The following is a 144,179-nucleotide window of genomic DNA, read 5'->3' as shown; positions in this document are numbered from 1 at the left end:
AAAGCAGCTGGGCCTGTGTAACAGGAGATAATCAAGAAATAAGCAAGCAACTAAAATCAAGTGAGTCTGGAGCCACCATGCAATAAAAGCATATCTTAAGAAGCCCAGACTTGGCTGCTTGATGACTGTGAAGGGAAACTAGAAGCTGCTGCTTTTTAAAAATGATGCTGTTAGGGGTAGATGTGGTCTGGTATACAGGAGGGGGCTGTCAGAATGAGTATGTCAAATAAGATGGTTTATAAATGCTGTGGCTTGGAATAAAGCACATACATTAAACCTGAAAGTAGCCTAGAAAGGTAATGCAGCAGAATTTGCCAAGATGTTCCATGTTCCATATTTGGGAAAAAAAAAAAAAAAAAGAGAGGAAGACTTCTAAGTTCTGACAATCAGAAATAAATTTGAGAAATTTTCTGCCTTACCTTCATGTTATGGTTTCCTTTCTAATAGCACAAGTCTCTAAGCAGAGTAGGCAGAAATATGGTTGCACGAGAACAATAACTTTGCCCTCCCTACTTGTGTGATGACACTGATTCAGGTCAGTTTAAATATTTACTGCTCTACTTTATCAAAGTCTGCTCCCTTCCATTTCCAGACTTGTTTGAGTGCTCTTGTTCTCTTTGTCTTCCTCTGTCTCAATATTTAGAGAGTGTTGGGACAGTCTGGTTCATTTTAGCTTTATCATGCTCATCCAGTTGATCTAAACAATGGAGTAGTCCTATTTGTTACTCAGCCTGGTTATTATAAACAGTCTCTTTCCATCTTGCTGGAAGCTGTAGTGTCTAAAGGGACAAGGTTTAGTGCTGATGTTTTATTTTTCATTTGAATGATGTTTAATTTTGATTTGCTGACAAATGTGTCCTGTGTTAGCTAAGTTTCTTTTAATTCAACCTTTTAAGTAACTCATTTCAGTAAGATCACGTTTCATTCAGCAAAAATCAACTATATTTTCAATTTCATGTTCCCACTGAATGTTTTATGCAATGTTAACTAAAACTGACTCACATCGGTAGTTTATTTTAGAGCTGACTGCTTTTTAGTTTTTTTTTTTCCCATGGTGTGTGAGGATGTAATGAAAAGGGAACAAAGGGAGATTTGGTGGATTTCATGGTAGTCTGGCATTATGGGAACAAATTTCACATTGCCTGTGTGTTTAGATTGCCCTTCCCAATGATTTAGTTCACTTATTGTGCTGGTTTAAAAGTTAACCAGCAGGGGGAATGAACCCAACTCAAAGGAGAGATTATAAGTCAGAATAACAATTTATTAAAATAATACAGTAAGTACAATAATACAAACAAACAATTGGTCTCAACCCACAAAAACCCAAATGTATAACCCAGTACCCTGGGGCCTGAACAAAGTGGTGTTCCTTGGGCCCTGTTTGAGTCCAAAGTAAAGGGAGAGGGGAAGAACCTGCTGGTGGGAGAGCTGCTGCAGTCTGGCCAGAACTGGTGATCGCAGTCCAGTGGTGGTCTAAGTCTGGTTGAGAGCGATGAGATGCAGCCGTCCTCTGGATCCCACGAGTGGGTTTAAAAAATGTTCCAAAACTCCAAGATTATATATCCTCCAGTTCAGGCAGGAATGTTCAGTGCTCCCCTCAGGGCGGGGAGTTCACAAAGGGTGTGAGGACAGAAACATCCTTCTATCTCACAGGCCTCTTAACACCTAGTTTATAGCCTGAGGAGTCAGGCTCTATGGGCAGAGGGTGCGAATAGTCTAGTCTATTGACAACAATAGTCTAGTTCTGGGAAATGACATGGAAGGCTATAGAATACAGTTTTGGGTTACACCCACCATGCTCTATGGGCAGAGGGTGCGAATAGTCTATTGACAACAATAGTCTAGTTTCTGGGGAATGACATGGAAGGCTATAGAATACAGTTTTGGGTTACACCCACCATGATGAACTGATCTCAGCTGTCCTAACTAGGACATTATCCACCCCTTATTCTATGCCATCCATGTCATGCCCAAATTAACCCTCTTTAAAAACTATATCCCTTTAAAACTATATACATCTATCTATCTATCTATATATATATATATATACAATGAAACATTACAGACCATTCTCACTCAAAATTAGGTCCCCTTGTGGTACACAACGTGTCTCCCCATCTTTTTGCATTACCCACCACGTGGAACCAGGTCCCTGAGCAAAAACAATCCCTCGGATGGGTTTGCCTTTGCTTGAGGTGGGACTAATCCAAACAGTCTTCCCTAACATTCCTCTCATATGTACCACGGGGACTTTATCTCCATCTACAGTATGCAAAAGTTCTGATTGGGCAGGGCCAGCTCGATTGATGGAACCTCGGGTGTTGACCAACCAGGTGGCCTTTGCTAAATGCAGCTCCCAGTGTTTGAGAGTCTCCCCACACAGTGCCTTCAGAGTGGTTTTCAGCAGTCCGTTGCACCGCTCAACTTTTCCAGCAGCTGGTGCATGGTAGGGGATATGATACACCCACTCAATGCCGTGCTCTTTGGCCCAGGTGTCTACAAGGCCATTCTTGAAATGGGTCCCATTATCAGACTCAATTCTCTCCGGGGTGCCGTGTCGCCACAGGACTTGTTTTTCAAGGCCCAGGATGGTATTCCGGGCAGTGGCATGAGGCACGGGGTATGTCTCCAACCATCCAGTGCTTCCTTCTACCATGGTCAGTACGTAGTGCTTACCCTGGCGGGTTTTGGGGAGCGTGATGTAGTCAACTTGCCAGGCTTCCCCATACCTGTACTTTGACCACCGTCCACCATACCATAGAGGCTTCACCCGCTTGGCCTGCTTGATGGCAGCACATGTCTCACAGTCATGGATGACCTGTGAGACAATGTCCTTGGTTAAGTCCACCCCTCGGTCATGAGCCCATCTGTATGTTGCATCTCTCCCCTGGTGACCGGAGGCGTCATGGGCCCATCGAGCCAGAAATAATTCTCCTTTGTGCTGCCAATCCAGATCTACCTGAGAGACTTTAATCCTGGCAGCTCGGTCCGCCTGCTCGTTGTTATGATGCTCCTCATTAGCCCGTTTCTTGCCTACATGAGCGTCTACGTGACGGACCTTCACACTCAGCTTCTCTACCCGGCCAGCGATGTCCTGCCACATCTCCGCCGCCCAGATGGGTTTCCCTTGGCGCTGCCAGTTGGCCTTTTTCCATCGCTCCAGCCATCCCCACAGAGCATTGGCCACCATCCATGAGTCAGTGTAGAGATAGAGTCTTGGCCACTTCTCTCGTTCAGCTATATCCAAAGCCAACTGAACGGCTTTAAGCTCTGCAAACTGACTTGACCCACCTTGTCCTTCAGTCGCTTCTGCAACTCGCCGTGTGGGACTCCATACAGCTGCCTTCCATTTTCGGTTTGTCCCTACAATGCGGCAGGAGCCATCCGTGAAGAGCACATATCGCCTTTCATCTGCTGGTAGCTTGTCATATGGTGGGGCCTCCTCAGCCCGTGTCACCTTCTCCTCCTCTTCTTCAGAGGATAGTCCGAAACTCTCACCTTCGGGCCAATTGGTGATAATTTCCAGAATCCCAGGGCGATTAGGATTCCCTATCCGGGTTCGCTGCGTGATCAGAGCGATCCACTTACTCCACGTGGCATCGGTGGCATGATGTGTGGAAGGAACTCTTCCCTTGAACATCCAGCCCAGCACTGGTAGTCGGGGTGCCAGGAGGAGCTGCGCTTCGGTGCCGATTACTTCTGAGGCAGCTCGAACTCCTTCATAGGCAGCCAGGATCTCTTTCTCAGTTGGTGTATAGCTGGCTTCAGATCCTTTGTATCCCCGACTCCAGAATCCCAGCGGTCGTCCTCGGGTCTCCCCAGGCACTTTCTGCCAGAGGCTCCAAGAGGGGCCATTCTCCCCGGTTGCGGTGTAGAGCACGTTCTTCACGTCCTGTCCTGTCCTTACTGGCCCAAGGGCTACTGCATGGGCAATCTCCTGTTTAATTTGTTCAAAGGCTTGTTGTTGTTCGGGGCCCCACTGGAAATCATTTTTCTTCCGTGTCACAAGGTAGAGAGGGCTTACAATCTGACTATACTCGGGGATATGCATCCTCCAAAAGCCCACAGCGCCTAGGAAAACCTGTGTTTCCTTCTTGCTGTTTGGTGGGGACATGGCTGCTATTTTGTTAATCACCTCCATTGGAATTAGACGGCGTCCATCTTGCCACTTCACTCCTAGGAACTGAATTTCCTGAGCAGGTCCCTTGACCTTACTCCGTTTAATGGCAAAACCGGCTCTTAGGAGAATCTGGATTATCTTCTCTCCTTTCTCGAAGACTTCGCCCGCTGTGTTCCCCCATACAATGATGTCATCAATGTACTGTAGGTGCTCTGGAGCCTCACCCTTTTCCAGTGCAGTCTGGATCAGTCCATGGCAAATGCTGGGACTGTGTTTCCACCCCTGAGGCAGTCGATTCCAGGTGTACTGCACACCTCTCCAAGTGAAAGCAAATTGTGGTCTGCACTCCGCTGCCAAAGGAATGGAGAAAAAGGCATTGGCTATGTCAATGGTGGCATACCACTTGGCTTCCTTGGACTCCAGCTCATACTGGAGCTCCAGCATGTCCGGCACAGCAGCACTCAGGGGTGGTGTGACTTCATTGAGTCCACGGTAATCCACCGTCAGCCTCCACTCTCCGCTGGACTTACGCACTGGCCATATAGGGCTATTAAAGGGTGAGCGAGTCTTGCTGACCACCCCCTGGGTCTCCAGTTCGCGGATCATCTTATGTATAGGGGTCACAGAGTCTCGGTCGGTGCGGTATTGCCGACGGTGCACTGTTGCTGTGGCTATCGGTACCAATTGTTCTTCAACCTTCAGCAGTCCCACAGCGGAGGGGTCCTCTGAGAGACCAGGCAAGGTGTTCAACTGTCTAATTTCCTCCGTCTCCACAGCAGCTATGCCAAAAGCCCAACGAAGTCCTTTTGGGTCTTTGAAATACCCACTCCTCAGGTAATCTATGCCAAGGATACACGGGGCCTCTGGCCCAGTCACGATGGGGTGTCTGTGCCATTCCTTCCCAGTCAGGCTCACTTCAGCTTCCAGTACAGTCAGCTGTTGGGATCCCCTGTCACCCCAGAAATAGAGATGGATTCTGCCCCTACGTATCTTGATGGCATTAATGTACATTGTGCGCCAGTGTCCACTAAAGCCTTATATCTTTGTGGCTCTGATGTGCCAGGCCACCGAATCCACACAGTCCAATAGACTCGATTGTCCCTCTCCTCTACCTGGCTAGAGGCAGGGCACCCCTAGTCCTGGTCATGGTACTCATTGTGCTCTTCTTGTGGGTATGACTTGGAGGTCCCTTCAAGAGGATCAGACGTATCATCATTCCTGTACCGTCTGGAGTCTTGCCCACGAGAGACTGGAGCAACGTTTACCCTTGAAGAGTTCTTTATGGTATTTGTTCCTCTTTTCAGTTCACGTACCCGGGCTGCTAAGGAAGAGGTGGGTTTCCCATCCCACTTCCTCATATCTTCTCCATGCTCACGGAGGTAAAACCATAGATCGCCACGTGGAGTGTACCTTCTCTCCTTAGCTGGGGAACGCTGGCTCCTGATAGCAGAGACTCTTGTTCGTCCTGGCGAGATATGGAAAATCCCTTCCTTAATCTCTTCTCTTAGCTTCTGGTGTCCCTCTTCAATTTTCTCTTCTAGGCTTCGGACGTGTTCAGCCAGTTTGGTTTCCACAGATGAGACGTGGGCTCGTAATGGGGCGGTGACAGTGTCTTCATAAATCCTGAGTTTGCTAACCAATGCCCCCACCTTGTCCTCTCCCTCCCTCCATTGCAGCGTTGCTAAGTAGCGGGAATACATTTCTGGCCCGAGTCGTGCAAACTTTAACCACATTTGGGAGGTGCACTGTACGGCATCTGGACTCTTAGGGAATCTTTCATCCTCTGAAAAGATTATCTCCAGTACAGCTAACTCCCTTAAGCACCGGATACCTTGTTCCATCGTGTTCCGCTGTCCTTGCTGTACGTGGAGGTCCTCCTTGCAAAGGTATCTCTCCCTCACACTGGACAACAGTCGCCGCCAGAGGCTGAGAGTTTCCTGCCTCCTTCCAATCCCCTGATCAATGACTACATCTCGAGACAGGGATCCCAGCTGTCTGGCTTCACTCCCATCTAGGATCGTATCGTTAGCTGCGGCATCCCAGATTCGGAGCAGCCAGGTCAGAATGGACTCGTTCGCCTGTCGTGTGAACTCTCTCCGGAGCTCACGTAGCTCACCCAGGGACAGGGACCGAGTGATTATTTCTGGCTCTGTCTCCTCCGGTGGATGTGAAGGTCCCGCCTCTTCGTCATCATTTGCTATACGGACTGATTTAGTCTTTGATTTCCTTTTCTGGACAGGGGCGACTGCTATTGGTTTTGCTTGTTCTTCTGGCTCCTCGATGGTTTGTGTGGACACGGTGCTGGTTGGTTCATTTCTTTCTCCCTCTGACTCAGCTGTGGTTTGGGTGGACGTGGTGTCTGCGGATTTGGTCCTTCTCTCCTCGCCCTGACAGTGCTGTATCATGTCAAGCAGTGCCCGGTAGGCAGTGGCCAGGGCCCAGCAGGTTGCTGTGAGCTGGCCATCTCTGGAGCTGCCAGAGCATTTTTCCTTCACCAGTCTTATCATGCTAACAGGATCCTGCAGTTGTTCAGGGGTGAATTTCCAGATCATTGGAGGAGAAAACTTTTCCAAATACTGGCTGATGTCCTCCCACTTCCCATGCCACTCAGCATTATCTGCTCCCAGGGCAGGTGTCCAACCAACCTCCCTAAAAGGCACTTTTCTGACCCTAAACATGGTGTACACAGTACAGAGCAGACAGAGCAACACTAACAATAACATTATGCTGTCCTTAACATCAAAAGGGAACTCAATATTTTCAAAAACTGTTTTAGCAGGTCTGAAGGGGAAGAAGGAGGTGGGAGGCTGGAAACCATCCACCCCTGTTCCCCCAAAAAGCTGGGTACGATTTTTAATGAGGCCCCAGAGGTAGCAACCCAAACCAGGACAGGCAAACAGGACTGAATACACATTTACAATGAAACTCATTGCTTCTGATGTTAGAATGACATAAACATAATATACTAATAAAGCAATTTGGATCCCTCTCCCTGGTCTTAAAGAGAGCATCAAAACAGGCAAATAATACGCCATCTGTGGAAATATGAACAGGCTCAAATACAACATCCATGTGAGTGCATCAAACAACATGGTGATCAGGGAGTTTCTATATTCAAATAGACAAATGCTTCAATAGACAAATGCTTCAAATGAAATTGTGATTCTGACTTCTCTCTCTCTGCCCGACGTTTGGGCGCCAAAATGTGCTGGTTTAAAAGTTAACCAGCAGGGGGAATGAACCCAACTCAAAGGAGAGATTATAAATCAGAATAACAATTTATTAAAATAATACAGTAAGTACAATAATACAAACAAACAATTGGTCTCAACCCACAAAAAACCCAAATGTGTAACCCAGTACCCTGGGGCCTGAACAAAGTGGTGTTCCTTGGGCCCTGTTTGAGTCCAAAGTAAAGGGAGAGGGGAAGAACCTGCTGGTGGGAGAGCTGCTGCAGTCTGGCCAGAACTGGTGATCGCAGTCCAGTGGTGGTCTAAGTCTGGTTGAGAGCGATGAGATGCAGCCGTCCTCTGGATCCCACGAGTGGGTTTAAAAAATGTTCCAAAACTCCAAGATTATATATCCTCCAGTTCAGGCAGGAATGCTTGGTACTCCCCTCAGGGCGGGGAGTTCACAAAGGGTGTGAGGACAGAAACATCCTTCTATCTCACAGGCCTCTTAACACCTAGTTTATAGCCTGAGGAGTCAGGCTCTATGGGCAGAGGGTGCGAATAGTCTATTGACAACAATAGTCTAGTTTCTGGGAAATGACATGGAAGGCTATAGAATACAGTTTTGGGTTACACCCACCATGATGAACTGATCTCAGCTGTCCTAACTAGGACACTTATTTTCAACGTTTTGTTTTTCCCTTTGTTAATTGTACCATAGTCAAGATTACTGTTTATAATTACCCAGCTGTTGCAAGCGTTTATACAAGCAAAGCATCGATGTTCTATTAATATCTTTACAATGAACCGGTAAATTGGAGAAATACTCTGCTTAAAAGATAGGAAAAAAAATCCAAAAAGCTGTCTATATATTTAATTACTTCCTTAATCACTTGGCAGTGGCTACCTCTGAGATTGTCAAAATGTTGCCGGAGGTGTCAAAAGCCTATGAAGTCCAGCGGTAACAAGTGAGAGTATCTAAATATCTTCTTTTCCCCTCGCAAAGAACCAATTAAATTAGACACTTCTGGGTTGCTTTGAAATCTCTCTCATGTTGAAGTACTGGCAGGATTCAAGCTAGACACTGGTTGATTGATTGGCCCAATGTGATATGGGCTGCATCAGTCAGTACAGTAGCCTTCTCATCAGGGCTGAATTACATTCTAGCTTAAACTTCTTACTTATTCCTTACCTGATTTGGAAAACGGATCTGAATCAATGTCTCCCACTTTCCAACCCTGCTATGGAGACACAGGACTTTTGATTGTTCTGCAAAAGTGGCTTCTTCCACTGGAGATGTTTTCCTTTGTATAAAGTATCTACATATGTGTCAGAGCATGGACTGAGATCTCTGTTTTTACTGTTGGACTCTAGAGCCATTCAGCCCCATTACAGACTGAAGGCTTAGATTTGTCAGTGCCCACAACTCCTGGACCTCGTGTATAGTGGAATTCCTTGCTTCAGACAGCTGGGCATCCTGTGTAGAACATGGGTAAAGCTAGGCATATTGGCACACCTCAGAAATGGTGTGGGCATAGCCTTAACTGTCTACAAAGGTGGTACATAAAGTCAATAAACTGAGTAGGGATCTGTCAAGCTGAGTGATTAAAAATGCTGAAGAAGGCATGCAGCTGAAGCCTTTTCTTACTGACACATGAAACATCCAAGTCTGGGGATGAAAACATTACCAGTTTCCTCCTCATCTGTTCACAGAGGTGTTCCTCCTCTAGAGCTCATGCCATTCCTCCTTTCTTGAAAAGAGCCATGAGAGTAGTAGCTGATAGTCAGGTGTAATGGAAACCTCTTAGACAGAGAGCAGCTCTAGTCAAGTGCATGCTCTAATTTAAAGCAGAGACATGAACTCAGTTACTGTGTGTTGGGTTCTGTCTTGACCACAAAGGTGAGTTTTCTAAGACAGAGCATGCTTCCTCAGTCTTTGGAAGGAATTGTTCTGCTTTGTGTAAATAATTAGATATTGAGCAGAGGCTTCAATTTATGTCTGCTATATCCCATGAGAACTACTAAGCTGTGGAATCAGTCTTTTGCTTATTTTCTTGCTTTCTCTCTCAAAGTCTTTCTGGCCCAGTAAGTTTGTGATTATTTATAGTTTGAGGAACTTGTTGGGACTTGGTTGAGAGCCAGTTCTTTAAGCTGCTTGGCAGCATCGGGATATTTTTGCCTTAAGGTGAAAATATAAGCAGCCAGGGAATTTTAGGTACTGACAATATTAGACAGCAATTTAGGACTAAAGGGGATTCAGACAAATATAAGTGCAAAATTTAGTCATTATGATCTGAACCACAGAGACATTCAGATTAATTTTATTGATTTAAATGGAAACCTGGAACTTAAATAACTTTGTGGAGTTTGTCCAATATACTTAAAGAGATAATTGGGCACCAAAATCAGTCTTTAGCCCTACCCTTGAGTGACTTTCTTAAATTTGTGGAGTAAGTCTATAATAAAGTTAAAACTGAATCTCAAATGTCATTTGTATCCAAGGCTCTTCATTCATAGGACCCTTTGGAAATGTGTTTAGTTTTGTCACCTGAAGCAGTAAGGTTTGGAAAGGTCTTGGGAGAGAGAGAAGAAAAAGTAGTAAAGATAATGTTTGTGTGTGATCTGCACTCTTCTTTTTGAGTGAGTTAAACCCCAAGTCTGTCATGTGCATGTGAATATTATCTTAGTAACTTGTACATGTTCTCTCAGCACAGTGAGAACGTTGTATTTTTTCATTTGCTATCTAGAAACAGTACTCTTATGGTTTGCACCAATGTCTTTTACATATAGGACAAATAAGAGTAAATACTGACTGTGGCAATATACCAGATTATTTGAGTTGCAGATGTGCCTACATATCACTCTGTGCACATTTTGTGGGTAATCTACACCTAAAAAAAGCTGTTATCTTTCCCAAGTCATATTTTCTGCTACAGAAGAAAAGGGTGTTGACAGTTTATCTAATTTTTTTTCAAGGTCAATGTGTGTTTTTTTAATGGTCAAAAAGCCTTATTCATCTCTAGAGATACACCCACATTTAACTGAATTTTTGTATCATAGTAAATTCCTGCTATTTTGTACCAGTTTTATTCATTTCAGAATAACAAATACTACTTTGCTGAAATAAAAGGGCGAGCTTATACACAAGCCAAGTATTCTTTCAGTCTAAATGACATAATGGTGTTTATGGTATTGCTTTACAGGACTGCCCAACTTCCTGAGTTCTGTGTAGGCCTTCGGAGGGTCTCTGATAGATTTTATATGAGGCTATTTAGTAAATGATATAGTGTCTGTTAATAGATATAAGCTCTTCAGAGGGAAATCAGTTAGGTTCTGTTAGCCTGCTGGCTTTCAGATCCTGTATCTTTCTCCAGATATTTTCTCCAGAATATATTCCTGTTCTAGTCAACACCATGAGCAACTGAGTACACTGCATGATTCTGGTTTTATTTACACCAAAGTGAACAAGAGAGCAACTGTTGATAGTTACATTTACAGATATTACTAGGTCTTACTGATAAGCTTACTCTACACACAGTTGGTTAAAGATGGAGTTTTGAAAGAGAATTATGGCTCATATTATGAAATTGTCTTGCCGATAGAGTGAGACCATTGGAAGTGAAGTGCTGATGTCAAGGAGGGAAGTGAATTTGTTTCTTTTCACAGCTGGCTTCAATTTACAAATTGAAAATGTATTTATGTAAGGCATATGTGGGGAAACTGTTGTAATTTAACAGTGGATAATGAATGAAGATGATGCATAGTTGGATAAATAAAACTGTCACATAAACCACCAAAACCAAGCATATAGAAATGGCAGAACACTATTTTGAAATATCTATGTTCCTGTGGATTTTGCTTCTCTTATGGCTTCAGGTTGCATGACCTCCTCTGACTCCCATTCCCTGCCAGCCAGTCAGCCAGCGTCTTCAGCTGTCAACAGACACACTAAGGAGCTTGTCAGATAAGGGCAACATGTTGAATTGGACCAGTGTTTGATGGATTAAGACCCTGGCTGTTTCACCTGTGCAATTTCTGACTTATATTATGAATGACATTTTCAAAGCCTTTGGGCAACATTGCCAAGCGTGCCCCTGGAGACTATATTACAATGTCAGAATAATGTCAATTCTAGTAAAATAATTTTTATAGAAAAATGATTAAAGTAACATCAAGCTTTTGACAGCATTTCCACAAAAACTCAGAAATCCTCAGATAAGGCTCCCATAGCACTGCAACTTGACCTCCTTTTTTTTAATGTAATTAAAGAACAGTATTTTATTTTCACTTCTCTTTTTCTTTTTTTTTTTTTTTTTTACTTGCTGTAGCAGCTCTTTATTTAAAGCCTTACAGTGTTCTCATGGGTACTATTAATTCTACATCTAAAATAGTGTTTGTCAGAAATTTTTTTGTACTATGCGTTGGAACTGCACATGTATGTTTTAAAAGCTCTGTCCCACCAAGAATACTTTTGATGGCTTTAGATTGCATCAAAAAGATTACCTTCTTTTTTAGCTGCCCAAACAATGTATTTACAGTTATATTGACTGAAAATTCAAATTAGAAAAAAAAATTCAACCCAATCTACTAGCCTGTTTTCTTGTGAAAACAGCCTTTATACATTAATCAATAACATAGCCAGCTTCATGCAAACAAACATCTGGAACCTTGCTGATGGTTCATTCTGAAGACTTTACAATGATCAGACTCCTTTCTTCTCTTCTTTTAAACATGCATAGAATGAGCCTGTTTTTTCTCTACTCTCTATGAAGAAAGCACTGTAGATTATTTTGGTGAGAGGATGAATGAGCAATACACAGATCATTCTCAAATATGAAAAATAGTCAGAAAATTAAAATGATCCTGCCTCAGAGTTCTCCAGGAAAGGGAGAGCTCTCAGTTATGCCCAATCCTGCATGTCTAGCTATCTCACATAGCAGATCTCTCTGCAGCACGTCAGAGATTCAGGCAGCTGAGAAGGGACATTCGAATGAAATTGATAAGTTTTAAAAACTGCCTGACAGGCAGCAGGCCAAAGGAACTCATTCAAAATTGTAATACTGCTGTGGAATTTTCCAGTTTTGACATATTGGTACATGCTGAGGAGGGACCTTTTCATCTGACTTTTCTGATCATCTCCATTACTCAACCTGTGTTGATCTAGACTTCAGCCACTGCAAATTCTCTGCCAAACAGCCTGCTTCAGCTGAGCCAGCTCTTCTACCGAGGAACAAGTCAGCAGGACTTCAGATCATCATAAAGGGTATCCCCACAGCAGGAGAGCTGGCATAAAGGAATAGACAGTGGCACTGATATCAACTCTAGCTGAGCTCTGAACCGCTTTTCTAATTTTTGACAAGTAAATGATGTTGACATTTTCCAGTGTGGATACTTAGTGTTGGACAGCTGTAGCTAGATTTGGTAAATACCTGTACTTCACATTACTTACACTTAATTTAATCCTTCTGCCTCAGCTTTCCAAGTATGGAAAATTAAAGATAATAAAATTATTATCTTCAGAGAGGAGTTATTATAATTAATGTTTTTAAAATCCTAAATGTAATTAAAGTACCCAGTAAACCTTCCAGCTAAGGATAGATAAGGATGTATAAATCTTCTGCAATTTGGTATATTTTTTGCCTTTCCTTACTTTCTGATTTATTTTTTTTTGTCAGTAATGATATCATGTCAGTTCAAGAAAGGAAAGGGAATCAGAAGAAACCAGTGCTTGAGAAGCATGTGAAATATGATCTTAATAGTTACTGCTTTTATTACTTCCAAAGGATATGCTTTTCTTCCTCTCTTTATATAAACTTCTGTAGTCTGAGAAGTTGACCTGATCTAAGTCAGGTAAGGCTTCTCTTTTAACATTTCCTTCTTTTGTGTACTTTCCTCTTTTCTTTTTTTCCTGCCTTCCATTGTTGTGTTTTCTTATTTTTCCTTTTCCCTCAATCTTCTCATATGTAGTAACTTTTCAGCTTCTCTTGCCCCTTTCTTGCTCTGTTTCAAGACCCTCTACCTACTCCATTTTCTTCCATGGTGTGAGGAGAAGCGTCCTGGTGGGGTGCCTGCTGTCAGGGTTAGCCCTCACCTCAGGAGAGAGAAACTGAGTTGAAACTCACTGCTGTCACCATTGCCTGCATTTATGGTGATTAAGACAGTTTTGGCAAAAAAGAGAAGTAGAGGTACACAACTGATATTCATCCATTCCCATTCTTGAGGCTATCAGGGATGACTTTGCGCCAGGAGTTTTTACACACATTGAAGTCCTTATCTTAATCACGATTACCTGAAATGAAGATATTGCAGCTGAGGGTCTATAGATAGCAAGCTCCTGCTTCTCCCATTCACCTCCTCTCTGCTCCTCAAGTCTTGACTTTTCATTTCAAGGATCTGAAATGATTTGAAGTGAGTAACACACTCCAACAGGGGGAAACTGTTGTAATAGCGTTAAATGATAAGTTGTAGTCAATATGTTTGTTCTCCTCTCTGTCTTCTCTGCTCATTTCTGGTGGAAGTCTAGATCCAGAAGTGTGTGAGAAATAATATTATAGAATTTGTTTTTTTTTTTTTTTTTTTTTCAATTTAAAACTTGGAATGCAAGGCAAGCTTGAAGATATCATGTCCTGTAGTTTATTATATGCAAATTTTAAACTCATTCCCATATGTCAAATAATAAATAGATGCAAACAAAGGATAGCAGTAGAATAAGGTTACAAGAGGACCATGCTTCCAATTATGTGGGGGGTCGGGGGTGTGCAGTAACTTTGTTGCCTATAGTAGGGTTCCTTCAAATTTTACCAATATAATTGGAATTAGCCTTGGTGCTCTGCTGTTGGGATACTTGATTGTCAGCTGTATTTTTCTAACACCAGTTTTTTCATGGAATTGTAATTACGATTTTGTATTGTCATCACAGTACAGTCCAAATTTCACAGTTGGTCCCTGCAGCACCATTTTACCTCCTGAAGAGTAGCTCTCTTGTCACTCTTCCATTTCATTCCTGCCTGTGCCAGGTAACCATTTGGAGATAATAATCTTTTTTTCTGGATGGTCTCCCACTGACAACATGAAGTCACTAGTCCTCTGAACTGTACCTGTGGTTTCTGTTTCTTTGGCCAGACCCCTACTTTATCCTTGTGGAATATCAAGAACAGTGCGGACTCAGCACTTTTGTTGTCCACTGACATAAAATTTGTTTGTAAGATGTTTGGAATAGAAATCAACTCAGCTTGTGTAAGGATGCTTCATAAGGTATTACTGAAGTCTCTATCACACAAATAATCATATCTCAGGACATGCGGAGAACTGTGCTTTTGAACTTTCAGAGTGACACATAGTAAGAGTCAGCCTTTATTTGTTTCCTTAAAAAGCAGAGATGATACTGGAAAAAAGATTCTTTTTTGTAGGAACGTCTTTACAAAGTCCTGAATTCTAGTGTTTGGTTGAAGAAGGAAGTTTCCTTATAGATGACAATGCAGGAATGTTCCTTGCTCATGCTCCAGAAGTTTTCTGAAAGCACTATATCTTTGCTTCTCCCTTTGAATATGCACTGCTCCCCATGCAGCTGCTCATGGAACAGTCTTGGCTTTTTCCCTGGTGGCTGGTAAAGCATCTGCTGTCATGGATGAGCACCACTGGTTTCTCCCAGTAAAGGGCAGGGATTATACTGTTGACCTCAATGTAATTTTAAAAGTAAAATTTGTCTATGCCGTTTATTTGTCAAAAGGTAGCTTCTAGGAAAACAGAAAATATTAACTATTCATATTAAATGATGATTAAATGTGGAATCATAATCTAACAGCAGGATCACTTGTATAACAGGCAGTTGTATTATTTTTAGGAACAGGAAATTCCGTGATGAGTCAAATTGCACTTCGTTGTATTCAAATTTTTCTTTTCCAGTCAGTAGCCGGCTTTAAGGCAGAGAATTCCTTGTGTTGACTGTCTTGAATGCAGACAGTAGTTGGCAACTGCTGTAAGAAATTTTCTGCAAGTGTGTGCTAACCCTCTTAGTGAATATCATTCTATTTTGAGCCTAATTGAAGACTCAAGATAGAAAACTCAGCAATTATTTTTCCCTGCTGTACAATATCTAATAGTCTGATTTCACGGCTGTCTGACTACAATGATTAGGAAGAACATTTTCTTATAGTATTTACAGTACCATAACAGTGTTTCAGGAGCATCATGTATCAAGGGAAGGAACTATTATGTCAGAATATGTGCCACTTAAAAACACACCCAATGAAAAAGTAGGATGCTGCTATGTGTTATATTTGGTGTTGTCAATAATTGCTTTGTAAGCTTTTTCTTGTCTTTGGCTTTGAAAAAGCTATTAAGGATGAAGAAAGCAGCCTTCAACTAGAAAAGCTTTAATAGGAGTGATCTGCAACAACAGAGATAACACCTCTGCAACAAAGGCATTTTGTGTTTAGAACTGTACTTCCATGTTAAGTCCAAGATGGTGTGGTTGTTTTTGCTGGTAGAGAAATGGGAAATATGTGTGTAGTTGCTGATCACTGTATAGTTTTTTACCTGCAACAAACTACTACCTAGGACAAACTCTTGTCTGATAACCTCTGTGTTAAGTGGGACAGAGACTCCCAGTTTTTACACCAGAATATTGATTAGGAGTAGTAAACAAGAACAGAAATCTCTTCAAAATGTCCCATAATCTTGCATAGAAAGTTAGAAGAAATACTATCAATTTAAAATGTTTGCTTGTTTTTTTTTTTTTCTTTTTATATCAGATAGTATTACTGAAGTCTTCACTAACATCTATGTGACCAGTTTTGGACCTGTTTCAGATACTGATATGGTAAGTCGCTGAATCTTTTGCATATACGGGTAAATGGTGTAAGATATATACTGCTAAGTGCCTTTAAGCTTGTATTCTGCTTTGACTTACTGTGAAAAAATTTGGAACTATTTAATTGAAATCAGAAAACACCAAATCCCATTTAGTTCTGAAGCTGGCAATTGGTTTATAGATGTTACATGACAAGTATGCTTGTATTAGCAGTTTAATTTGGACCAGTGAATCTTCTGATTGCCCCCACTGACTGTACTTTGGTTTCTGTTCTGAAGCAGTCTTGAGATGAGTGAACTGAATTCCTCTTGGATGAAAAACTGGAGTGAAAGGTGCACTGTAGGAGCACCCCTAATATTGGCAACAGACTGAGGGACCTGATGGAAATCTAAACTAAACTTCTTGAAAGATATAGATTAGAAGTTGGGTTATCTGCATGATTGTGGTATTCTACAGATCTATCCACTGTTTAGTAACCATTTAAGGAAATCAGTGACATTAAAAAAAAAAAAAAAAGAGAAACTGTCAGAATATTGCTCTGGATTACAGTTTTTCATGAAAACATTAATGGTGAAAACCTCTGAGGCAAAGAATTCTTTGTAGGCTTATGGCAAATCATAGAGAGATTAGGGAGAACATCTCACACTGAGAAGAAGGATCTGTTTTCTCTAAAAGGGAAGGGAAGGACAAACTGAAACTTACTTTAACTGCCTATTATGCCCCGATCTGCTCAGCAGGTTATAGGAGAAGGTTGGTTCACTCTAGGCAGTGTGTGGGTGAAATAACAAAATTCTCAGAAGGTTCAGTAACAAAGTTTTACTTGCAAACTTAAGAACATTAAGGTAGAATAACACAAATACTTGAATACTTGGCAAATTCTAAAACAACATCCAGACAAAGTAAGGCACTTCACAAACTTTAGCTTAGCAAACTTAAACTTAGCCAACTTTAACTTATCCAGATGCAACAAGGCACTTACTAAGGCATTGACTGGAATATTTTAGTCTGGTTTAGAATATATTTTGAGAAGAAGAAATTAGGAGAAGAAAGAGAGAAAGATAGGAGAAGAAAGAGAGAAAGAAAGAGAAATAAAGGATAAGCGTAGAAAGATATTACCACCCATGGATCCAGTGACGAGACTTCATAGCTGCGATTTTGATGTCTGGTGGTTGAAGTGATGGTCGCAATCTTGATCCATCGGGGGCAGAGGAAGCCCCAGAAACATGAAATCCAATGGGTTAATATACGCTCAGGTTTAGGTGGAGTGCTCTGGTACCTCCCCCCGGGGTGGGGAGTTTTAGGCTGTCTGTTGCAACTTTGTGGATCTTTTGCAACAATGCGGATCTGTTGCAACACTGTGGGTCATGCACAGTCCTCTGGTGGAAGGCCACAGAAATGAGTCTGGGGGCACTTTGGTTATTTATGACACCTTCTAAGACATCACAGTTGTCTCTCACATCAGTGTAGTTGAGCCAATCATGCCCCATCAGAAGGGATCAATACCTTCAGGCCTACATGTGAATGTCCCAATAACTCACCTGGGGGATATTTTTACAAGTGATCCAGTTATACCCCATCAGAAGGGATGAAAAATGTGAACATCCGGATACCTTCCCAGGGGATGGGCAGTCGTAGAACTGAGACAGTTGTGTAAGGGAGGAAATTGGCGTGATAAAAAGCTGTCCCACTTCTCAGGATGAGCTTCTTATCAGCCTCTTCCCTTACCTGACTCAAAACCTAGCTTCCTGCTAAACACAGCTTTATTTGTCATGGGCATCTTCCGGTGCTTACACCCTCTGCACCTGATCTATTACCTTGCTCATCATCAGCAAGGCACCCATTGCTTTTGCAAGTGGCTGATTAGGCCTTTACCATTAACATTTCAGTCTCTCGCACTATCCTTCCCATTCCTGCAAGAAATTATTTTTGAAGTGTTTTGAACATTCATTATTGTATATGACATATAAAATACTACCTAGGTGTATCTGTAGGAATTAAAAATGAATTTTTTTTTTTAAATCAGGCAATATTTCTTTTTTTGTGGAAAACTTTTAGATTATGCATCATGCAAAATAGGGAACATCTTGATGTTATGAACTAGTTTGCAGTGAAACTAAATTATTTATAGTACACTGTACATTTAAAAAGTTATTTGCCCACTGACTAACAGGTAATCATAGCTCTAGAGTATATACTTTGTGGGTTTTTGTGTTTGTTTTTTTGTATGATAGTTTCAGTTTTCAACCTCTGTTTTGATAGTGATGAATACATTACTGAAGCTTCACAATAAAGACCATTTAATAGGAGGAATAGACATTTATTTTCTTTTTGTTACTGTATAAGTTGCTGATTCTCTCATGGTGTTTTTTCCTAATGATTTTAAATTTCTGAAATTGCTCTTATTTTATTACTAATTAAAAAAAAACCAACCAAAACAACAGCTATATACAAAGATGATATGAACATCTTGACCTCATTTGTCTAATATCTCAGGCCTTCACAGTGTTTACACTTACAGTAGTCCTGTATAATGGGGAGATGATATTAACCCACTTTTAAAGATTTGGTACTGAGGCACAAGGATACTTACCCAAGGCTGTGCAAGTCATCTGTGCTCAAATGGAAATTTAAGGAAAACCTTCCAGAGCTTATTCCCTAACTCTCCAAACATTTTTGACGTCAGTGGGTAAATGTGTGGAGAACTCTGGGTGTCCATTTGCATAGTCATATATAACAGTGCAATAAGGGATCAGGTTGTTTGATGCTACAGATCTATTCAGAGATGTTAATCAAAGCAGAGTGCAGTGCATCAGAACAGCAGCTGTTACTGTAATGGGTAGGTTTATTTGCAGATAAAAGTAAGAGCAGTTTAATTCTTATTACTACAAGCTTCAGGGTTAATTTAGCTTGTTCTGCTGATAATTATAAAATCATTTTGAAACATGTGAGCAGTCAATCAGAAAATTTCAACATGTGAGTTTTGAAATAATAGCTTCCAAACTATCACATATTCTGTCGAACATGAAGGTGACATTAGAGTTTTAACCATGAATACTCTTTCATTTAGGAACTGTATGACAGAACTGATAATGTAAACTGTTATGCAGAGTATTCATTGATATTTTCTTCTGTAAATATGGGAAACTAATTTTAAAATTTCCTCTTTAAAAGGCTTCATTTGAAAAATAGGTTTGACTATTGCCTGTGTCCTGAATTTTCAGAGGATCCCAAAATTAACCTCAGATCTTTTCAGGAAGGTTGGGTCACAGCCCCTGAACTCCTCTGCTGTCACAATGTGCATGGTGAGGCCTTCAGTCATATCAGATTTTTAGGCTGAACACTGCTGCTGCCCAAAACTCTCATGGATATCACTGCCCCTAGGATTCCTTTCCCTGGGATTTCTCATAGCAATGAAAGGCATCAGATGTGTGACTGTACCCCTTTGCACGATCTATTTTCCAGTTTGGGTTTTTTTCCCCTTGGTTAGCACCTTGTGAAGAATAATGGTGCTTAGAAGAAAAGCCTTTTGAAAACAGGAAGGGGACTCTGCTGTGAGAGGTGGCTAATACGTGCTTTACAGTTTGGAAGAAGGAGGTGGCACAAAGACAATGATGGGTGGATTGGAGCTAAGGACAGTTCTCACATAGTAGTGTTGATTCATGGAGTTCATAAAATGTCATTCCAACCTTTGTTGGTTTTGAATTGGTAGTAGTTTGTGAGGTTTCTGTTTTTCTCACTAAGTCTATCAGTTCCCATTAATGATAATATAGTATTGTGTACAATCTGTGACTCCATATGATTTCTATAATGTAGGTTCTTATTCATATTCTCTGTATTTTTCCAGTACCACAATTTTGCAAAAAAATAATTAAGTCCAGGGGAATTTGATCTTTGATTTTAAGTCAGCTGAAGTTGCCATTGATAAATCCAGGAGGTAGAAGCTGAGGCTGAGATTTTTCTCCAAATGTGTTGTCAAAAACATTTGGTCCTTATCGTGGATTAACATCTTCACTAAGTTAAAAAGATGCTACTCTCTCTTCTGACCAAAATAGTCAACTACCAAATTTGTTCACTCTTGGCCAGGAGTCTGTTGCAAACTGTACTTTAAATGAATGGCTGTGACTAAAAATTTGAGTATCTATATCAGTTGTGTCAAAGAAAAGCTATTGCATGTCAAACACTGTTTAATGCCAAATATACAATGCCAATACACAAGAAATTTCAACTTTGTTTTGTAAACTAGTGAGAATCAAGGAAAGTAAAGCAAAACATGGGATTAAACAGACTTTACTTCCACTCTTCTGTCTTTTTGAGCTGTTATTTCTCACAAATATTTAAGTTCAGTATTATGATGCTATGCCTTATAGGCTTTCAACCTTATCAGTTATACAAATTTATTTTGACATTAGCCTGAGAGAAGAAAAGCTGCATTATTTAGAAAAACAAACAAATGAAAAATTGGACAGAACCACTGAAAAACAAAACATCTCTGAATTTTCTAGAATTACAAGGTTAAATTATGATTAAAGAAGCTAATTAAAACATTTATAATAAAATTAAAATATTTAATATTTGAAAATTCAGAGGTAAAGGATAATTTTCATTTGATTATAATTTGTAGGATAAAAAAGGATATAGTTTAATTTAAACATTAAACCTGATTATTTATTTGTTTAAAAAAAATTCATTATAAATCTATCTGCTGCTTACTCAGATTTCGGCACTGAAAGCAAGGTACTTTTACTTCTTTTTTTCACACTTGCTTTCTTTCCAGGCTCTCTCAACACTTTGGCTTCTAAAATTTCCCACATAGCCATAGACATAGTAAGTACTGATGTCAATAATAGAAAAAAAAATGTATATAATAAATGAGAAACTGATTTGCTCCTCAAGCAGTAGTTATTGCATGTAAGATTATATAAGTACTGAAGTCCACTATGAGAAAAGCTTTGCCAAGATTTAGCCAGATTTTGCCTCAGAGCAGTCTTTCTGATTGATACTGGGAACAGTCTTTCCTGCTTTCATACAACACACAGTTAGTAGGTGGCAGGACTAGAATCCATTTAGCTTGAATATTAATACTAACAAGCTTTCTGAAACTTTTGCATTTCAACTTTCAACCTTACACTTTCACCGTTGTTGGGGAGTTTTGTTCATTGTGATTACATTTTTTGTCTCTATTTGCTTGTGAACAACAATATTTCCTAGTTTCTTGATGAGAGCTCTCCAGTTTTTTACTTTAGAGTCAAGGAACAGGAATGTTTCTCTGTAGAGATGATCATGCACAGCACACACACTCCTGTCTTGTCAGTTTTCAGTTGAAATGTCAATAAACATTTCTGATTCTTCAAATACAGCCAAACCAGAAATTTTCAATGAAGGCTGAAAGTCAAATCCAGAAGTGACCAGAAGGATTGTTACATTATTTCTCACTACAGCTGAGGATGGTTCTTTAGAGAGAGTGACTGAACTGGGAACCCTGTTTTGGTTTTTTTCTGTCTATTTTTCAGATTTCCTCATTCCAGTTTGTATTTCAGATTTTGGGGTTTTTCTATGAAACTTATTTTTAGCTGTTTCAGAGTCTATTAGCTAGAATTCCTTAACTGGAGAGAAGCTTTACAGGGGTGGTATGATATGTAAGTCTGGGCAGAATAAGGGAATGCACCAAGATGATTTTTTTTTTACAAAGATTTCTTTGTAATTAATGTAGCTATTATTTTAACTCAGTAACAGAGGACTAAAAGTAAAAGAAATTATAGATACACTTGGCTTTTTTGGATATTGAGGAGCATCTAGGTTGTGGTTTTATAACTGATATGTTTCTGAAAAGTCAATAAATTTGTTGCTTTATTACCTTTTTTATTGGCTCAGATCATTGCCTTTGCAAGTTAAATCCATGGGCTGAAATTTTGATGAGAATATCTCATAAACTCTTGCAGAGTTTCTGTCCTTTTATTCTGTTGGGAAGGCTTGTTCCTCTGTGCAACATCCTGCCAAGTGGATTGATATTGGAGATTGATTTGTCAGAGGCTGTGTCCAAGCCCTTCACTGGCATTAGCTCTCTGTGTACCCCTTGTTTGAATTCCTGTTCCCGGCACCAGCAATCAACTGTGTTTCAGGATTGCTCTTTCTCCATGTCTGAATAAAAAAGGATAATGAGAAGTGTTTGTGTTTTCAGTCACAGCAGTGTGCATAATGTCCTGTAGTCTCTTTTCTAAGTAATCCCTACTCATATCTTTCACATGCCTCTCTTGCCCTCTTCTGTACTTCTTTTAGGCTCAGAGTTCATTTTACGTCAGGTCTATAGAAAGAAAGAGAGACAAAATTATTCAGAGAAGGCCCTTTTCATAAATGAATATGAATAGAAAGACATTCTCTTCCCTAGACACTATCATTCAAACTGGTTAAACACATTTTTTCCAGACTTTTTTTTTAATACTCCATGTTTAGATTCAACGCTTAGACAAAAATGACTGAAGTTGGCAAATGAAGCAGAAATAAAAGGCTTGAAATGAGTTCTTCAAATACAGGAAAATCATACTACAATTCCCTAGAAATATTCCACATATTCTTGGTAGTATTAAAGGTCATGTATATCTGGAAGACATTACTTACGTATTTAAAAATGAATATATGTTCCTTTGAAATGCAGTGTTGGGATAGCGTTTCAGTTTTTTACAGGGCTGTTAAGGGTTTTGATAAAAAATAACCAACATTGCAGTTTTAAACCACAGCCCTCCTTCATCAGAATATTTTCAAGGATTCTATTCACCAATGTGAATTCACCCCGGAAAGACCCGAAAGGAATTTTTGGCCATTTGCTATTTCCTTCTATTTTCTGTGTTGTGCACACATCAGAAGGTAAGTTTTGAAGAAGAGCAAAAGGACTCAGCTCATTTATCTGTGCAGTGAGATTTGATGTTCAGTATACCAATAGAGAAGTATTTGTACAGAGCCTGAGTAATCAGTGCTCATGATTGGAGCGTTGAGGCGGTTTGGAGGAGAACTAGTTCAGTCCTGATGTTGTTAGACAATTATTTGTTTTTAGAGAAGAGATAAGTAGAAAGTAAGATGGATTGTTTGTCCAGTCTGGTAGACAGGCCCAAGTAAAGCCAAACCATACAATGATGAACTAGGTTATGCAGATTGTTGTAGTGAGTTAGCCCTTGTGTATGTCATCTGCACCATGCATAGATCTGTCCTACAGAGAATGAAATGACCAAAATGACAAACTAATGATTTGATCCTCCCACTGTAAAGCTAATTTCAGCATTCATTCAAAATGTTTAGTATGGAAGTTTAATAAATTGATTTGCATCACAAACTTGCACTCATCAAACCCACAAATATCAGGTTATAACAAGAGTGCATATACTGTGTAGATTAGTTTTCTTTGCATAATTGCATTTTTTTGAGTCTAAAACTCCTTGATTTCTGGAAAGTTGTTTTTTTGCCTAGATGCATACCAGTCATGTTAGTATTCAACAGTAGCAGACACATAGTAATATTGTTAATGTTTTTAAGCTAAACTGAAAGAAAAATTACACATTTCCTTAAAATAGATATGATAACAAGAATTTACTTTTTAAGAATTAAAATTATGAAATTATACTAATGACCAACTAAATATCAATATGAAGACCCTATATTAGCTAGGTGAGATTTAGGCCCATGTATCTGGAGTGTTTATCTCATCAGTGTATCAACCACAGTATTTCTGACTGTCTTTAAGGAATCAATGAAAAGATATATGTACCATTTTCTGTTTACTTGTTTTTAGTTTTTTTGTATTTGCCTTTTAGAAGTTTTATATTTTACGGTATTTAAAATTTGCTTTTGTGGTTATAAATGTGTGTCAGTTAGTGGCTTTAAGAGTGGTAAAGAGAAACATACTTTAGAGAACTGAATAAGAGAAATCTTTACAAGTAGGGAATAAGGACCTCTGGCCTAAACTATTCATTAAACAAAATGCTGTGTTCTAGAAGGTGATTAATAAAATGTTCAGTCTGTTTCAGGAAAATACTGATTGCTAATGGACACTTACAATTTTAGAGATGTTTGGAACACGTCCATCTTTACTCCATATGCAAAAACTGCCAAAATCTGCCAACCATTAGCTCAGAGGATTAGAATACATTTTTTATTGTCTGAACTTTTCCTATACAAATCTGTCCTTAGCAAAAAAAAGAAGACTGACATGTAGTGAGGAGGGATTGCTTATACTCAGGTCAGTTAAAGCTTCTGCCAGAGATACTAATGTCTTTTTTTATGGTGCATACTGTTATGCACAACAACTGCACATTAAAAGAAGAATGAAATTTCTTCACCATTTTATTCTTCTAACCATTGAACTGGCAGTGCTTCTTCATACTGTAGTAAGAACTCATTGTCTGTACCAAAAATTTCACATAAGCTGATTTAATATACATTTGAAAGATTAATTGTACTGTGTTAGAATCTAGCTGTGAAAGCACATTTTAAACAGAAATCAGTAGGAAGCATTTTATTGTTCAGCAATGATCACAAGAGTCCTTTGAAGACCTGGAAGTGTTCTCCTGTGATTTTGTGGAGATACTGCACTCTATACTGGAGCGTAATTTGGTTGTGTCCAAAGACAGCACAGGGTTTTTCACATAAGAGAATATCTGCAGTTTGAATGAAACTAGTATTGGGTATTAATTTGAGTATCCTTTCTAGAGTCCAGATTTGCATTTCTCACAGAATGTTAGTCTTCACAGAAAAGTAAGCATTACACAGCATTTACCACAAAGTAGCATGTATATAGAATAGGAATTAGTTGCAAAATTTTTATGTAGCATATTTTGATAAATGCTGGCTTTTTATCACATTGAATATACTCAAAATACTTCAATAATTTCATATTTTTTCATTTATTTTATATAGTAAACATCAACAGGGTATTCACGATCATAAGTATAATAAATTTGGCACAGGAGGGAACATGGGATCGGTGGATATAGCACTGGGATGCAAAGGCATGGATTGTATTTTGCTTTTCATAATCACTCTAAATGGACCATGACAAATTAATTTCACCTCACTGCCTTAGTTTCCTTTCATACAAAGCTGAGATCCCAATATTTCCTTTGAAAAAAATGCACAGAGGTCTTTAGAAAGATAAGTTAGTTAAGAACTATGTGAGATTTTATTACTATTGTTGTAAATGGAAGAAGAAGGTGTTTGTCGTCATTCACACCAAACCTTGGTTTATTCCCTATTTCCATCTTCTAAATGGGATGTTCTGAAATAAAGATCACCAGTGTGGATTGGATGGAGAGATTAGAATTACCTGTGGATCAATCAGAGATTTATCAGTAGAATCTTTCAAGGCTGCAGCTCAGATTCTTTCCTACTCCTTACTACTTCCTACTTCCTTACTTCCTAAGCTGTTGCCATGCAGCAAGTGTGGGATTTTTTTGAAATATTGCTGTTTTGATTTAGGGGCATTTCATGCCTGCTTTTTTTTTTTCCAGTTTTATCTCTCTGTGATTCTTTTTATGTATGTTGGAAGACAGTGAAGAAGCAGGACCTTTGAAGTTCTTTTTTGATGGAAACATTGCAGAAAGTTCAGATTTATATTCTAATGATTTATGTGCAGAAATATTTGTCAAAAGAATCTGTAGGATGTATCACTCTTTTTGAGTGGGATTTCAAAGTCTTACTCCCTCAGGCTCTTCTTCCTACTTCTTTATACCTAAAACATCAATCTTATCATACTTATCAATGACTTACTGGTAAAGCCCCTCAGACAAAAACCACAATGAAGCTCTTAGGGCAATTGTTTTCCTTTAATTACACTGTGTTTCTATCCAAGTTTCATATATTCCCCTTCTTCAAACACACTGTTTCTGCTGCTCCTGATCCTCCATGATACTAAGCATTTTGTCACTTTTCCTGGTCTACAATTGAACTGATAGGTAAACTGTTGTTTTTAAATGGGATTTTAAGTTGTATGATATTTAACAAATAAAACAACATATAAGTCAGCAAATAAAGAGTACAACTGACTGTGATCTATCACAGAGAAATAAGCAAACTATTTGTCATGAGACTGTCTCTGGTAGTGATGAGAGACTGAACAAAATCGAGTATAATAGCAAAGAAATACATGTTTTAGAGGTTCATAATTTTGTATTTCAGAGATATATTTACTAAAATATTATCAAAGATAATAGCAACTGGCTTTAAAGAAAGCCAAGCAAATTAATTTTCAGTATACTGTAAATTTGATTTAATATAATTTTGAATATTTATGATTATAATTAGAAAAATGACAAAATTTTATTGTATTTTATTGTAAGACCTCTTGGTATAGCTGAAAATTGAGCTGGTGATTTTTGCCAGATTAGGTTGTAAGTATTCATAATTTCCAAAATATGCACTTGTCACAGTCCCTAATGAGAACTGTTTTCTCTCCTGCCCCTACCATGTTCCTTCAGGTGACAAAATTCTCTTTCTTTTATTCCACATGCTCTCCTTAGCCTCTGGCCCTGACCTGGAAAAGGTCCTCACAGCTCCTTGGCTCATAGACCAAAGGAGCTGAAGAGGCTGTCACTTGTCGCTGTCTAGTCAGCACTCCTTTTGTACCACTGTATGATTGATGGAGAAGAACCTTAAGCCTTGTTAATCAGCACACAAGGGAGCCAGCAGAAAGTGATGGAGGCTGATAAGTTCCTTGAAGTCACTTCTATATTGAAATCACTTGAATATTTTATATTGGTTGAATTTTATCAGGACTTGTCAATTCAAAGATAATTTACTTGAAAATGGTTTATGTAAAATGGTTTATGAAGAGCAATTGCAATAGTACAAACTGTCGCAACATACAAATATTTTGAAGTCATGAGACCATTTTGTACCTGTCCAACAAAACAAAAAGGTAGCATTTGCTAATACACAGAATGCAGTTTCATTCCAACGAAGTTTTTATGCTCTTCCATTTCCAATTTATATGCTGTGCTGACAGTAGCAAAACACTAAATCAATTTCCAGATTCAATTTGAAGTTAGTGGATGAATTTACATTATCAATGTTTAATCAGTATCTTTTTTGTTTGTTTGTTGCTTAGAACAACAGCAAAACCCAGCAGATGGGATGCCCAGCACTGGGTGACACAGGCATCTGGTCTAGGTTATCAGTCTGTTTTTGCCTGCATTCTTTTCCCGGATTATACTGCCTTCCCAAGTTTAGGCATCAGAGTAAAGTTCCATAGACAGTGTGTGCCACCTGTCAGTCATCACCTATTGTTTCCTACCTGTGTATTTTTCTTCATAAAATCCATACCACTACAGAGCCTTACATTCCTCTTTAGAAAGTCTTCCTTATATCGTCCTGCTGCAATATATTGTACCCTTTACAGGTTGCCTTGTTTCCTTACTTCTAGTCTCAACCTTTCTCTTGTGCTGTTGAATGCTGGATTACTCTACAGCAGTAGATGCCACAAGAACTATTTAATGTCTTTCTGTATATTTTTTCCTTACTTCTTAATGTAAAATAGCTATGTTTACTGAAATTAGCCTTGTCACACACCCACTGTTTATCAGGCACAGAAATCTAAATATTGGAAGTGTTCAATATACAAACAACAGCTAGCAATCATGGAGAAAGTCATACCCTTAATACATTGAATTCCTGTTTATTATTCTCAATATTATACAATTTTGTGTGGTGATCATTCTCCCTTGACAATTTTACCAAGGGAATTCTGCAAAAGAGCTTTTCTGTTTTGGTTCTCAGAAAGCAGATTAGTGTTTCATTGTGTCAAAAAAGGCATATATTTATTCCATTACAGGAATACACAATAGATGTTTTCTTCCGTCAGAAATGGAAGGATGAGAGATTAAAGTTTAAGGGCCCAATGAACATTCTTCGATTGAACAACCTAATGGCCAGCAAAATCTGGACCCCAGATACATTTTTTCACAATGGGAAGAAGTCAGTGGCTCATAACATGACAATGCCAAACAAACTCCTACGAATCCAAGATGATGGAACTCTGTTGTACACCATGAGGTAAGTCTGTTCATCGGTTCTCTACTCAAGCTATTTCTTGATGTGATTTTTTTTGAAGTAACAAATAAGGTTCCAGGAGGACTCTCCTTTGTTGTATTTCTGTCCTAGCAGAAAGAAAGCTAAAAAAATGTGTTTGGTTTCCAGTTCTGTTAAAAGTCTATTGGCTGATAATGAGTTAGATCAGTTTTCCTACATGTGCCTCAGTTTTCATATCTCTGTAATGCATTAAAGATACTGACCACCTGCATAAAGTGCTTTGAGACCTTCAGATAGAGTTTACCCACTCTTAAAATTATTAAAATAGTATATGAGTTTTGCCTGTTACTGCACCCATGGTACTGACTGTGTGAGCCCTTAAGCAAATTTATTAAGATCAGCGGCAATAAAAAAAATCAAAGAATAAAGAGTTAATAAGGTCTCAAATTCTTTCCAGCAAGAACTATAGGGAAAATATGTCTTGTTATAATAATTGTTTCTTTATATATAATTACAATATTTTACTTAGAGTTTTAATTTTTGCATCCTGTGCATCACTAGCAGCTACCATAAATATTTACCTGGTAAAAAGTATTAAATTTACTTAGAAAATAATTTATGAAAAAATTATGAATATTATGTATACATAGATATAAACAGCATTTCTATAAGACTGATTTCTTCTTTGATTACTATTTTAACAATAATGTTACCTATATGGATTTTTTTGAAATTTCCGGACGACCCTGCCTGCCTTAGTTTCTTTCTTTTTCTTGGAGAATATTTAATAAATTGAAGTTGTTGTTCCTGTAGACTTAAAATCCCCAGCCTAAGTAAGATACAAAATGTGAGCTGCAAAGCAAACATGTACTGTATGATTTTTTCCATGCAGCCGTACTAGCATCCCTTAAGCCTGATTTTACTATGCAGCTCTGAATCCCTTACAATATTGAACGTTGATGGCTGGACTCCTAATGATGTTAGATGATGTAGTGGTTGGAAAAGTTTGCTGGAAGTCAATTGAGACACCATTTATAGTATTTTTTTCTTGGGCTCAAATCAATATTTGAACTAGTATCTGTATAACCTGACTGAAATTCTCTTCCTCCAGAAGGTATTATAATCACATACTATAAATAATAAGAAATACTATTTGAAACCATTATGAAACATAAGCTGAGTCATGTTAAGTAAAATTAACTAAACATTTTCATGACTTGTAAGTATGTTGCTTCTCAGAATATAAGGTTAATGTGTAAACTGGTTTCATTGCCTAGATTTTAAACAGCCTTTTATTCTGTGTCTAAATAAAATGATTGTGTGATTTTTATCAGAGGCTCAGGCAGTTCTTTTCTTTGCCTTCAGGTGTTTCCTGATTCTTGTCTCTCTCTGCCCCTTGAATTCAGAAAAACATTCCTGGGGAGTGGGGGAATAGAAATATGGAGTATTTTTGAGTGGAAGGTTGGGAGAAAGTAGCCAAGAATAAAAAGACTAGAAACCACTGGCAATACAGATGGATGTAGCTGATGTTTGAGGCTGGATGAAGAAGAGCAAAGGCATCCAGAAAAAACCTCTACCAAGAGGAGGCTTCCAGGATAGGAAGGAGAAAGAGACATTTTTTTCTTGGCTTTTTTTAATTTTTTTTTTAAACAAAAATAATGAGAAAGTCTGTAAAAAAATTTCTTCAAATTGTTTTAAATTATTTTTTATTGCACTAATTCCCATATATGATACTGGGATATTGCTGGGGTTTTTTTCACGAAATCAGCAAAAGTGGATGTACTGTTCACATACTTTTGCATTTATACATAAATCAAAAGAATAATCACAAGTAACATGGAGAATGAGTAGCAACAATCTTTTGAAAGAAAGCAAATATTTTTCCTCTACATATTCCATTCAAACTAAAAAACTCAAATTCAGAAGACTCTGGAGCATAGTCCTTTGGCAAATTAACTGTATTTTATATGCTTTTATAATGAGCCTTTGAGAGCCATATAAGCACACATGTATCTCAGAATATTATGAGAAGAAAATTACTGTACTTAATAACCTGCAATTACATAATTTATATTTGTCTTTAAATGGTCTTTGCTCATAGTTTTGAGGTCAGCTTTTTCAGATTTTTGATGTGATAAATTAATGCCTTCCAAAGGAACACATAAAAGGGGAGAAGCAAGAGCTGATCTAAATTTTTGTTAGTTTAATATAAAATTGCAATTTAGTCTCCTAAATCAGCATGCACTCTCTTCAGTTCTCTGGAACTGAATTTCTTGCCCTGCTAAATGACTTAAATGCATCATAGTCTTTTGCCTTTTAGGCTTACAGTCCAAGCTGAATGTCCAATGCACTTGGAGGACTTCCCTATGGATGCACACTCTTGCCCACTGAAATTTGGCAGCTGTAAGTATATAATGTGAAGTATAGCCTTTGGTTAGTGGATATCTAACATTGCTCAGCATAATTTTGTTTCAGTAAATTCTTACATGGAGGAAAAAAAGACCGAAATGTAGCCTTAAAACAACTTTAAAAAATCCTGTAATAATGAAACATATGCCAAGAGGCTACTTTCTTCATTTGCATTCCTAAATTGATAACCCTTCTGACTAAGTATATTAGACTTTGTGTGAACAGGAGGGATTTCTGTTAGTTTCATTTTTTTCTTACCAGTTTGTTCTTTGTTCTCTGCCTATGATTTCTGATTTTCTAATAATCCAGAGAATTCTAAATGTGAGCAATGTGATTTAAAAACCCCCCTCTCTTTCATTTCTCTCATAGTCATCTGTGCTCCAGCCTGTTGGCATATCCAGGGGACTCTTATTTCTGTTCATTTTGAATGGCTTCACACACATTTTATTTCCTTACCTTTCATTTTCAGACAACTGTGCATTTTTCAGCTTTTATTCTGGGACAGAATCTGAATGATGAATAGCGGTGAAAATAAGCAGGAATCCTGAGGATTTGGGTTTAACTGAGGCAAGTTTGCCGGTGGTATATATTTGTCACAGCTCTTCATATGCTGCTATTCTTACACTGCTGGGAGGATCATCAGCATGTATGAATGTCTTTTTTTATAAGTAAGAGAAAAGCCAAACTGAATGTATGGAAGAAGCTGTAGTTTAATAGATCATCTTTCTTTATTATTTTCAAAAAGTCTAGTCAACAGTGGGGAGGATGTGGACAAATCAACAATTGGCCATATTGATTTGCATTTAGTGCTGATTTGCATTAAAGCAGAGATATTCTTGTGGAAAGATGGAAAGATAGATGGGAAGTGTTAAGAATCTCTACATGCTACCCACCTGATAGATTTTGTTAGTTATGCAATTTATGTCTAGTTACATGAAGAAGCTTCTTTCTGATCCTCTAGAGATTTCTCAAGTATTTGCAGACCAACAGAAATTATGCTTTTCTCTTTCACTGCACTACAGTTATGGTGTAAGGTTTAAAATGTACTTTTCTCAGTCATTCAAAATGAACACACAACTTTTTCCATCAGTGATTTACCCTTTTCCTTTCATGCGCCATTTGCTAATAGAATATTTGGCTGGAAAATCTTCCAGGACATACTCGATTTTTTTTGTTTCTTACTACAGTGACATTGTTGCTGTTTAAAATACAGCGTTGATTTGCTTTCATTCTAGTTTATTTTGACAGACCCCAGGCTAAATGTATGTTTGATCATGAATGTACTGAGAGAGCAGCTGCTTAATGTCAGTGTGCACCCCAAAATGATGGCAGGGAGTGTGATTTAAGAGGGTGGGCAGGGCAAGGCACAGAGCCACTACGAGGGCACTGTCATTGACCCTGGCTTCCCATATTTAAGTCTGAATTTCAGCTAATAACACAATGCTTGTAATACATCCCCAAAGTTGATAGTGGGGACAATGAAAGGTCAGAACAACATAGCAATGAATTTTCAAAAATGTTGTGCGTTCTGAATCTTGCAAATTGTTGTTCTTCTCATCTGCCTTACCAAAGTTATAGGATGCATATAATACCTAATCTCCAACAATTTTTTTAACAGTGTAGAAAAGATGTTGTTTGTAATTTCAAAGCAATAAATTGTGGTTAATAAGATCACAAATGAGTGCCCTGTTCCCATGCTACAACAGGTATTTACTCTACGGTAAAGCTGTTTAAACAACCAAACATATTTTTTACTACATCATTTTAAACTGTTTTCGGTGAATTTTAATTTGAAAATTAACTGGGTATTGTAATTCTATGAGTTTTGATGGAAGCTGTTTAATTTAAATTGCTGACAAAATATTTTACCTTGTTTCTCACAGATGCATACACAACGTCAGAAGTGACATACATTTGGACTTATAACGCTTCAGATTCGGTACAGGTGGCACCAGATGGCTCAAGATTGAATCAGTATGACCTTTTAGGTCAAACAATTGGAAAAGAGACAGTTAAATCAAGTACAGGTTAGTAAAAGATATTTTGAAGAAAAAGGCAGTTGCTTGCTCTGAAGAATATATTTCTGGTGCTGTTAAAGGCTACTGAAAAAATTGTTGCAAAAGGTGATCTATTAGGCATAGTCAATGTACTGTACAAGTAACACAAACCAACACTTTACCGATTCTTTCATATTAATAAGTAACTGGTGATAGCAAAATTGAGCTTGTCTGCAGTGACTGTTTTTTAAATGCTGGCTGGAACTCTATGTTGAATCCTTATATTTGTAACCCAAGTTTGGAATATTTGTTTAATTTCATATGGGGACACTTTTTGTCTATTAAATGATAAAATATATAGGTTTCCCTTCCATCATGTTTTTGGCATTAAACACTGTCTTATTCTACCACACTCTAGACTGTTTTCCTACATGTGCCATTCTGTGATGGGCCCCCACGACTGCTTTCTAACCATGGTTAAGTTCTGAAGGAGCTGTTGTGTGAATGCAGAGTTGCTTATGTGCAGAAGCCTTCAGGGCTGAAGTTCTTCTCAGGGCATACAAAAGTTCCTGAAAGTTCCTTAACACTCATCTGTCATGGAACTCAGTGGGAATAAGATGTAGCTGTACTCAAAATCTTTCTTGTATTCTGTAGGATGCTTTCTATTACAGAATACTTTCAGTATAATATAACCCTGGCACATTTGGTTCACATAAATGTAGCCAACTTTCTTTTACCAAAGAAATGGACTTTCTTAAGGTTTTGTTTCATTGTATTTTGTTTGTTTGTGGTACCTAGGTGAATATACAGTTATGACGGCTCATTTTCACCTGAAGAGAAAAATTGGTTATTTTGTCATTCAGACTTACCTCCCCTGTATCATGACTGTCATTCTCTCTCAAGTGTCATTCTGGCTGAACAGAGAATCTGTACCTGCCAGGACAGTCTTTGGTGAGTATACTGAGTAGCATTAGCTCTGTTTGCAACAGCTGAAGATGCTAGGAAGTATTCTGGAAGTAAAGGCCTTTTTCATTCAAGTTAAAGTGTTTGTACAATGTGCTATTATTTCTAGTCCAGACAGCTTTCAACTGCAGCTTACACATCTCCCGAGAATCCCAAAGATTTTGGAAATTAGTACATACAAGAGAACTGTCCATATATATCCTTGACTCTTTTAAGAGGAAAAAAATTTCACAGAATAGAAAAGGTATTAATGTTTTTATTTTAAAAGTAAATTTAGTAAATTTAGATGATTTTCTGAAATAACTTACCTTGATATTATCCAAGGATTTTGGTACTTGATAAATAAGCAGATTTCTAAATATATTTGTAAAGTAAGCAAATTAAATTTGAATTTGTTGAATTATTTGTGTTAAATCTTTCAAGCTGCGGTTCTTTTAAAGAAACCCTTTTCTGAGAGTCTGGGCAACACATTTTCACTAATTCAAGTTGGAGTGTACTGTGAGGCAGTGAACAGCTTCAGCAAAGCAATATAATGGTGCTTCTCTTACAATAAGGTTTTGCTCTCTATTTAAGCCAAATAAAAAACCTCTTTCTTATTTGTGTAACTTAAAGTTCTTTTAGTTTATTTGCTTTTAGAGAAAAAAGAGATTAGCACAACAAAAATAATGTCTATGTGGAATCAGCCACATATGATTAGTCATCAGTAAACACCATGCACTCTTAAAAAAAATAGTCCAAACTCAAATGCATATTAAGTATGATGTACAACAAAGCACTTACTATCGCTCCTGGTAGAGAAAATACCACACAAAACATCATGAAAATTTCGGGTTTGAATATGAGCCTTGTTGAAGTCAAATGAAATGGGTCAGTGGTTTCAGTGGGACCAGAATTCTACCATGGTTTCCTTCTTCAAAATCTTCTATGAATTTAGACATTTCTGCTTATGAAAATGCACATTCCTGTTTCTAGCCTTGCAAGTACACTGTCAAATCCTTCTATATCTCTGTCTTTGCCCTTTTCTGTACCTGTTTCTATACATTTAGGACAGTGTAACTAGTTTCTCCAAAAAGAGTCTCACATCTACTCTTTCTAAAATGCTCTTTCTGTTATTGTGTCACTGTAAAAAGGCACTCCATCAGTAACAAGGCACTAGGATAATTTTCATGAAATTTGTGTCTCTTCTTGTACACTTCTTTCTTGTTCTTGATTTATTTTTTGTTTAATTTATGGGGTTTTTTTAGAAATAAGCAACATCTGCATGGCAGCCTGTTGCTTTACTCTCCTGAGGATTAGTATAATATGGATAATGAACAGTGGCCTGCTTCAGGATGTTTCGAGGGAGCTGTGTAGGATGGCTGCAAGAAAAGAACCACAGCACTCAGTGCCATAAAACTTGAAATCTGTTTATTAAGCACGAGGGGTATACGGAGAAGATAGCATTTTCTATGGCAGTATTTTATTCCTGCCACACAGACATGGACCTCGCTTGCCACTCAGGTCTCTGGCCCCTCCAGACCAGCTTAGACTGGCACCCTGAACCCAGGGAAACAAGACACAAGACTTGGTTTTAGGTTTTAGGCTCTACCTGATGGAGCAGCCTAACCCTGGCATGCAGCATTTCACCTCAGGCTTAACCTTTTGCACTGGGTTGTGTTGGGTTAGATTTTCCCTGAGGAGCTATTTCTTAACATTCTTTTACACTCTAGATGAGGTTGTCAGCTTAAGTTGCCAATGGCCTTTCTAAATACATAACCTTGGGTGAATCTCCCAGTCTTTCTCCGTACCTACTGGCAGCAGTTGTCACTGGGATTTCTGATACCCTCTGTTCTCCTGCCTAAATGTATTACAAAAGTGTGAAGTTAGCCACAGTTTCATAACAAAGTTCAAATATTGCTTTTTACTGTTTTATGGCTGTACTGAATGATTCTTGACAGAGCTGGGGAGATGCACTCAAAGTTTTGTTTGGATAGTACTTTCAGGTGGGCTCCATCCAGTGACATCAGTAGCCCACACCACAGTTAAGTTAATAAAACAAGCTACTTTCAGCAAGGAATATAAAAATCTTAGAAGATTTTTCCTTTACACTTTTATTGATTGTACTTAATTTTTAGTTTTTATATGGAGTAGTCACTTGTTAGATACTCATCTTTGCATTGTATATTAAATATATCAATATTAAAATATAATTAAACAGAAGTTATTGGTTTTGGGAATGTGTTTTTAAAATCAATGAGAATCAATGAGACATTTATTTCAAGTACCTTCTTGAGAGCTAAGCAGTAACTATTGGAATACTGTTCCTCTCCAAGAAACATAACTTCTAGTTATTCAAAGCACCACTTAACATTTATTATTCCATGCGTGAAAGAAGTTACTTTTCCCTTTCTATTCTCTTGCAATGTAGTTTCAAGTTCTAGGTTAACATTAAGGGCCTGGTATAATGAACCATATTTTATAGTAGAGCTCTTTAATCCCTTTTCTTTGTGGTATCTATTTAATGTTGTTGACCTACCCTATCCCAAGTGAATTGTGGCCTAATGTTATGTTGCTTCAACTTTGCTTTAAATTATTGGAAGAGGAAAGTTTTGTCATCGTTGATTAAATAAGTGTTGAATATGTTTTCTGTAGCAGATAAATCTGAAAAGCTTTTGATTGCATTCTTATTGAAAGAGAATGAGCCTAGTTCATAATGCCTTCACTTAGTGCAAGATTACAATCTGTTTCATTTAGTAATGTCTTTATTGTTATGTGTTTAGTGTCAACAGTATTAGCAAAACTAATCTTGTGCATCTTATTGAATTTTCACTTCATTTTTAATGGGTCATAGCATTTAGAAGCATTACGTGTTTGAATAGCAGCATTACATGCAGGTGACAGAAAATCAGAAATTAGTTTTCTTAGTGCTACAGTTATCTGTGTTTTAACTCACACAGAGTATCATTAAGGATGTTAAAATAATGTAGTTAGATATATAGCCTTTGTTAACTGAAGCAAACAAGAACAAAAATTAGTAGTCGTATTACTATGTAGTATATTGTCCAAAATGCAGAATTTTAAATTTGCATAGCTATGTTCTTTTGTCAGCTCACTGTGATAATTTATTGTTATACTTTGTTCCTGTGTCTGTGTTTTTGTTTCTTCTTGATGTGGGTCCTTTCCATGGGGTGCAGTCCTTCTGGAACAGACTGTTCCAATGTAGGTCCCCTGTGGAGCCACAGGTCCTGCCAGCAACCTGCTCCAGTGAAGGTTTTCCATCGTCTCACAGCCTTCTTCAGGCATCCACCTGTTCTCTTGTGGGGTCCTCCATGAGCTGCAGGTGGATCTCTGCACCCCGTGGTTCTCCATGGGCTGCAGGTGGACAGCCCCTTCTCCATGGGTTGCAAGGGAATTTCTGCTCTGGTGCACCAGAGCACCTCCTCCCACTCCTTTTACACTGACCTGGGAGTCTGCAGAGTTGTTTCTCTTACATATTCTCAATCCTTTTCTCTGGCTGCTATTGCTTTTGTGCAGTAATGTTTTTTCTCTGTCTTAAATATGCCATCCCAGAGGCACTGCCACTATCACTGTTGGGCTTGGCCTTGGCCAGCAGTGGCAGGTCCATTTTGGATTGGCTGACATTGGACCTCTCAGTCATAGGGGCAACTTATGGCAGCTTCTCACAAAAGCCACCCCTGTAGCCCCCCACTACCAAAATCTTGCCATGCAAGTGTAACTTTTTAATTGTGCCTCTACAGAAAGAGGAACCTAAATTTTAGATTTTTTTCTCTGGTTATTTTTACGTGAGAATTGAATAATAGACCTGTCTTTTTGAGCAATTCTGTATATGCAAAGTACCTTTTTCCATTTTATTGAAAGAAATCTCAACTGTCTTTATTTATTTCTCCTTTCACATGCTGCAGATTATCTTTTGTGACTGTGGAGATAGCCCACCACTCACACTTTCAGTTTATAATTTTTTAATTGGGAATTTCTGCTAACTGTAGGCATAACACTCAAGTAGTAGGCACTGGACACTGGAAAACTCTAACCCTGAGTGAGAGACTGAGCTGGCTGAAAACAAACTAATATGTCTTCTCAGCTCAGTGGTGTGTGAAGGCAGTAGCTCATATTCTGTAGTGACATAATTACATACAATTTTACTGAAGTTGGGGTAAATAGCACTTGCCATTCAACTTTGGGAATAAGCTTGGCTGTTGATCGATGGGGAACTTTGTTCCATTGCTCAGTATTGATACAGTGAAGCAACATGAACACCAGCTTCACCATGTGTATATCTAGCTTAACTGACTGACTGAATACAACTTTTCTGGAAATAGATTATGTTCCTTGCCTCCCGTGCCATTTAAAGAGACTGTTTTGTGTTGTTCTTTTAGTAAAAAGGGTAGACAGAACACTTGAGCTATTTTCTGTAATCTTTCTCTCAATGGTTGTTCAGACTTCTCTCCTGCTGCTTAAGCAAAATCATCGTACAGTCCTTTTGCATTGCATTTTCTAGTAATAAATATACATAGTGTAAATAAAAAACAAACAGGATGGTGTATAGCCAAATATTATGGTGCAAAATTTACTTTAAAATTACTCTATCTCCAGAATTTTTAAGCTTTTGTTTACACCTCTAACCATTTGCTCCTGGAGTGATGAAATGAAATAGTAATCTGTATCTCTAAAACAGACAACAGTCTTTTCTTTCTGCAGTTATTTGTATTTATGAATCTGTTTGAGTTTTGGACCAGGTTGAGATATCTAGTTACCAAAAAACACTTGCAATTACTATTTAAAAAAAAAAAAGAGAGGAAGAGTGAAACAATAGAGCAATGACATTAACTTCCTAATTTAAAAAAAAGGCAATTTATCAATCCTTCTGTGATACGTTCTTCAACCGTTCTGTATATCTTTGCAAACTGCTGTGATGAAAGGATAAAATAGTGGGAAGACATTAGATAGCCTGATGTTATAAGAAGTAGAGGTCATTTTAAACATTTTGTATAAGTTGTTTGCAAAGCTGAAGTACCTCTTTTGTTACAGAAATCTCCTTTGGTAACTCATTAATTAGGCCTTTCAAAGGAGGTTTCAACATTCTAGCACAAGAAGGCTAAGACAAGATTAGTGTACTAAAATCTCTTCAAATTAGAAAAATCAGTTGATACACAAAAGGTGAAATTAGGTTCCAAAAAACCTTGTCCCTGCTGAGAAGTAGCCTGACTTTTACACAGAAATGTGGACATGAACTAGTCTTCATGACATATGTCATATGTGCTAGCTCCTCCAATATCCACTGTATGTTTTTAATTATGCATTTCTACTTTTTCAGATTATCTATTTTATTAACATAACAGAGCTAGTATTTTCCACAGATATAAGTTTAGTTCCAGTGAAAAGTGTTAAACTTGCAGCCCTGGAGATGGATTTTCTCTCTCCAGTAAGCAGATGCTGCTTCAAAAGCAACACCCTAAAAAAAATCCCAGGCAATCAAGTAACTCCAGTCTTGCTCTGAATGGATAAATCTGTGGTGATAGAAGATATTTAGCTTTTGTAGACATGGACTGCTGAGAACAAAACTTGTAAGGATGTTGGGAGATATTTACTCTCTACTATAAAAATGCTTGGTCCTCTTAAGAGAAAGGAAATGCCAATGGTTTATTTTTTGGACTTTTTTAAAGACTAACTGATGATTACTCTTGGTCTCTTATAAAATCTTACCTATCTATTTCCTTCTGGCATCCATTCAGTGCCACATCTGATGGGTGTTGGGCTATAGGAGATAGTTCTTGACTTATATATAAACTGTGATCTTTCTACATTTTTGGAAAATATCATGCAATCTTTCCATGGCATTTTAAATATACTTTTTTCCTCTAATATTTTGAGTACTTCGTTGTAGGGGTAAAATCTACTTACTGTTTCTTATAGCAATTTTAGTTCACTAGTGTTATGAATTAGATAAGCAATGAAGGATTGTTTTCATCTGGTCAGTGTATGATTTTGTGGGGTTTTAAGTCTTTGTGAAATAAATGAATTTGTTGACAAGATAACCATATTCCTCCACATTAATAATTTTTCAGTCCTCTCAGGTTTAGCAGTGACAAGGAGGCAGATTATTTCAATTCAGTTTTTTTCATAAAGAAGACTTGATAATACTGATTTTTGAAATTAATTATAATGTGCAAAATCATCTGTCTTTTGTCTGAAGAATAACAGCAATGTAAAAAGACTAGAGAATCCTAACTGTCAGGTATCACAGATTAAATTTTCTGTCCAATTTCTTCACACTCAATTCAGGTTAAAAGATTGTGGAAGCTTGAACATAACTGGATTTACAGAATGAAGGAATAAATGAAAGTATGTTGGCAATGGTCTGACAGCGTACTGCTTGATTGGCATTTGGGTCACAAAGTAGTGTGACTTGCTGAATTGTTTAGAGAAATTGTCAAGTGGTAGCAAGATACAAGATGCAAATTTGTGATGTTTTAATTGAGACTAGGAAAGATCAGCAGTAAATCTTAAATCAGATTTCTGAAGAAGTCAACGGGGCTTCCAGAAGATTGGTTTATTCTGAAAGGTAGGACTTAAACAGAGCAGTACCTTAGCAACTGTATATATTTACATGTAAATGAGGTCACCTTATATGTGAGAAACATACATTCATATAATTGTAATGATTTATCTGCAGCTCAGGAATGGTGTTAAACTTTGCATGTGATAACTTTAAATGTAAGATAGGCTGTCTTTTCTTTAGGTGCTGAAAATAATTAAGCTATATGTTGTGTAAGTGTTAGGAGAGAACAAGTTCTTTACAAAATATATTGTCTGCACTTTTTTGTACCATATAGTATGACAGCTGCTTCCTTTTCATTATATAGACTAGTAGATTCCAACAGTGTCATGGCTGATTCCAGGCCAAATCCACTTAAATTTATGGAGGCTGAAAAACGGCAATTAGGGATTTATGTTTGCTAAGGTGTCTGGATACTGTGTGATTCAGCAGGATGCTTCCATGCCTTGTTTTCTCTGCTGCACAGACCTTTGGAAGCTCATCAAGAGACAGTAGCACTGAGACTGAGTCCACTTAGCTTTGCTCTGCCACCCTTTGTAGCACCCTCAGAGATGGAGATTCCTTACTGGAGAGATGGAAATTGCAAAGCCTGAGGAGGTCTCAGTAGGTGTAATTGCTGCCTCTCTTCCCTTTCACACAGTGGTTAAAATTGGTTCTCTTGTAGCAGAAAGAAAGTCTGAGCTATGTCAGTCCTTCAGAACCCAGGTGACAGATTGCTGACAGCAGAAGATCTGACTTAGGAAGAATGACTTTACTTTCTCTTGGGAAACCTCTTACAACAATTTTATGAGTGTGTATTTGTTGAAGCTGTGATGTGCATGTATTTCTGCCATGGAATTCTCCTTTGCCTGTCATAATGGAGTGTGGGCTTACTGATCTGTGCTAAGTATGTCACTTTGTGTTGCTTTTAATTCTGGAGATATATTTAATGGTGACAAAGGGAATAGTTTAGTTTGTCTAAGTGGTATTCAACCTGAGGTGGGAGAACTGATTTACTTAAGGAATGGAGACTGCATTTGTGGTTATGGGTTTCTGCTTGCTATAATTGATTCAGAAAAGTGTTCTTCTCTTCCTTTTCTCCCATGTATCTTTTTTTCTGATTTTTTTTTTAGTATAATTCCTGATTTCCTTCTGGGTCCTCATTATGTAAAAAGTACTGCAAAATGCTTCTAGTAACTGCCACAGTGAATGAACAGTCTTCCTGGATCATCAAGTCTTGTTTTCTGACACATAATATAGTTATAATAATCTGGCATTTCAAATCAATGCTGTTCTAGAAAATAATCCATGTTACCTGAACGAAAACTTATCTTGTTTATTTATTCAACTATGTCACTGGATGGTTTGAGAGACAGTTACTGGCAAAAAACCCCAAAAAATAAAACTCCCAAAACCCCCCAAACCCCCGATATTCATCAGGGAAGTTTAGACAACAAAATTGAACTAGAATACTTCAGAGAAATATCCAGATGTAACCTTTAATATAGTTCTGGCAGTTTATCACCAACTTAGATAAGCAGATTTTCCTTTGCGTTTCAAAAACATACCATAATAGTTTTTGGCTTGTATTTTTCTTAACATTCAAAATCCAAGAAAAAATGTTGATCTTATGTTTTTTGTCCCCTTGCAGGAGTAACAACTGTGTTGACAATGACAACACTAAGCATCAGTGCTCGAAATTCACTCCCCAAAGTAGCATACGCAACAGCTATGGATTGGTTTATTGCTGTTTGTTATGCATTTGTATTCTCTGCATTAATTGAATTTGCAACTGTAAATTATTTCACAAAACGAGGATGGGCCTGGGATGGAAAAAGTGTAGTGAATGATAAGGTAAGTCCTAAGGAAATAGTCCTATTTTCAGTCAATTGCACTAAACCAGCTGTAATACGTTGTTTTGATAAAATAGGCTATGTAAAAAAAATAATACATGGTTCTTTAAATCAAAAGAATGTGGGTGTATTTTCTACCCTGAACAAAAACATATCTCCCTTGATGTAGCAAATCCCATTTGGTCTCACTAATCCAGATTTAGTTATCAAGCACTTTTTTTTTTTTTTAAATATTGGGAGCTGTCTGCCTTGTTTTTTAACTCCTCAGTTACAACTTTATCTGGTCCTTCATAAAATTTAATACAGATTATATTGGTTGATAACCTTTTTTTAAATCTTTTAATTCAACTGAGTTGGAAATAAGAAAAAGAATACAGAAAGATGTAATGTATATTGATTTTCCTGGTAAGTAAGGGTCAGAAAACAAATTAATGTCCATATATGTAACAACTATGAATAACAAAATCTAGAACCTTTGAATATTTCCAGTATTCTAAAACTTATCCCTAATGATAGGTAGACATTAATTTAAAAGCTAATTTAAATAGCAGTTGTACAAAATTCTTCTTCACCTATGAGGGATTGATGCTCTGAGCATGCAGAAATACAGTCATGCCTTAATTTTTTGGTTTTGATAGTGGTGTAGGTGTGATAGCATGAAGTTTTAACTTGATAGAATTTCTTATTTCACGAACAGAATGAACTGGTGATACACCTAACTTTGTATATTTACGGATTAGAATTGTAATAACACAGAACAAATATTAAAACCCACCTGTTTTGACTGACTTAATATATAATTTTGTTCTATCCCAGTCCCTGATTCTACCAATGAAAACAGATTTCTTCTGACGAGGAATACACTGATTTCTGTAATTCTTCTTAAAATAGGACAGGATATTGTTTGCTTCCTAAATGATTATAGTAGATGTGAAGCAAAGTTTCATCAACTGATGATTTCTCAGCACTTTGAATGCATAAAGAAGAAAAATGTTCAGATAATAGTAAAGGAGAATTAGAAGAAATGTACATTCTTTGTAAGTCCCTGTGACTTCCGTAAGGGCGTGAACTATCCATAACTTCAGGATCTGTTCCCTCCTGCTAGAGGTAGATACTGAATCACTACAAGTTTACCAGCATCTCATGAGTGAAGCTTTTCAGACTGGCACGTTGCTCTTGCATTGTAATTATGTAGGGAGCCCTTATAAACTCTCTGATCATCCTTTGGTTGTTCCTTTAAAGTAGTACAGCAGTGTTGTCTCATAATCTTGGGAGCAGCAACTGTTTAACAGCTAGGTAGTATTACTTCCCTAGGAATGACAAAATTAGTCATTACGTTCTAAGATTTATATACCATTCACATGTCTAGTTCTCTACTTTCTTCAAAATGACTTAACAAAAAGCTAAACTTTTAACATAGTCATTGTTTCTCATACGAAAATATGGTTCATCTTTATTATGCAGATTTCATTAATGGTAGTACAGATACCTTTTAAAAACACATTAATTTTGTCTGAAAGGAAGGAATTATAGATGAATTAGAGTGTTTCTCTCATAATTTGATTTGGTAATTTGTTCTTATTTTTGCTGGATTCATCTGTACACCTAAAGCCAGGCTTACTCTTTACCAATTAAAGCTAAATATGTTTCCTCAGTGACAGTCATCTGTGTTCACCTTATATGGAAATTCTTGTCTGAGTGCTGTTGACATGGAATTTGTCTCACAGGAAAGCAGGTGCAGGAACAAGCTACATATTTGATCAACACTATTTCACATTCCAGTCAACAAGGAACAATGCTAAACTCCCAACTGATTCTCAGATTCTCTTTTTATGTGACACCATCTCCTAAGACAAGGTATTTTGGGTACAGCATCTAACCATGAGGATCTTACCAAGACTTTCAGATGGCATGTATAATATAAAATTGGACATAATTTAAAACCAAAATTTGGAAATTGGGTAGATACCTCCCAGTGGAAGCAAAAAATTTAAATGCACCTGAGAAATGCACCTGTATGAGAAATGTCACAAGAATTGCCTCACTTGTGCCACTTCCATTAGATTAAAAATCAAAGCAAACCAATATTTCTTATATGATCCAAAAGTTAACTGTTTCTTCATCTGTTTAATTCTGTATTTTGTGGAAGGGATAGAATGAATCTAATATTTATTGACCTGTATCTAAATAATATATGTATATATTTCGTATTACATTATATTATTATATTTTAAGTATAAATTATATGTTATATTTTTATATATATATGTAAATAATATCTGTTGCTTCCTGAGAAACTGCCTTCTATTCTTTTCTGTAGGTTATTAGAAATTCCTTAGTTTGACAATGCTGCAAAACAGTGAATCAATCTATAACATTACAGTCTTATTGCAGAGCTCACCTGTGTACCTATATATATGTCTAAAACCTGAAGCCTGTATTCATTATCTACACATCCCTGTACCTATGTGTACACATAGACTCTTTACTGAACTGCTATAGGCTGAATTTTAGCCCTTTGAAAGCATACACAATCCCATAACAACACAGAATTGTTGAGGTTAGAATTGACCTCTGGAGATCATCAATTTAACTCCCCTACTCCAAGCAGGATAAGCTAGGGGTGGTTGTTCAGGGTCATGTCCAGACATTTTTTAATATCTCCAAGAATGGAGATTCCACAACCTCTCTGGACAATCTGTGCCAGTGCTCGGCCATGCTTACAGTAAAAGACTTTTTTTTTTTTTTGGTATGTCAAAGTGGTATATTCTGTATTTCAGTTAGTGCTCATTGCGTCTTGTCCTTCCACTGGATATCACTGGGAAGAGTCTGGTCTTCTTTACTCTCTCCCATCAGATATTTATACACATTGTTAAGATTCCTCCCAGAGCCTTCTCTTTTCCAGGCCTAACAGCCCCAGCTCTCTCAGCCTTTCATATTTCAGATGCTTCAGGCTTTAAATCATCTTTGTCATCTTTCACTGGACTTGCTTTATTATGTCCATGTCTGTCTTAAACCAGAAAGCACAAAACTGTACGCAGGGCTCCAGATGTGCCTCACCAGGGCTGAGTTGAGGGGAATGATCACTTCCCACGGTCTGGTGGCAACGCTCTCTGTAATGCAGCCCGGGAGGCTGTTGGCCTTTGTGTCTGTAAGGGCTCATTGCTGGCTCGTGTTTGACTTACTGTCTACCAGGACCTCCTGGGCTTTCTCTGCAAAGCTGCTTTCCAGCCCATTAGCCCCAACCTGTGCTAGTGCATAGGGTTATTTCTCCCCAGGTACAGGATTTAAATTTCTCTTTGCAGAGCTTCATTAAATTATTTAAATTCCATCCCATTTTTCTTATCTTCTGCTATTTTTTAGGTTCTTATTTCTGTTCTCATCACTGCAATTCTATTGTAAGGAGAGTGATACAAAGCAACTAGAGAAAGTCCAACTCTTTTCCAGTTATCCTTAAAATCACAGTGACAGACCCTTCCTCATATAACTTCAATAGGGAATTTGATGGTGCAAAAGCAATTTTATGTCACCTCTACTTTATTTTTGGATAGACGGGAATATTTGAATTTATCAGTACGTTATTCCTGGTATTTATTTTAATATAGTCATTAGTATACTCAGAACACATACTCATTTGTTTCTTTTATTTTTGAAATTATGTTTTCTTAAGTCTATTCTGGCAAATACACATTAAATATTTAACTTCATGCTGTCTCCCAATAGAAAAAAGAAAAAGCGTCTGTCATTAAGAAAAACAATGCCTATGCAGTAGCTGTTGCCAACTATGCTCCAAATATTACCAAGGACTCAGTGCTACCAACCATCTCCAAGAGTGCTACAACTGCAGAACCCAACAAGGCAAAACCAGAAGCGAAGCCACAAGAAGCAAAGAAGACATTCAACAGTGTTAGCAAAATTGACAGAATGTCTAGAATAGTGTTTCCAGTATTATTTGGTACTTTTAATTTAGTGTATTGGGCTACATATTTAAACAGGGAGCCTGTCTTACTTGGCTTTGCGCCATCAACCTAAAAGCTGAATTGCACTGAGGACTTAACGCATCATTCTAATCAGATAGGTTGTTTGCTATGTACAGTCTGACTAATAACTGCTAATCTGTGAACCATTATGTACAGTGTGTATATAAATGTCTTGTCTGTGTATCTCCAAAGGAGGCACACAGTGTTAATTCATGGGTCTGTAAACAGATAGCACCCATGGCAAATACAGCCAGCTCTTTAAAAGTTAAACCCAGGGGACTTCGGTTAAACTAGCATTCAAATATACAGAGTTATATTCTCTCCATACAATGAAATGAAGATATGATCCTACATAATTATTTAGGAACAGTATTTTTTTAATTTAAAGTTAAAATATTTTTCTATAAAGTAACTAATTCTACTTTAATGAAAGAAAATGTCATTTAAAAAAGTGATTTTTTTTAAAAAGGTGTAATTGTTTGATACAATAGCAGTACCCATGTACATAACAGAGTACAGAGGTCATACAGTTCTACTCTTCACAAATATTCTGGATACTAGTTAGACTGAAGAGGTAGGAAAGACTACTATATGGCAAAAGCCACAAGTTTCTTACTTCTGTCCTCTTTGAAGTTGTTAATAAATTCATCTAATTGAGTTCAGGGAAAAGTGCTAATCAAATTTCCAATATCAACCAACTTCTGCTAGTGAGACTTATTCTTTTCACTGCTTTATTTATTTGATATTGCTAAACCGGGTTGTCTGGTTCAGCAAGGAATTTTTTTTGCTTATTGATTTTGTTCTTAATTGGATATTATCAGATTCATAAACGCACTCAGAAATTTTTCAGGGTTAAGTATATCAGTAATATAATATACTTTATTTCCTTGCCTAATATTTTCTTAAAGCCTGCCATTAAAATATTTACCTGTGTTTGTCCCAGGAAGCACTGTTTTCAAGGGAAATGAGAACCATGATTTAAGTTCAGGAAATTGTCCATATAATAAAATTTACTGCTGCTTTTGTAAATTGCAACTTTACATTTCGCTGACATAACTTTACAACAACTTTGTATACTAGAAATGATTTTGCTAAGATTTGAATGTTATTTTTTTAATAAAAGGTCATGCATCATCAGTAGGTATCAACTGTATTTCATATACACAGATATAACAAAATTGGAGCTGCCACTGGCAATTTTATAAGAACATTTAATACTATCAGTAAAATTGTTTTTCATCTGAGTCTTTGCAAAGATTCTTTATGCCCCTAAAGGCCTGGTAAATCATAGCATAAGAAATAATTGTGTACTGTATTTAGATTTTAGTATACTTGGCCAATCAAAAATATTTTGATTCACACATACATTAGCAGTTATTAGTTGACCTTTAAAAAAAGATACACCTTTATGATGATGTCTTCTAGTAGAGACATTTGTAGTCGTATAGTGTCATTTATTGCAGTTTTGTACAGTACTTGAGTATAGTGCATAACATAGATATGTTCAGAGTTTAAAAAAAAGTTGTACAAATATTTCTAAAATCAAATAAAAGAGTATCTTAAGTCATGGAAATGTGCTAAAAACAACAAAGAGAAACAATGCTTTCTTTTGCTGTTTTATTTTCTTGCTTTTTCTTTGCTTTTGATGTGATTCTGTTTTGTATTTTGTGTGACAGTATACACGCCAAGGTCACAAATGCATATTATGAATAGAATTAATAGTTAAGACAGAGATGGCATCAGTAAAATAAAGACATTTCATAGGTTATAAATGAAAGGGAAAAGCATGGACAAGGTGTGTATCCCTTGAATTCCCTCTAAGTAAACTGTCAGTCTAAACCTTTCTCATCAACAGTAGCTAAAAAATGAGCACTTTACTCAGAACATTAGAATAAAAATATCCTTATTTTCATATATATTTATATGTAAATGTAGATCTTCCATGTAACAGGGAGATGTGTGCAATAGTGTGATTATAAGCATAAGGCTGGAAGGCAAGCAATAAAAAAAGGTTTTTTCATGGTATAACTATACATTTTTAAAATGTTTCATTTGTAAATTATAAATTATCCCTTCAACATCACATTGTCCAGGTATGAATAAGTATATAAATATGTACATATGTACAAATAATTGTAAATATTAGGAGTATAGAAAAATCCCTTCACTTTTAACTCTGTTTTTGGCAAAGGGCTCTGACTGTATAGTTCAATGGAGGCCCATGCTAAACTGCTCTTGCTCGATTATGTTTTCTGTGACTGAGGTCTCCCTCCTGTGACCTACTGGGAGTTCATACCTTCTGTTCACATCAAGATCTAGGAATTCTCCAAACCTCACTGGACAGGGGTATGAGAAACAGAGATTTGTGTTTCACCCTTGGCTACGTCCCAAGTACTCAAAGCCTTCACAATGTTGACATGATGTTGTGTATTTCTCCATGCACGACACTGTATAGTCAGAACTCTCCCCACACCAAATATGTGTGCTCAGAGTCATGCTGAATTACCTGATAAGGAAGGATTTTGCATCCCTATCCAAAAACGGGACCCCTCAAAGGTTTTTGACAGTACAAGTCTTCTCCAGCAAGATTTCTTCTCTGGAAAATAACATCTGGATAATTCAGAGCTGCATGCAAAAAGTGTATCTTCAGTTTGCACAAGAAGCTGATGATGTCTAAAGTTAGTCAGCTCTCCTACTACTGCTTTTATTGGGTACAACTATTTTTTCATTGACTGACCCTTTTCTCTGTGCTTGTGTTATGCTTAGAGTCAGTCAGTCAAAAAAACAGGTGTTTATCAGATGCTAAAGATACATTTATTGCACATTTATATAGAAAAGTAGGCAAACTATATAAATTCACTCAGTGAAAAAGAATAAATTTTAAATATTTACATGCAGTTATTGTGGGCATCAGCAAGGCTTTTAAGTGGGTATGCTCCAGAAAAGCTTCACTTTTACATTCAGTTCAGTTGGTCTACATTAAAGCAAACTCCTTCTGTGGGAAGAAGCAGTCTGCTTTATTGTTTCACTACAGAAATATTTACAGTGGGCAAACTGAGTACACGTAATTTGCAAATCTATAACACTATCAACTGGATTAGTGAATTTAAATGTGAATTTAAGTGAATGGAAGCACTGTGCAAGGAATGTCACAGTTAGACCTTCTTTTCATTTAGCAGTATAGAATCTGTGTCTAGGATTTTACAGCTGATGTCACAAAGTTAAATGCAAATACCCAGAAGTTTCATTTCATTTGAGTAGGGAGAGAGAATAAGTGAGAAAACGCAGGTCACTTCTCTCTCTCAGACTTGCACATGGAATCTACCAGTGAATTTTTTGGTTGACATATAAATCTAATTTATTTTTCCCATTACTTTTGGGTCAGGGTGTCATATTTTATACGACTTAAGAAATTAATACAATAAATACAAAGATTTTCTTACACTGTGGTAAACTTATATTGGAATTACACTAGTTCCGAATGAGGTTTATGAAATCGGTTTTCAATGTTGTACTAGGGCACAGACTTTTGAATGCATGTGGTCAGTTAATTTAACAGTAATTCACAAATCAGCATGAAAACTGTGGAAATCAGCAGTGTTTATCAGCCAGAGTTGTCTGCTGGACACTTCATGACAGATTGCTTTTAAAAGAGTGGCTTCCAAACTTCTCAATTGTACTGTAGCCAATGAAATTACCTTCACCTTCCATATCTGGGCTAATTCAACTTGTAACTGCTGCAGTGTTGAGCATCTTTTTAAAAAAATTATTATGGTAGGTGTTCTGAGATATAAGCTTTAGTTTGGTAGACTACTCATACCACTGAATATTATTCTAAATTAAGGAGCTAATTTGCCTCTATAGTCACAGGAAAGAGCATTTAGACACCAAACAGGAGCCTTACGGAATCACCTTCCCTTCCCTGTTGTTATAGGTGGTGAGACTTTTCAAAAGTGGGGTGACCATAAAGTGTCTGTATGAAATCAACCAGAAGCAGCTGGAAGGGGGTAGGGATGTACGAGGGAGGAAAGGAGTATGGAGAAAAAGCTTTGTTACCATGTCAGTGGATTGTGAGGTAACTGAGGAAGAAGCTGTTGAGGAATTAATGGTGTTTTTGTTTCAGTTCTGAGCCTTCACTGCCATATGTGACTTGTGGGAAAGTAACTCTTAGAGCATATGAAATTGAAATACTTCTTGTATGACTCTGCTGAACTTACTGGACATGACTTGTGCCTTTGAAAGTGAGAGGTTTCTACTGGCTGCTTTATGAAAACAGTCCATGCAGTGTTGTGTACCTCCTGCCATTTGGGATATCTAGGATAGAGGGAGAAAAGAAGCTTCAGAAATTAAACAAAAGTTTGTTAATTCTACATTTTGTTTTCTTAAAAGGTGTGACTTTCACTTAAACTCAGACAGTCAGCATCCATCCTCCATATCTCTCATTCCTATTCTGAAAGTTTAGTAGTGCAGAAGTTTTGCCTTGGCCTTTCACAAAATAGATGGTCTATGCTGCTGAACATTTCCATTCCTAACAAATATGCACAGAAGATTATTTCACTGTGGATATGAAGCTATCATCAGTCTGTGCCCAATTATGTGTAGACACACAATGCTAAAATTTATAAAGCAATGCAATGAGTTTTAAAGTAGAGGAAGAAAACATTTTAAAATAAACCCAGTAAGTCAAATACCTTCATTTAAAAAACACATAAGATAAATGTACAAATGTCCAAACACATTGAAATATAATCTCTGAGTGTGGTAAAATTTGATGTCACATATAAAGGTTTTGTCTTCCAGACATTGAAACACTAAAGTAATTATGTGAATTTATATGAAATTCAGCTAATGCTTCAGCCTCGAGTAAAGAGAATGGTTCTTTATAAAGGAGTGTTAGGATTCCTTCCACCTCCTCCCAGTCACAGTGTACCACCTTCTAGAATGCTCATAGTGTGCAATATAACTTTGTTATATCCCTTTAATGTCTTGATATTTTTTTCTTTTTAGTCAAGGAGACCTTCTCCACCTCATTTCTGCAGATAACCCAAACTCCCTAGCAACCAGAACTTTTAATTATCCATCTGAGAATTAGCCATCTGAGAATCCGTGAGGAACTTCATCACTTTAGGCCTTTAGTAGTAGAAGTTAAAGGATCAAAACTTTGTTTCAATGAATGGCAGATCTTCATCACATAAAATGTTTGTTTTCCTCTACTTTAAACCACTTAATTTTTGAGATTCACATCTCTAGGTGAATTGTTTAACTTGTATTTTGGAGTCTGTGATTACATCTCACTGGAAGAGGCTAAACTTTGAGGGCTTGTCATCTCTGACAGAGATCAGGGCAAAATTTGCGCTGAATTTAAAACAAAACTGATTCAAATCCTCAGGACATTCATCTACATCAATGAAGTCAGTAAGAATTTTTGCAGAAGAGGAGTACACCTAACAGTACACCTGGATGCTCCTTTGGATAGAGGTTGGCAGTTCTTTAATCCATGAAAATAAACCATTAAAAGAAGAGTCAACCATACTGAAACACAGGACTTGATGTCTTTTCTATTTCTGGTATATATTAATGCCCTTTAAGAATGTTTACAAAGAGCTATGAGTTAGGATTAGGTGATAACACTAACAAAAAGGAATTTGGAGGATGTTTTGAAATATGCAAGATACTCTTCCTCTAGTGTTGAAGTCTACATAAATACATATGATTATATTTTTATTAAAAATTCTATTTTGCTTTTAAATTTTAATTCTTTTCATAATGTTGTGATTACTTCACTCAGTCAGGGGTTCTGGTATATGTCTTTATGCATTCAAGGTTTTTAATGGTTGCAATGAGTGGTTTCATTCATCTGATATTAAAAGAGGCAAGCTCAAGCTTCAACAGGTTGAAGTGTTATATTTGTTTTCCAGTACTTTATCCATCTAACTATGCTGTTGAGGATGAATGGAAATAGAGAATGAAACAAGATATTACTTTGATAAACTGATTTTGATATTCTTTATTAGGTGTTCATTTTGGCTGAATTTATCAGTTTGTAGGCTACTGTAGCTTAGCATTAGCACGGAATGCAATGTAGTACTTTACATCTATTAGAATACATATGCACCGTATCTATAAACTGTTAAAAAATCAGTTCCTAAACAGCACCCCTACACCCTCTCCCCCAAATAGTCACTTTATTAGGAAACATTTGAAGGCACTTTAATTTTAATGGACCTGATTACACTAAATCTTTTTATACTTTATTAAAAAAATAGTAAAAATACAGTGGAGTCTGATTCAGACATGGTTAGCAACTTCTCAGCTGGGCTGGAGTCAGAAAGCATTTATTCATTGTATGACAAATCTACTTTAGTGAGTCACTTAGGCATGAAAATGTATAGGACTTGGAAAATAAATGCTTCCAGTATACTAACAAGAAATAAGGAAACAGGAAGAATGAAACCAATAATTTTAAAGAAAATTAAACACCAATCAAATATGCACAGTAAGAAACTGCATGATAAATGTAAGTATACTTAACTTTGAACATGAACATCATACAAAATCTTCTGGGTGACAGTTCACTTATTTAGTAGGTTTCATAGTTATAAATAATTAAAGAGGATAATAATATTCTGTAATTTGTGACCTTGTTTTAACTGGGAAAATTGTTACTTTTCTAAAATGTAAAAGAAATAACTGGATTTATGTTTGAATGTGTCACTGCTTGCTGTTGAAGAATATTTATTAACCACATGCAAAATATTGCTTAACATTATCTTTTTGTACTTCTTATTAAAGTTAATTTAAATATAGCACATTTTGTATTTTTGTTTTTAATGCTTTGACAGCAAAAATTCCCTTCATGGCTTTTCTCATAGGACTTCTGTGTGGGTTTTTCATTTGCTTGCTTTTAAGCAACCCATTACAGCCTCTGTGAAGGTGCTTTTTTATTAAAGACAGAATTTCCCAAAGGAAGCTAACAATATATTGGAAAAAAATATTCCTGGTCTTGATGAGAGTTTAACAGGTTTCCTATTTATATAATGAGATTGCCCTCATGTATTCATATTCACATGCCATTGTTTCATGTTTTCGGAAGGCTATAAAACATAATATTGCTGCTGGGTATACACTAACCACCAGTCTATGTGAAACACAAGAAACCTCCTACTGGACACCTTGATTCATCATTGGGAGTAGATGAAGTAACAAAGCTTACTTGGAAACAACCAAATGACTACACTGTTAGTAGGTTGTGGGTTTAGTTTTGGTATTTGTTTTGAAATGAATGTTCTGAGTTCCGAGTCTTTCAGTGCAAAAACTATAAATATTTCAGGGATGGCCCTTTCTTTTCCTGGAAAGTTCTGTCTTCTCATGAGAAATACATAAATGTTCTTCATGGAAGATGAAGAACATTACATCCTTATCTCTAAATTTGAGAGACGTGAGTTTGAAGGGTGGACTATATGTGGTGGGTAAGGAATTGGCTGGATGGGCACAACCAGAGAGTTGTGGTCAATGGCTCAATGTTCAGGCAGAGACCAGTAACAAGTGATGTCCCTCAGGGCTCTGTCTTGGGATCGGTGCTCTTCAATATCCTTAGCAATGACACAGACAGTGAGATCCAGTGCAACCTCAGCAAGTTTGCAGGTGACATGAAACTGAGCATTGCAAGTGACACAACAGAAGGAAGGGATGCCATCCAGGGGAACCTGGACAAACTTGAGTAGTGGGCCCATGGGAACCTCATGAGGTTCATCAGGTCCAAGTGCAAGGTGCTGTACCTGGATTGGGGCAATGCCAGACATGAGTCCAGACTGGGAGAAGTTGTTGAGAGCAGCCCTGCAGAGAAGCACTTAGGGATTCTAGTGGATGAAAACTGGACATGACCCATCAAGGTGCGCTCATAGTCCCATAAGGGACCATATCCTGGGCTTCATCAAAAAAGGAGTGGTCAGCAGGTTGAGGGAAGTGATTATCTCCCTCCGCTCTGCCCTCATGAAACTACATCCAGGTTTGTGGTCCTCAGCATAAGAAAGAGATGGAGCAGCTAGAGTGGGTCCAGAGGAGGGCCCCAAAGATGATCACAGGGCTGGAGCACCTCTCCAAAAAAGACAGGCTGTGAGAACTGGGTTGTTCAGCCTGGAGAAGAGAAGGCTTCAGGGAGACCTCATTGTAGCCTTCTGGTACTTAAAAGGGGCTTATTAAAGAGAGGGAGAGGGACTTTTTACATGGGCAGGTAGTGATAGGACAAAGGGTATTGGTTTTACACTAAAAGACAAGAGATTCAAATTAGGTATTAGGAAGAAATTCTTTACTCTGGGGGTGGTGAGGAACAGGCACAAGTTGCCCAGAGAAGTTGTGGGTGCCCCATTCCTGGAAGTACTCAAGGCCAGGTTGGATGGGGCTTTGAGTAACCCGATCTAGTGGAAGGTGTCCCATGGCAATTTATAGAATGCTGAGGGATTAAGAGCAATGCAGAAAATGGTCTATAATGTAGTAAATATTTTTCAGGAAACTTTTAATCCAAAAATCAGACTGTGATGAATAAGGATTTATTTTTAACAGTATGCTTATGTACAGATATGAAGGAATCAGGTGGCCTGAGTAATATTTGCAGAGCTGACAAATCACATGGGAGAAGAGAAGCATTTAACTAGATCCAGCATGGAAAACATTTTGAACAGTTGTCCTTTGCATTTGTGGTGAATAGGAGTCACAGTAAAAGTGAAAAATAAATATTCATAACATTTTAAATATTGAAAAGCAACTCTGCTTTCAAGTTCTTTGCAGATCTTTTAAGACCCTGGTATAAATTATTAAAGAGGAAGGAACTCGATGTCGCTTCCATTTTCCAAATACTAGCATCATTTTTTGCTAATGTTGGACATGAGTGGCAAATGCCAAGAATGTGACAAAGGTTTGTGAAGATTACTGTTTTGTGAAGAGCAACATATTTAACTGTTGCACTCCTCTCCCTTCCCCCCAGGTGAGTTGTTAATATTGGAGTTAGTAAGAATTGGCAGTGAAAATGCTTTCAGGTTCTGGCTTGGCTTTTTGTCTTAAACCTTTCTGATGAAACACATTTTCCTCCAAAAGCCCTTTCTATTACTCCTTTTTATCACAGCTACCTGACACTAAACAGATTAGTGTTTGCAGAAATGACAGTGATGGGAGTTTAGAGTCAAACCATGCTTCACCTTGCCTTATAGGTTGAGTTCAACTGTTTTTACTGTAGGCTGTGTACAATGGTCAATGTTTATATTTTTAAAATAAGAATTCCGACAACATTAATATGCTAGAACAAGTGTCTAGTAATAGTAATGATCAGGTAGTAGTGGTAATATCGAAGACTAGATCCATATGGTAACCCTGCCATTTACCAGTGGTGGGAGTACCTTCACACCTCAGACTAAGAGACAGCACTAAAAAAACCCAAACAAAATATTGGGGAAAACCCTGGGCAAATATAGGAGGCTTCTGAAGTGCATTGATGACAACTTCCTGGCACAGGTCATGAAGTCAAGAAGGGGTGGCACAGTGCTGCAGCTCATACTTACAGACAAGGATTGACTGGTTGGGAATGTGCAAACCTTGGGTGCACTGACCATGAGATAATGTTTAGGATCCTTAGAGGAGGAAACAAGGCAAAAACCAGGATTCCACCTGATATTAATGAACCATGCATTAGAGGAATGTTCTGCATAAGCTATGGGTCTAAGCCACAGCTTTATGGCAACTATATTTGTGTTATAATTTGTGAATCACTAAAAACTATTGCTTGGATCATATTTTAAAGTAGCTAGAGCAGAATAGCTAATGTCTCTTGAGCCAAACTGTTGGCTCGAGTGAAAGAAAGGAACTTTCCTACTTTGGTAAATATAATAGTATAAAATGTTGAAACACTACTAGTGATGCTAAATGCTGACCTATTTATTTATTTATTTACTTACTTATAGCTGTATAAGCTCCAGAATTTGAACAGTTGAGCTGACACAGAAAGCAAGTGCTAGCCAAATGGAAGGAATGGGAACGAATATCCAGAGGTGAGGGAAGAGCTTAGCATAGTTGTGAACTTGCATCTTTAAGCTTTGCCTGGTCTGTTGAGGTTCAAATCCCTGGATGAAATCCTGGCCTGATTCATTTTGAAGCTACTTTTGGATCCCAAGTTTGTCCTCCAACTTCTTACTAGCATATACTTTCGTTTGTAATTTAAACTTTTTGTAAATGTCAAACTTTTATGATATTTTTCACAGGAGGCATCTTTCCTGCCTGTCACAACTTTCCTTATTAACTGAATTCTCTTCATATTCAGTGGCATGCTCCCATAGCCTACTTGATCAGTCAGCCAGAAAAGCAGAGTTGGCTGTCTAAACTCCATAGCCCATATCCATCTAGAGGGAGGAGTAACTTCCCTTTGTCAGCAGATCCATTGAACTCTGGGGGCAATTTATGTGTGGGACATTACATGTAAAAGTGCAGCATGAAGGAGTGTAACTTTTCCAGCATTACCAGCATGTAGGAAAACCTTACTGTTTGGGTTGCTAGGATTTTTATTAATTCTACAGGTACTTTTTTCCTATATTAAGGAGACTAAGAAAAATTAGCTGTATGTCTTGCATTCCCACAACAGTCAGCACAGTAGACAGCCAATCACTATTACCCTGTTTCTTACCTTGTATGCTGATATCTCATTTTGCCTTTGAGCAACAGTTTCTATTCCTTAGTTACAAAGAAAGACTCTGAATTATGCCAAATATCAAAAGATACAGCACTCCCTGAATCTGCAGACAATCTGACTCAACAGATCACTTCTGAGAAGTGTCATTTTAGAGTGTTGTGGAAAAATCAGTTAATCATTTAATTGATACTCCAAATAAGACAATTTAAATAATTTGAGCAAGGAAGAGGGTTTGTTTCCTCTGCTAGGCTTCAAATACTTATTTTTAACTATAGTTATTTGGATATGGGAAAGAGGAAATCATAAAATAAGAGCAAACTGAGATTTATGCAGTGCTGCACTATTATGAATCAAACAGAACTAAGTTTTGCAGGTTGTAAGGCAAGGATGGATATTTAAAAGTACCTTGCAAAGTTGTAAAGCTATAGCTCTTATTAATGATAAAAACTCTGCCCTCTAATAAGGACTGTTTCCTGCGGTAGGACACAGGCTAGAATTGAAGCTACACCTCATTTTGCTACATCTTGTTTTGGTGTTGGTCTAGCACAGAAAAGCCAATGTGTGAAAAGGCTTTTCCCATGTTTCATGTCTTTAGTTGTTTCTTCTCTATTGCATGATTGGACCTCTTATTATACTTTGATGTCTTATGTCTATGAGTCTACAACTACATGAAATAGTCCTTTTAACGTTAAGATCCTGCCACTGAATCAATGTTTTGCCTGCTACCCATCCTCCATTTTCACAATGAAAATTTTCAAATTGTCCATTCAGTTTTGTAGAGAATTAATGATAAACAGATTATTTCTATTTGTTCTGAGCTAATCACAATGCCATAAAGAGCTGACCACTTGAAATTATTGCCTTTTTCACTACTCACACATCACACTGGTTGCTAAAGCCTAAGTATTTATGTCCAAAGTGTGGTTGCTTTGTTGCTAAGTTATAATAATGGCAAAACTTTCAAGACCTTTGAGCATGATGCACATATGCATATTGTTTTAATTATTTCACTATTGATGAAATAGTGATCATCAAAGCTAAAGGAATAACCACAATTAAATGAGAATCTGCTATGAGTGATACAGCAGTGTATTTGGGTTATGACAAGAAGTATATCTCAGCTTGAGTTCCCTCACTAGCTCCCATTGCAGATCTTGTTCTTTTCTGTTTAGAGTTTCTACCTGGATTTATTGACTGATTTTTTTTTAATAAAAGTGATTAAACTATTCCCTTTCTACATACAAGAATTACTTCTGACATTTATTTTTTTATGTATGTTGGTATTTCATTTCTCACAGTAGTTATTATTCCTGAATCCCTTACACCTGCTCAAGTATCAATTGACTATTATAGCCTTGCATTCAATTACATTTTTCAGTAATGATTAATTTTTTCATTGTGCTATGAGATGCAATCATAGATTGAATACTACCATTCAGAGTATTCATGTCTCCATCAGAACTTATCTTGATCAATGGCAAAGCAATCTTATAAGTTTTGAATCTCTAATTAATAGATGATAGATATAATATTCACAATGACTAATGGTTTGATTTGCAAGTTCGTTTACTGATTACAGTCTCTGAAGATTTTTTCAGTGGGGTAATAGGTCACTGCATATCAGAATTATATACCTGTATTAGAAGGAATTACCATTCAGATGATACAAGTCTGCTTCTGGTCTATTCCCTGAGGAAAATCATAGCATTTGATTTTGGAATTAATTACAGCATTATGCTGCAAACAACCAAGAAGGCTGGAGTGGGCAAGTAGGCAATTTTGACCTGGCGAACACTTGAATTTTTAATCTATGCGATGTTCCCATTTGTAATTGTCTACATGTTAAATTTCATTCAGGAAAAAGATCAAATCAACCATTACTGAAGGTACTAGACCTTCAACTTGTGCCTTACTAGCTCAGAGCTCTGCTTGAATTGCAGAGCAAGCCCTCCCGGATTACAGCTGAAGGAGGCCGGTGTGGGCCGTATTCCCAGCCTGGTGAATTTCAGAGGCTCCCTGTCAATTTCACACTGGCAGCAGTGGCCAGAACACTCCCCAGGGGAAGGCAGGAGCTACGCTCACATTTGAGTGAAACTTGTAGTGACGCAAACACAGAACAGGATTCTGTTGAGGCAAACCCCTTTGGTACTCATTTCAGGTCTGATTTGCTCTCTTGCCCATATGGTGGTTACTCTCCCCAGGTAATTCCATTTAAAATAATGGAGCTCCTCGCAAAGCACTTTCTTGCCCAGGTGGGCTGTGAGGGCAGGTCTTCTCTACATAGAGTTCTGACGATCACCCTCTCATGGTGCAGGTGCAGGAATGGAAGGTCCATGGTTGTCCCTCTGCTATCTGACCAGCTCATTCATAAGCTTAACTGCAGCCCCAAAGGAAGAAGGATGGCATGCAGCGAGAGTGAGGCCATTGCTCTGTTTTCCCATTGCAGTAGTCCATAGAGTGGCCTTACTGCAGGAAAGACAATGAATTTTTTCATAGGACTTATGCCAAGAATTGTTTTCAATCTACCTAATCCAGGAACAATGCTGACAGTTAAGCTTGAAGGCATTATCCAACATTCAAGGACCATTATTGCTTATATTTTTCCATTTTGCATAAAAGCTATTAAAATGGAAAGCAATACTTAGGCCATAAAATAACCTGGGTGTTTGTTTGAAATGATATCTCAGTGAATTCCCTTCCTCTACCTCCCCCCCAAAAAAAAGTTTAATTGAAAGAGCAAAAAGCTATGGAAACCACATATGTTTTAAGGCACAGTACCATACAGAATCAAAGAAAATGAAAATATGCAAAGCATCTAAGAAAATAATTACTTTAACTGGGAAGTAATTCGAAGGAGAGAAATAATCCAAGAATACTTCAGGATAATGACTCACACTATTTTCATAGCAAATTACAAAAAAATTGCTTAGAAAGTTGGTATATTATTTGTATGTTTAAATATTTGGAATGCATTTTAAGGAAAAAATCTTAGAAAATTTTTTTGTTTCTGATCCAAACTGCCTTATAGCCTGACATACCTTTAAAGAACTGATGCTCATAATTTTCTTTTATCATTTCAGAAAATCTGACTACATAAAGGAACATGATTTATTGATACATCTGTATTAAAAAGCAGTTCATCAAAAAGCACAACAGACATGTTTCCTGCCAAGCCAGAAACATGATAATTTCAGTAAAATATTAAATTAGGGTTAAAAATGGAGATTGCACAAACCACGTATACACAAGCATGAAAACCAAGTTTCTCATTCATAGGAAGCACCTGTGGACAAAGTGAGAAAAGTCTTCGATGAGAGAGATCACTGAGAGAGATCACTGATTCTATAAGGATTATTTTTAAAGTAATCATCTTTGATATTTAGAAAAATAATAAAAAAGAAAACCTGTATAAGTTTTCTATCCTACCTGTTCATGCGACTCTTTAAAGCATAAAAATATTTAACAGGCACTTGGATTTTTGTAAATTTTACCTGGGACACAGGTATATATTTTAATTTCTTGGACTGTTTCCCTCTTTGCAAACCAGAAATTCAGTCTAGGTAGTTGCCATTAGTTAGATAATTAGGGAGTAACTCGAAGTTATCTCACACACAATGCAGCAGAATGTGAATATCAGTACCTGTATTATTTGTCAATAATTTATAGTAAGTATACATGTATTTAGGAAAAGTTATTGCTATTTCCTACAGCAACTCACATCCTCATGAAACCTCTGAATAAATGGACCCTTGATTTAATTTCTCCCTCTGTGCAGCTGATGCTGCAGAGGTCTAGCTCTCACCTGGGCATGTTTCGGTCTGACACAGGGCTGCATGAAGAAGGAGAAGTGCAGATTCTTTAAAATTAATGAAAAAACATGTCTCTGTTTTGCGAGTTGCTCTTCTATACCTTTTTCTTCCCCAGAAGATTAATACTTAGATGTACTTTTTATTTGAAAGCCATGCCACAGAGATTTTTGAAGAGGTGGCTGTAGTGGATTAGACTTCATACTTGACAGGGAGCTCTTGTTGCAGTTGACTTTTAGAAAATCTTCCTCTACTTAAAGTGCCTCCCTTTTGTTCTTGTAGTCTTCTATCAGGTTTCAAGAGGCTACATAACAAAGGAGAGGTTATGTAATAATGAACTACTTCAACTAAAATGTATTTCATATTCATTCTTCAGTACTATATTTCCCTTTCATAGTCATGTTTCATAGTCACCATAAATAAATTCAGGGTTAGATTGTACCTCTCAAGGTGACTTGTTCAGGATAAAGGCAGTTGTTATTGTGTTTCAGCTCTTTGTAATGCATGTACAAGGCAAGGAGGGTTGGATCAAAAGAAAAATATTTCAGTTTTGTGCTTTTTTTCTCATAGCAGAAAGTCAGATGAACAGAGAACTATTGAACTTGAACTTTCTCAAAGAAAACTTGCTGATCAATTGAGAAATAGCTTTTACTAAAACCAGTTTGTTTAAATTCCATTTGGTTAAGATCTTTTTGTTTGCTTTAGGTTTTGTCCTAACACATTTCATCCTAGTGAATTTTTCCATAGATTAGTTGAAAAAAATTTTTCCTTAGTGTCTGGCTTTTCCAGATCTTTTCCAATTTTTTACAGTTTCAAGCTTTTTCAAAATTGATTTGTTTAAATTCCATTTGTTTAAGAGTTGGGGGTTTGTTTGTTTGTTTGTTTAAGGTTTTGGGAGTTGTTTTTTATTTGATTTTGATTTTGGTTGCTTTCCTGTTATGTTTTGTTCTGGTGAATTCCTTCTTAGCTTAGAGAAATGAATTTTTCCTTAGCTTCAATACATAACAACATATTTCCTTCTATAAAGTGTGAGAGCTAACAAGCATTTCTGAGTCTCCTATCTCTCCTCAAACCTGAGGAGATTAGATTCAATGTACCTCTTATTTCTGAGGCACAGAATTCTGAGGAAGAAACATTTTTGTTTACAGAAACTTCTGCATGCACTGGAGAGAAGTCAATAACAGGCAAACCTCAACTACATAATACCCTTTGCAGACAGTTTGAAGGTATGAAGGCGTAAGCATTTATAATATATGTAAAGCCATAATCCTTTCCTTAGCTTTCCTGAATCATCTGAGAAATTCTCCCTGGTTCCCTTAGGCTGGCTTAGCCATTGGCTCAGGAAGGGGATAAATTAGGGGCTTTTGGAGCTGCAGGTGGGTGCAAGCAGCACAGCAAGCCCCCTGCTCCTGCAGGGCAGCAAGGGCGGGCAGGGGACCACCACTGTTCCTGTGGTGCCTGAGCATCCAGGGTGTTTGCCATATCTTCTTTTTCCTTTGCAAACTCTCTTAAGACTGCACAGGACAGGATACAGGTCTGTGTGTCCCATCCTTTTGCTCGAGTAAGATGAAATAGCAGCAACAAAAGTTATTCCAAAAGACCATGGGGGAGAATTACAGGGAGTTATCTGGAGACAGTGGGATAACTTACCAAGACATAAAAGGTAACGTGTAGTTAAATCAAATAGAGAATCCATATAATTAGATTCTTTTTTTATGCAGAAACCAAAACTTGCCCAGAAAGGGCCTAGAGATGATTCAAACCCTTATTAATTCCCAGCAAATCCCATGTTAGTATTCTATAGTAAAAATGATCAAGTAAATTTGTAGTGTCAGTAAGATAGTCAGGTGCCTTCGAAGTGCCTTTCAGAATAAAATTCCCTCTACATGTCTCAGATATAAGCAATCACTTTTTCTAGTGTATTTTGGCATGTAGTTTGCTGTATTTTTCAATTTAGAAGCAACTGCGATTGTTTAAGTATTGGAATAATGTGGGAGACAACTAGAAATTTTAACAGGTGTTAAATAGCCCTAAAGGAGCTTCCTGGCTCAATAAATTCACAATATTTTGATAAAGGATATTCAAGTAAAGTTTATTTAAGATATGTTCTACCCCTTCCAACTTGCATGGTGTCTCAAATTATTACTGAAATGTTGAGTGAGAGCATATTCTTGCATGTTGGACTGATCTTCAGCAGCTCTCTTAAAGCAGATTACATTGTAGCTCTTGAAAAAATACAGTTCAGACTTTTACAATTTCCTTTCCTTCAGCATTTCCCTTCCCCTTTCAGTTAGTCTCGATGGCATGAAAAATAAGTTTATTTTGCTTTTCCTTTAACTTGCCTCACAAGAATTCTTCTCACTTACTTTGCATGCACAAAGAACCCATCTCTTTTCTTCTTTTTGCCTGAGCAGGAAGAGTGAAACAGTCCCATCATTTCTTTCTCTAGAAATAATAACAAAGAAAGGTCAACTTCAAAGTCTCATTTCCTCAGGTATCACTTCTTAAGTTTGATTCTGAAGTTTATGAGGCTTTTGCTAACCCATGAGGCTCTTCTCTCCAACACTTTAAGCCTTCTAGGAGCCTGCCCACAGACAAAGCACTGCTGATTGCATTGCAGCCATGGAAGAGTAGTTATTGGGATATTGTGTCACAGAATATAATTCCTCAGGTTTCCTACAGATTTTTATTACTAGTAAGTTTACCTACACCACTTTCTTGGATTATAATTGTGTTTTCATCGGCATGAGCATTTTATGTTTAATAGCAAAAGAACATTTATAACTCATTATCTGTAAACAGTTAATAGTTTTGTTGAAATGTTAGAGCTGCTGCACAATATCCGGTCACCACAGCATATTACAGATGCTGTGTTTAAAGCTCAGCTGGTAATTTTGCAATGAATTTTAAGGGGGAATGATTTATTTTCCATTAGAAAGGCCTTCACACAGCAACAGGTACAGTTGGGAGATGACAAAGCATTAGCCAAGTTCAGCACTGTGTAGTGTAAATTATGAAGTAGCATAAGCAGACTTTTTTTATCCCAGACACTTCCATTTAACATACGAAGAAAGACTTGAGACATATATTAATACCCAGGTAGTGACTTGTGTTCTGCAAGAGCTGTCTTTTAAAAGACTTGTTTGTCTACCATAGTATCCAACAGGTCTTTTTAAACTGAGTTTTCACACTTAGATGTCATTGAAAAACTACTACTTTAATCTGCTGAATGCTGGATGGTCCCTAAGGGATTTAAGGACACCACTTAAAGTCAGCTTTTATAGCTCTTTTATGCTTTATGACTAAGACAGGTATTTTGAAGTGGAAAGAATGTCTACAAAGTAGATACAGGGAAAAAAGAATTAAAAATTATGTTTAGACAATTCAGAATAGGTAAAGGAACAAGCAAACACATTAATAATTTGCTATATTTAATGACAAGCTACCGTATTACTCCTTTAAAGGAAGATTTCCTGAAGATATTCTCCTTAAAGATTATTGATTTATGTTTGACTGTGGATTATTTAAAACTTTGGTGAAAAAATCAGACATATCAAGGAGGTAAAAAGACACCTGGAAAGGACTTTTGAGGGGTTTATGATTTAAGGGGCTGCAATATGTAAAGATACATTATAAAAAATGTGCTGTAGTACATAAATTGATTGTTGTTCTTTAGTAACCATGTCTTGGTCTGACTGGCCATGATTTTTATCCAGAATTCCAGCACCTCATTTCACGAGCACTTATCACTAATTTATAAACACTTGTTTTCCCCAAAATGCCTCTACTAGTGAAAAATTATAATTATACACAAATAAATATCAAAGATACAAAAAAATTTATTTGGTGTGATTTCCTCATGTTTCAGAAATGTTGTGATTTTAGACAGAAGCCTTCTGAAGACAGGAGGAAGTTGGACTTTCTATGTAAAGGGAAGAGTTTGATCTCAGGTGTTTTACAGGAGCACAGGAAGAGGAACTGTGAGTGGACAAGACAAACACTGCAGCCAGGCTTGCATCAAGATGAGATTACCTGTTCATCTGCATTTGCAGCAAGTGGAACATTCAGGCATTTCAGAGATGAACAGGAGGTCAAATGGTGTCTGCATGAGTGAACTGAAGGTACGGGTAACCTCTTTCTGTATAACAAAGGGTTTCTTTCTCGTGTGATTTAGGAAGCACCACTCAGCGACTGCAGCTAGCTAATGCTGTGAAGGCTTGTGGACCTCCCTTGCTATGAAGGAGTGTGCTCTTAGCCCTGCTATCCCCTGTTTCCAGAGCATCAGGGGCTTGTGGGCAGCCATGGCAGTCTTTTCACCAAATTGCCACTATTCTCGTTTTGATTGCTGCAGCATCAAAGGTGATGAAACACACCTACTCACTAGGCCCTCATATATGCACAGCTTTTCATTAAAAGAAAAGCTATCCTGTTAATTTGTCTATCAATACATTAGTTGTATGTGTTAAGAGGCAAAAGAATAAACGATGCCTGATAACTTTAAAGAGCAGTACATCCAAATTACAATCAAGGGTAAGATGCCAAAGCAAATGCACTGTGCAGTGCATGTGGGCTAAAGAAACACACCTTATACAAACTCAGGATTTTATTGTTAGTCCAATTAAGGTGAAATTTAATCAAAGTTCTATTACTAATTTAGTTACAAGGATGCTAACTCATACAGTTGAAATGACCGAATCACAGCAAATTTTCATTTATAATACAGTTATTGAACACAGATTTCCTAGTATCTATCCCTGTTTCTTTTACACTCATCTTTATTATTCTGGGTCAGTAGATAAATAGTGTTACTGTTCCTTAAGCAGAATATAATAGGGGAGCAGAGTTGTACCATGGATCCAAGATCCCAGGTGCTTCACTGACAGGAAAATGGTGGTTACAGTAGGACTTCTTCCTTCTCATTTCTGGTTTCACTTGGTGTTATTTTTATGTGTTTACTAACAAAATTATTTACTCTTTCTTCAATGGTTTGCAAATTCCATATTAGCACTGGCTTTTAGTATATATAGTGTATTTTTCATGTGTTGGATACTTGACTTTTGCTGTCTTTGTCATTGCTGTATCCAGTACTACCCTGGTCTATGGCCTTAAGGCTTCTGATGCCATCCTGTTCTTGTCCATTCTTTCAAAGCCAATTCTGAATCATGTACTTGAATTTTTGGAGACCCCTGTTTTCCTTCAAATGCCTTGGAACTGTTCTTTCACAATAAAGTAATTAACATTAGTACAATCCAGTCAAGCATACAGTCCCATTCAAGGGTAATTCAAGGGTTCATGCCACAAAAAAAAGAATGCTCTACAAGAACGTCTATTTGAATACTGATATATTTTGGTAACAACTCGCTGTTAATACCTATTAGTTATGGCAGTATCACTGTTATTGAAAGTGGCTTACCAGAGAAGGAATTTTGGTCACTAGAAATGGAGTAGCTATTTTAAAAAGTTTATAGAATGTTTTTAACATGTCAGTATGAGTTAGTAGTTTTTAGAGCTAAGAGCAGATTTGAACAGTTGAACTCAAACCCTTAGTGCACTTTGCACATTGTCAAAAGCTGTGTAGGATTAACCGTGGAGTAATTCTGTTTGAGTGCATTGCATATGCAAAATTCATTGCTAGGTAGTTCTGGGATGCTATTCCTAACTCATTGATTTCAGCTTATTGCTATTATAAAAGTGATTGAATTCTGGTCATAAACTTAACAATTGTTTAAAATCCATTTATGTTTTTCAGAGGTATTTACACCACCTTAAGCAGGTTAGTAACACAGAATGAGGGCAATCCAATATGCCTATTATCAAGTCCTTTCCCATTCAAGATCAGATATTTTGACAGTTACATATTTGAAAAATTATTTGGAGTTTCTTACTGAAAACTGTGGACTGATTCCATTAGAAGAAAGACTTTTAAAAATAAAACATGCCAGTTACAAGGAAAAATTCTGGGAAGGAGTAAAACTTGTTACAGAGAAGAGGGAGAACTGGGAAACAAACTTCTAACAGCTGTATTAGTGGAAGGTCTTCAGTATAGAAGAGCTTGAGCTGATTTTAGAAAAGAGTATTTGAATAAATGTGGTAAGGAGTTGAAAAAGATTTATTGAAAGATTTAAAGGCATTAAAAGGCACTAAGACTTATAGTATTTGATGGAAAAGTAGTGTCGGAAAATGTGGTACACTCCCTGGTACTTTGAGAAATCTGATCAAAAACATCAACCCTTCTTTAGACTTTCAGGCACCAACCATCAGTTCTTAGTCAAGAAACCAAATACTCAGTGAGCTACTTAAATGTAAAATTCTGATTTAGGACCACATTGCAAATGGATCATTAAACCAATCTACCTCATCTCCTACCTCCTGTAGTTCTTTTGTTGAACAAGTGCTAAGTGCTCTTTGCTTTCAACTTGTCTATTTGACAAACACAACTATGGTAAATCCAAAGCAACTGCACTTGATCTCTGCTTTGCTTGGAATTTTTCACAGTTTTTTCAGACTTGGTGAAGACATCATGTACTTGAAAGCTTGTATGCTTTCTCCAGCTATTTCACATGCTCTAATACACTATCCCAAATTTTTTTTCTCTCAGAAAAGACAAAAATTGACAGAACAGATGTGTTTCTGCTATCCTGGGTGGTAAAGCTATATGGGGATAAGGATGGAGAATCTACATGCAATGTAAGATTCCAGGCTTCCATGAAATTTAAAATAAGACTAGAAGCTATTGGAAAGTCACAATTCTTTAGAGGGATGAGGGCTATAAATTCCTCTGTAGCCAAGGATAAAGGACTAAAACTGGAAACAGCAGAAGGAGACATAACTACTCTACTTAGCTTGTGCACACCTATCTCTGCTGTAGAGAGGCTGTGATCTACTGTCTATCTACAGATACTTGTTTCTGATAAGAAAGAGGAAAGATATCTTGCTATGGGTGAAGAAGCACCCAGTCCAGTGAAAACAAAGAACTAAACAGGCACTTTATGGTGAGGACAGAAAGCCTTCTGACCCAACTTGGAAATGACTTCGTCACATAGACCTAAGATGTCACAGAAAAGGTTTAATATTTTGGTTTAGTTTGTCTATCTGATATGGTGAAAAACATTCAGAGGTTAACACACTCTCTGTTACTATGGTTGTACTTGTAGCTATTAAGGTGATTTTTTGAGTTGCTTCCAGAGAAGAGGAAAAGTAGTCACAGGCATGCATGTGATGAAAGTGGGAAAAGCCTACTCACCTTCAGAAGTGATAGGTACAGTTAATTGGGCATATTGATCTATGACTAGAAGCTTAGGAACAGGAGAACACATCTGATCAACATGCAGCTGAAGTGCGTCTGCACCAATGAACACAATATGGGTAACAAACAGGAGGAGCTGGAAGCCACTGGCAGCAGGAAATATAGGAGGTAGTTGCCATGCTGGAAACATGGTGGAGTGCTGCAATGCATGGCAACATCCTCTTCAGAAGGGACAGGAAAGGAAGGCGAGGCAGTGGGGTACCCTATATGTTAGGGAATGTCTTAGTTGTCTAGGGCAGAATTATGGTGATGACAGACTTGAGTGTTTATGGGAAAGACTCAGGAGACAGCCAACAAGGCAGGTGTCCTGGTGGGAGTCCATTATAAACCACCCAGGTAGGATGAAGAGGCAGGTGAAGTATTCTATGAGCTGCTGGCTGATGTTTCATGGTGGCTAGCCTGTGTTCTTGTGGGAGACTTTGACTTGCTGGATGTCTTCTGGAAACTCAACATAGAGGAGAGGAGGCAGCCTAGGAGGTTCCTGGAGTGTGTGGAAGATAACTTCCTGACACAGCTAGTAAACAAGCTTACCAGGGGAGGTACCCTGCTAGACCTGCTGTTTACAGAGAAGGGCTGGTGGGAGATGTGGTGGTCGGAGGCTGTCTTGGGCAGAATGACCAAAAAATGATAGACTTCTCAATTCTTGGTGAAGTAAGGGAGCAGGTCAACAAAACCTCTGCCTTGGACTTCCAGAGGGCAGTCACTGGCCTGTTGAGGACACTGATTCAGAGAGTCCCTTTGGAAACAGTCCTTAACAACAAACGGGTCCAGGAAGGCTTAACATACTTTCAGAAGGAAATCTTAAAGGCACAGGAGAAGGCCATTCCCATGTGACAAAAGACAAGCTGCTGGGGAATAAAACTGGCCTGGCTGAACAGAGAGCTTTCACTTGAATTCAGGAAAAAAGAAATAGAGTTTATGACCTTCAGAAGAGGGGGCAAGTAACTCAGGAAGAGTACAAGGATGTTGTTAGGTCATGTAGAGAGAAAATTAGAATGGCAAAAGCTCAGCTAGAACTCAATCTGGCTACTGCTGTGAAAGATAATAAAAAGTGTTTTTATAAATACATTAACAACAAAAGGAGGGCCAAGGAAAATCTCCATCCTCTATTGGATGTAGGGTGGAACATTTTCACCAAGGATGAGGACAGACTGCGTTACTTAATGCCTTCCCCCTCAGGGAAAAAGAGAAGAATAGACCCCGTGCAATCCAGGAGGAAGTAGTTAGTGACCTGGTGTGCCACCCAGACACCCACAAGTCTATGGGGCTGGATGGGATTCACCTGAGGGTACCGAGGGCACTGGTGGAAAAGCTTGCCAGGCCACTCTCCAACATTTTTTGTCAGTCCTGGCTAACCAGAGAGGTCCCACACAACTAGAGGTTAGCCAGGGTGACGCCAATCTACAAGGGTCAAAGGAAGGATATAGGGAACTACAGGTCTGTCAGTCTGATCATGGTGCCAGGGAAGGTTATGGAACAGATCATCTTGAGTGCGATCACATGGTATGTACGTGACAGCCAGGGTATCAGGCTCAGCCAGCATGAGTTTAGAAAAGGCAGGTCCTGCTTGACCAACCTTATCTCTTTTTATGACCAGGTGATCCACCTAGTGGATGAGGAAAAGGCTGTGGGTGTTGTCGACCTATACTTCAACAAAGCCTTTGATACTGTCTCCCACAGCATTTGCCAGGAAAAGCTGGCAGCCAGTCCCTCCACCATCCTCGTTGCCCTCTGGATGCTCTCTAATAGCTTGTCTCTTTTATACCATGGGGCCCAAAACTACACGCTATGATAAAGAGCTGTGGAACATAGATGGTGGAAATTCCTCAGCTACGGGACACTGAAAAATTCTGCATGAATGGCAACTTCTACTCAACACCTGCCATAAGCCTGCGGCACACTGAGACTGGCAGCTATTAACATGTAGTAACCTTTGAGACACTTCCTAAAAATGAAAGGTGAGCCTCTGGGTGGACAGTGTTTTGCTAGGAGCTAATGAGTATTAAATGGCATACAAGGATTAGTAGTTTAGTAGAAATATTTTCAAGTAAATGAGATATGAAACAAAATAGATTAGAAAATTAAATTACATTTTATTTTATTAAATCAGATTAAATTATAATGATTTTTTTCAAGACTAAATAAAGAATCTGTTTTTCATGGTTAATACAGTGTGGAAACTGAGGTGAAGCTTCACAAAAACATGCAATGCTTTTAACAGCTATTAGGGAAATCAAAGACTGACATACAGAGTATCGTTTGCAACACAGCTGAAGCAGAAGATAACATGAGTATCACCAGTCTTGTCAGTGGTATTATTTTAGGAGATACTTTCAAAAGAATGGTTGAATTACTACATAGAAGGATCATTCTTAAGAATAATAATTAACAATGATACAAACCAAAGCAGCTGTTTCATCAGTCTCCAATCAAAAGGGTGAATTGATATTGATAATCATAACTGGTAATGGCCTTCCTGAGAGCACATGATAAACCATAATTCTTCCACTTTCAAAAATAGTTGATTTCTATGTTATTCACCAGAATTATCTCCACACAGCAACATTTTTTTTTCATGCTAGAATGATGAATTTTCATCATATGCAAATGTTAGAATATCCAAGTTGGTGATTAAAGACAACTACAGAAAAAATAGTTTGTCTAGGAGCAACAGATCTAAGACTAAGGGTCCTCTAGTCCTACTTTCTGGTATTGTTTGAGAGAGAAAAATATTCTTTTTTATTTCTCTTCTATGTTTAAAAAAAAGAAATCAAAGCCCTTTCATATTGATGATGCAATGAAATAGTTTTGAAAACATACCACAAAGTACATCTTTAAAATGTTGGCAGACCTCTGCATTATGGCACAGTGGAATATGCCTGTATTCTTTAACCTCCATGCTATCTCAGTGTTGGTAAATGTTGAAAAGTTTGATGTCATCAACAAATGATTTTTGGCAATTAACAGCATATTCTTTGCACAATCTAGTGAGGACCTGTCATAGCAGACTACTTAGGAAGATAGGTTTTTTTTCCTTTTTCTCTCAATAATTAAACCTGGAAGCAACGCTGGTTTTACATGAAGTATTTTGACGTATTCCTACCATTCCAAATAAATCTATCGACCTGACTGCTGGGTTTACACCAAGCTATATTGCAGGACAGTTCTATTTGATTATGTAGTGAATATACAATAACAATTAACCTAATTTGAAGCTCAGCCAGATCTCTGCTTATTTCTCTAGAAAGCACAGGAGATACTGATGATGGTAATGTATTCAATATGGGAATTAAACATTTGTTTCTTAAAGTACTGTATAGTAACCAATAATTGGAAGATGGAAAAGGAACCTTAAGAAGAAAGATGGAGATGCAAAAGTAAGGGACAAATTTAGTGCAACTTCAGAGAATATATACCCTCTATAAAAGGCAGCAAAATACAATCTAATATACCAAAAAGCAATCTCTAAATATCTGAAGCTTTTGTTACAATTGAGAGGTCTAGAGGTCAAGTAATAACAATTATGGAAGTTCAGCAAGTGACATAATATATTGGAGAGAGAGTGTTAATATTCTGGACAGCATTATATCACCTTTCCTTTAGATTTGCTATGGGATTCTGCTACCAGCAGTTTAAATTGGCGTTCTGGAGAAAACATTTTTCAATTTTCAGACAAACCAGTCTTATGATGAGACCTTTTTATCTCTTGTGCTTTGCAGATTAAAAAACTTTTTATATTCTAAGGAGGACTGGTTAGGACACGGTGTACTGAAAGGCCACTTTCAACTTTCAGCAAAGGCTGAGCCAAGTATCAACTGAATCTTTTTGAAACTGGAAAAAGTATAGACCACATTTGCCTGCCCCATTATTTTTCTTTTTCACATGTCTTTGTCCTCCTGATCTGACTGGAACTGTAAGTGCTCACAATAGTCAAGTAGAACGGCTGCCCTGGTAGCCTCTAACAAGATAAGACCAGACACATAATCAAATAGTATTCTCCTGAGAGTATCCTATAACCTGTGAAGTGATTCTTATTCTTGCCATTTGAAGGGAATTTTCATCCTACCTGAAGACAAAAGGAATCAGCAAAAGGAAAAGATTTCTTTGCTATATGATTTCAAAGTATGGGAACACATACATTGGCAGGCCATTTTGCCATAATTCATGTCAAGGTCCTAGTTCTCTAAATAATCACTGTGGCTTTGGCTACATTGACAAATACTGCGGTGAAATGGAAGCAGGTCTTCAGAGACAATCGGTTGGTACTGAGAACCCAGCACCCACAGTAAGTGTGGTTTGGAGGGAATTTACTTTAGACTAGTACTGATCTAGTTCCATAGACTGAAGACCATTAGTGCTGGAGCACAATATGTTCCAACTGTCCTGGAAAGCACATCCAGAAAGATGCTGCAATCATCTTCATGTACTCCAAGGCTCACTTTTGAGTTGAAGTTCCTCATTTGAACTGAAGTGCCAATGTATACCATGTACTCTTTGTACATTTGTGCCACTGAGGTACACTGGGTTGAACTGTGTCACTTCCTTGACAGGGGAAATAGAGCACAGACTGGAAAAGAGTTTGAATGGTGTTCACCTCCTTCCCATGGCATTGGGGTAATCCAAGCTAGACTTAACTTCCTAAATGAACTAGAGTGCACCTTGGTGCCCCAGTCCCTTGTAAGACTCTTTGCCTTGTCTGCAGCACACTCATACCTCACACTGGGAAGTACTCCTTGCTGGTCACCATATTCGCCACGAAAGGCCACTGCCTTCAAAGATGTGACTTCACAGAGGAAAATCCAGACTCCTGAGAAATCCAGGGTCCTGGACTCTCTTTTCTGGGAAATTGTCTGACAGGTGAGGGAGAGGCAAAGATAAACTTGTGCTGTTAGGGAGAAGAAGAGTTAGGGACTGTGGATTTATGCCCAGTAATACAGGAAAGATCAAAATTTGCTTTTTTCTGGCTCATGTTGAAAATATTTGAAGGTCTAGTGAAAGGCAATGACAATAGTAATAAGCCAAGGGAATGTTTGTGATTTGAAATTATCTTTCTGTACCTAAGCACTTCAGCCTACTTACCATAGATCTGTCTACACTTCAATTTGTCTTTCGTTTCATCATAGCTTAAGTGGAGAGGAAGGGTAACATGATAAAATGTAAAGGAATATCATCTTATATGCTATAACAATCCCCCTTCCCCTGGATGCAAAGAGGGGTGCAGTCTTCTTTCTTCATCCATTGTCTTGAGATTACTTCTCTTGCTTAATTTTTAAGTTCAGCTAAAGCTGTACTGTTAGTAATCATTTTAATGAGTAACGTGAGTGAGCAGTTAAATCAATGTATCATAGATGAAATCTTAATTAAAATGATATTTAGTTATGGGAAGTGAGAGTTTCATAATTTATTTTCTATTAAGATGTTGACTGTTTCACTGAAAGCAATTATTTTGTGGGTTTAATCACAATATAAAAGCTTCACTGAAGTTATATTTCTGCATCTTTCTGTTCTCCTCCTTGGATATCCACCATCCTCAAATTTAAAGGCCCATTCTAAAAGGCCAGTGCCAAAGTGTTTGCATTAATTTTCTTTCTTCTTGAGATGTTTTTTACATCTATTGTGACAGTAGACTACTATGCTGTTTAATATTGTTTTCTTGAATTTTATCAGAGTAAACATTCACATAGGATTAAGCATAATTATGCATATTTAAAACCACTTTTTCTGAATTGCCCTAAGAAGAATGGAACTGTTTTCGTTTGGGCTGCAGGTTTTAAATACCATGCATGTGACTCTGCATTTATGTTTGTGCTTACTCCAATGCATAAATGACATGTGCATACTTTTTGAAGATGTTCTTGCCCATGGGAGGGGAAATGGACTAGATGACATTTAGTGGTCCCTTCCAACCCAAACTATTCTATGATTCTATAAATCTAGGGGGTGAGGTAAATTGCTTTGTGAATGTACAGTTAAGGTCTATATTTGCAATTTCACCAAAATATTGTTATGTAAATCTACCCTTTTGAAGATGTGGCTGAAATGGTCCTTGAGTTCTTGCTGTTCTATATGCTTTTTTTGGTGGAGGACAGAACACTATAATAATTTCTTCTTCCCTCTCTCTCCACACACTGGATAACTTTGCCCTCAGCAAGGTAAGGGCTCCCTAAAGAACTACGTGAGAGCCATCAAATTCCCTCAAGCACAGTGAATGAAGATGGACCATCCAGTAAGGCCAGGTTTTCAAAGCTCTTACGTGCTCAAAATGGTAGGCAGGCACACAAATCCTACATCAAGTCTCATATATCCCTGTCAAGGAAGTAGTTATATTCGAGAGAAATAGAGTAAATGTAGGATGTCAGCTACAGAAAATTACATACGAGTGGTTTTAGGTTCCTCAGTGATCTTGAACAATTAAATTTTGAAGAATCAAAATGCTCTTTGATACTAAGTGTGGAGGCTCCCAGGTGAAAAATACAGTGATATTAGCTATTTATATATTAATGTGGGGGATTTTTTCCTCTTCCTTCTATCTGGACTTCAGCTTTAAGTATGAAAATTTTTTCGCATATCCTTTTAGATGAATTACAAATTGCAGGTACCTTGAGGTTGAAGGGGTGGCTTCCAGACTGGAAATCAAGAACTTGTGCTAAACGCCTTTGCTTCTTTTACAGTGCCTGAGGGTTAGGTGTATTTCTATGGAATCCAAGTCAATAATTACACTTTTAAGAAGTTAGGGAACAGGTGATACACCCTGGTGGGGTTTTAGAGGTCTTTTACATGGAATTAATCCTGTTGTCTTGCACTCCTCAAACCTGGAGGTTAGAAAGATTTCTGATGATCTTGGGCAGAATTTAGATGCTGAGCTGCTCAAACTAGGGCTCTTTTGGTGTTTGTATGGGTGTGGCTCTACAGTTCTAAAGAAACTTTTTAAGTGTATATATGTTTTCTCTGTATCTTCCACTATGAGGTAGCAGCAGAGCTGAAAGTTAAGATGTGATTTTACATCTAAATACTTAAAATCTTTACCAAATTCAAGCTTTGGATTATTTTTTTTTCCATTTTTCAGCATGCCATCACTTCCTATTTTATAACTGATATTCTACATTGTGATGAATTAATCAATATTCACTACTTTTTTCTATAGACTTAACCAAACTGAAACTTTTATCTGTAAATTTCTTCTATTTCTTCTCTTTGAAACCATTACTTCAGTAAGGAATCAGTTAAATGAGATAAGCTCAAGAGCAGATTCATAAGAACTCAAGATTCATGTTTTTAACATGGAAAGTTAATTACTCTGACAGTAGTCTCAAGCAGTTTTTGAAAGATGGCATTACTTTCCTATTCACCCCAGAACTATGCAGCTCTTTTAACAAATAACTGATAGACTTAAAATGGTTTTGAAAGACAGTGAATTATGAAGCCCTGTTCTTCTATTCATATACTCATTAAACACGAATGAAGAAGAAACAGTGGTTTTCCTTAGGAGAAACCAAAGTTAGTAATTATAGTGATTTGAATTCTACAGTTTTGCTTAACCTTGGTCACTTTGCTGTTTCTGAAGTGATGTCTAGCAGGTTCGAAATGATACTATTGACTCCTTTCTTCACCTCTAGCCTTTTTTTTTTTTCTTTTTTAAAACAGCCTTATTACTCTCAGCAGCAGAAGGTGTTTTTAACTGAGAATTTATATACTGTTTTTAGGTTAGCTGTACCAATACTGTACTCAGCAAGCAGCTGAGAAATATCAGCAGGCCTTAATAACTAACTTGCTGTCCTTCAGTGTGTTACCATGTATGAGCATCTCCTTCTTCTAGACACCCAACTAGGTAATTTTCCCAGCTTTTCTTTGATATTCTTTTCCATTTTGCAGTTTTTATTTATTACTTCTTTTATTTTTCTTAGGAATACAGACAATCTGAGTTGATTGAGTTGACTTCTTTTCCCTCAAGTTTTCTTCTGGTAGTTAAAGATTTTTTATTATTTTTTGTTCCCTGTTTGCTTTTCAAAACTTCTATACCTATTTTCCATCTAGTATTTTACTTACTCAAGGAATAATTTCTTCTAATTTTGAAAGGGATGGATTTCTATTCTTTACATTAAAGTACAAGGAAAATTCAGATTTGGGACTATCTGAAAATGGCTTGTCCTGATGTCATCCTTAGTCTTGTATCATTTGAGAAATCTCATTGGTGCTGTTTTCATTTTAATTTTATTTTAATAGTATTTTTATGTGTCTTAGCATTCTAAACCCAGAAATCAAATGAAAACTTTCATTTTCTCACTATTCATGCTATGTATTGTTTTAGCCATAATCTCCCATCTCTTTCACTGGTAGCAAGCTGCTGTATCTACACAGGAGTGACATTAAGTTTCTAAATAGATGCTCCAAACTCCTCATGTAGAAAGAAGATGCCTTGGAATCCTGTAAGTACACTTAAACTTCTTATGTCAAATTTTCTCAGTAGTCACTTTAATTGCATAATATCTTTTAGTGACAGGATGAAATTTTATAGACTGGTAGAGTTTTAATGATTCCATAAACATCAGATGCAAAGACATAGAAACATTCATTGCATATTTTGCAAAATGCGGTCAATTTGACAGATCAGTCCATAATAAACCTTAGAGTCATGGCTACTTTCAGGGCAGAAGGACTTCCCAGAGAGAAAGGGACTTGAGGACAGGCTGTGCTTATGGTCTTGCTGAGGGGGACAGTAATCCTGCTCCTTGGAGCTAGTGCCACCACCTGCAGCAGAGGAGCTGCTTTTGCACTTACTCTGTAATAAATGCATATGCTTTCCTCTGAGCTCATGCCTCTGCCATCATGCTAGGATGCTGCCTGCTGTGTTAATCCACCAGTAAAGAGACCTCAGGTCATACAATAATATGTGCCTTTACTGTCTGCCAATACCCACAGGACTGGCTATTAATTTTCAAGTCGTTGAATTTTCACTTAATGTACTGCAGCTCTCTGAAGCGTGGTGAGTTTCTTTAACCATTAAGGCAGCTGTAAGCTGTACATATAAAATAATAACCAGATGATGATGTGTAAAGACAAAACACTGCCTTTCATCGGCATAACTACCGGATGGGGGGTTATTTACATTTCTGTGCAGTGACAACTTGACTCGAAGGAGTATGATGATGATGATGGCTATAAAACGGTTTGCGCCTTGCGCTGAGAACATGTTGTGCAGATTACTCCAGAAGCGCCCTATAGAGAGCTCTGAGCAGGGGCATCTCAGGGGCCGGGAATTAGGGCTGGGGAGAGATTCAGGGACCATCCGACCCTGAAGACGAGAGAAGACATAACGCGCTATCTAAGCTGTGGTGCCGTCGGGACGTGACCGCCCGTCCCCACGGCCGAGGCAGAGGCTGCGAGCGTGGAACCTCCTGTCGCCTCCGCCACCGCGGTGCTTTCCCTGCGGTGTTCGGTAGAGTGGTAGCTGACGGGGTGTGTTTGGCTACTTTGCCGCGTACGTCTCCTGAGAGAGGCAGAAAGAGGGAGCAACCGAGGATGAGGAAGGAGGAAAACAGAAGGGAAAAAACCCCCAAAACCACGCGTTTTGCACGCTCTAGCGCATGTCACAGCTCAGCACCGCGCATCGCCCACCCCGCGGCTCGTCCCCGCCGGGCGCTCCGCGGCCACGCAGAGCCGTCTGCAGCCGCCGAGCCTGCGCCCATCGCGCCGTGGGAGCGCGCAATTCCCGCGGCTGCCCTTGCGCGCCCATCACGCCGCCTGCCTTCAGCATGGCTATAGGCACTCCGCGGCTGGAGGGTGTGCCCCTTCTCCCGGGGACGAACGAGAGGCTGGCGGATGTTCCCTTCCCCATGGCTGGGACCGCCCTCCCCAAAATCGCGGTCGTGCCGGACGCGGGGCCGTGCAGTCTCCGCGGGTGTCCGTGCACATCCCCCGGTGTTTCTGCTCCCCGCTGCGGGTCTCCGCTTGGCAGGGCCGAGGGTGACTCTCAGAGCCGCTCTCGGAGTACTTTAAAAATAGAAAAAATTTTAAATATATATATATATATATTATATAGCTTTAAACATATATTTATCATTCTATATATTCTGCATATTTATATATGCATATATACATATATGCATATATATATATATATGTATATATGGTCTATTTCATTTCCCTCTTCGGAGAAAATACCAAATCAATGCCACCCTTTCTCCCAAGCATGTTTCCCTTCTAGTAAAGGAGGCTCCACCTCTGCTAGGGATTGATTCGCCCAGCAGTTTTTAGGATAATTTATGGAGCAACCTGATGAGCCTATTGGGCGAGTTGCTCGGTCCTTGGAGAGTGGGTTTCTACCTGTTTGGGTGTTTCACCCTTCCCGTCCCCTCCCTCTGCCTGCCGTGTGCCGGGGGGTGGTGGGATTAGCAGGGTCGCTGTTCCTCAGCCTCTCCGGAGAAAACCCGGGGAAGGGAGAGCTCCTTCACGCTCATGGATGCATGGGGGGGCCCCACGCCCCGCTGGAGCCGTCGCCGCGGGGCCCGATTGCTGCTGCTGCTGCTGACCGTGCGGCTGGGGAGCGGTGTGAGTATGCGGAAGCCCCCGCGCCTGCTCCCGCCGGTGCTCGCGCTACCGGCGCTTCGCCCCCGCGCTGAGCTCGGGGGACTCGGGCGGGCTGGCGTCGGGCAAGGGCAGGGGAGGCGGCGTGTGCTGCGCCGCCAAACTTCAACGCAAAAAGGTGCCGATGCTGCCGCTGTGGCTCCCACGGGCGGCTGCGGGGGGAGCCGGCACCGGCAAAGTAAAAGTTCAGCCGCATCTCACTTGTTCGCTGGGCTGGCTGGTGAGTCCAGGCTCGGCTCTGTGCTGGAAAAGGCGCGTCCCCGCCATGCCGGGGGGGCGGCGGGGCCGTGCCGTGCCGTGCCGGGGGCGGCCCGGGGCAGCGGGCGGGGGGAGCCCCCCGCCTGGAGCGCAGCGAGCTCCGTGCAGCGGTGCCATCCCGTGCCCGCCGGGGATGCGGGGACATGGGGCGGGAGCGCGCCCCGCGAGGGACCGCGGCGCTGCCCGCGCCTTCCGCGGGGGGTGCGGGGACACTGCTCCCGGCGAGGGCACCTTCTCGGTGTGCTGGCCGCGCAGCGGACATCCCGCACGGCACCGCCTCCTGCCTCTGCACCTCTCGGGGGTGCGATCGGGCTCACGCGTGGGATGGGGCAAGGGCAGCTGCTCAAGTCCCAGAACTTGGAAACGTACATTTTAAGGGAGTTAGAATATTGAGCTGAAGGGCTCTGAAGAAACAACAGTTTGGTACAGCTATGTACATGTCTTATTAGTACCCATAACAAGTTAACGAAAAGGAATCTGATCATTCAACTCCATTAATCATTCAGAACTAATGGGAACCATTCCACAGGTTACACTCTCATAAAAATCACAAAGCAGCACTGAAAGGGTATTTGACTGTTGGCCAGTGTTTTTTTCTTTTTAACGATAGACCAAATTATCATTCTAAGAGGATATAGAAATGTGTAGTGTAAAGGCTGGAGGGAAAAAAAAAGAAAAAAAAGGGAAAAATATCCATTAAACATTTTTTAAAGTCTATCAGACTCTAGACCACTTCTCCACACTGAATGATGATTTATCAGTCTGTATGTTGATCTCATGACATCTCTCATCCTCAGAAGGCTGTTGTGTTATCCTAGTTAAAACCACCACTTATTGTGCTTTATTTATCTGTATCTTAAAATCTTGGTATATTATGGAAATATTTTTCAAAGGCACTGATGAAAATTATACCAGTGCAGCTGTGCATCTTCAAGATGTTTCTTAATGATCGTAGTGTACCTCAGGTATGAAAGAAATTATCAAGTGGTTTCAGAGAAAAGAATATGCATGCTAATTTATCAGTTCAATGACTTAGTTACAAAGGAGGAGGACTAGCTAAAAAAAATTATTTTTCTTTGTTTGTCAAAGTGTGGTTTGGATTACAGGACTAGGTTATGTCTGTATGCATCTCATTAACATTAGTATTTATACATAAGTTGATAAGAAGTCTTCAGTGAGAAAAAGAGGTAACATTAGTATTTATAAATAAGTTGATAAGAACTCTTCAGTGAGGAAAAGATAACTTACATGCATTATTTTATTCTGTATTACAGGACATCTCAAATAAAATTGAACCTTTGGTATAAATATCCATGTATTTTAATCAACTATTTTCAGCCTTGCTTTTCATTCAGAGACTACATGGAAAAATGGTGTTTGAAAGATTTATCTTCCCCCCCTCTTTTTTTGTTTTAAGTGACAACAAATGGATATGTTTTGCAGATCATTATTCTCTGGCGTGTAATGCGTGTCAACTCAGGATGTTTGCAGAGACCTCTGGTGCCCTTTAACAGTCTGCCACAAAGTAGGATGGAAATACTATTTTTCTGCTTCTTTGAATGCCTCTCTGTAGTTTCAGCCCAAGACTTTCCTTGAAGTTCAAACTAAAACTATTACAGTAGTAATGCTTTTCTCAAGAATAGACCAGGTTGCACCAGTTCTGACTGTTTTTCTAAAAACATCTTGCAGGAGCCAGCCCACCTTTTCAACACATACTTTTAAAAGATTGCAAATTGCAGTGATTTTAGTACGCGTTTATACACAAAGTTCTTTGTGCTGAGTGTGAGTAAAGTTATTTCAGCTGTTATGAATGGAGCTAAAGCCTAAGCAAGGACACTGGAACTTGAGCTCAACCAAGAGTTTATGATTTTACGGTGCTGCCCCAAAAGCTATAGTGTGACATTACACCAAATTTCCCTCACCAAAGGGAACTCTGTAAAACAATTGCTTATGCCCAGTTCTTCACCTGTAGCACAAACAGACCAGAAAGGCCAATGCACTTGCTGTAACTTCATGAGTTATTATTTTGAAGGACTACTTTTGTCAATAGTAGACATCTCTTCTGTAGCAGAAATTGGTCTGTGAGCCTTTCTATAAGGGAAAGAGTAGTTACCCAGCAGTCACTGCAGTTCTAAATGTTCGACAAAACCATTATTCTTGTTGAACTCAAATAAACAGATAATTCATAGGCAGAGCATAAGAGCTGACAGTATAATTATTTCTTTAGTTCCAACCATACAGGTGCAGCATAACAGTAACATTTCTTCTAATTTATACTGTTTTAAATAGTATGTGCTGGTCAGCATGCCTAACAGTATATTGTAACCTTAACTTTATTTTGGCCATATCTTCCCTTTAGTTTTGTGATCTGATGTTCTAAAAGAAATTACAAATGCTCTGCTGAAACGCAACTGTCAGCACTGTCAGAAGTTACAAATGTCAACTAATATTTTCTTTTCTATTTCAAAGTATCTATTAGGAAAATATACAATACAGCCTACATTTTCTTCTCACATAAATTCCTGGATCAGAGTTAAACTTGTCATAACAACATTGGTTTCTTAGTGCTTGATAATAGTGATTTACCATTTCATTTGAATGTCTGTGATGTTTATTCATTATTATCCTCACTTTTATGTGCTTTGCTCATGATGTGACAGTGAAGAACTTGTTATTAAGCAGCCCCAGTGGTTTAAAATATAGTTTATTTTATTAAAAGTTTGTTAATAATTTCTTTTGTTAGTATAAAGTTTAAAGAGACATAAATATTGAGAAATATTGAGAAATTCTTTGCACATAATCTTCTTTCAAGGTTTCAAGGAAACCTTCCAACTATGTCATTCCATTAAAAAAAAAAAAGCTGTTAGCAAACTGAGCCACATTTTCAATTACTTTTAACTTTCTTTTTGTTAAATATGCCTAATGCTACAAAGAACACCTTTGCTACCTATTCAAGCCTTTCTGAGCTGGACAGAAAAGGCTACAGGTGAGCACTTGTTGACCTTGTTCAACTTTTTTTTCTGAATATGTAAGTCTGTCTACAGAGTTGATTACAAGGGAATTGGGGTAATATGTGTTTTTTCTTTGAAGCTGCAGAGGAATTGCAATAGTCTTGGTCAAATAGAACACCTAGTTTCTATGACCAGTAAGTGAGACCACTTATACGGACTAGGCATATTCATTGATTGAAAGTGACTTGCTTTGGTTTAGGCTATCATATATATAAACTAAAAATGTCATGTATGTCGTACTCACAGAAAACCAAAGGTAAGCATCTCAAGGCCCATTGTTGTTGTACCATTTATGAGAGAAGAGTACTAGCACATTTTTAATTACCTGCATAACCCTTTCTTGCATGGCATACTAAATTGATCGTGTACTTGAGCAAAATAATGCTATTGCTTATTTGGTAAAGAGGATCAGAGACAACTGCTAATTATAAATGACTGTAATAAACTGTCAGGAACCTTTCAAAGGATTGTGGATGACAATGACACTAACTTTTATTTCTTAACATTTTCTCTGAATGGTAATAATTTGTACAGAGTAATTTAGATGCAATTGAATTAATCTGGAGATGACACATGAGTCCTGATTTTGCATTTTCACACATGCAAACATTTTTAATAAGACTAAAAATAGTGTGGTGAGTTCAATGGCCTACAGGCCTATGTAAAAACTTGATTCTATATATCTAAGATTAAAACGGTAAATCATTCACCAACACTGAACTAATAGAGGTAACTAGAGAGACTAGAAAGATCATCAGTGGTTCATCAGTACAGAACTTATTTCAAAGAAGAGGGAAATCTCAGTGATATGGCAAAGATGGAAATAGTTTCTAAAATATACTTTAATTGGTAGATGTTCCAGTCAATAGGATCTGTTAAGACAATCCAGTCTTATATGAGAATAAACAAAACTGGAGAATTTACCCTGGCTTCTGTATCAGGTTTGCTCCTTCAGTATAACTGTTCTAAGCCCCTGCATAAAGACAGCATGAGGAGGAATCCAGTGAAGTATTGTACAGTATTTCTAGACTGAGGTTTCTCTGGCTTCCAGCCAGTGGATCTCTTGCTTTCTTCTGCTCGCAAAAAAAGCTTGAGCTTTTTTCCCAGTGCCACCTGCTACAGTTGGCTCAGCCGCTGGATCCCTTGTCCATCTCTTTGTGGGGAAATCCAGGTCTCAGTTGACACTTCTGGTTCTACAGGGTAGCATCAGGGTGCAGACCAACGGCTGCAGCTGCTCTTCATGAGCATAATCTGCATCCATCTGCTCTTCAACAGGGAAACCAGTCATGAAAGCTCATCCTGCATGCCTCTGTCTAGTTTTGCCTTGACAAGAACTCAGAGCAGTGCAAGTGAATCCTGAAAATTCTTAAAGGAATTAGCATTTTGGTCAGAAAACATCCTGGTGCCTTTCTTTTTCCAGCCTAGTCTTTGATAATGTGTTGTAGAAACCTCCTCACCTCTTGGAGATGGGAAGCTGCAGTGCAGTTAAATGCCTAGCAGTTGTTGCAGGATGAATGATCTAATCCAAAATGAAAGTTCTACACAAATATGTCACAACTGGAGACACTCTATGCAGAATGGAAATTTCCACTGAATTGGATTTACCCATACTACAGTCAAATTAACTACTGTTCTTCGAACAACTATTTGAAGTTTATACCTGGTATATGCAGTTCAAGAGGCAACTTGATGGCTGCTTACATTTTCCTCTCAGATAAGTAAACTGAGCTACTTACATTTCTTCAGAAAATTTTGAATTATTTCCTTAACCATTTGGTAAACCCTTTCCATTTTTCTTTGAAAAGCATACTTAAAAATGGGTAGATTATATAATTATTAGCCTCATTAATGGCAGATACACACAGAATATTGGTTCACTACTGCTACTTCATACTGCTCAAATACTCTGTCGCAGGATTAGCTTCAGTATGGCTCAGGTGTTCTCTTTGCTTTCTACCTTGATCCTCAAATCCTCTTCTGTGTCACTGCATTAATCTCTGGTAAGGTGTGAATGGCTAATTCTGCATTTCTGAATTTATGTACGATCATTTTTATTTGTTTTCAGGAAGACAGACATAGTGAATAGGAAAAATCTGAGGTAACATGAGATATATGCCCTTTGGATTAAATTATTTGAGGTTTCAAATAGATTGTTAGTCCTTTCATTTAATATGGTTTTCTTCTTGTTTAAGACAGTGTATCATGACGAATTCTTATTGTTATTAATATAATATTATTGTCCAATTTATCTTTCAGAATAAAGTTCAACCAGATGGAATTTATATTAGGAAAAAGTTGTAGCATTAAGTGTTCATTTAGGTGGTTAACTTTCACTATAAGTCACGACAATTTTAATTTTCATTGTCCAATGCCGTGTTTATATGACAGAATAAATTATGCAGATGTTTTTAAAAATAAAGTGCCCTCATTTTTTTCTCTGGAAAAGAACAGTACTTCATCTCATGACCATACAGCCATTGAATATGTACTGGATTCTATCTGACCTGGTGCAGGTGAGCTATGGACCTGCACCTTAGGTTCTTGCTTTGCCAATGAGGGCCATCCAACTGCAGGTTATGCCTGGCAAAGCACAACTCTGCTAACCATAAATTTTAGTCACCATCTAACAAAAAGTATAATACATATGTTTTATGTTTAGTACATAATAAATTACATCAGAGAAGACATAATTTTGTTTAGAGAGAGAGAGAGACACAGCAAGCTTTTTATTGCATGGTTTAGATATTTCCATTAGTCCTTACACAGTATATTCACCTTTTTGAACAATTATTCATTAACTTAATTGGCCTTTGGATTAGTCCATAATTGTCTGATAATAGTTACACTAAAATTTCGGTAGAAGCCATTCACTGTGTTTCTCATAGGGACATGTTGCCTAGTTATTGTAGTTGTATGTTTTTTTCTGTGATTTCAAGCCATATTTACTTATATGACACAATTATGGTGCACAATTCAATGCAAGTCTTTGGTTCTGTTGTTACTTCAGTCCAAACACATTTCTATGCCTCCTGTGGGAGGAGGCTGGTACCTGCTCACATGTGTATCAGAAGTTGGAACTATTTCATATAAGCTTGTTTTTGTGAAGTGCTGTAGTAGATTTCTTGTTACCTGAAGATTTTGCAGAAAATATGCAGTGAATTGTGTTAGAACAATGTTCACATGGATATGTTGAAATATCATCAGCTTAAATGACTGAAAATGCCTTATAAAGGAGAGCTCATTTGATATATTCATTGAGATGCTGGTGATATTTTAAGTAGAATCTAACAAAGTTGACTTTGCAATTTGGTGAATGTTATAATGACTGTGGGATGGCATTTAATTAGGCTAACTGCTTTTTATTGAGGTTATGGTTCTCAGCATTCATTTATCATACATTTGTTTTAAGGCTAGTTTCACTATGGAAAGCGTTTCTTGGATCAAGGCACTTAGCCCATCAACAGTGTATCAGTTCATTTTGAACTTGATGACAATTAACCTTTCATCAGTCAAGTGTAGATAGAGATCTGCAGCCTCACGGATGGTGTGCTGCTATGTGGCACATGGATTTATGTGTGTCTGTTGTGTGAAGATTGTAGTCTGAAGCTCCCAGGAGATCTGATACTGCTGTGGTTAGTACATGTTTCACATATCCAGAGAGGTGATGCCTTTTAATCACCATGTCCTTCCTCAGCAATTTGGTGGTATTTTGACCTTTATTTAGTATTGTTTGTCCCTCTTCAGTTATATCTACTTGGGCTTTATAATTTTCCATGGTTATTCTCTTCTGTTCTCCAAGTCTTCATTCATCCCCTGGTAGTTGGTCTCGATAAACAATGGACTATGTCCATTTACATTTTAATGATTTGATTACATAGTGTGGCCAAAACCCAAAAAGAAGATAAAACTTACCAACCAAAAAAATAAGACTTATCAGCTTACATTTACAGGTTTCATTCAAATCCAGCTGAAATAAATCTCCCTAAGAATTTTAGCAGTCTTAGACTTCAGTTTCAGTCAAGGTAGTACAGGTTATGCTAAAGCCTGCTTTATCTTCCTAATAGGTTGTATTTTTGTTGCATGCAATAGATGGAAGGCTTTACTTAGAAGACATTTTGTAGAGGAAGATGAATATATATTTGTCTACAAATTCTACAGTAACAAAAAGCTCTTGATCTCTACGATTAAAATATATTTGGCATAAGGGCCCCTACTAAATTTTCAGCTAACATTAAAAATGTTTGGAATAGAGAAAAGGAAGATCCTACTTACTGAAAATAATGGGTACTTTCAAGTACTTCCTTAGGCAAAGGGCTGCTTTAAGAAATTTTATTTCTGATTTTCTCAGAAAAAAAGGAAGAGGTGTACTTACTCTATAAGTATAGGTGTTACGGTCAATAATATAATCAGCTGTTGTGAGCCAAAATGAGGGGGAGTGTTGATCTGCTGGAGGTTGTGAAGGCTCTGCAGAGGGAAAGGCTGTACCTATGGGCCAAGGCCAATGGTATGAGGTTCAACAAGGCCAAGTGCTGGGTCATGACAACCCCAGGCAGTGCTGCAGGCTGGGGACAGCGTGGCTAGTGAAAAGGACCTGGGGGTGCTGGTTAATGGACAGCTGAACATGAGCCAACAGTGTGCCCAGGTGGCTAAGAAGGCCAAAGGCATCCTTGCTTGTATCAGAAATAGCGTTGCCAGCAGGAGCAGGGCAGTGAATATTCCCCTGTACTTGGCACTAGTAAGGCCACAGCTTGAGTGCTGTGTCCAGTTCTGGGCCCCTCAGTACAACAAAGACATCGAGGTGCTGGACTGAATCCAGAGAAGGGCAATGGAGCTGTGAAGAATCCAGAGAGTAAGTCTTAAAAGGAGTGGCTGAGGGTGTTGGGGTTGTTTAGTCTGGAGAAAAGGATGCTCAGGGGCGATCTTATTGCTCTCTACAATTACCTAAAAGGAGGTTATAAAGGTTATAAAGGTGGGGGTCAGTCTCTTCTCCAAGGCAGCTAGAGATAGGACAAGAAGAAATGGTCTCAAGCTGCACCAGGGCAGGTTCAGACCGGATATCAGAAAGAACTTCTTCACTGAAAGGGTTTTCAGGCATTGAAATGGGCTTCCTAGGGAGGTGATGGAATTGCCATCCCTGGAGGTGTTCAAGAGACGACTGGATGTGGCATTTAGTGTTGTGGTCTAGTTAACAAGGTGGTGATCTGTCAAAGGTTGGACTCAGTGATCCCAGAGGTCTTTTCCAATCTAAATGGTTCTGTGATTCAGTGAAAACAAATCATACATCATGTTCTGCACGTTTGTAATCAGAACATGGAATAATCGGTGCAAGAAAAGAGAAGTGAGAAGTGTATTGTATTTCCTCATTTGTCTGGGTTGGAACAAGAACTGCTCAGAACATCAGGAATAAAGGTATTAGCATAATGTTTCCTGAAAACAATTTATTTTTTTCTATGTTGAAAGATTGTTTTTTTTACCAAGCTTACGTTTGTAGCCAGGGCTGCTGTTTAAGAGGAGGAGGAGAGACTGGGTAATGGATTGATGGGAACATTATAAGATTACTAAAGGTAAAGTGCTAAAGTCCTGCACCTGGGTGGCAAGTCCCCATCAACAGGACTGGAGCTAGCTAGCTGGGGAGTAGCTCTTCCAAAAGGATCTCAAGTTCCTAATGGAGAGCATGGAACCTTGGCAGCAAAAGAGGCCCAGCAGCTTCCTGGGCTGTAGAACCAGATGCCCATTCAGGAGGTTAAGAGAAGTGATTGTCTCCCTCTGGTCAACACTTGTGAAACCGCATTGAGATACTGCATCCAGCTTTGGGTTTAAGCTGGAGGGAGCTCACTAGAGGGCTACTGAGCTGGTCAATCAGGAGCACCTGCCCATGGGGAGAAGGCTGATCTGACTGGAGAAGAGATGGCTCTGTGGGAACCCAACATCAGCCCCCAGCAGTTATGGAGAGATGATCAAGAAAACAGAGGTAGGCACTTCCTAGTAGTGCATGGTAAGAGTATGAGAAACAATGGTGATGAATTACAACAGCAACTTGTAATTCCCAACTGAGTATAAACAAAAAAATTCACTGGGAGAATAATTAAACAGTGGAACAAGCTGTCCAGTGAGGTTTTGGGATGTCTGTCCATGGAATTTTCAAAGACTAAGCTGGATTAGGCTGTAAGCATCCTGGTCTGAATTCAGTGGCCCTCCTTTGACTAGCAGTAAACTTTCCAAGATCCCTTCTAAATTGTATATGGAGATTAATAATTTCTGTAGAAAACAAAGGAATCATCTTAGAGTTGTTTTTTAAATTTATTTTGTGGGTTTTTTCCCCCTTGTTTCTTTTTTTAGCATTGTTTACTACCTTACTTGTGCGAATTTCATACTCTCTGTTGTATAGCACAAAGGTTGTAGAAACAGGTCTCTCCTTCAGGTCTACAAAACTGGGAAGAATATTTTATATGATCACATATGGAGGTAAAGAGTTCTTTTAATTAAGACGGTCAAAGTAACATTGCTATACTATTCAAGCTGAATATGTTTGAGAATGCAACAGCTCCAAACTGATGCCGAGAATTACCCTGTACTTGGATAGAGAGATGTGAGAAAAATTGTCAATTGATTTCTGGACTGCAAGTTGATAAGAGTAGAGGCAGCAGTTATACTGGTCTGACCTTGTCAATATTTGGATGAACTTTCAAAGAGAAAAAATAAACTTTGTATTAGATGAGAAGACTGACGGATAAAGAATATCTGTGATGCTTTGAGTCCTTATGGTATTTTTTTGTGATCTGTAAAAACCATTTGAATTAGTAATATCTGACTAGTGTAATTTCAAATAGTATGCAGCATTATATGAAAATTGACTTGGAGAAGAACAATTTGTGTGGATCTCAGAACAAAATTGTTCTTCTGGAAGATATCTTTAATAATATCTGTTGTTCTTAATGTTAAAAATTCACATTTCAATAAATATTTTTTGCAGATTGTACCTTTATTAAGTGTTTAGAGTTAAGACTAGTTGCATTGTTCAGTAATTTTGGATGTTTTTACTATATTAGTATCACAGAGATGTTGAAGATTTTATAAGACATGATAATTCTTTTAAGTGAAGGTCTTGCTAGGACTAAAATTAATTCTACTGAAGTTATTACATGTGAGAAAATGTTTCATATCTTTCAGGGATATGCTTCAAAGCTGTAATGACTCAAAAGATCTTGATCATCTGATGCTTGTGATATGTATTAAGATATCACAAGTTTTATAGTCTAAACACTCAAATACATAGGCAAAACTTTTTGTTTCAGGGAAGGAACAGCAGGGTTACATGTCTTTATTCTGTTAGTGCTATGCTTGTTCATTTTTTTACGACAGAGCTTTAGTTATTTAATACTAAGTAAACTTCCTTACATAGTTTATACTTCTAATCTAAAGTTCTAATGTTTCTTTCTGTGTACGAATGTCTAATATTTTTTCTGCACTTTTCCCTGATAATTAAGGTCCATATTCATCCCTTCAGTAAAAACTCAGAAAGAAGAAAGGAAAGAGGAAACAGGGCAAGAAATTATAAATAGCCAAACATATATGACTTTAGAGAAGATGAAGAGCACAAGGCACTATGTGTATTCAGAAGAATCAACCTAACAGTATGTAGTAGGTGTACTGGAAAAAAAGACGTAGGGAATAAGTGAAACATACTTCAATGGGAGAGTGAAATACAATTTGACACACAAAAGAATATGCTAAAATCTGGCAAGGCAGAAGGAGTGGGAAATAGATTGATGAAAGCAATCTGAGATGGAATGGATGAGGGAAAAGAGATTTTTGTCAAGAGAATGTCTAAACTAGTTTTAGAAGGATGAAGATGAAGGAACACAACATCAGTGACTCTATATCCCACAGGATTAGGAAGAACAAGTAATGCTTTTTGGAGATGTATTTTCAGTAGCTGTATTTCTTTGCTTGCAGTTATGTTTATTTTCCCAGAAATTTTCTGTGACACATAAAGCATATGAGTGAAGATGCTGATGATGAAATGCAAAAGAGAATTTGTTTCCACAGAAGGTTAATAGGACTGATGAGTATGAAGTCAGCCATGAAGTTTGAAAGATAAATCTTGACAGATGTTTAAACCATGCACTACTGACAGCTAGCAGTGATAGTGAGCTTTCAAGAAAATCTTCTGTAGAAAAATGTAATTGTGCTCTGTTCCAGCAGTCATGACTATGCAGTCCTGTCTATTGTTGCTACTGAAAAGAAGTAATATTTGTGTATGTACAGGAGTCCCAATCCTTTCTCAGCTTCTAAGGATATTACGAGTCTATCTGAGGCCCTTGTTTTATCTTAGGAAGATCCAAGAAAATATGCAAATGTGTAATTTAAATTGCTGACGTGAGAGTAATTACTCATTTCTACCATGGTGAAGTTGCATTTTGTTCTCTATTAAAGGAAGTTTCCCCTGTTTCAGGCACTTCTTAAACTTATCATCCTTCTAGAGTTCAAATTTTCATCTACACTTGTTCCCATGCCTTGGTTGTTCACATGACACATGCCTAAGTACTTACATTTCTACCTTCTGAATTAGTCATCAGCAGCCTCTCTACAAACGTCTGACTCTGGACATTGGGGTGTCAGTGACCATGTTTAGCTTTTTAGCTTTAGGTCTTCTTTCATGTGTGGAATTTGGCTAGGTCAGACAACCTCTGACCCCTTATTGATGGGGCTGTGAAATATACTTCTTTACCACATACAGACATATAATGTTTGGTGTTTTACAGTAAGCTAGTGCCTGCTTAGATGTCTGATTTGTTGGAACACTTCACTGGGAAACTTCTCTGTCGTGACTGACTTATTAGGAAGCCCTGTCTGGTTTAAATGTGCTATTTTGACAAACCTCTGAAGCAGTACTGTTGCTAACAACGTAATCTCCCATGTTTACACTTTAAGAAACCTTACCATTTTCTCTGAAAGTTGAGAGAAATTGCTTGTTTGTTTATTAAGTAATGGAAAATAAAAGTTAAATTGTATTATACTTAGACAAAGGACATCTATATAATATACTGAGAAGCACAGCCAGTGAATAATAGCTGTCTTAAGGTATGTTTCATCATCTAGCTAAGTATCACTTTGCCCTACCCCTGTATTGGTAAAACTCCTGAAGCAACTGAAGACCCTCAGCTAAATGAAGTAACACAACTAATCTTACTGTTTTCATTAACGTACATAAGGTGACTAGGAAAAAGGTATATTCCTTCCACATCTTGTAGCATAGAAATTATCTGAAACATTGACTTTTCTTCTTATTTATTTATTAAATGATTATCAGAATATTCCTTGTACGGAAGGATTTTTTTATCTCCAAATAGACAAGGCCACTGTGCAGGTTGTCTGAACCTCACGGGTACCAAGGGCTTGATTGATTTGCTTGTGTGCAGACATGAAGCATCAGTGGAGATACCTCATATTCCTTGCCAAGTCTCTGCTGCTCTAGAAGTCTACGGGCTCCCTGTAAATCAACTCAGCTTGGAGGACTGGATACCTTGTGTGTGTTTGATGGGAACAGGAGCCTAGGAATGGGCAACTAAATTGGTGCTTAGCCATGTTTAAATACTCCCACTTATCCTATATGTGTACTTCTGTGTGTAATACTTAGACATGCATGATGTAAATAGCAGTAGGAACACTTTTACTGTATCAATTTTTTTCCCAATTCATTACATAACTTGACAGATGTTAATTGCAACTCAAAGCTCATCTGATTGGTTTTTCTCATATTTAAAGGAGAACAAAGACCTATGACATTAATGTCTGAAAATGAGCATGTTGCCTGATGTTGAAAAGACTTATTTAGTCATTAGTCACTTGTGCTCAGGGATTTATTAGTCATGGTAATGTCTCCAATTAGTTGAAGGACAGAGAGCATAATTGGGGCACTTTTTGCCTAATTACTGTTAACTGTGTACATGCAGTTTACTGTTGAGTTTATGAGACTAGCTGAAGTGTTACGCCAACAAGCATCTTAAGAGGTGAGGTCTCTTTCTTATTTATAAAATCATTAAATTCAGGATTAGCACCTGCAGTAATAGATGTAAAGTAGTGCTGTGCCATGAACAGGAACGTTTTAACGTTTGATGTTGTATTTTTGTTCTAAGTCCCAGTCTCTCCAGACATTCTGAAAAAGAGCTACTGTCTGAACTTTGTTGGAAAAAATATATTTTATAGTAAATGGAGAAAAGATCAAGCATTATCTTCTGTGTATAGTGAAATAACCTTTAGATGAACTTGGAAAGGAAAAGAATTCCTCTTTAATTTAGTTTGCCTTTCTTCCTGAGGTTGTGAGAGAGAGGGGAAAGCGCTACTGTTACAGTGAGAATTGAGTTAATTGACATTAATCTTCATAGGTTTGTTGGATTTATTTTAATGGCAAAGAAGTAAAAAGGTGCTCAGCCAAAGTTAACTGCTGCTAAATAATTGAATGGTATACCTCAATTTTACATTTTCTTTTCTGCTTTGAAATGAAGTTTGCTGCCTTCTGTCTTTCCTTCTATCCCATTCCAAACCCTGGAGAAAGAGCTGGAGATACACAGTAACTTGGTAAAAGAGTAACAGTTTTGAATCCTCTTGTCTTCCAAAGTGAACGTTTCTTTAAAGAACATGGTCAAGCAAGCTTGATTAGATGCTGGTAACACCATCTCAACTGAGCTGCTCACTGTGTACAAGGGACTTCTATCTTTGAAACAGACTAATTCAAATCTCTTTAGCATGACAAAGACTGGTAATTCTGGACATTGCTGGAATGTCCTGTTGCCTTCATGTCACTAGGTGGTCTTTTTGGGGAACTTTGTGCAACTCCCCCCAGAACACCTGGACTGAGAATTCAAATTGACGGGTGGTGTGCTTTGCTTCCCTGGAGGGCATACAGAAGACTTTCTCTGTGATTGGGTCACTTCCTTTTTCCAGCCTGCATTGTTCCTTCTTACCACAGTCCTGTTGTTGCACACTGGTGGCTATGGCTTAGGAGTCAAAGATGAAAAACCCAGTAGGATAGAAATAGACATAGTGAGAATAGCTGTTCTACCATGTAGAACAGCAGTAATCCAGTTCCTCCGCATTTGGTTATATTATCATCTGATCTGTGATGGTCTCTTTGCTGGTTTATCTAATGGATTAGTGAGTCACAAGCTCTTGTTAGCCTTGTGTATTAGTATGGAAGTCTACTGTATTTCTTTTCTAGTGGGTGGCACTTTTTTCAGTGTACAATATTTTCTAGATAAAATCACATAGTTCCATGTAAATAGTCGGAAATGCACATTTCAAGCCAAAACTTGTCAGACACTAAGTAAATAAGGTTGCTTCTAATAAAAGTGTCTTCTTAAATGGATTTATTTACTAGTGTCTAGAAAAACTCTCAGATGCTGGGATGGAATTTTTCCCTCTCCCTCTGGAATTGCATTAATAGCTTTCTAAGCTGTTGCTGTATACCTATTTGCCGTTCAGAGTTTTAAAATTGGAGGAGGACCAGAGGGCCTCGAATCAAGCAAGACAGAAAGTGAAAATTTGAAATGGATTTGTATTTACATTTCTTTTCTTGTCAATTTTAAAATTTATTCAAATATAGTAAATTGTGGAAAAGAGATAAGTGGAGATTAGGTTGCTGAGAGAGATTGTGCAGCTTCTATCCTTGGAGGTCTGCAAAACCCAACCTGTTCAAGCCATGAGCGAATTACTCTGACCTCAGAGCCAGCCCTGCTTTGAGTAGGAGTCTGGACTAGAGACACATCTCATGATCCTTTTCCCACTTGAGTTGTCCTGGGAATCTATAAATAAAATTAAGAACTCTTCAAAAGGTCAAGATGTTCAAGGAACTGTGAGTGGAGGTGTTGTGGATGTAACTCCTGTTGGCTTTTCTTAGTAGTGACATGATTTGTACTTTTCATTTTGGCTAAATCTCTGCTATTCTTAATAACATTGTGTAAAGAACATTAAATCAGGACAAAATAGTGTCACAATCACTTCAAATTCTCTGCGAATAACTGGGCTGATCCAGTGAGTCAGGTGCCCTGGATCTGTACAGAGCTCTGGTTTTTTCACTGTACTTTCTGCTGTTTATGGGATGGAGGACAAAAAGAGGAAGAAGAAAAAGGTCAGTTTTGCAGTGGGTATGTAGAGAGCTACTTATAAATTAACTTTTACTCCTCATCATCTTAATGCCCCTGGGAAAAGGCCGGGATTGCCTCTCTACTCTGAGCAACTGTAATCCAATTTGTATAGTAATTAGATGCCAAAAAATTGCAAGTAGACCATAAATAGATACATTAAAAAAAGCTGTGTGGTAACAAAACATGAAAGAGATGGCAATAGGTAGCTTTGAGGGAAAAAAAGTGTACATTTACAAACCTTAGCTTCCTACTTCTTTTAGTGCTCCCATTAGTGGGATCCTGCTAATGGGAAATGTTAAATATTTAATATCTGACATTTCTGTAATGTCTATGTAGTGCAGTAAAGATTAAGTATTTTATAGTGCATTTCAATTTAAAAGTATGAAAGTTCTTTTCAGACTGTTACAGGGAAGCTGTCATATTACTTTCAGCTTTAACAGACTCTTTCAACTTGTTTGCAGCAAGCTAGGTATGAAAGCCCGGATATCAAAACAGTTCATCCTCTGGGAACCTGTTGAGTTGGGGCACTGTTGACTTGAAGTTTCTGTCGCACTTCCTAAATTAAACAGGCATGCCAAAGCCACCAAGCAGTTTGCACAGCCATGATAGCTGTGATTTTCAGTGAGACTTGCTAGTGTTATCCAAGAGCTGATGCAAGGCCTTGCGGTTACAGACCAGTTTGAAGCATTCCCACAAAGGACTGCAGTAGAAACCAGGCTTGCCTACTCTTTCTCTGTCCTTTACTGACTTTTTCTGTCTGTTTTTCACATGGAACATACTAGAGGTTTTCTTTCCTGTGGGAAATTTACTGAAAAATACCAGCCTTAGTTTTGAGGGCAGAATATGTCTATGTAACTTAGAAGCCCCTTAAATTCCTTTCTATAATAAAGTAGTTACATTTTTAGTTTTGGTGTACAATAGAAATTGGCACAAGGATAGTAATTTAATTTCTTCCTTTTACTGGAATATTGTACTTATGTTAGCATTGGATCTGATTTATAGGGATTGCATATGTTCTGCAATTGCTAGCCAGTGCCCATTTGTGAAGATAGGTTGTGCGACTGTCAGAGTTACTGCTATCAATCTGATGCACTTTGCTTGACCTCTAGCCCATAGCAGTTCCTTGAAATAAAGTAGATGAGTAATACAGATTGCAGTTTTTAGCACTGGAGGAATACTGAAGTACATACTCATTTGATTGAAATGGAAAGAAAACTACTTCCAGGCGTTCTTTGACCTTTTGATGATATCTGAGTGAATTTTCAGATGTAACCAAGGTATTGCAATTCTTTTTTAATGACTTAGTAATTAGCAATATATTGCTGCTTATCTAATTAAAAGATAGGTGATAAATGAATGTGTGTTTTCCTTATACATTTGTTTCCTCTTGATAAAATTGGTAGCTAACAAATGGTCTTAAAATGGTGTGCCATTCCTTTCAGTTAACTGTACCATATATACATGCAGATATGTAGTTGACACATGACTGCAGCTTCTGCTAATGTTTAGTCAAAGCACATGGATGTAATGTTTGTTTGCTTTCTTAAAATGTGAATGGAGTTGAATAATTATACAAGTCTTATTTTTTTATATCATAGTTAGAAGAGAGACTAACTACTAGGAAAGAGATTCTCTTAATGCTCTTGACACCGAGATCTATTATGATTAAGCGTCTCTTAGAAATACTTACCATGACTTGAAAAGTACATGTAGGGAAAAGCTTTGGAATTACACTTTGTGTTTTAAAACAGGAAAAGGCTAAGAGTAAGATGATGCCTACTGTTGCTTTTATGGGTTTGAATCATGGCTTGAGTTTTTCTGTATGGGTGATATGTTAATGCCTCTATTAACATGTTTATTGGCTTAGACTCTCTACCACCATAAAACAAAATGTTGGTATTTTAAATAAGGGCCTACCTTTTTCTGTTGGCACCAGAATGCATTTGGAATTTTATAAAGTACTCTAAATAGTGTTCAATATTTTATTTCTTTCTTCTTCACCTCTTGTGTATTCAGTCTCACTGTTTCTTGTTGTTTTCCCTAATCTTGTTTTTCTTTTTTTTTTTATTCACTCAACATAGAGCTGATAAAGCAGATGATGAAGATGATGAAGATCTAATGGTGAATAAAACATGGGTCCTTGCACCAAAGATTCATGGAGGAGATGTAACTCACATACTGGACTCCTTACTTCAAGGATATGACAATAAGCTTCGGCCAGATATTGGGGGTAAGCTCATAAAATCATTGAGTGTAACAGAAAACGTGAATAGAGATAGTGTGCGTTTCGTCAAAGATGGCAAAAATCCACTTGTTACAATTTCTAAAACTCAAGATAGCAACCAGCAATTAAATGCAATGGTTTTCTGAAACTGATAAAATTAATGTTCTAGGCAAGAGTAGATTTCATGTTCTATTTACCATCTTTTTTTCTTATTGAAAATATTTTGGGGGACAGTGAGCAATCTACAATAGATCGTTGAAAGGCATTTACAATTTGCTTTGTTTAACAAATATCTTCTGACAGAAAGAAATGTAGATATAAATCAGCTCTATGGTTATTTAAAAAATTGATCTTGAATCAGTAGGAGTATATTAAAGAATTATTCCTAGAGTTTTACTGTTACTGTAGAAAAATATAACTCAACCCAGTTCTCTTCTTCCCTTAGCTCAGATTTTTAAAAACTTCATAAGAATCTAAAAATATAAGTTATGACCTTATCTTTTCTAGAGGAATATAGGAAGGAAGATTGCATTGCTATAGATCAAACTTTGCAGCTTGTAGGAAGGTAATTTTGTCTTTCAATAGTCAAACCATCAATTTACATATAACTATTAAGTTTAAATATTTAGAAGAATCTTGTTTTGAAAACATATAAAACATGAAAGCTTGGCAGCTCTTGTCTACAGTATGCATGCTGGATCAAATAAGAAAAGCAATATATTTTCCTTGAGTTTGTTTCCTGAACTGTGAAGGGAGAGGTAGAGGACGTAATTGTTTGTTACATACCTGACATTCCCTACCAAAGTCTGTGAGATGCTTATGTGATAAACAATGCAACTGCTTGTTTCATTCATGTCAGAGGAGAGACGTCATCTCAAACTATGCATTTTCTTTGGAAAGCTTCTGACAAATTGTTTTCTTTCCCAATTTCTTAGTTCTGTTTTATTGTTGACTGTTATCCTGAAGATGTTGAAAAGCAATTTTCTCTCCCCGTCATAATATAATCACATGTAAACCTCATAAAGTTTGTCTTTTTCTTCATGTTCATTTAATTGAATTACTATAAACATTTAGACAACAAGGGAGGTCTTCCAGGATGTTTTTCCTTAAATTCTCAGTGTGAGACAGATGTATAGAATTACTGTTGGGTCTTTTTTCCCTGTTTGATGCGAGAAACAAAATGATTATGAGGGAATAAGCCATGATTCCTTCTAATGATTAGCTGGTAGGTGGGGTTGAAAGGAAAGAGAATTCTTTTTCTCTGTGCTCTCCATAAAACTTAAAAGTAAATGGAGAGGATACAAAGGAAGAGGAGTTTAATCTGACATTTCAAATGGATTTAGATACACTGAGATTACCTCAGCGGGTTGGAGCATGGTGCTGATAACACCAATGTGGGTTTTATCCCTGTATGGGCCACTCACTCAAGAGTTGGACTTGATGATTGTTGTGGGTCCCTTCCAACTCAGAATATTCTGTGATTCCTAGATGGGTATGGAAGAATTTTGATATAATGCTTACCTTTACTTTTCTGGTTATGTACTGAGTCTTGATAGGACAAGAATCCTGCCTTTTTGTGAGTAACTCAGTGTACAGCTTTTTGGATTCAAAATACCAGGTCCTAAAAGAAGAAAGTTCTATCTTCTCTCACATAAATATTCCCTTTGTCTTCTCAATACTTCTATACCAATCTGACCTTTGCTATCTGGGGCCTGCTTCCACCCACTATACTAAAACATAAAGTTCATGCAGAATCAGCCAGAGTGATGAGGAGACATTTGGGAGTATTCACTCTGTTTTCAGGAGAACGAAGGTTAAGATTGATTCTCTTCTGGATGGAGGGTAAGTTGCAGACTTCTGCCACAAAACAGAAATTTTGGATAACATTAGGTGAAATTTCTGACTTCAGATGAAGGTATTGCATTCTGCCCAGTTGTTTGAGAACTGCAGCAGATATGTAGCAGACAGAAAAACAAAACCAGGCTATAATTTGTTCATCTTAGTCTCCTTCAAAGATGTGGATAAAATCTGGTGTCAGATTCAATATCTTCAGAGTGTATGTCAGTACTTGTACAACAAGGTTATTGAACTGGAATTCTCATTATCTTTCAAAGCAATAGTATCCCACTGAATGTTCTTATGATTGAATTACAAAGCCCATTTACAATAACAACATTTTTTGTTTTGAACTTGGACTTTTTGGGTTTGAATCTCAGAGCAGAATTTTGTGTGCTTCCTGATGTTGACACAGAATTTCAGCATCTCAGAGTGAGATAAGGGTTTCATTGTTAAGCATGAAGTTAGTCGAGTGCCATGCTGAAGGAAAGCCAAATGAAAATCAAAACTTTGGAGACAATACTGAAATTTAAGAGGAGGAAACTGTCATTTTCTGTTTGCCTCATTCAAATGTCCTTGAGTTGTAGTGGTTTCTTAACTACTACCCTTTACTATGTTTATTAATCTCACTTGTCTCTAACTCAATTTATGTAGTATGCTTTAAGATGCTTGGAGCATAAAGGTTCTAGCATGGAAGGTCTAGTATTGAAGTACCGTCTGCTCAGTATGAAGTAATAATAGATACCAGATGAAGTCGCCTATCCGTGGTATAAATATTGTTTAATTATGGATGCAACCTTGGTACGTTGATTTATTAATAAAGCAGTACTATTCTCATTGTAACATTACCTTTTGGTTGCCAGATTTTATAGCCACACTGTTTAAACATCAGTTCTGCATCAAAGTAGCTATTATTTTTGAACTTTCCTTTTTAAATTCTAGCCGCACATTGTTCCACCTCCCACATCTTAGGGGCACTGATATATTAATATTATCCTATCAATGCACAGAGCATTTTTTCCAGCAGTGATGTGTGTATGGGTGAAACACAACTGATCAATCTGAAAATTTAATTAAAAATAGGAAATAATCATCACATATCTACAACTTATGTGGAATGTTTCAATCAATAGTTTGAGGCAAGTCATCACTGATAGAATTTTCAAGAATGGTCAGGATAATTGCTCATGGACATACAGAAATTGGATGCCTAGAGAAATCTGGATGGTTGTTACTGCCCTATAAGAAGGACCTGGGTAAGAAATTGCATCTCAGTGCACTAATGTGGAAAGTCCTGTTCTCTGGGATATAAAGAATACATGGACAAAAATTGGACTTTCAAGAGACTAATGGAAGCACTAATTTTGAAAAAAAATAAGAGTAGTAGGATATTCTACTGAAGCAGTGATCTTAGTGTAGCATTGATGAAAGTATGATATAGGCAGAAAACTAATAAACTTGATCAAGTAGGAAAATACCAAGTAAAGATAGAGAGATATGTGTTTTTAGTTGAAGAATATTTTCCAAGAACTGAAGAAAATCAAAATAGAAGAGAAAGATGTAGAAGAGCATATTCAGTGAAATTTAAAGGTACTGGATGTGTGCACTGCATAGAAAATGATGGAAATAATAAAAGTGGTGGGATAGGAGTATTTGCTAAAGATGGGTTTCTTTTGCATGAAAAGGTAAAAAAGTGTGGAGGACAGGGCTCTGCTTTCATCAAAATCACTTTGAAAAATTCTTCAAAGATGCAGCTGGAAGCCTGCTGTAGACACTTGAGGCTGAATTTTCAATATAAATAACCATAAGAGTAGTAATCTTAGATAGCTGGTTGTGAGAATTGTATTATTCCATTAAAAGCTATTACAAATTTAAGGCCTCTGTTATTTCTGAATGTGATAGTCACCTAATTTATTTGCTGACTAACTGCTTTATCACCTAGAGGGGATGCTTCTTTAGGTGATTAATTAGGAGTTTTAGAAAACATGCTCAAAGAAAATAAACCTGGATGAAATTATCAAAAATGGTCTTAGTTAAAATTAAATAGTATGATAAGTATTAATTTAAAAAAAAAGTGATATGTCTTAGACTTTCCTTAGAAAAAGAAGGAATTGTGGTAAACTATGGGAACTGGTTAGTGAATTTAGATGGACTAACATGCTATTTGTTAATGAATTGAACTAATAGATTGGAGTAATGAAAATGGAGCAGTATTAAGCAATAAAAAGTGCAATTTTCTGCACTTTTTCATTGATGATAATAATTTCTGTCAGGAGATGGGTGTTTATAGACTGAGAATAGATGATAAGGAGAGCTTTTAAGTGTAGCAGGCAGAGATATTTCAAATATCAAGAGCTAAAAATTGGGCCTGGCAAAATACAGGCTATAAAAGAGGCCCTTTGGGTGGTAAGGCCAATTACTAAAATGATTTGTCAATAATAGGGGTAGATTTTTATCACTATGATTTCTCTAATAAGAAATAAATATATCTCAACATTTTTAAAACCAGAAGAAGTTTAGTCTAGTGAAAAAAAGGTGTCAAAGCAGGAAATCAGAAAGTGGGTAGGTCTCTCTAGATTGGGTTTACCAAAGAGGTTTCCTATGTGCTTCAGCTATGTTAGGAGCTGGTGAACTATCCCTTGTGGACAACTGCTTCTTGGTGCTCTTCTTTCTCTCTCTCTCCCTCCCTCTTGAATATTCAATCTGTTGTCCTCTCACCTTCTTCCTTTACTCTAGCCTGGGTCATACTGTCTCCGTGTAAATCTTTAAAGTCTGCAAGCCCTTTCTCCCCTTGCTTAGAAGGTTCTGTAAGTTTACAGTGCTGTTTTGCACTTCATATAGGATGTGTTATATCACCTTCTTCCTACTTGTACTGTTTTCAGGGCTGATATAAAATTTTTAAAGTAAAATAAGAAGCATTCATAGTAGAAAAATCTTCTCAAACCATCTTTCGTTGTTAGCTCTTTGTGGAGAGAAAATGAACAATAGTAATTATATGGATGTTAAATTATTATTGAGAACGTATTTTCCTCCAGCATTTGTCATTTGCATTATCACTTCTGGTTCAAGAACACAAGAAGAATGAATTAGTTCTTCTAATTCAGAAGTACTTTGCTCTGTACCATACAGAAGAACTAATGTAACAAAACAGATTATTTCAGTCTTCTTGAATTGTATTCCTTTCGCTGGCTTATTTTGGTAAATTAAAATAATTTCAACAGAGGCAGATTTTCAAACTCTTCACTGGCTCTTAATACCACTAATAATCTCACTCAGAGCAGTATGGAAAAGGAAAAACGAACTCTCACTCATTACAGGAAAGCCCTTGTGGCAGATGAAGTACTGCTTGCTGCAAGCTGGAATTTCATAAAATTGACATAGCCCCCATTAAAAACTGGCTCACTGACAGATCTCAAAATTTAGTTGTTAATAAGGAATATCAGTGGTTGGGCTGCCTATAATGGGGCCTCATAGGAAAGTCTTGATCAAGAATAATGGTATTTCGAATGACTTCTGCAATTCATTTTTGTAGTAAAGTTGGTAGATGACACCAAGGCTGTTGGAAAGGGAGAGGCTGCATCTACAGGGTAATCAACTCCTTCCGAATAACCAGAGATATGAGAATTGAGCGGGGGAAAAAAAAGGAGGTGGAAGGGGAAGAAACCTATGGGTTGGATTTCAAGGTGAGAGATTCTGCATAGTAAATTATTCAGCATTGCTTGAGCAATGAGTCAAAACACCCTTTGATCCATCTCCTTGTTTTCTGGTCTGGCAGTGGGGCTGCTGTTATGTAAACAACAGCAGTTAAATTAAAGGGTGGTAAAATGAAAGAAAAAAAATTATCTGTTTGTGAGGTGTGGTGTATGTTAAATAGATTACATAGTACGTATGAGGGGACACCTCATTGCAGTCTACAGCTTGCTGGTGAGGGGAAGAGGAGAGGAAGGCTCTGATCTCTTCTTTGTGCTGACCAGTGACAGAACCCGAGGGAATGGCCTGAAGTTGTGTCAGGGGAGGTTTAGGTTGGATATTAGGAAAAGGTTCTTCACCCAGAGCTGGAACAGTCTCCCCAGGGAAGTGGTCACAGCACCAAGCCTGAAAGAGTTCAAGATGTCTTGGGACAATACTCTCAGGCACACGGTGATACTCTTGGGGATGGTCCAGTGCAGGGCTAATGGTTGGACTTGGTGATCCTTGTGGGTCACTTCCAACTTGGCATATTCTGTGATTCTGTGATATACACACACACATTATAAACTTTTTACTCTGATATTTCAACTTGTGCATATGAGTTCTTGTGTTTTCCCCCTTCCTTTATGAGCTCTGCAGAAACTAAAAACATTTGCAGCTCAATTACAGAATATTCTGAATTGGAAGGGACCCACAGGGATCATCTCAGGAAGTACTTAGTTTTTTCCCCCAGGAAATAAATTTGTTTCCAGAATCTTTTTAAACTTTCTGTGAAGCATGCTGGGGACAGGATGGTGATCAAGTGACTTTATGCTGTGTGGTCATAAAAAATCCTTTGTGCAGCCTCACTGGTTTGTCTTTCTGTCAGGCTTAGGTTTACACCAGTAACTGGATTTGGAATCGGGAGGAATTTCCTCTCAAGTGATCTTGGCAGATAAAAGGTATCTTAAGATATTTAGGAAGTGTCTTACCTGTCATTCTAACTGGCAAAGATGTCAATGATACCTTCTTTCTTTCTGTGTGTCTGTTCAAGTTTTTAGAGATTTAAAAAACCTTCTTGCTTAACATTTTAGGTTTGTTATTGAGCACTTGGGCGATCTCTAATGGTTTGCAGTATAAAGAAATTAAATCTGATGACCTAGGGTCCCTCTTCTATGAAATCAAAATGCCTTTTTGTTTGTATCTTCCCCTTTTTTCATCTGCAGATGAACAAGATGCTTCATTTTATTGTGTCAAATCGTGAAAGGACCAACAGAGCTCTATTATTAACCCTCTCCTTTCTATTGGGTAGTAGGACATATATCGTTTTGTGTCAACATTCTGGCTCTCCAGTAGAAGCTAGAAAAAAATGCCTGGTAAACTGATGAAGTTAAAATGCATTCTCACCTCTTGTGTTAGAGCCTTTTTTCTGTATAAACCAGTTAGGAGGAAAAAACTGAATTATAAGTGCCTCCTGTACTTCAGATGTGCCTTTCGTGGAAATCACTTAGACTTTGTGTTCTTCTGTAAATGCACAAAATAAGAGAGTATATTCTGTAAGAGAATATATTTTTAAAAGTTCTCTTTTTCTTTATATGCGCAGTGAGAGTCTTTTTAAAGCAAAATAAGTTTGGTAATGTTTAACTTTTAAATGACTGTCACTTGAGGGGCTTTAACTTTGGTACTTGAAATGGTGTATTAACCACGCTGATGAAAGGGCATAAAGTAATACCCTTATATATAAAGTGATATAGCTTCATGAATTGAAGAAATCTGTGGTGAAAAGATATTTTATTTCTGTTACATGTTCTCAGTAGGAATTGATAGAAAGCATTTCATATTGATTCCTTACAGATGATAAACACATTTGCTCCCAGATCTCATGGTTTATTGTATGAACAAATTTTCCAAACATTTTTTTTTCTGTTTATTCATAAATTTTTAAGTTGGAAGACAGTTTTTGGGAGGTTTCATTTGTTTGTTTTTCCTTCCTTTACCTCTTGTATCTATCTTACATTTGTTCACAAAGCATATGTGGGTATTGCATTATGAACTAAAAAATTGAAGTTGATAATTTTAACATTTCATATGAAATAAGGGAGCCAAGTCATATATGATCCTCTAAAGTACTAACAGAGCAAAAATTTAATTATTCTGAAGCTAATAAAAGAATACAGATATGTTGTTGATTTAGTCAAATAGATTACATTACACTAACAATGCACAGAGTTAATTAAATATATTATTATTATGGTTACTGTTTTGTTTAGTGAGAACTACGGTAATTGAAACAGATGTCTATGTAAACAGCATCGGCCCAGTTGACCCAATCAATATGGTAAGTTCTGATTATTGATAGAAAACATCACCTGAATGTTGCTATGGGTTAATATTATGAAATAATTTTAATCTCATTCAAATAAGATTCTTTATTCCTTACTGTGTATTCTTATGCAGTTGGATATGATTGTGGTTATTACTGAAACATGTTTCACCTCTCTATGTGAAATAGTTGTAATTTTAAAAATGTATTTCTTCTTTTAAAAAAATGAGGCCCCACAGAGTATGATGTGTGAGATCCTTGTTTTAGTTTGTGCTGAATATTTCCACTATGTTTGTGTATACCTGGATTGTCTCTGGGCCGGTATAATTTCAGGGAGCTACTCTTTGGAACTTAAGAAAAATAATGGTTGACACAGCAGCTGTGAATAAAACTATTTTCACTGCAGTGATTTGTTGTTTGGGATTTTTTTTCAAATTCATAGAAAGAAAAATTTGAAATTAACTGTTTTGTTGTCCTTTTTCCATTTAATCTTCTGCGTCCTCTTCTCTTTGTGTGTGTGCGTGTGGTGGGTATGTGTGTGGTGTGTGTGTGTGTTAGGTGGGTATGTGTACATGGCTGGTTTCTTCAGAAGTTAAGCAATGAATTCCATCTAGTTTCTGGTAGACCTGTTGAGATCTGATCTATGTATTTAGTACCAACACTGAAGTAACAGCACTTCTAAGGAGGTTGAGTGTGCGATAGTAAATCACTTAGATTGTACATTGTATGAAATGGTGGTGTTGGAGGCTTTAGAGAGGCCTTTTGGCATGACTTCTCCTGCGGACTGCTGCCCAGGACTAAGACAGGGATTCACCGTCAGGTGCATTTGAGCTCACTCCTCTCCTGCCTTTTTCCTTTACCTTCTCCCTACAGAATTGCTGACAGTATTGAATTTGCATGGCAGACAAGCGTTTTATTCAGAGGCTGGAGTATGACAGTGCAGGGATCTTCTGAGCATTTGGTTAGAGCACTGTAATTCTCAGTTATTATTACAGATCTTGTGATTTAGACCTATATCATCATGCATGGGTGGGGAATAGATAGGAAGCCAGGCAGGAAATACCAGTGGTACTTAGATACTGTGGATAGAGATGCCAAAAGTAGATTATGCAGATCTGTGGCAAAGGATATTCATTCCAGTGTAATGGTCTAATAAGCTTACAGTTGCCATTACCTGGGGCTGTGGCAGGGAAGTCCATGTCTCAGGCCAGGACTGTACATAATGAAATGCATAACAGAGCAGAAGAGTGATGGGTGGGGGAAATATTCCAATTTTCATGTCCAGTATAAGTGATGTCTTTGTTTTTGTCTGTCTACCTACTTCAGTCTTTCTCTTTTGTTTCTCTCTGTCCAGTTCTTTTCTGAAGGAACTTATCATGGGAGCAAAATGTGAGGACAGGCTGTAAGGAGGATATAGCAAGTGGTAGAGGCTTCTTTTTCCAGTAACCAATGTAAGTCCTTCAGCCTGTGGAACTGAACATGAAAAATGCTTACAGCTTCAGTTTTTCAGTTTTCCAGTTTTAAAGAGCCAGCATGAGGCTGGCTTTGCAGGGTAGTCCTATCCCATCTCCCATGCCCTTTTCTTGTCTCTGCAGCCCCTGTGAAGTCTTCCAGCTATGGTTCAGATGTAGAAATTTAAAAACTGCTCTGTGTTTTTTTAAAAATGGACAGAGAACTACTCAGCAATTTAAATTACAGCCTTTTCCACCATTTCCTTCATAAAAGGGCAATTGCTTTCACTGGGCTTGGACCGCAGGAACTTGGCTTGTATGAGCATCTAATATCAGTACAAAAATCAAACATTTGTAAAAATAAATAACACATATATATACAAAGATTTTGATTAAGGTTTCAAAAAATGAGATGTTTTATTCTGGGAAACAACATTTTCATCAAAATAAATAATAAGAAATTTGACTCTCTAAAGTATCTTTATGTGAGCTGTTGGTTTCATTAAGAAGGCACTTTTCCCGGAATCAATATTTTTTGAGATTGTTAACCATTGCGATCACTTAATGTGAGAACACATTATCTGTTGTTCCCCTTTGGATTATTCATTTGTCAGATACCTTAATTCACTCTGGCAAATGATGTCCTTTAACTGTTAAGTTAGGATACAATACAGCATGATGTAGAGAGCTTTTTTTTTTTCTGAAAATGATGCTAAACAGCATATCAAGGGAGTATGTTTGTCTGAAAGCCTCAGAGGACACATATTATGAGAGGAAACATTTATTTATGAATTCAGTCTGTTGTCCTCTTGGATGTATGTATGATATTCATTAGAATTTGTTTCTGAAGGCTGTTGTATTTTGGCTTTTACTGTTAAGCAAAGATATACACAACATTCTATATGTTATATTCACCCCATTCTTAAGAGATGTTTTTCTACAGCTCTTGATCTCTTTGGGCATCTGCAACCTGCATGAAACCTTTTTAACAAATGTCTATATCAGTGGAGTTTTTAGGCTTCCAATACTAACTAAATCTGTCTTTTAGAGCTGACCTTTTAGAGCTATGCGTTATGCAACAATCATGTAAAATACAGCTAAGTGTATTTTTATGGCCAAAGTCTTGATCCTCAGTGGCACTGCAGTGGTATAGGAAATTCTTAACAGAGTTTAGACATGCAATGGTTATTTAGAGCCTGTTTTTACTTTATGTTGAACACCTAATTTAAAAGCACTAGGCTTTTACTACCTTTCTTCTTTCAAACTAGAGCCAAATGAAAAGCAACCACTGTTTGCTGTACAAGTATCAGAGTCTGATATATGGTCCCAATGTAAAAATGAGTGTTGATCCATGGTGCCTGTTGGCCTCATTAGCTTTCCCTGTCCTGTATTCATCCCCAAACTGTATGTATTCATAAATATGCAGTTTTGTGGTACTAATGCCCCAGGGGGTCCAGAGAAGAACCATGCCAGCACCACAGCTTTTGTGGTTTGACAAGACCACTAAAGTGTGCTATTCAGGTGGCTCGGAGAGGCATGGTACCCCTCCAAGACATTTTTACCTTCCTTTAACTAAGGGAATACCCATTATTGTAATTTCCATTTGATCAAAACTCTTACGACAATAAAAGACTGCTACCCCAAATGAGAGAAATTTTTTGAGAAGGAATGCAGGAGCAGTTCCTTAAGTCAGAAGCAGTATTGCATCATTGTGTCAAAAATGAGGAGCAAAGAGAAAAGTTTATACTTCCCCCGTCTTTGATGTCTGTTTATTCAAGTTTCATTTAGTAAATAGAAAGAGGTAGATAATTTCTATAGAGATGCATAGACATTGTAACTGATAGTTAGACTAGAAACTAGCCAAAAGAAAATGCTCTACCCAACTGTCTATATCTGCCTGTGTGTAAGTATGTACATATATATGTAGGTTTGCAGAAAAAAAATAATATTTTAAAATTCCTTTGCTTTTTAAAAGTGTTAGTCACAATTTAACAATTTGAAACATTCTGCTATCATTGCCATTTTAGTGTGTTTGAGGGCTACTATTTTTTATTTCCCTTGCTGTGGATGCAGATGCTGCTCTCTATTCATTTTTTGTATTTATTAATGGAATCCACTATTAGAAGGTGCAGACTGAAAATTCCAGGATTGATTTCTAGGACTGCACCTCACTAGAGTAATTCAGTTTCCTTGTTATTTTCCAACATTTCTGTCTCTTCTGTGGATCCTTTAGCTTTCATCACCTGATCTTTGCTTATTATCCATTGAGGGCTGTGATCACAAGCTGAAGGCATACTTTGAAGCCCATCACTCTTTTTTTTTCACAAGAGAGCTAAACCACTGAGCAAATCAGATACAGAACACACAATGTGCTACTTTGGTGTGCAGACTGCATGGCCTGGACACTGCTAGGATACAATTTTTCCTGTCATATTGTACCATTTATGACTTCATGTAGAATGTGCTGATGGGGAATTTTAAGTATCCTTTGGCTTCTAAATTTCATTTCATTCTCAGTTGCACTCACTAGCAGCAGATTTTTTGTTTTTATTTTTTGAAAGTATTCAAATATCAGTATCCTAGTACAGATTGCTCAACATTATTGCACTTGTGGAGGATATTTTGTGGCCAGGTGTGTCACTGCACTTACTCTACTTATCACAGGACAAAGTACCAATGAGTCTTTGAATATTACCTGTTTCTTATTGTACAGTATCTTCTTTGGAATAAGTTAGAATATTTTTTCCCAACTTACTCTTTTATTTTAATTAGGAAATGTAGATTCCAATAATTTTGATGCCGATCAACACCACAAGTGATCACGGTTAATTGGCTTACTCAGATGAGTGTTTGAGATTGATGGACTCTGTTCATTTACAGCAGCTGAGTGAATTGTCCTTCAGTGGGTTAGAGCGTTGGGTTTTTTGTTATGGAATATATCAAATCCCATATTTCTGTTAACGTTTCTTATGTTAACAGCTCTAGAAACTGAGTAGTACATCACAAATACAATTTCATGAATGTTCTCTTTTTTTTTTTTTCTGAAAAAAATTAACTGTAATTGATTAATCTGGTACTTGCAGTTTGGTTACCACTATTGCAAGATAGCTCCAAGCTTGTCCTGTTCAGTTTCAGGAGACCTGGCCAAATATTCTGACCAAGTATTGGTTGTATTCTGCTCCTACTGCCTCAGCACAGCAGTTCCTGTGTTGCTCCCAATTTCTGTGAATATTTTGAAGGGAATGGCGAGAGGTGAGGGAAAGGGCAGTCATTGTATGACTGACAAATTTTGCAGTATTCTTCTGAAACCAAAGCAGAGAATAAACATCTTTTCAGCCCCCACTTTAAAGAGTATTCAGTACTTTTCCTGTTTTCAGCTGCAGTTTACCATTGTCCCATATTAGATATGACATCAGGACAGGTAGTGAAGGTTACACACGAGTCACCAGGAAAATCTGTGCTCTTTGCTGTGAAATATGGCCTCATTTCTGTGTGCCAGATAATAGCAATGCTATTATGTAAGGCTGCAGTCTTTTTGTGCTATGGTTGATTCTTAAGTCTTATGTTAGGTAGTTCATGGTTTAGGAAATACTGGTTTCATATGGCACCGCTGTACCACTTAAGCCACAGTTGACATGGTTGTAGTAATAATAATCATCATCATTATAGTAGTAGTATGTAGTAATAATAGTAATAGTCATAATAGTAACAACTACACTAATCACTAATCTATGTCATTGAGGACTGAAATCTAAAAATTTTCTATGATGTGATGGATCTTAGAACTAGGAGTAGAGTCTGAGTTTTAGTCTTGCAAATTCTGAATGCAAAAGGGTTTTATATTTATTTTTTAATCCATCACATGGAACCTTTTGTTCAGACTTCCATTGTTAGGCTGAAGTATTTCTGTAACCTTTCCAGTTGCCTCATGGCTCTGCTTATACCATCTAAAGGTGTTCTACAGAAAAAAAAAAAGCCACTGTTTCTCCTGGGTTACTTCTTGCTCAAGTTCTTCCTTTGTCTCCTCTTTCACTATGTCTCACACATAAACAGTTCCCTTTCATTTTCAAGGCACTTCAAAGCTTTAACCATTTTTATTTTTTTTTCTCAAGAGGCCATTTAGTATCTCAGATCTCTCTAGTTTCTGTTCCCATACTTTCAGCTTTTCATACCAATTTCTCCCAAGCTGCCCTTCATGCTTGAAAGAAACTTTCCATAAATGTCTGCAAAGCCATTTAATTGTTTCCCATTATGTGTCTGTTTAAACTTACTTTTCTTTTTTTTTCATCCCCCTTTTTTTTTTCTTTCTGTGAAGGTTACAAAATATCACAAAGACTTAAGCTTGTGTTGTGCCAAAATTACTATCTGTAATTATGCCCCTGTTGACTTTCCAAATCTTGTCTTTTATGTTAAATTCAAACCTCCTTGCTCCTTGCAGAGGTTATGTGTCCTGTATAAGGAGTATTGAGTGCCTGCACAGTTCAGTTGTGATGATCTAAACCAAGAGTGATGTTAAGGTATGTATCACATAGCACTTCACTGAGAAGGCACAGATATTGACTAGTGCTAATGCTAATCCAAACAGCACCCAACTCCTCCTTTTCACCCCAGAACTGCACAGACTACTTGGCTGTTCTGTTGTACAGTTTATTGTTACTTCCTATATCCTCTCCAAATACTTACTGTCTTCTGCTGTGTTGTCTCCTTTGTGTCTGCAGCTGAGACAAACTGCATTTAGTTCTTTATCTTGTACCTCTTATTTCTCTGTCAACTAGAAGAAGAATATTTTGAAGAACATGACACACCCGTTCTTTGTTATTAATTCCTTATCTGTCTATAGGGAAATATGTCGTGCTGTGTTCCAATTGTGGAAATAATTTTGCTGACCTAGATTTGAATTGGGTTTTGGGGAAAAAAGCAGGGAACGTGCTTGGATTATTGCAATCGTAACAGCTTATTGCAATAGAGGCTGACTTTGGCAATGGCTCTTACCACAGAGGCTTTCATGGCCGCCTGAGCTGCTGTGCACCAGAGGAAATATGCTGTGGTTCACTGGCCCCTACAAGGGCTGGTGCCAGGATCTGTGCTGACACTACAAAATCTCATTCTCTGTTAAAAGCCAGGCAGCTACAGCAGGATTTTTCATCTCACAATGTGTATTATAGGAATTTCATTTTATTGATAGAGGAACAATCTGGATGCCTTTTCCTGCAGCAGCACCTTCAAGCTCTTTACCAAGGAAGCAGATCTACCCCTGGAAAAAGTGTTGTCTTACTTCATTGGTCATAGGGGTGACAGCACCGACAAAAGAGCTATTAAGAAATGAAATATGCTTTCTCTAGTAAGTGAATGCAACTTCACTGCCTGTTGATCTTGGCCTTCATTTTATTCTGTTGTTGCATGATTTTAAATTTCATCAAGTCTTATACATCTGGATGCTTATTTTGACCACTCTGGAGAATGCAAATTTAAAACACTTTTTCTTGGAATGTCTTGAAGTTTGTCATTCACCAGCATATAGTAAGTGCTGATGGAGATTTTGCCTTTTTGAATAACAGTAATGTACAGCTTTGTTGTTAAAGTTGCTTGTGAGTCCAATTTTAACTATTTGAGTCTCTAATTACAGGAAGTTAGATGTAGCTGTTGAATTTTGAAAGTACAGTTAATGGAGCTGGTAAATCACTATTAACAACCTCAAAGCCAAACCCTTAATCTATACCAGTATTCACTCCTGGGTTTTTAATATATATATATGTATGTATATATGTGGGTTTTTTGTGGGTTTTTGCTTTGTTTTGTTCTGAGTTCTCTTCTCTGGTTCTTTCTGTAGTTTAATGTTTGATTATGAGAAGCAGTGCCTGAAAAATTAAATTTTCAAGTGAAAAGCAAACAAAAACTTTTTTGTATAATTTTTACCATGAGAATGTATATAGATTATGTATATAACTTATCTACTTCCTCTCCTTATGCTTTCTTCAAATGGCCAAAAGCTAAGCTGATGAAATAAAAGGGTAGATTTTTCTGAAGTGCTTTAGTTACTTTTCTAGCTACTCTTTTCCTTATTGGAAAGATTTTAATTATAGTTTCTAATCCTCAAAGCAGTTAAATTAATCTTGCCTTTTATTCGTATTGTTTGCATCTGTCACTTTGCATATTCAAAATAAGGACTAGATAAGAACAGATGCCAAATTATGATGTGAAGAGTGGTAGATTTTTTTTCTGTATCATGACTATTTAAGTCTTGCTGTACTCACTCACCTTCTGTAGATATGATTTTCCATATTTCCACTTACCCTGCGCATATGTTCTCATGGCATCCTCCAGTGTGATTATCTGCACAGTCATGACAATCTGACTGATTAAAAGACTCTGGAAGCAGATGTTGTGCACTTCTGTTCACTGCATTTCCTGCAGCCCTCACCTCTTCTGTGGCTGCAATATCATTAATGCAATATTACAGTTACATGTCAGAATCATTGTGATTTGTTAGATCTGTTAGATCTATTAAATCTTGCCCTAAGATCACTAAGTTCAGATTGCTCTAGTGAGCAAACTAAAATGGTTTACCAAACCAAGAAATTTTACTTTTGCTTTGGTCTCAGCTGTGGGGATCAAGTTCTGAAAGCATTGTTGACCCTGAAGCAGATCAAAAATCTCTTTAAAGTAACCCACTAGCAAGAGTAGCCACATTTTGTAAATTTTTTAAGAGTAGTTATATATCAAAGATAGATTAAGTATTTTAATAAATTACTTAGAAGCCCCTTATTGATGTCCAGAGATGTTTGGGTGAGGGGAAAAGGTAAAGGTTGCAAGTATTTATTGGCAGCACACTGGTAAGATGAAGATAAGTTGGCTAATGCTTGGTGCTTTATTTGGTCCTTCTCCTAGCATGTGGTTACCAGTTCTGTCTATGAATTTCTTTGTTGTTAAAATCTCTTAATCAGCATACTGAACTGTGGCTTTGATATTAAATTGCACCTCCTATTGTTGAAACATATGGGTTGGTAGAATTCTTTCTTTAGTTTCCCTTTCTTCATTTTTTTTTTCTTAAAAATTCTCTGCCTCATTGGCATTGAATGCCAGTTTAAGAAATTAGAATACTGAACAGAGTAATAAAATAATTGACTAAAGTGAAGTCATGTCACATTTGGTAATTGAACTGTGTTGAGGGGCTCCATATGAAACAGATTCCTGAATTAGCATGTGGCATTACAGAAAACTGGAGGTGTCCTTCATCTAAAATTTTGAATCTGGAAGAAAAGGTGGGTGGATTTCTGAGAAAAGATGAAATGACAGAGGTATGTATTTATTAATTTTTCATCAAAATTCACTGGTAATGAACTGTATTGAAGGTCTGTGGTTTGCAACACAACTTTTCAGTTGTGAGTTTGGTTTTGGACTCTTCTTTCTTTGTGTGTTTAGCACCACAAAACTAGGCTACCTTTTCCTGTTCTCAAACAAAATGTGACACAGTTAACATAATCCAGCCAACAATTTAGCTACTTGTTACTTGACTTCTCCATAGTTTTTTATTGTGGAATATCAAATCATTTTTTTCCTGCATTGTTAGATTTTTCCCATCCTTATAGATATTATGTTGGAATTTGTGTGATGCGGTTTGTACTGATAAAAAAATCGTGTTAGATGGTATTTACCTTCTTTTCTTTCACAGCTTTCCAGTAAAAAAAGTAAAATAATCCACTGACCTGTTCAAGTCTGACTGTAATTGGACTGTGCATGACAATGAAACATGTCAAGGATTCTATTTATTCCCCTACAGCAGCTGCTCCTACTTTATTTGAAGTAATTGCTTTTATTTATTAAATGACTTTCACTCAGACTATGAACCTGTTTGTCAATAGTCACAGTTTGTTCACTGCCTGGCCCTTTCTTTAATGGTAATCTCTGATTAGTCACACTGTTCCCAGCCTTTGGAGTTTGTTATGATCTTTTATAGAGGAAAGAGATGGAGGAGGATTGCAGTTATCTGTAAATAATTAGACAGGTGGGCACTTTATGCCAGCTGTGCAAAAAAGGTTTTCAGCATACTAATCAAATGCCAAACATTAGCCATTGTTCTTGAACTCTGTGAGGCTGAATATGAAGAAGGATGCGTTTTGCTATGGCTGTAACTAATAGAGCCATAGACTGATTCCATTTTTTCTGCATGGCTACTTTGTCATTAGTTTAATTTGAAAGAGAGAATAGTAAACCAATTTTTATGGTGACATAGTGGCGTTAAATGGTGAGTTTTATGAAAGACTAATAGAAGTAGTAATAAGACTGTTAATTTTAAATTTTGTAAGAAAACGAGGAAAACAAAGTAGTTAGTTAGAAAGATTTGTTGAAATGAAAGAATATTGTATAAATCTGATTGTTTTTGTGATTGCTTATACAGTTTTTATAAAAAAGATAGGCCTTTTATTAATCTCATTTTAGAAACAAAGTACTCCCAGAAAAGACAGTATTGAGATTTTTCTATGTAATTTTCAATAAATTTTAGGGAACCAGATTTCCCCTTTTTATAAAGAAATATGAAAAATTTCTCAGGAGACTCAAATTTAAGGGAATTCAGTGTATGAATCCATAAAATTTGAAAATATCAGGCCCATTTCAAAAGTGGATTTTCAGAAAGAATCTATCTTTCTTAATAATTCTTCTAGCCTAGTTTCCCTTTCAGGTTATTATACTCTCTACTGTCACAGTGACGTGCTACCAGACTCTTAGTTTGATCATCCTTTATGTCTTTGCCTGTGCTTGGTAACTGCTTGGGGGCCTCTCCTGCAGGGAGAAATGTGTTTGGAGAAGAGGCTAATAAACGAGTCCCATTTTCGTGTCTTGCCCCTCTACAGTATGAGTACTTGTATGTACTTGGACAGGATGCTAAAGCTCCCTTGAGTGAAAAATAGTATAGATGTAATGGGTTAAAAAGGTGATCTCGTGTGAGATGCATTGTGTGAAGAATATATACCACCTCAGGATATATTATGGACCCTCAAAGACAGAGAAGTTTCAGGGAGGCACGGGCCAAACAGATATGCTGAAGAAGTAGATAGTATAGTCCACCAAGGCAGATGTTAAAAGTGAAATAAATGTTCTTGGGAGAAATCAGAGAGCACTGTTTCTGGGGCCCTGCTGAAGAGTGGGGTGAACTGCTGCTGCCACCCACTGTGAGGCTGCACGTCCACATCTTTCAGATAGGATGAGTGATAGGATTATGTCTGACTCCAGAGGGAGAAGGAGATGTCTCGTTGCAGAAGTGTGAACTTGTGAATTGAGGACAACTCTCTTCAGATATGTCGCAAGAGGCTAGGACTTGGACATTTTGTATACATTCAGCAAGACACTTGGAAACAAGTAGTAACTAATCTTATGATATTAAACTATTGGGTATTAGATTATTTTTGAACAGTTGTATCAAGAAGACTAAAAGTTTGTTGTTGTTTCATTTTTTTTCCAAAAGTTTTCTAAACAACTCCTCTAGTACATGGCATTCTGGTTTCGACTGGAATAGAGTTAATTTTTTTCTTAGTAGCTGGTGCAGTGCTGTGTTTTGGATTTAATAGGATAAAAACTTGCACATTTAATATTGAAAGGTAAAAGAATAAAAGCATCTGGGTCTGCTGATGCTATTCCTGTGTTTTATGTGTTCAAAATAATCTGTTAGCTCTCTTCCTTTTCTATCTGAATTTATTAGAATGGTTGGTATTCTATAACAACCTGTGTTTTCTTGCTCTGGGCAGATTTGACTATAATGACACTTTGATAATTTTCTTTTTCTCAAACAACACACTGCTACTGTGAAGAGGCTGCTTAGAGTAGCACCTTCAAACTCAGTCTTCACTTTTCATACATTTGGTTGTGTCTGTTGATTTCACTCATTGACTTCTTTTGTTTCTCCTATTTGCATTGTAAAGGCAACACATAAATCTTTTTTCATTCTGTTCCATTTAAGCCCATTAAAACACTTCTCTGGTGCACTGCCTTGGGCTCTCCTTTGTACTACAGCAAGGCAAGTTTTCTTTCCCATTGTAACCACTACAGATGAGCACAGAAAGCTGAATTTTAAGGTTGAGCAGGTCCAGGGTTTTCACAGGTGTCTTGAATGCTGTTTACAGAAATAGGGAAAAAAAAATCAAGAACTTGTTTTGACCCACAGAATCTTCTCCTGATGGCAGTGACTGTCAAGAAATATGCAGAGTTGGAGAGCGAAGTCACCTCTAAAATGCATTTTTGATTAGTACTTTCATCCTCTCTGTCCCTTCACTTTTTGCCTCATACACTAGTTATTCATAACCTTTGAAACTCACTCAGTTACCACAGCACAGGTGGTAATTCATCTGCTGCACATCACAGAGCGAGAGCAAGCCTCCCTCTAGTGTATACCTGTTATTCTCCCATCTGAAAAGGCAGGAAATTAAGAGAGACTAAGGTAGTCCTGGAATATCTACCTTTGCACTTCTCAAAGACTAGCTGCCGAATTTCACAAACTTTCCTGGGACATGGGTGGTATCAGTTTTGGAAATTAGTAAGGAGTCTGTAACTCGTACAGTTGGCTGCTGTGATTGTTTAAAAGTAAAATGGACATAAAACCCCACTCCAACTAATAAAGCCATCTGCTTTTATTTAAAAACAGAATTGTCTGACTGCACTATGCATTTTTATTGACCAAGTAAACTGGTAGTGACTCTTTTGGCTCAAGCAAAAGTGTGAACACTGTCTCTTCCTCCCACTCCCCTGTCCACTCATCCCATAACTGAGAGGTGAACAACCAACACCAAGTCTCTAAGTTTGGTCTCCAGCTCTTTTTCCCTGCAGGGGAGCTGCCGAGTTGCTCATTGAAGACCTCATGGGGCAGCTGTGCAGGAAAGGTCACATCTACCATCAAGTTGAGAGACTGTTGCCCTTAAGGTTAGAGTCATGGTCTAGAGCTGAGACAAATACAACAGAGAGCTGCTGCTTTGCCCCTGTGTTTGAAGTGCAGAAACAACTGGCTGGATTCTTTGAAAAAAAATATTTTTTTGCATCTGTAATGTTTATCTCAAGTTTTACTGTGTCAAGAATTATTTTATTAAAAGGCTATGTGGTTTCCTTTAATTAATTAATTAATTTATTTATTACCTTTCTTTTCTGGCCATAAGTCAGCTGAGGAATTTAGTTTTCTGATAAAAAGGAGTTTTCTTGAGTCTTTAATAAATAAAGTGGAATTTCTTTAGGGAAATTTCCTTCCTGATTATGATTATATTTACTTTTATGTGTATGTTAGTAGATATACGAGGCAGATGGTAGAAGAATAGTTCTGCAAACTGTGATGTTTACTTCCCACATATTCACGAATTCTTGAAAGATCTTAAATTACATGTTGTAAATTTTGGGGGGAAAATATAGAAAGCTCGTTTGGTTTGCTTCTCCAGAGATGTAGAATCGCTGTCTTAACAAATATAGTCTAGCCCTGAAGTAGCAAGGTTGCCCTTAAATTTCTGTCCAGGGCCCTGGGAGGTGATTGCATTGTGCGGGAACCTTCACGTTGCAGTAACCTCCTGTCACGGATCTTCTTCCTTAAGAAACCAATGTGTGTCAGGGGAGAGGAGGTAGGGACAGAAGGCTGTGTGCATCTTTTGTCAACCTGCAGTTTCTCAGTCTGGTTTTACAGCCTGCTGTGTGCAAATGATAATACAAAAGAGAATAGAGAAACTGGCTTCAGATTTATATATGAAATATAAATAGCTGGCTTGCAGACTTTGGTAAACGTATACATAGATATGGTTGTTTCTCTGTTTTTAGGAATACACTATAGATATAATTTTTGCCCAGACTTGGTATGACAGTCGTCTAAAATTTAACAGCTCAATGAAGGTGCTTATGCTTAATAGCAATATGGTTGGAAAAATTTGGATTCCAGACACTTTCTTCAGGAACTCAAGGAAATCTGATGCTCACTGGATTACAACTCCAAATCGTTTGCTTCGAATCTGGAGTGATGGAAGAGTATTATACACTCTAAGGTGGGTTTTTATTGTCTGGGTAGAAAAAAACCAACAAAATGTTATGACCAGGATTATGAAAATAATGAATATGAATCAAATTCCTGGCATCTCTTTTGTTTTGGACCGAAATTCACAAGGAGTTAACTATAGGAGAAAAAAAGAATTATTTGATCATGAAAAACATGACATTTATAGTATTTATTTATATTACCTGGATAATTGGGTAAAGACAATTGAAGGAGATAGCAAATTTTGATCTCACTCAAGTACAGGCAGGATTTTGAAAAAGATATTATATAACATATAGCACTATGGTGGTCTGTCACTAATATATTGTGCATAAATCATAAATTGTTTTGCAGACTTTCTGTTTTAAATAGTTTGTTATCTGATTTCCACCAAATTATATCCTGTAAGTAAAATTTAAACGCTTTGGATAATAAAAATCATAAGAAGTTCAATTAAAGCTAAGGCCCCAATCCTGCATATAATTCTCAACATTTTTACCCTTCCAAGCTATTAAAATCAACAGATCTGTTCATCCAAATTAGGCATAAGCAAACAAGTTTGTGATAATTCTTCTTGGCAAATGGGAGATGCCTGTGCTGGTTGGTTTTAAGCTTACCATCTAGCTACCTTTACTGATCTTTGAGTCACTTTTCAAACAGTACTTGAAAGGCTGTAGCCTATAGAAAGCATTTTAGGGTCATCTCTCGGTCTAATTTTTTAAATATGCCTAAAAAATCTTGCAATAAGTCAGGAGCTGATCAAGAAATAGTCCATTCAGAGGATGCCATAAATATGATTCTGCTCTTAAGAGTTTATTTATTTATTTATTTATTTAAATAAAGAGTGGCACCATTTAATTACTTTCTTCTCAATCATTTGTGCTGTGTTCATATGCAGGCTAGTTGTGTTGTATGAACAATTTATAAAACTCTTCTCTATCAGATGTAAGAAGAATTAGAATGTTTTAAAAGGATTCTCTTCAATGAATTTTTTTTGTGGTATGATTCATTTGGAGGCATACAGACATCTCTGAAGGGCACTTTTTAAATGGTTTATTAAGCTGATGTTTATAAAAGTCTCTAGAGAGCCTCTTCTGTTGACATGCTATGTTTTTTACCTTTCTCTAGCTGGCATTTGTAGAGTCATACTTGGACTTTATCCTTCCATTGTCTATTCAGTTTCAATGTACAATTTCTTCTAAAGAGGTTCAAAGTAACACAAAGCAATAAATAAATGCAAGCAATAAAGTCCTGCGAGCCCTCACAGAGCAATAGGTTAGAATCACTGTGTTAGAGTATGAGCTATAAAGCACAACGAGCTTGTGACAAAACAGCTGAACAGGTTTTCACCCAGCACTGCAACATGCAAACATCTGTATAGGTGAGGATATGTCCTGAATTTTGCCTAAGGCAGAACAACACTGAGAGGTTCATATGTTGCTTATTGAAGGAACTTTAACATGATCTGACAGTGCTCCAGGTTTGTGGGCTCCCCTTTTTTTCCTTATTGGTAATTCAGAGAGCAGACGTGGTCAATCTGTTAATCAGCCTTACTGAATCTCCTCTGAGGGTAGCCCTTGGTCTGTCCATTGCACACATCAATGATTCCATATTAGTTTTGTTGCTTTTAATAGGGGGCTGGGCTTGTTTTCTTTTTGTTTGAGTGTTTGACTATCCAAAGGTTGAAAATGGAAAACAAAGGCAATAAATGCATATATCATAGTTGGAAAATTTGAAAAGCATCTTCGGAGCAATGCAAGTATTTTGCGTAGAAATGTAAGGGACAGTTTTTCTTCTCTCCCCCCGCCCAGTGTATGCTAAGAAATACACTTTCCCCTATAAATCTCTTTTGGTCAGGTCCTAGTGGCACTTTCTGTAGAATAAATACTTTGTTCAGAGACTTTCAAAGTTTTCTGGCAGTATGTCACAGAATCTTCCTTTTCCCATCCCTTCTTATCTAATATATAAGCATTATGTTAATTTTTAAAGTTCATTTTAGAAGATATTCTGAATTTCTACATAGTCTTACCAACAAAGAAGGAGGTATTTGAAATGCAAAGCAGTCAGTTTGGAGTCTAGTACCTTACTTCAGCTTCCTAGTGAAAGGTAGCGGAGCTGGATTTTGCACTGATTGTTTGGAAGTCCTACAGAAATCTGTGATAGTATTTTCAAAAGCAGCAAGTGATTCAGTTGACACAATCATGAGTCCTAAACCACCTCTAAAATGTTTATAAGTTGTGATTGAATGCCTTAGACATTAAATGAGTAGAACAATCAAGTCTGCTCTTTCCTGTCTATACTACTATCTTCGCCAGAGCTGCTTCCGTGAGTATAGAGCAAGCTCAAGAGTGTCCCCACCTTTTTTTCTCTTATGTGTAGCCACCAGATACAATGATGCCAAATACAATTTGACTCCACAAATGCATTCTACAGAAACTTTATTTGCTATCATAAACTCCCATCCTTCTGCTGTCTTCAGACCCTCCTTTTTATCCCCTATTTCTGGTAGAGCAGAGAGCTGCCCCCAAATCAACTGAAAATTTTGAAATGGCTTGAAATACCAGTTGAAACAACACAGATCCTTAGGTTGCATGTGACAATAGTTCTTGTTATTTTGTTCTTTGGTGATGATGCTGGATGTGTTTTTGTTGATACACAGTAAGCTATTCATAACATCCATTAATTGGCAAAATTTATTTCTGTTCATGTTCTTTACTATGTAGTCTGAAGTATCTGAATGCTTGAATATAACCTTTTTTCTTTTTTTACTCCTTCCTTCTCTAACTAGGCTGACAATTAATGCTGAATGTTATCTTCAGCTTCATAATTTTCCTATGGATGAACACTCCTGTCCTCTGGAGTTTTCAAGCTGTAGGTGGTAAAACACTTTTTTCTCTTTACATTCAGGCTTTAAATTTCCTTAAATTCTGGCATCAGGAGAGCAAATATTTACTTTTTAAAGCCTTGCAATGAAGGAAAGAACTGATCCATTCATGTTTTGGTTAGATTTATTGCATTATTTAATGCAAGAATGAAGGAGTTGAATCACAAGCACTTTGTGCAACTTTAAAAATAGTCGTATTGCTTAGGAGTCTGATGCAATGCCCATTCCAGTTAATGGAAAAGCATCACACTGGAAGAACTTTATTTTTTTTACCTGCAAGATTTGATAATGTTGAATTACTTCCATGTGGTATACTTAAAAGGAAAAATAAGATCTCTCTTCTTCAACCTGCTCCTGTAAATGCTTAATTAGTATAAGAAGTCCTTCTCCTTTCAGTGAGACTTATTTTATGTGAGCTAGAAACATAACTTTCAGGCTCCATTTATTTGATATAAACTATATTTTAAAAAAATTCCCAAGGGAATTGTGCTATTAAAATCATAGAATCCCTAAGGTTGGATAAGACCTCCAGGATCATCAAGTCCAACCTTTGACCAAACACCACCATGTCAACTACACCACAGCACTAAGTGCCACATCCAGTAGTTTCTTGAACGCCTCCAGGAATGGTGACTCTACTACCTCCCTGAGCAACCTGTTCCAGTGCTTAACCACCTTCTCAGTGAAGAAATTCTTCCTGATACCCAGCCCTAACCTCCCCTGATGCAGCTTGAGGCCACTTCCTCTTGTTCTACACTAGTTGCCTGTGAGAAGGGGCTGACCTCCACCTTGCTACAACTTCTTTTCTGGAGGTCTTACCTGAGCCATCAGTAGGAATTTTGTCAAATTATATACTAAAAGTGTCAGTCCTTTTAAGCTCTTTCTGATCATTTAATGGTAATGTAAATTGCATTTGTGTATTAATTTATAACGATGATTCTGAGCCAAGTTTTCATATCGGAGTTCAAGAATATCATGTAGATATTTCCAAAATATTTGTATTTACATAGTTGTTTATCTATCATACATTTAGCTAGGTTTAAAACTGAGGCCAGATATTTTGTTGTTAAATTTTAAGTGTATCAGGTGGACTACAGATTGTCTTTGTCTCTAATCACTTTACGTGTAGCCCTGGTTTAGTTTATAAGTAACTTCAGATATCACAAAACATGCTTGGGTACATTCTGTGGCTGAATGTTTGATTTGTTTTGTTTTGTTCCAGATGGATATCCCAGAAATGAAATTGAATACAAATGGAAGAAAACCTCTGTGGAAGTGGCAGATCCAAAATACTGGAGATTGTATCAGTTTGCATTTGTAGGGTTACGAAACACAACTGAAATTTCTCATACCTTGTCTGGTAAGGCAAAGTGTTGTTTTGTTTTGTGCCAGATCTGTATAGAACAAGATCAGCAGACCAAGATACAACTGAAAACCATATTAAATATAATGTAAATATTTTTTATTTTTCATTTTTAGGTGATTATATTATTATGACAATCTTCTTTGATCTCAGCAGACGTATGGGATATTTTACTATTCAGACATACATTCCTTGTATACTCACAGTTGTTCTTTCATGGGTGTCATTTTGGATCAATAAGGATGCAGTTCCTGCAAGGACTTCTCTGGGTAAGAATGTCTTTTTTTCAGCCTTGAAGGGTCTGGTACTCCCCAAAAATACAAATCTGCAGCATGGAGTAAATCAACCACAGCTTATTCCCCTTCAGATTGTGACTGTTGGTCACTCTTTTTCTTGAACTGCAAGGTTGGGAGTAGAAGAATCCTACTATGGCTGCAGAGCAGGGCTTAAGGAGGGAATGTTGAAGAAGGAAAATCCTTATCCAAGCCCTGTGGATCTGCTGTTGTTCACATAAATACTTTTTTTTCTCCTTCATGTTCTTTTTGTCACCTCCAGGGACTGCAATGTGGCAATTATTAGTCTGACAAGTATGACTTCACTTAGCATCATGGAACAAATGATGTCATTACTACAGGAGTGTAAATTGTGAAGATATGGTTTTGGTGGTTTTTCTTTATTTTTTGTTGGTGTTTTTGTGTTGTTTTTGTTGATGATGGTTTAATAATAGAAAGGATTCAGTTATTCTTTCAAGTCCAGGATAGGACAGAAAATTTGCAACTAGACTTGCAGTTAAGCCTATAACACATAAAAACTGACTCACTGTCCTGCTTTTACTACAGACAGTACTGAAGTGTGTTGCAAATTCCAGTGTAGAGACACTTCTGTGTTCCTGTCATCTTGGCTGACCTGCTTAGCATGGTGTCAGCCTCCTGAGTTTGACCGTTTAGGATTCCTGTGCAGCCTTAGAGAAAAGTTTTAGTCCCCACATAAAGCATGATAGACATGGTGCATGGAGTGCACAGGATGTACATTAGCAACTTTGAGTTTAGAAGTGACAGATGCTTATAGTAAAACTGGTGACAGCAGTATGTCCTATTTTGGGAGAAAGATCAAGAGCTGAGAGTGTATCTTAGGAAGTGAGAGATGTGAGTTAATTTTTCATCATTATTATGCATTATATCATTATTCATTTAGCATTGTGAACACACAATTCACACCTTATAGGATCATTTACTACCAGAAAGGTGAGTCCAGGCTTTAACTCCCTGCCTTTCCCACTGAAAATGGATCACCTGCAAGCCTGCAAGATTAATGAGTCAAGAAAGAAAGTAAGCAGAAATGAGCATGGCTCAGTAGCCTAATGAAAAGGTGAGGGGAGAAAATCTAAGTCTTGGATCCTAACTTTGTTATTCAGAAGTGCTGCAAAGTATAGTGAAGAGACCCCAAAGTTTTAAATAAATAAGTGAAACTAACTTTTGGTAGTTTTAGACCTTGATGTAGAAATCTCTTATCAGATTTCTTTGACTAACTAATCATTGGACATCATTGTGGGTTCTGACTAGCTAGAAGACACTACGTATAACAGGAAAAACTGTTGTACTGGTATCCTGCTAGTTCTGTATCCAGTTTGTTCTTTTTACAGAGTACTTTTTATATGCCATGAACCTAGAAAATTTGCCTTTGATATCACGGTTTAGCTGAAGTTTTCAAGCTCTCACTTCAGCAGTACTATACTTCATCTACTTGAGATGAACTACAAACGTTTGCAATGTCTTATTTACAGCTCCCTGCAGGTAACTCTGAGCTCCTTCTGTGTGAACATGCAAAAGTTTGACAGATTGTAGGATGACTTTTCTTGCGTGCAAATGTTCTGGTGAAGGAGAAAAAGAGTACTTGTCAAATAGACACAATTTTATAGAAAAAGACTGAGAAATTAAGACAAGAAAGGCAAAACTAAGCAAGATCTGTTGTGCTATTGAAGGTTTACTCTCTGTGACAGCCCCCATATATGCCTTTCACATAGCAGAGTGGACTGGGAAAATCCACATCTCTTTTTGTCTTCTCTGAAGAGAAGTTGGTAATAGGGTATGGTGGGTGTGACTTTTCCCCTGGATGCTGTGCTGGGGTCTGGCACAGTGAAAAGGCTTGGGCCTTTTTCTTCCATATATGTTGAAAGATCCTGGCAGATTGTGGTTTCCCAAAGCTAAGGATTTGGGATGATTAAAGGTATTTAGGTATTTAAACACATAGAGAAATGCCTAATTGATTTCCAAAGTATCTAGTGGGAGTGAAGCACTTTTGAAGAACTCTGTGGTTATCTGTTTGCCCTTTTAGGCATGTAATTTCACTGGGAAATCTGTTGCAAAATCACTACTGCCTTCCTGCTGCAGGAGTAGCGACCACAGCGACCACTGATTCCGTGCTTTGATTTATAAGCCGTAGACAGCCATAGACTGGTGTAATGCATTATTTTTTAATTAACCTGTGCATTTAAATAACAAATTTGTGTGTTCAAGTATTGCTCTCCAAAGGAAAGGTCACATCCTAATTTTGGACTATTATGAAAAAGGCTTTGCATTTGTCTGAAAAAACAAATATAAGAAGACAGTGTTAACACCTTATAAATGCTAAACCAGTGAAGAGTGGCATAGTCGAGATTTTGAACATATTGTTATTAAAGCTAGCTGGTTCTTTTAATTAACTTGTATGTAAGTGAATGAAGGAAAACATTTTCTATTACTTAAGACAGAGTATTGAAAACATATCTATTAACTTAGAGTATGATACCAGAAAGGCCATGAAGATCATCTAATTTTATCTACTACATGTCAGAAGCAAATTGAAAACATTTTTCATTTTTCTTATGTTTACCAGTAGTTTGAAATCATTAAAAATTAATGCACCTTTTTTCTGAATGCATCCTTTTTTACCTTTTAAGCTTTCAAAAGCTAGAGTTCTTTCTTGTGTTTGTAAAATATGTGCTTATTTGTACCTGTTTTTCTATTGTATTTGTTTTATATGTACATTTTATGACAGATTTATAAAATTGCACAAACTTTCTCAATATCACTGTTTATTCAGTGTATGTCAAACATAGAAGGGATTTAAAGGGAAGGTGAAATGTACTGCCTTCTCTATGATCCCATGGTGGCTGTTGGATCCATAGGGATGGCTTCTTGCAATAGTATCGTTTCATGTAGGTGTAATCAGTGATGAACCCTGCCGTGGCTCAGTTCCTATATGCCTCATCAATGAATTAAGGGCTAATTTAATGATTTTTTTTCTTACACTATGATTGGATTACTTATACATTTCCTCTTCCTGCTTTTTTTTCTCTCTTTCTTTCTCAAACAGGCATCACAACGGTGCTGACCATGACAACACTGAGTACAATTGCCAGAAAGTCACTCCCAAAGGTTTCCTATGTGACAGCAATGGACCTTTTTGTCTCAGTTTGTTTCATTTTTGTGTTTGCTGCCTTGATGGAATATGGCACCTTGCATTACTTTACCAGCAATAGAAAAGGGGACAAAGGAAAACAAAAGAAGGCAAAATCTAAGCCATCAGTAAGTTTAGTTGAAAAAAAAAAAAGAAATGCAGAATACTTCTTGTTGCAGCATTCATTTTGGAGAGACTGGTTCTTGAGTAGAAAAGCTAAAGTTCAAAGATAATTAACACTAATATTTATTTTGTAATTTTTTTGCAGTTGGGGGTTTGTACTTATTTTCTGTAAATACTACTAATGAGCAAGAGTTTTAAAACATTTCACTCTTATGTGAATGAGAACACATCAACCTAAGATGGAGAGTGGTTTGATATAATACTCCATGCCCTTGTTGCTTCTAGGGCTGCCCATGGGGCTTGTGCCCAGGGAGATGGTTCTGTCTGGGCACAGAGCTTCTAAAAACAGCACCTGGCAATGAACCAGAGAAAAGACTGTAGCAGTAAAGATAATGTAAATGGACTGAAGGTGTGAGGATTTCTTTGGATCTGCATCACCTAACTTGGGTCTTAGAAAGGTTTGCAAAGGAAAAAATGCTTATTATTGGTCAGTATTCTGGCTTCCTTCCACTAGAGAAATTCTACCTTAACTCTTTTAAAAATTTGCTTCCATGTTTCTTCCTGGTTAAATGAACTTTCTGCTTTTACACGTTGATGTTCATATGGTGTAAATCCCCACATGTCTCAGGATCAAGCATTATTCAGTTTTAAGAGGCTTTCTGTTTCTGCAGTAAGAATACTGGAATTTCCAAAGAATCTCTTGACAGGACCTAGTACAGATATTTAAAGGTAGTCTTTAAACTAAGAAAGCATGGAGATAAGTCCATTACATAGCTTATCCATTTGAACATTAGTCTTATTATCTGAGGATTGATTGTAGTCATTTTACAGAGAGAATAAGAACAAGGACAATGTTGTAAATCCCCCTTCCAGATCATTTCCATCAAAGCAAGCAGGAGCATAGATGAATCATAATGCTAGTTGTCTTTTCTGGATGAAGGCTGAATACCACCTGTGTAAGATGAAACAGAAATTGATATGAAATTGCAGAAGCCCGGATATAGAAATACAAAACTCCTATTATGCTATATCCATTCTGCAACTCCTGTCAGGAAGAACTGGTGCACCCATTCTGAAAAGCACTGTTGTGGGAAACTCTTATGGATGCACTGAGGGGCTGCTAGGGCTTAATGCCAGGGAAATGAGAGCCCTTAGGTTTCATATGGTGAGCTGATCAAAGTGGATTAGCTGTGTTTTTAGGACAAGGCTACTGGTGAAGGGTTAGTACTGCCCTGTGCTACCTTGTTCAGACATTGCTGTGATCCTCAGGGAATCCAGCACAGACAAGAGAACAGGAAAATGGAAACCTCAAACCTCCTTCCTGTTAGTGGTACAAACAAATGTGAGCACAATGGAAGGGGCAGAACAGAGGCTTTGGCAAGGGCCGCAGCTGAGCAATGATGGTAAAAGGTAACAGAGGCTGAAGAATGTGGGGGCTTCCCAGCGTTAGCACAGCAGATTCAGTTTCAGGTTGCTGTTGCCATGAGGTCTCAACAACACTCAGTGAACACAATGCTGAATAGGTCTACTTTCAGCATGCACAACACAGAGAAGAGGAAGATGGGAGGAAGTATTGGTTTACCCAAATCAGGGAGATATTAAAGATCAGCTGCTGACAAATCAAAAGACTTTGAAGTAATTTGCAAGTGCACTCATTTGAATGGAGTAATGACACTTTCCAGAATCTGTTCACACATCAACCATTAGTGCAGTAATCTGCCAAGTGCTTTGATATTTCCAGTGCATATGAAAATTTAAAATGTAGAATTATGATGAGATAGAAACTATGAAATTTATTGAATTAATAGCTGGAATTTGAACTAGGACTAAAATTAGCAATATAATGCTCAAAATATTGTTTAGTTGTGGTTTACTGGGTTCTTAAAGCATGATTTTTATTTCTAAGTATTTGAAAAAAAATCTTTTCACACAGAATACTTTAAACATGTTCCAGCATGTTATGGCTATGAGACCATACTAGATACAGAAATTACGCTAAAAAAAGAAAGAATTAAAGTTAATATACTTAGATGCAAGGATTCTAATTTGGTAAATAGGGGGGTTTTGGTGATGTTTTATAAAAAACCATAAAATTTCTTGTTACAAATAAAACAAATAAAGAAGCCCGTCTGATTAGTTAATGAGAAGTCATACAATTACAAATCCTTTACTTATTTCATCCCCCTTTACTTTTGTCAAAGACTTCTATTAATTCTTTTTCTCTTGTAGTTTTGGGTTTGTAAGTCAAAGAAACAATTTAATTTAAAAAGTCCATTTAATTTCTTTTGAAAAGTTCTCATTTACAGGTGTTTTTTGCTTGGAAAACTTGCCTTGTGTAGATCTTCTATTTCTACTGCAAAATGCAATAATAGCCTATTATTATAGGAACTAATGCCAATAAGGCACAATAAATGATCTTGTGAAAAAAATGGTGAGATTTTACAAATGATTACAGCAGTTTTATCTTAGAACATATGTGTTGGCATCATTCAAGAAAGGTAGTGTGAATTGGCTTATGCAAATTCACATTAGTAAAGATAATGAGTTTGGGCAGGAAAGATTAAACTTAATTAGTTGTGGATCTTGTTCTGATCATCATTTCAGCTGAAGTGAATGCATCACCTTAGCTGATCTCCACAGACAATAGCTTTCTTTTGTACATTTATTAGTGTTAATGCAGAATAATTGTGGTTTGATCCTATCAGAATGGATTATAAATTCTTGCCATGATACATGATGTTTTATCTACAATGTCAGGAGGCATGTACATAAAAAATCAGCATGTATTACTGTATCTACATACTGTGGGTGTTTTGTTGGTTTTTTTTTTTAAGTCTCTGCCAATAGATATAGAGTCATTTTCTTGTGAGGTCTTTTTTCTTCTTTTCACTCACATTGCCTCTTCCTTACATGCATTTTATATATTTCCTCTAGGTAGTTAAGCCTATAACATGACCATGTCTGTCAATCTCAAGCTACCTCTTCAAACCTGTAATTCAGTAGCCACCTTCAGTCTGTGCAGGTGACATGAGCAATGAAAAGCAGTACTGTAATTTTTTCCTTCTCCCATGGTGTTTCTGAGTTGGGGATTCCTGTTTTACCCCAGCTGCAGAAACAACTCATGCCATGAATCTTACATGGGCAGAACAAACAGTCAAAAAATTCTTGTAATGCCAGAGTAGGTGTGAATCAGAAATAAGCATCTTTCCCTATTTGTCTTCAATAGAATAATAATTTTTTTCAGTAAAAAAAAATTCAACTTACTTTTTATGTTTTATAAAAGTAAACCCTGTTTGCAATACCTAAAATTAGGATAGAAGTATGTAACTCCTGTTTGTTAGTATTGTCAGTATTTTATCATAACTGAAAAGAATAATGAGGTCCTTTAGGATGATAATTAGCTCCCTAGGTCATCATGTCTAATAAGTATTGAAGCAGCAGTCTGTGTGAAATTTTCTCTGGTAAAGACACTTATTAAATAATGCTGTTTGAAAACGTGGTGGATACTGCACTGCATTAACATCATCCCTTGGGATGCTGGGTAAAATGCCCATGCAGTAATAGAATGCCTCCTTAACAATGTATAGAGATCTGTGTACTGCCCAAAGCAATTCTCATGAAGTGGGACAGCAGATATGAAGTGTATAAAGAAGCTAAATTATGTGGCTTCCCACTTTTCATATTTTTTCATAGATTTGCATTGCCTATCGTGTAATTGGTTAAGAGAACTTATTCTTTACACTTAAATACCCAGTTAGATCTTATCACTGCATCCTTTCCTGCTGTATTTATTCCTTACATGACAAAATATGAAGATGGTAGAAAAGAGAAAGACAGGGTAAGTGTAATGTTATTGTAACCCCTCTCTTTGGTCTGAAGATTTTAGAAGACATACCAAAGATGGGGCAGGGAAAGGGGGAGGAAAGTTGAAAGGAAGAGGATTATGGAGTAGCTTGAAAAGGCCAAGAGATTTAGAAAGAGGAAAGAAAAGGATAGAGAAAGAGAATGTCTTCTGAAACATTCAGGAAAACACGGATGATAAGTAAAGGACTGTGTAGAAACAAAATAATAAAAGAGGAAAGGAGGATTGTGTTAGTGGATGTAAAAGGAAGATGGAAAGGCAAAAGTCACAAGAAAGGGAATAGCAAACACTGTATGTACTTGGTAATAAGGCACTCAGATTTTTTTCTATGAGAATTATTAACATCTATTACACTGTTTTTGTCAGATTGCAAGAGGGTTGTTGTGCCCACAGAAAAATGAAAGTAAGAATTAAGAGCTGAACTAATCAGTTTCAGTGACTTGAGTGACATTCTCTTAAGGACTTGTGTCTTGGATTATAAAGGTAGGGGAATATTGTTTAAGGATGTAACATCAGAGGATTAGATGACATAGCCTTATGTGTTTCAGTCTGTTAAACTTCACCACTGGTGCTGTGCCTATCTCATTAGCTTTTTTCTGTTTTTGAAAATGTAGTTTCCAGAAACATATCCAGTCTCATTCCAAACGTTCCAAATGATAGGAGAACCATCATTCCTTTGGTAGCGATGATTATAGATAGCTTGTGGACGTGTGACCCAATTGTCAAGCAGTGACTGACTTAAAAATGTTTGTCTGTGTTGTATAGATGGGATCAACTAACTCTGTCTATGTAACTAATTATCTACTATTCCCAAATTACAGCACAACCCAGTTTTCACTGTGGTGGGTGAAAATCATTCATGATCTTTTGCCTTCATGAGCTAATTATATACAGCAGTTCATAATTTGCTGTTTTCTTTAATACTAGAATTTCTGTATATTAGAATTTCTGTATATTGTACTGAGCATGATTATGATGCTGTGGAAAGCCTATGGAATTATTTAATATGAGGATAAAAATGCACAAAACTGTATTTTTCTTTTTTTTTTCCTTAAGAAACCACCTGCAATCGCTGTTCGACCTGGATCAACACTAATTCCAATTAATAACATTAATCATCTCCCTGAACGTGATGATGATTATGGATATGAGTGCCTTGAAGGAAAAGACTGTGCTAGCTTCTTTTGTTGTTTTGAAGACTGCCGCACAGGATCTTGGCGAGAAGGAAGAATACACATCCGTATTGCAAAAATTGACTCCTATTCTCGAATATTCTTTCCTACTGCCTTTGCATTATTCAATCTTGTTTATTGGATTGGCTATCTTTATCTATAAATTTCAGATTTGACAAACTCAGAAAAAAAATTCTAATTGAATAGTCATTAATACTTTTAACTGAGCAATCAAAGATTACAGTTGGTCCAAAATTACTTAAATTGTAATGCTTTAAAAATTCGAAACAATGAGAGGAAATATGATGACGTAGTCTCCCTCTTGTGATCAACTATAGAACTGATAGTGGTATTTTGAAGAGAAAATTTAAAAATAAGATTTATCTTTCCTTAACACACATACACACAGTTTTTTCCAGCTATAAGAAAATGCGGAGTCAAGAGGCTATGTTATTTAACTGGACAGTTCTACATAAGCTTTCAGTTTTAATCCTTAACGATAATGTAGAAGGATTTTTGTAGCATCTCTTACACCTTTACAAAGAAAGCCTTAATAAAGTGGGATTAGTTAGTCTCATCCATTTCATCCATAAGGTGATGATTTTATTAATCCCTGATTTTAAAAAGTTGAAATGTAACATTTCCCTTTTCAATCTGCAGTATTTTAAAAAGCGTGATTAAGTCATAATTAATCAATTCAGATTTATACAGAATGCAAATGTTAGAGCAGCAAGAAATGGATATATCAAAACACCCAAGGGTAATTCTGAGCTTGTCTTATCCTGACTGTTGATAGAGGCTTTTGGCTTTCAGCCTTAGATTACGTTTATGTCTGTGCTTAATCTCCTGTTTCTTCACTGTTGTGAGTTCCCGGAAGTTGTCCAAGAGGGCTACAACTTTCAAAAATTCTTACCCAGCTGCCATTGCTTGCTGATTTAATGGAAAACAGACTGGTGTTGGCTGAGATTCTGAGCATTAAACACAACACTCTTCACATCCTCTCATTTGTCTGATTCATACTCAGCGCCAGAGAAAAATGCGTACCTCTACTCTTGGCAGAATTTGTATCAGCAGAGTTTGGAAAACCTGTAACAGCGTTGTAGTCACTGTACTCAAAGCCACTGTGTTAAATCTCCAGTCTTGAGAGTGTAGTGTGTGATCTGCTCCACTGTGCATATAGTATGATTCTGTTTGTTACTGCATATGCTGCTCACTGAGCCAAAGCCAAGTGGTATTAATTTACTGAGCCTGTGGTATGGATTGCTGGGTAATTACCTTCTTGGTATTAGTTTGTTTCTAATGGATAAGTCATGTTATGGAGAGGGAGTTAAAATATCCTTATTCATTGTAGATCCTTCTCCATTGATGCATCCCCCCAAAAAATCATAGGACCAGTTCTTCATCCTTTCTGTGGCCAGAGCTTTTCATCACTTTGGTAGCAATTCTTCAGTAGTAGCCTTTCTGGACTGCCTTCTCTGTGTTGACTGTTGCTGACTGGCAGCATTTGGTATCTCATTTCTATTTCTAAATCCATTGTCTTCATTATGGAAAAGTGCAGTCTTTCCTCCATTCTCGAAAAGAAACCAGTCTCAAGTGAGCTTGCAAAAATCACTGTAAAATGAAGATATGCATTAACTAAAAGTCAGCATTACACCGAAGACCTTACAGATCTTTAAAGAGGATTAATGGGATTAGCATTTGGCTGTAGGTAAGGATTTTCAGTACTAAAGATAAAGACATGATTAATAGCTAAGAATAGAAAATGTTACATGAAAAGCCCACTCCCAATATTTCTGTTAAATGTGCTCCCTCCTCTGAATTTCTCAGAAAAGATTAATGTATATTTATATTTTAGTTTGTACCAGGCATAATAAGATATGATATGCAATACGCATTTCAGAGGAAATGCTACTGTTGTGTTCGACCCCAAAGTGTAATAGAAAATGCAAGACTGTGCAGTCATATTGAAAAGAAGTATGAAAGAAGATCCAATTTTAATGAAAAATTTATTTCAGTATTTAGCTGATGAAATATAGGAGTGGTTGAGAGAATCTGAAGGCCCACTCTCAAGGATGGCTGACATTGTTTGTTGTGTGACCTTTCCAAGTACCAACTTCTGACTGGTAGACTAAGCATAGCAATGTGGCATGATTATCAGCTCTGATTTGCTATAATTTATTGGTTTTTAGAGTCTCACTTTCAGAAAATGTTCAGTCCAATGGAAACATGTCAGTTTTAATTCCATAATGTAATTTGATGCTTTTTGACAGCACATTAAACACATTCTTCTGTAGGAGGTATGAAGGTGGCGTCAGTAGCACGTTGGATGTGTACTTGAAAAGTAGTCAGCTTGCTACACAATACAAGATATAGATTTTGTGAGCCCCTGAGTTTCATTAATTCACCTTTAAACAAAAGAAACTTGAAAGAACTTGGCACTTCACTAGAGGAAATACAAATTTCACAGCCTGCTCTCCTCTGGCACATCTAGTTAGCTTTTTCTATTCATGTGGTTGTCAGTTGCCAATCAGCCTCCAGTGACTGAATTGGAGAACAGAAAACATCCAGAATTGGCAAGGGATGGATAAGAAGCCTTTCATCTCTAATTTCTATGAAACAATGTAATGGAGTATTAAACCTATTGAATGTTATGGCTGTTTGGCTTATGGATACACTTGCTTCTGTCTGTTGACAAACTTTTCTGTGTACTTCATTTGTTTCTGATGAAATAATTTTAGTTTCCCATAGTACTGTGAGTGCAAATAGAAACGGAATGTAGTGAACTGTAACCTGGCATGTAATAAATGTGTTATTTTAGTCCTATGTGTTTTCTTTCTAATCTGCATGTAAGCACTTGATTCCCAGAAATCTAAGTAATACTCAAAAAAATGACAAGGATCAGACACTATAATTACTTGGACCTAGATGCTGCAATCATTTTTCAAACTTACGCAGATAAAAGTTTGTTTAATGTTAGCTGGGATCATAGTATTTTGGAGTCATATTATTCTGACCATCATTGCAGAAGCACATGCTTAAAACTAGTCCTAGCCAGTACTGTTATTAGACCAGAATTCAGAAAAGTGAGTGCTTATGTACTGTCATAAATAGTGATGCTATCGTGAATTGAGGCCATTAACACATGCTTAATTTGCACTAATTTCAATAATGAGTGTTCAGTAGCTTAAATAATTGAACACTAAGGATGTGAACCAGAACCTTTTTCAGTAAGAGATTTTCTCACTGAAAGAGGGGGACTTAAGAGGAGAAATTGCCATAAAGGTAGAGAGGCGAAAAATTCTGGGGAAGCTGTTTTATACTGCACCTATCTTAGGCATTTCTTGAAATGTATTTTTCAAAAAAGAGATTTTTCCTTGATATTTCTGTATTAGTGTTTACCACTTGTCTGTTTAAGTAGTGAGTACAGATCAACGTGTTATTTTTTGGTAAGGTTCTGTCTATGATTGTACCTCACTGATCTTCAGTGCATGTCTTTTGTGTCTGAGTGAATCTGTTTTATGTAGTGGCAGTGCAACCAAAGCATGAGCTCTGGGTAACGCATTTTATATTCACATGTTGATATGCTTCAAAGACTTTAACCTTATCCAGTTTTCTGACATTCAGAGATATGGGATTGTGTAAGACTTTGAAGGAGAATCACCTCCAACATGGTTTTTATAATTTTCTGTTGTTTATCTGGTATGATAGTAAAAACAGTTGTTTAAAATTGATATATGAAGTGTCCTTTGTAATTTGTGAACACCTTTAACCTTACAATTGAAAACCCAACAGGAGGAGTCTGGATTTAAATATCTATTTGCCTAAAGTAAAACATGTTTTCTCAATTGTATTGGTCATCATTTCAGTTTACTGTTCCAAATAGCTGAGAACTAGGGCAAATAAATTTTTTAAAAAATTGATTGTTAATGTAATTATTTTTAAAAATTGATCGTAGTTTCAGTTATACATTAGATATGATCTTTTATGTTTGTGAACCAATACTGTATCTTTTAGTCATTATAATGGATACTAATGTAGAATTCCTCAGCTGAAAAACAAAAAGCCAGGAATTAGAAATAATTACTGTGCTTTCATTCCTGAAAAAGCTCAGTGATGTCCACATGCCCCAATGAATTTGCTGACAGGGGGGAGAGACTGACTTAGACAGAGAGGTAAAATAGTCTCCAGGCTGTAGAAAAGGCCTTTGCATTGGTTCATGCCGTGGATTTGCTACCCAAGTGGTTCAAATTGACGAAAGTGATCTCTGGCTTCTGATTCATTTCTATCAGAAACAGTAGTTGTAATGCTGTGTTACCAGATGAATCAAAACCTGAAAAATCATCTTAGTAAGTTAGTGTTTCAGCCAGATTGGTGGGATCATCTGACTGAAGCTGCAAGACTATGACGAAATTTTGCTCCAAGACAGGTGATGGGAGCTTGCAGCTAAAGGCAAAAGGATGCCTTCTTATGATAGGCATATTTCATTCAGCTGAAAATCTGCTCTGAAAACTGGTGAGGAAGAAAGGAAAAGATGGGATGAGGTAAAGATTGATGGTGGCAGTGATCCCAGAATCAAGTTGCATGGAACTGAGTAAGTTATATTTAGTTAATAGATTTCTCAGTGGAATTTGTGATAATGCTCTTGATTTCCCTGCAACATAATTAAGTACTTTTAATATTAAAAAAAAAAGATAATACTGTGCATTTCCTATACATTAATTACAGACTGAATGAGCAATAAAAAATTGTCTTGAGTGATCATAATGTCAGACAGAAAAACTGAGATCAGGTTAGATCAGCAAAAGATCATCTTTTTTCCTCCTTTTTTTATTAATGATAAACTGTTTTTAAAATTAAGGAGTACTAATTCTCGGAAAGGCCTAGTACCCAGGTATCTACACTGCTGTAAGTCCCTTTGAGGGCTAAAAAAATTTGGGAATGGAAACTTGTCTCAGACTGCTTTCAGTCATTGAATCAGAGAGTGGGTAAGGTGGATTATGATCATGCCAGGCATGAACTAGGATAGCTGGTGTACCCCAGGGAGATTGGTAACAGTTTCTGGTTAAAAGGGTGATTTCTGCCTGAGAGACTATAATTTGAAACAGGGTATGTGCTTCCCTTCAGAAGATGGATCTGTGCTGTTATTTCCAGAATGATGGAAAAGCATCCCTGTCCTTAATGTTTGTCTTTGCACAGGAACAGATTCATTGAGATGATTGTCCTGCTATGAAGCTCTGAGGTATTCCCCATGTAGAGTATAGGAGAAGAGTTTTGGTTGCACTCCTGGGCAAGGTCTCTAAATCATGTCATAGGGCTCAGTATTGTGGTTCTTGAGCTGCCTTTTGGATCTGTTACAATGCTAGTGAAAAGTCAGTAAATAATAAACTTTTGATTTTACTTACTGGTAAATCTCACTGGGAAAGCCAGAGAACTAACAAAGGCTTTAGAGGAAATCTTAGGAGGCAGGAGAGTGGCTAAAAGTGATATCCCTTTTTACCAGAGATGGGTCTTGTTCACTAGCAATATATTGTTTCTAAAAAAACTGTAAAAGCTTCATGGTATTTTAAGGGGGAAAAATGATATGTAAAATTCTCATTCCCCTTCCCACTGACAAAACGTGCTTTGCCTGCAGATTTTGCTTATGGTACATCAACATCACTTGAGCTGTGTGAGGAGAGCTACGGGGATGAAAGACGACCTGTAAACTGTTCTACCTTGTTCTTTCTCAGTTCCTTTTCTTAGTCAAGAAAAAAGAGGTTCAGAAGAGTAGGCGTGTGGCATGTGTAAATGAGGACAATTTTGCTACTGACAACAGAGGCTGAGTCCCACTATCTGACAGAATCGAGAGGGATGAAACTCTACTTGCAGTAATAAGGCTTCTCTTTTGTAATTCTTTGTAGAAGCTACTTTTCCATACATCGCTGCATGCCTACCTGAGACTCAAAAATGTTTCAGGTTGGAAGCAATTCTTTTATGTGTTTCTGGCTTCACAGAATGATCTTTACCATAAGGGTTTGAGCCTTGCTGAATTCAAAAAGAAAGGTTTCTTCTTGAAGTTTCCTTGTCCAGGCATTGCAGGTAGGAGATGTCTTGCTGCCAAACATTGGAAAAGTGATTTTCAGTTGATCCTGCTGAAAAGGCGCTGTAGGGTGGCATTGGGATTCCTTCGTCATTTAGACTTCAGAAGGCTAAATTCTGTTAACAGCAATGACCAGTACTGCCTGAACAGAAGATAAATTACTTTTGCCAATTAAATATTTCTAAACAAACCCCAAAACTGGCACTGTGGGTAGGAAATGAGGATGAGTCATTATTTCACTTCAGGTATATATTTCCCCTTGAATTGTTTTTCCTTCTTAGGAAGATGGTATATAGGAGTCTTTTGACTTGTGAAATACATAGAAAATAGATGATGGTAATTTTAAACAGGTAAAGTCATGTTAGTCCCTCTGCCTCCTGATGACATAGGAGTAGTAACAATGAAGGTACTTGCCCTAGGGCTCAGATTTTCCAAGGCAGATAAATGTAGACATTTGTATATTCATAGGCCCAGTATTAGTATACGATCTATGTTCATGCTTTAGTCATTAAAAAAAAGCTTTTATGATTTTTGCATCTTCACAGTATCCTTTATATTTCTCACTCTTCTCCACTGTGAATGCTTAGACTTTTTGTCTGAACATGAAAGGTTATGTCATTTTACCTTTAAATACAGTTTCAGTTGCTATAGAATATAAATACTTCCTTAAATGAAAATGAGGAATCAGAATCTGGCAACCTCATGGTGATTCTTACACTGAAAAATCTAATATTTATTTTTAATTACCATTTCAATTAAACAAATAATGCTGCTATAGTTTGTATTCCCCTTCATTGACATTTTATAAACAATTAAAATTCATGGTCTAAACCCAGAATTTAGAGAAATATCCTTCAAAAATAACACTCGTTGATTTGTTATGTCTCTCAGTGTTTATTATATTGAATTTCCAGTATTCAAATACACTCCTAATGCAAATCTCTGTCTTGGTATCTACAGTTCACACAGTGTTTCGGTGACTCAGACTTTGCCCCTTACTAGTACATTTTTTTTTTTCATTCAGTATTTTAAAAAATGCTGGTATTTTTAACTGCCTAAGTGAACATTCATGCAATGCATTTAATTTGATAGTGTTTTGGCACCAGTGGACAATGTTGCAATATTATGCATCAGTGTTCCTTTTGAAGTTATTTATTAATGCCCTTGTGGATAACTTACCGCAAGAAATACAGAACATTAAGATAAGTCTTGTAACTCCCTGTGCAGCTTCTAAGGTTTATATATAAAATACATGATATTAATGCAAATTTATTCTTCCATTTCAGTTTTCCTTCCAGAAACCTCCTCAACTGGGCTAATATTATTATTTTAAGTGTGCTGATATTTACAGTTCTACTCAGTTATTTGGTACTTTTCCAATAGCCTTGGAATGTAGCCATCCATTATTATATTCAATTACCTAGAAACAGCAAGGTATCCTCACAGGATTTTAATGTGATTAAGCCATGGCTTCTTCAGCCTCTCCTAAAATACAATCTTTTGTGTACAGTACCAAAACTAAAGCATTTTTAGGTATCAAATTGATTGTTACCTGCTTCTCAGTTTTGACAGTATCTGTGTACTTGGTTAGAGTGAAACACTGATATCAACATTTTTATATTTGACAACAATATTAATAAGCATGGCTGAACCAGAAGACTTCAGAGGTGATAAACAGATGATGTTCTTGGCTAAATCCTATATATATAAGACTTTGTGAGTGTGATAGAAATTATAATGGCAATGACAATGACATACGTATATATATCCATATGTAGACTGGAAAGCAAGATATGAAAACTTTATATATACATCAGCTTCTGATTGTCATTTTAACAAACTTCCACCCCCCATAAAAATTGTGTTCTAAATGTGACCACAATGGTCCTAAAAAAACCATTTAAATTTGCACAGTAAGAATGTAGAAGTGATTCAGAAGCCTGAAATAATTATGGCTCCATTTGATGGGTCTTGTAGATTCATTTTTAATTTAACTCCTTTTTACTGAGGAAGAAAAAATACAAATGCTGTGGTTGAGATAGACATTGTTATCACTAAAGGTGAGTAAAAATATCCTCAGTTGAATTATATATATATATATATATACCTATATATTGGTAGAAGCAAATTTCTTTAGTTCTGAGGAAGTTGCTGTGATTGCATTTGCAGAGTAGGTGGATTCTGCTTTATATTTTCAGAACTCTGTTGGTACCATGGTAAAAGATTGACTCAGAGTTTAACATTTCTTAGTATACTCTTAGGTTTTGGATGCCTCATTTTCTTTTGTGCAGTTTAAGACATGAATGAAAAAGACCTACTTTTCAAATGTTTAACCCTTTCTAAAAATTATCCCTTGAGCTTTCAGTTTAGAGCACTCCAAAATTGAGTAACTAGGGATCACTGATAAGGTTTTAAATAAACTAGATTGCTAAAGAATAGTGCAGAAAGTTCAAATATGGTTCAAGGCTAGAAATTCGTAGCCTTTTGTGGGATTTTTCAATTTATTTTCTTAAGTTTCTTGAGAGCTGGGGAGATGTAAAACAAATGGAGGGATTTCACCCTGTAGTTGTTTGGGTTTTGTTTTGTTTTGTTTTCAGCAGTATAACTCATGTAGAATAGTCCATCAACTGCTAAAAGGTGATTTTAGTAGAGGTAAAATGAGGCTTTGAGACTGATAACAGAAATAATATTAAGAGAGTCAAAAAGGAAGTGCTCGTGGCACTCATTATCAGAAGGGGCTTGGTTGCACAAGGCTTTGGAAACAGAATTTCTGAAGTAAGATTATGGGAGAGAGCTGGATTATAAGGATTTCTAGAAAAAAACCAAAATTTCAGAAATCTCTTGCCAGGAGAAGACTCGCAGTGGTTTGATGGATAGGTTTTAGAGTTCATTACTCTAATGTGAATGTTGATGTCTATTGAATTTTCATGTAAATGTTGCACTAGTCCTTGTGCGTTGAATGGAAATGGGCTTGCACCCTGGTGCATGGTTCATACAGATGTTTCTGAGATGTAATTTGTAATCTTCTAAATGTAAAAATCTGAAAGCCATAGTCTTAAAAAATAAAAATAAATTAAAAACTCATCATTGAATAATATGTGTTCTGTGCCAAACGAACAGTTTAGATGTTTGTGCTCTGATGTCTCTTAAACTGATAAGAATCAAGAGAGTTTCAACACTGAACTTTGTAAAGCAGTTGTAATACATTGTTTTTACTGTATCTGCTGTGAAGTTGATTAGTTACACTGAAAAAATAAATAGTACCTGGTTACTTACTTTATTTTGTTATTTATTTTCTACATGCCATATATTCTGTTCTCTTTAAGACCGTGATGATAATGGTCATTCTGGGGAAAATAGTTTCATACACTGCTTTGATAGAGAACAACGTCTTTATTTGCTTTCATTCTCTTCCTTCCCCCCTTCTTTCCCCTCCTCTTTCCTTCCTTTGATAATAATGTAAATAGAACATTATTCATGTCATAGAAATAAAGCTCTGGAGCTAAAATCCCACTTTTATCAGCCATTTTGGTTGGGACCAGTTTTATAGCTAATAGAAGATGTCCTGCTTGTTACTGCCAGGAGAGGTGGACCTGCTCTCCCACATAACCCTTTCACTCCTGTCAACTCTAGTGCTTGGCTAATCCCACTCTCTTTCCACTTCCAGAATGCCTCATGGCCATCATGTGTGGCTCCCTCTTCTTTGTCTTGTCATTTTAGAAAAAGTTGTAACATGTGCCACAGGTAAAGGAGCAGAGCTTCTACTGAAAGCAAATATCTGGGGGGAAATCACTCCTCATTAGTTTCCTCAAATACATTCTATTCTTTGGCCTTACTGTCCCGCTGGAGGATCTGCCTGTAAGCGTCACCTTCCTCATGTAGGCAGTCCCACAAAATGTTTTTGATTTATTCTAAATGAATTAAATTCCACTGAGTGTGGAAAGGTGATGAAGGAGGGATACAGTTAACACAAAAACCCTGGGAAAGGGGTCAAAGATGTTTTAAGTCTCTGATAGCTCTGGAAAATGCAACAGATTTCTACACTTTTAAACGTCCTTTTCAGATTAAAGTTAGGGATCCCAGCAATACCTACATTCCCTTTAGCATTGTATGTTCTTTTTCCCTGATAACTACCTCCAGTATTGTCTTGCCAGCTGTTACTTAAATTATTAAGATTACTTAAGGTATAATAGAATCTATTTATGTGTTGTTTTTTTTTTCAAACTGTTTATGTCCTGTTCATTGTATGAACAGTAAACAGAACTCGGGTATTTCATAACACCAAACCTCTGAGTGCATAATGTTCAGAATGGCTTTTTAGGTCAAAAGAATCAAACCTCTAGCTTCCACAGTAGTAAAGTAGTTGATGAATGTAGGAATTAAGGAAAGCCTTTATATGCAGACTGCAAAGTAAAATCTGTCATCTATATTTTTAAGGAAAACATTTTTCATCATTATTGTCAATAGGGTGAATTTCAGCAATACATGCCTGCAAGGAGCTAAAATGAATTCATTTCTCATGGATCAGATATACCAGAGTATATTATTTTCTACAAAACTGAGACTGCTAAGACTTGGGGTGGCACAAGCCTTGCTGACTAAAATGACTGTCAGTGCAGAACCAGAATAGGGGAGTAAATTTTTAAGAGTTCTCAACTACTTTATTCTATTAATATCTAATATTACTTACTACTTTGTAAGAATTAGTAAAAAAAAGGTAATCGTATTTCTTAGTAATATTAAATTCTATTATTTGATACTAATATCTGTAGTAGGAATTGAAGAGCTCTTCTAAAATGTGTACTATGACCTCAAAGTGTGCAAATGAAACCTGTGGATACTAAAAAATCCTAGACAAAAGAAGCAACTGCTGCTTTTCAAACTAGAAGGTAAAGCTGTCCCTGCACTCCCTCTGCCCTAAGGTTTCATATGAAGGAATAATCCAGTCAATGTGCCCTGAGACTGCCAACAGAGCTTCCCTTGGTAAGGGTGATGTTGGTGATGCTCTCACTTCTGTTGGGAAGGGGACTATGAACACTAAGTCATATCACAGAGACCAGTGAGCAGCCAGCATATGGTAACAGCTTTCAGACCCGAACTAGCTAATGTTAGGTACATGCTGGCAACTGAAAATTTTCCTGATCAGTTGACAGTCCCTGGGGGATTGTGTCAGCTCCGGTGCTGCTCTTATGTTTTCTCATGTATTCCTTCCTGTGAGAAACGCCACCTCAGATTTCTTTATCCCTTCTCCTTGTTTCAAGCATTGGCTACCAGCTTCTCATAACTTTCCTCAGTAAATCTGTTTTTTGCTTCTTTTCCTTGCATTATAAATCACTACATTTCCTAACCTTTCACTGTACTGTCCATCTTTTTACCTGTTTCTGAAACTTTGTTTTCTTACTTTCTATGTAGTGCTGGGTTAATTCACACATTCACAGACAAGAATTGTGGAAGGTGAGAAATGATTACTGTGAAAGTGATGCTGATGTAAGAAATGAGATGTTTCCTCCGCACACACCACCAGAAGTCTTATGATGCAGTAGATCAGCCTGCTGCTGTCTGAAGAAGCCCTCAGAGACTTTTGTCATCATCATTTTTTTATCATCTGATAAGAAATGGTAAATAAGCAGTAGGTCTTTCTTAACACTCTCTTAAGGATGTCTTGAAACAAAAAGGACCAAACATCCTTGAGAATTATTTTTATTTGGGTGGTTTGTTACATGGTCCTGCTGTTAAGGTCAATGGGCTCTCAGCAACAGAGCCTTCAAAGCTGGTTGGGTTCCTGAAGTAATTTTCCCTATGATACATTTAGATGGGTAATCTGGCAAAAATTCAAATAGTTCACTAAGCTTCCTACCAACAATAGGTAAAAAAATAGGACACTGATGCCTCAACAATGACCTTATTTCCCTGCTCCTAACTGTTATTTATCATAGAGAACACTACAAGAAGCCCTAACTTAAAACTGATGCTGATTGAAATCTTAAGACTTGGAATTTAAGTTCTCCTTTTCCTTTTAAATTCTCCTTTTCCTCTACTGACGCTGAATCTGCATGACTCAAATATTATCTGTTTTATTTGAAATAAGTTGTTTCTCTATGCCTCAGTTTCTATCCATAAGATGTTAATGATGCTACTCATGAAGCTGTTAAAATTAACACTGAATTGATGAAGGCAAAGCACTCAGCTTTTCTTGTAAAGAAGGACCTGTCAACAAACTGAAGCAAATGATGGTTTTGACCTTCAATTCTGAGAAGGAAATATATGCATCTCTTTAGTCAGAACTATACTGGTTAATTAAGGACAGGTGATAGTTCTGTGCTTGGAACTTCCCTACTAATACAAGTATTTTTTATGGAAATATTAAAAGGTAAATAAAATAGTCACTAATGAAGGCAGATCCTCATAACTCAGCAATCAGGCTTCACCTCAGGAAGTAAAAAAGGAGCAGAGCTATCTGGCAAGTACATTCTAAATCTGAATTCTCTACGGAAAGAGGTGTGAAACTAGGAACTGTGATATCTTTTTGCTGTTATTAATGATAATACACAATAGCAATTTTATCCTGCTTATCTATTGACTGTTTTAGGTCTATTGCTGATAACAAAGCATGCTATCTTAATGCCAGTTTTATTTGTAGTTTGTCCTACAGGCAGTATTGGAAGACTCTAAGACCTTCATAGTTGCAGTAAATTAAGTTGTAGTCACGAGTACAGCTCAGCACTGCCTAAGGTCTGAATGAGTGAGGAAAAAAATGTCAGTCAGAGAATAAATGAAGTTAATAGCAAAGTTTAATCTGTGTAGTAGGACTGCTGATCTAATTTTATTTAAAAGTTGACAGGACCAGAGTCTCAGTGTAAGGCAGTATTGCTCCTCTGCAATTGGTAGAACTGATTTGCAGTTCAGTGACCAAAATTATTTTATAACTAAGAACTGTACGTATTACCACCAGTGTTTTGCACCAAAGAAGTACTGGATTTGGAATTACAACCTTCTCATCATATAGTGAAGTCGTAGTGAGATCACAGTCATCGTTCAGACTGTCAGTCAGTGTCCAGCACTGCTCTCGTCAGAAGTTACTACTTGTTCCATGCAGTCAGTTGCACTGAGTATGTATATTTGTGACTTAACAACAGAGTCATCTTTACTGAGAATTGAGTTTGATTCCCTGTATATGAAATTTCTACAGCAATGTGCAAAAGGGCTTTGAAATATTATTTGTTAAAATGCCTTCATTCATGTAGCATTTGTTAGGTTAGAGATTTGTTGCTGCCTTACGATAACCCAGAGTGCTTTAAAACCCTAACATAATTATTGAACTAAATGGGAAAATCTTGTTACAGACAACCTTCACATTTCCCAGCAGCAACAATGAAGATAAATGTGTGTGTGTTATCGTCAATGCATTCCAAAAAACACATTAAGGGAAGTGATACATCAAAGCTGACATGTCCTACAGACTGCTGAGGATTAGTGGTCAATAACTGGGCAGCAGGGCCAGAAGTGTGCAGGCAGCCATGACTGGTGCCATCGCTGTTGGACAGAATGCCCTGTAACAAAGGCAGGAATTGGGAACTTGCAAATGGATGTTGTGAAGATAAGTAGAAATTGGACCATTCCCATGTATGGTCATGAGCCCTGACCTGCCCATGGGCCCCACTGCAAGCCCATGTTCTGTGATGTCTCTCAGAGGAGCATCCCTGTGACGGAAGGGTGACCCTGGGCACCCCTGGAGACTTTTCCCGACCCACTGCCCCAGGCAAGTGACTGTTCTCTATTGGATGTCCTGAGTCATGCTTCGGCCATTTGGTGAAGCAATCCAATCCTCTGTGCCCCTTGGAGTGAGAGGGTACACCGAACCTCCAACCAGTTAAATTACATTGGAGTGTTGCCATTGGTGACCTCCCCTTCTTTGTTAGTTTTGAGCATTGGCTGTAATTGTGAATTTGAGTTTGTTCTCTGAGTAAGGTTGTTTTCACGTACCTCCGTGACAACTCTGTGGCCTTTATGTCCCGAAGCATTTAAGTTTGCTCCTCTCCAGGAGCAAACCTCTTAATATCTCTGTTAGCATGGGGCCAGTAGCATTAGCCTTAGGAAAGAGGACAGGAGCCACTTTGCCAAAGGGA

The 144,179-nt window shown here is 37.4% G+C and overlaps 2 protein-coding genes and 1 long non-coding RNA gene across 5 annotated transcripts in view; 2 read left to right on the top strand and 1 right to left on the bottom strand.

The window, feature by feature from the left end:
* GABRA2 (gamma-aminobutyric acid type A receptor alpha2 subunit) overlaps positions 1 to 47,412 on the top strand; it is a 63,297-nt gene extending 15,885 nt beyond the window's left edge. Inside the window, exons 3-9 of the mRNA XM_008927432.3 lie at positions 16,044 to 16,111; positions 27,915 to 28,135; positions 30,432 to 30,514; positions 32,404 to 32,547; positions 33,316 to 33,468; positions 41,667 to 41,869; positions 45,592 to 47,412. Of these exons, the coding sequence (XP_008925680.1) occupies positions 16,044 to 16,111; positions 27,915 to 28,135; positions 30,432 to 30,514; positions 32,404 to 32,547; positions 33,316 to 33,468; positions 41,667 to 41,869; positions 45,592 to 45,900 (1,181 nt within the window). The 3' untranslated portion in view covers positions 45,901 to 47,412. The remainder of the gene's footprint in view (positions 1 to 16,043; positions 16,112 to 27,914; positions 28,136 to 30,431; positions 30,515 to 32,403; positions 32,548 to 33,315; positions 33,469 to 41,666; positions 41,870 to 45,591) is intronic.
* Positions 47,413 to 60,554: 13,142 nt separating this feature from the next.
* On the bottom strand, positions 60,555 to 72,380 carry LOC108638951. Its single transcript, XR_001920179.1, has 3 exons — positions 72,294 to 72,380; positions 62,696 to 62,774; positions 60,555 to 60,633 (listed from the first exon to the last, which is right to left on the bottom strand). It is a non-coding gene; the product is annotated as an uncharacterized LOC108638951 (long non-coding RNA).
* Positions 72,381 to 77,956: 5,576 nt separating this feature from the next.
* Positions 77,957 to 132,052, top strand: GABRG1 (gamma-aminobutyric acid type A receptor gamma1 subunit). Of its 3 annotated transcripts, XR_003915746.1 has the most exons (10): positions 77,957 to 78,181; positions 95,715 to 95,864; positions 103,634 to 103,701; positions 116,922 to 117,142; positions 119,921 to 120,003; positions 121,239 to 121,376; positions 121,496 to 121,648; positions 124,734 to 124,945; positions 129,169 to 129,285; positions 129,859 to 129,958. XR_003915746.1 is itself a non-coding variant. In XM_029959408.1 (9 exons), the coding sequence occupies exons 1-9, from the start codon at positions 78,091 to 78,093 to the stop codon at positions 130,135 to 130,137; spliced, it is 1,395 nt and encodes a 464-aa protein (XP_029815268.1). In that variant the 5' UTR covers positions 77,957 to 78,090; the 3' UTR covers positions 130,138 to 132,052. The 3 variants fall into 3 exon arrangements, 2 of the variants coding, with proteins under 2 accessions (XP_029815268.1, XP_029815270.1); XM_029959408.1 differs by lacking the exon at positions 129,169 to 129,285 and having other exon boundaries at positions 129,859 to 132,052; XM_029959410.1 differs by lacking the exon at positions 129,859 to 129,958 and having other exon boundaries at positions 129,169 to 129,459.
* Positions 132,053 to 144,179: the final 12,127 nt, after the last annotated feature.

The sequence above is a fragment of the Manacus vitellinus genome, unplaced genomic scaffold (assembly GCF_001715985.3).
Source record: "Manacus vitellinus isolate BGI_N305 unplaced genomic scaffold, ASM171598v3 scaffold_0_pilon, whole genome shotgun sequence".
NCBI lineage: Eukaryota > Metazoa > Chordata > Aves > Passeriformes > Pipridae > Manacus > Manacus vitellinus.
Note: the sequence above shows the minus strand (reverse complement) of the source record. Positions and strands in the feature narration are given on the sequence as shown.

Excerpts from the sequence above, each read along its gene's own strand:
- GABRG1 (XM_029959408.1), top strand. The coding sequence starts at position 78,091 with ATGGATGCATGGGGGGGCCCCACGCCCCGCTGGAGCCGTCGCCGCGGG. Across the intron at positions 95,865-103,633 it reads GCTTCGGCCAGATATTGGGG|TGAGAACTACGGTAATTGAA; the intron begins GTAAGCTCATAA and ends TGTTTTGTTTAG. Across the intron at positions 121,649-124,733 it reads TCCTGCAAGGACTTCTCTGG|GCATCACAACGGTGCTGACC; the intron begins GTAAGAATGTCT and ends TTTCTCAAACAG.